At 43.1% G+C, this 104,568-nt stretch overlaps 2 protein-coding genes and 1 pseudogene across 2 annotated transcripts; 2 read left to right on the top strand and 1 right to left on the bottom strand.

Annotated features, from left to right (window-relative positions):
• Positions 1 to 10,831: 10,831 nt before the first annotated feature.
• On the top strand, positions 10,832 to 27,684 carry WIPI2 (WD repeat domain, phosphoinositide interacting 2). Its single transcript, XM_053470689.1, has 12 exons — positions 10,832 to 11,072; positions 16,366 to 16,448; positions 17,715 to 17,884; positions 19,365 to 19,461; positions 20,127 to 20,224; positions 20,475 to 20,567; positions 23,453 to 23,523; positions 23,615 to 23,722; positions 24,148 to 24,312; positions 25,089 to 25,196; positions 25,967 to 26,070; positions 26,961 to 27,684. Exons 1-12 carry the CDS (start codon positions 10,999 to 11,001, stop codon positions 27,071 to 27,073), a joined length of 1,284 nt encoding a protein of 427 aa, XP_053326664.1. The 5' UTR covers positions 10,832 to 10,998; the 3' UTR covers positions 27,074 to 27,684.
• A 17,323-nt stretch (positions 27,685 to 45,007) lies between these two features.
• Positions 45,008 to 67,671, bottom strand: SMURF1 (SMAD specific E3 ubiquitin protein ligase 1). Its single transcript, XM_053470676.1, has 18 exons — positions 67,538 to 67,671; positions 62,512 to 62,550; positions 61,622 to 61,730; positions 59,725 to 59,858; positions 56,284 to 56,349; positions 56,098 to 56,173; positions 55,370 to 55,608; positions 54,212 to 54,296; positions 53,462 to 53,608; positions 53,098 to 53,299; positions 52,808 to 52,911; positions 51,781 to 51,895; positions 50,288 to 50,466; positions 49,023 to 49,160; positions 47,287 to 47,407; positions 46,437 to 46,638; positions 46,125 to 46,209; positions 45,008 to 45,246 (listed from the first exon to the last, which is right to left on the bottom strand). The coding sequence occupies exons 1-18, from the start codon at positions 67,590 to 67,592 to the stop codon at positions 45,147 to 45,149; spliced, it is 2,196 nt and encodes a 731-aa protein (XP_053326651.1). The 5' UTR covers positions 67,593 to 67,671; the 3' UTR covers positions 45,008 to 45,146.
• Positions 67,672 to 101,768: 34,097 nt separating this feature from the next.
• On the top strand, positions 101,769 to 101,880 carry LOC128502502 (uncharacterized; annotated as a pseudogene).
• Positions 101,881 to 104,568: the final 2,688 nt, after the last annotated feature.

Genomic DNA, 104,568 nt, shown 5'->3' with positions numbered 1-104,568 from the left:
CCATCATGCACTATGCAAAACTTACCCGTACTCCGGCTCTTCTGTTGTCTACGGACGCAGAAAAGGCCTTTGATAGGGTGAACTGGTCCTTTATGTTATCCACCTTGACGCATATGGGTTTTGGCCCGGGTCTCCTTACCTGGATCCGTTCTCTATATTCCACCCCTTCAGCCCGCATTCGCATTAACGGTTCACATTCGGCTCCCTTTCATATCCGTAATGGGACCCGTCAGGGTTGTTCCTTGTCCCCCTTGCTGTTTGTTCTCTCCCTGGAGCCTTTCCTTCAGGCTGTGCGGTTGAATCCTGACGTCAGCGTCCTTCGGGTGGGGGGCACCCAACATAAGATCCTGGGATATGCGGACGATCTCCTGTTCATTGTCTCCCGCCCCAACATTTCACTCCCCAATATCCTCCGGGAGTTCTCGCACTATGGTGCCCTCACGAACTTTCAAATTAATGAGTCCAAATCGGAAATCCTTAATGTGAACCTGCCCCGTGGCGAGGTTGATTCCTTAAAGTCGTCCTTTTCTTTTGCCTGGTGTTGCCCTAAACTGAAGTACTTGGGGATATGGCTCTCTCCCGACTTCCCCCAGCTGTTCCATTATAATTTCTCACCCTTACTGTCAACGTTACGGACGGATTTATTATCGTGGCGGCGTCTGACGATTTCCTGGGTAGGGAGGATTAATACTCTGAAAATGACCATCATGCCCCGCATTCTCTATCTCTTTCAGACTCTCCCCATATCTATACCCCCTTCCTTTTTCTCCTCCCTCCGCACTGCCTTTGCGCGATATGTATGGGGCCCTCGGGCACCGCACATCCGTTTCTCCACATTGAGACTCCCCAAGTCTAGGGGGGGGTCTGGCCCTACCTTGTCCCCGCTCTTATAACAGGGCGTGTCACCTACTTCGAGTACTCGAGTGGTCTCATGGACCCCGGTCTAAGCAATGGGTGGGGATCGAATCTGAGTTGTTAGGTCTCCCCGCAGGGGTCTTACCATGGCTGCTCATCCCGACGGCTAGGAGCCTGGCTGCGCCGCACCCGTTTATTCATGCTACTTTGGGCATCTGGTTTTCCATTGTCCGGAAGACCCGGCTGTCTACCATCCCCTCCCCCCTTACCTCTGTCAGGGATAATCCTGATTTCCCTCCTGGACAGGGCATTACTCTCTTTTCCACCTCCTCCCCGACGCAGTCCTCGTGTATTCGCTCGTATGTGTCCCCGACCGGTCTTTCCTCTTTGGACCAGCTTTCGTCTCACCATCCACCTACTTTCTCGGAGGTCTTCCGATATGCTCAGCTGCGCCACTTCTATCGGTCTTTGCCACAAATGTAACAAATGTAACGTTCACCCTTCGCTGTATGGACTTGGTTAAACTTTGTGCCATTCATTTTACGTTTCCAGCCACTAGTGGCCGCCCTTGCCATTCTGAACCACTCAGACTGGTTATCAGGTTCAGCTGCAGTTGATCTCATGATCAAGACAGCCTTTATAAACCTGCCCAGCCCTGCAGTCTGGGCCTTGACATTGAAGTTGGAGGACTACTTGTTCCAGTGCCTGCCTTGTTCCAGTGCCTGCCTTGTTCCAGTGCCTGCCTTGTTCCAGTGCCTGCCTTGTTCCAGTGCCTGCCTTGTTCCAGTGCCTGCCTTGTTCCAGTGCCTGCCTTGTTCCAGTGCCTGCCTTGTTCCAGTGCCTGCCTTGTTCCAGTGCCTGCCGTGTTCCAGTGCCTGCCGTGTTCCAGTGCCTGCCGTGTTCCAGTGCCTGCCGTGTTCCAGTGCCTGCCGTGTTCCAGTGCCTGCCGTGTTCCAGTGCCTGCCGTGTTCCAGAGTTGCGGCCAGCGCCCCACTAAGTGGACTCCCAAGCCGTGTGCCCTGCAAGTGGGCAACCTGCCGTGTGCCCTGCAAGTGGGCAACCTGCCGTGTGCCCTGCAAGTGGGCAACCTGCCGTGTCCCTGAGTTGCGGCCAGCGTCCCACTAAGAGGACTCCCAAGTTGAGTACCCTGCAAGTGGGCAACCTGCCGTGTGCCCTGCAAGTGGGCAACCTGCCGTGTGCCCTGCAAGTGGGCAACCTGCCGTGTTCCTGAGTTGCGGCCAGCGCCCCACTAAGTGGACTCCCAAGTCGAGTACCCTGCAAGTGGGCAACCTGCCGTGTGCCCTGCAAGTAGGCAACCTGCCGTGTGCCCTGCAAGTGGGCAACCTGCCGTGTGCCCTGGAAGAGGGCTTCTAGTCGTGTGCCCCGCAAGAGGGCTTCTAGCCGTGCCGTGTGCCCTGCAAGAGGGCTTCTAGCCGTGCCGTGTGCCCTGCAAGAGGGCTTCTAGTCGTGTGCCCTGCAAGAGGGCTTCTAGTCGTGTGCCCTGCAAGAGGGCTTCTAGTCCTGCCGTGTGTGCCCCAACCCGAGGGCTTCCTGCCGCGTGTGCCCCGTCCCGTGGGCTTCCTGCCGCGTGTGCCCCGTCCCGAGGGCTTCCTGCCGCGTGTGCCCCGTCCCGAGGGCTTCCTGCCGCGTGTGCCCCGTCCCGAGGGCTTCCTGCCGCGTGTGCCCCGTCCCGAGGGCTTCCTGCCGCGTGTGCCCCGTCCCGAGGGCTTCCTGCCGCGTGTGCCCCGTCCCGAGGGCTTCCTGCCGCGTGTGCCCCGTCCCGAGGGCTTCCTGCCGCGTGTGCCCCGTCCCGAGGGCTTCCTGCCGCGTGTGCCCCGTCCCGAGGGCTTCCTGCCGCGTGTGCCCCGTCCCGAGGGCTTCCTGCCGCGTGTGCCCCGTCCCGAGGGCTTCCTGCCGCGTGTGCCCCGTCCCGAGGGCTTCCTGCCGCGTGTGCCCCGTCCCGAGGGCTTCCTGCCGCGTGTGCCCCGTCCCGAGGGCTTCCTGCCGCGTGTGCCCCATACAGCGGGCTTTCAGCCAAGAGACTTTCATTGTTGATATATTGTTGTTCATCTACAATACAACTCTTAATCCGCATCTCCTGTCTGTGGTTTATTTCCGACAGAGCCCCTCGTATCCCCTGCACCTGGGCTCCTTATCAACCTGTGTCCTCGGTTCGTGACAGAATGTCAAGGCCAATACAAGGAGTCCGCGGGGATACCTGCAGTACTGGAATTGGTAGTGGACACAGAGACCAAGACCCAGACACAAAGAGAGATGATGAGACCACAGGTCTGTAAGCATCCGGAGGCTGCTCCTTGCGGTGGGGGTATGTAACGTTCACCCTTCGCTGTATGGACTTGGTTAAACTTTGTGCCGTTTCCAGCCACTAGTGGCCGCCCTTGCCATTCTGAACCACTCAGACTGGTTATCAGGTCCAGCTGCAGTTGATCTCATGATCAAGACAGCCTTTATAAACATGCCCAGCCCTGCAGTCTGGGCCTTGACATTGAAGTTGGAGGACTGCCGTGTTCCAGTACCTGCCGTGTTCCAGTACCTGCCGTGTTCCAGTACCTGCCGTGTTCCAGTACCTGCCGTGTTCCAGTACCTGCCGTGTTCCAGTACCTGCCGTGTTCCAGTACCTGCCGCCAGCGCCCCACTAAGTGGACTCCCAAGCCGTGTGCCCTGCAAGTGGGCAACCTGCCGCGTGCCCTGCAAGTGGGCAACCTGCCGCGTGCCCTGCAAGTGGGCAACCTGCCGCGTGCCCTGCAAGTGGGCAACCTGCCGCGTGCCCTGCAAGTGGGCAACCTGCCGCGTGCCCTGCAAGTGGGCAACCTGCCGCGTGCCCTGCAAGTGGGCAACCTGCCGCGTGCCCTGCAAGTGGGCAACCTGCCGTGTGCCCTGCAAGTGGGCAACCTGCCGTGTGCCCTGCAAGTGGGCAACCTGCCGTGTTCCTGAGTTGCGGCCAGCGTCCCGCTAAGAGGACTCCCAAGTCGAGTACCCTGCAAGTGGGCAACCTGCCGTGTGCCCTGCAAGTGAGCAACTTGCCGTGTTCCTGAGTTGCAGCCAGCGCCCCACTAAGTGGACTCCCAAGTCGAGTACCCTGCAAGTGGGCAACCTGCCGAGTACCCTGCAAGTGGGCAACCTGCCGTGTGCCCTGCAAGTGGGCAACCTGCCGTGTTCCTGAGTTGCGGCCAGCGTCCCACTAAGAGGACTCCCAAGTCGAGTGCCCTCCAAGTGGGCATCCTGCCGTGTGCCCTGGAAGAGGGCTTCTAGCTGTGCCGTGTGCCCTGGAAGAGGGCTTCTAGTCGTGTGCCCCGCAAGAGGGCTTCTAGCCGTGTCGTGTGCCCCGCAAGAGGGCTTCTAGCCGTGCCGTGTGCCCTGGAAGAGGGCTTCTAGTCGTGTGCCCTGCAAGAGGGCTTCTAGTCCTGCCGTGTGTGCCCCGTCCCGAGGGCTTCCTGCCGTGTGTGCCCCATACAGCGGGCTTTCAGCCAAGAGACTTTCATTGTTGATATATTGTTGTTCATCTACAATACAACTCTTAATCTGCATCTCCTGTCTGTGGTTTATTTCCGATGCCTGTCTGTACCAACCCCAAGCCATCATGCATCGTGGGGTACAGACAGAGCCCCTCGTATCCCCTGCACCTGGGCTCCTTATCAACCTGTGTCCTCGGTTCGTGACAACACAACTTGTCACGTGCCCTTACGGCTTTTGAGGAACTCTGTGTGGCCCCTACTCTTCCGGCCCATGGCGTTTCCCGCCTCTATGGTCTCCTCCTTGATGCTTTCAATCCAACGCCCAGGGCCGGCCCTATAATGGGGCAGACTGGGGCAATTGCCCCAGGCGGCACTTTAGAAGGGGCGGCACTTTGCCGCCCCAAGCGTTTTTTTGTTTTTTTTGTAGCGGAGGAGAGAGAGAGAGAGAGGGGCACCGAGTGGTTTTCGCTTACCCGCTCGGCGCCCCTCTCTCTCCTCTGCGGCGAGTCTCCCTGTTCGGTCCCGGTGCCGGCTTGTAATGCAGAGCGCCAGAAGTGACGTCAATTTCCGGCGCTCAGCATTACAAGCCGGCACCGTGGCAGAGCAGGGAGACTGTTTGAAGGTAAGTACCGGGGGGGGGGATCGTATGGCATCGGCGAAGTTTAAAATGCCCCCCCCCGGCGTCGGCGTTTTAAACTTCGCCCCAGGCGGCGTTAAGTCTTCGGCCGGCCCTGCCTACGCCCCCATTGTTCATGGGGCGTTGGGAATCCGATTTGCAGGTCTCTCTCACAAAGGAACAATGGGACAAGATTTGCACTCTTACTCACCGCTGCTCGCGGAGCACTAGAGACCAGGAGATGGCCTATAAACTTCTGGCTCTCTGGTACCGCCCACCTGCGGGCATCTCCGTGTACCGTGCGGATGTGCCCAACCAGTGATGGAGGTGCGACGCCACTCCGGGATCTCTTCTTCACATATGGTGGCATTGTCCACTTATCACCCCTTTTTGGGAAACTATCTATTCCCAGTTCCATCACTTTACAGATGAGATCCTCCCCTTCACCCCGGAATTCTTTCTGCTCCACCTCACGTCTCACTCAATTAGATGGTTCCGGAAATCGGTGATCCACCACCTCCTGGTGGCGGCTAAGGCCTTGATCCCTCTGCATTGGGGTGATCCCGCCCCCCCACCTTCGGAGACTGGGTTATTTGAGTTGAGCAGATACGGATGCTGGAGGAGTTGAGTCTCTCTGCTGACGGGGCATGAGCGCTACTTGGCCACGTGGTTTTATTGGCTGTTGTATGTACAAGATCCTCTTATCCGCCCCTGCTTGCGTAATTCTTTCTTTGTACTGTGCCTTTCTCCCCCCCCTCTTCCCCTGGTCTCCTTTTGCCTCTTCCCAGCACCGGTACCCCTGTTTTCCCCCTTGTGGATATGCTCTTGTTCTTCTTCCCCTGACCTCACTCTGTTCCTCTTGACTCCCTTGTCATTTTTCCTGTGGCTGGGGTCCTCTTCGTCTCCCTCATTGCCTACTCCCACGGCCGTGATTGCCGGTTGGGTCACATTGTTTTTGGTATTGCCTGATGCTCACTTCCTGTTGTATTCGCTTGTCGTCTCTCTTCGGGGCGCAGCCGCCGCATTTACACCTGTGGTATGTTCTTGTGACCGTACTGGTTTGCTGTGTTATATTTTATATTTTACGCCAACTCCAAGGTATACTCCTTGCTATTGAGCACCTGCTCTATTCACTTACTGCCTCTCTCGCGGACGAGGACGCTAGGTTTTCGTCTGTTGAATGCTCTTGTGACCGTCCTGGCTAGATGTGTTATATTTTATGTCAACTACGTTTTGCACTTCTTGCTATCCAGCTCATGTTGTATTCACTTGCTGGGAGCATTGTTGCTCTTTCTTGTATCTCGATTGAATCCTCATGCCCTCCCCCCCTTTTTTTTCTTTCTGTACCCCTCTCCCTTCGTTAAAAAAACAAAACTTCAATAAATATTGATTTACCCTAAACAGACAATGTAGTATCCCCTACAGTTCCACCGTATGAATGCATAATATAGTAATTTGAAGGTGCATTCTTTAATATGCATTCTTTAACCTTTTTTGAAGAAAAGACAAACTACTTACCTTAAGGATAATATCTGTAAAATATAATAAAATACACTATATTTTCTTTTAACACATTTTATGTAACCAGAAAAAAGTTACACATGATATTGTAACATGATACATGGCGTTCCTCTGAGTATCTCTAGGCCTGGGGTTCTTAACCTGTGGGCATACACCACACCAGGGGAGGTTTGGACAGACTCCAGGGGAGGTGCGCGTAGCCTCTCAATTATAAATTGTTTATGCAAACCCATCCTGCCTAAGCCTAAATTTTGGGCCGTTAGAACATGGGAACGTCGGTCATAAGATTTTTCACAAGGGAGGTGTGACACCAAAAAGTTAAGAACCACTGCTTTAGGCTTTAAAATTGTTCAGGGGCTATTCATTTCTGATACTGGTTGAAATAAAAATCAAATTTTGGATAAGAGATCTTATCCAAAATAATTTTTTTCAGTTAAAGGATACTCACATCTGGGGGGGGCAGGTAAGCTACTGTTGCTGGTGTCTGACCTCTCCTGTAGAGCCTTTCACCGCCTCCTGTTCGGCTTCTCTGTCAGGGATAATATATCACATTGTTCTCACTGTCAGACTTTCTCACTATGGAGGTCATCAAACGCCTACAGAGTAACCCTACTGTTGAGTGCTTCGAAGTCTAATGTGTTTCACTGTGCTACATGGCTTCATCCCCTGACATGCATTAAAGTAATGTGACCAGATTTTTTAAATGAAACCCTGGCACATTTTTTCTAATTGGAAAAGGGTAAAAAAAACTATTTTATAAGCATATTTTCTTCAAAGTATGCAGTGTATATTGTGTGTGTTTATGAAGTGATTGTATGATACCTTATTTCTCACATTATGTCCATGAAAAAAATACTTTTTAGAATCTTTTAGGCAGATTGAGAGTATCATGGGCCTGGTGCTGAGGATTAAAATAGACAGAATCTTAACACCTGGGCATCTGTGTATACTGTATAAAGATGACATCAGTGCGAGGCAGATAATATCTCTGGATTTTTATCTCTGGATAAATAAAAATTACATAGTTATATTTATTCCTACAGTAAGTAAAATGCCAAGAAACAGATGTCCAAATACGCAACAAAACAGGCTGTGCCACACAGACACCCAAACACACACCAGGACAAGGCTCTGCCACACCAACAGCCGCACTAGGACAGGCTCTGCTGACACCCAGACACACACCAGGACAGGCTCTGCCACATGGACACCCAAACACACACACCATGACAGGCTTTGCCACACTGACACCCAAACACACACACCAGGACAGACTCTCCCACACTGACACCCAAACACACACGCCAGGATGGGCTCTGCTACACCAACACACACACGGACAGGCTCTGCCACGCTGACTACCACATCTGGACGAGCTAAGCTACAAAAAAAAGTATTTTCCACCCTGCTTTGTCGTTGACCCCCTCTTTTATGTTTTTGCCCCCTGCCAGCACTATGTGTATTTATGCCAACAGCTTGTCCCTCGCTTTAGTATTGATTTATGTAATGGCCCCAGCTGCCCCCCTTTTGTATTAATGCTGCCGGCCCAGATAAAATACTGCCCTTTAGATCTGACTTGTTGGTTCCCTTCCATGGGTCCATACATCCCCCATACTGCAGGGCAGCATTTTATCTTGCCAGCAATATGTAAAAGGTAATGCCCTCATACCCCTTGCATATTGCCCCCCTTTAGTATTATGTCAGCCATGGCACCCAGATTGAAAGCAGGACGCTATTGGGAGCTGATTGATTCCTGTTCCGGGATGCCATGTGTCTGAGGGAAAGTATCAGAGGAAGGTACACAGTATTAGTTACAGGCACTGATACCGCCACTATGCATTTCAGGGGAAGTATTACTTCCATCAAGGGCCCCAACATCTATGTGCACTGTTACACCAGGGGACTGACAAATATGCAACGGTGGGTTCATTATTATTTGGGGAGGCAGGTGATTTGGACTGGGGTTTAATTTAGCTATATTGTGTTTGCTGTATACCTTTTTACCTTATTGAAATGCTCTTGGTTCCTGATCTAAACTAATGCATGAGAGTACATTTTTTTACAACTTTACATTATAGTGGCCGTTTCCTTGTGTTTGAGTTATATATGTGTCCTACTACACTACACTCTAACTCCCTGGAGTAATTACTAGGTGGAGGCACTGCCAAACGGTCATATTAACCCCCAACTTTCCGCTATGCAGAGGCCAGGATCTCCTGTAGGCTCCAGCCAGGATGTACACACCATGAGGGATGACAGGCCCAAAATAAAAAGTGTTACATGAGTTTTGTGACATTGGTACACTGTGGTCTTAAAGGGATGGACATAGTAATCAACAATACTCAGGTAGGCTGTCGTGTTTAAACGATGCTCAATTGGTACTAAGGGGCCCAAAGTGTGCCAAGAAAATGTCCCCACACCATTACACCACCAGCAGCCTGAACCGTTGATACAAGGCAGGATAGATCCATGCTTTCATGTTGTTTACACCAATGTCTGACCCTGCCACCTGTCGCAGCTGGAATCGAGACTCATCAGACCAAGCAACGTTCTTCCAGTCTTCCATTGTCCAATTTTGGTGAGCCAGTGTGAATTGCAGCCTCCTGTTCTTAGCTGACACGAGTGGCACCTGGTGCGGACTTTTGCTGCTGTAGCCCATCTGCTTCAAGGTTCAATGTGTTGTGCATTCAGAGATGGTATTCTGCATACCTTGGCAAGTAGTTATTTGAGTTACTGTTGCCTTTCTGTCATCTCAAACCAGTCTGTACATTCTCCTCTGACCTCTGACATCAACAAGGAATTTTCGTCCACACAACTGCCGCTCACTGGATATTTTCTATTTTTCGGACCATTCTTTGTAAACCCTAGATATGGTTGTGCGTAAAAATCCCAGTAGATCAGCAGTTTTGGAAATACTCAGACCATCCCGTATGGCACCAAAAACCATTACACATTCAAAGTCACTTATATCCCCTTTCTGATGCTAGATTGGAACTTCAGCAAGTTGTCTTGACCACCTCTACATGCCTAAATGCATTGAGTGGCCGGCATGGGATTGGCTGATTAGCTATTTGTGTTAACAAGTACTGCATTCAACCATGCAATTCAAAAGAGGCCAGCTTTCTAATAACAGTGTGATTAGTAAAATATTAAAAAATTATTAAAAAATGGCAAAAAATTTAAATAGCTAAAATGTGGTAACATTTAAAAATAATTACGCAGTGATGTCACCATCAGGGGAACCATCCAGTTCCAGCAAAATGTACAAAAATAAAGTTTATCAATATGAGCAAGTGCTAAAATTAGCGCTATATCTTCCCAAAATTCTTGACATTTAAAGAGTTCAAATAAAAGCATTTTAGGGGTATGGTTTTATGGGGTAAATTGGAGTGGCCGATTTCAAACATAGGGCATAGGCAAAATGGAGAAAAGAAAAAAAAAGTGGCCTTTTAGCTCCCAAACAACCAGACAAACCCATGCATGGGTGGTATCACTGTAATGTTGCTGAACACATATTGGGGTGTTGTTTGACAGGGACATATACGAGGAGCTGTAAATTCACATCTGAATTTTTACAAAGGGTGGTGGTAAAATAAGTGCACGGAAAGGGTTAAAATACTACCATTTGAAATACCCTGGGGAGTCTAGTTTTCAAAAATATATGGTTTGATGGGGTAAATTGAATAAGCTAGCATCAAAGATGGCCCAATTAGGACATTGGCAGTAGGACCAAATAAAAGATCCAAGTTAAAAAAATGCGCACTTCCCAAATGTGGCATTACCCAAACAACAGGGGTATCACATGATGGGGTGTTGTTTGACAGTGACGTATACCAGGAGCTATAAATTCATACCTGAAGAAAAAAATAATAATACATAGCTGGTGTGGGTTCATTAAATGGGTTAGGAGAAAATTACTGCTAAACACAAGCACTGCAAATGTGTTAAAACAGCCTTGGTCACAAAGGGTACAAAAAATAAACTGCCTGGTTCTTAAGGGGTTAAACATATACCGGTACATTTAACAAACGCAAAAAGTATACAGAAAAATAAATAATGCAAAAACCTTGCACTATTACAGGATAAGCTGACCCCTTGTCAAAACTTCCAATATTTCGACACACTGCCTTTGTCAAGAGCAGGATGGGTTTGTTCAATTTGCATTTTGATACTTGCCATATTTAGGTAAATATACATTAAACATATATTTTCTTTGTTTTTCGCCTTTATAAATGACCTCGCTAAATTATATAATATACATTCACTTTTTTGTGGATTTCCCTTCTAACGCCTGAAATTACACCTGAGTTGATTCTCTTGTGTTTAGCACTCAGTGGAAGTGTCAGGGCGGTACTGGAAGCTAATACTAGGAATGCACATGCGCAGAGAGGTAGTGTGTCGGGGTATTCGTGCATTCACGGAAAAGTAACCGATGAATGCTTGTAAACAAGACGGTATGAGACAGCAAGGCAATTATCGGAGCTGTTGAGTTCTTGGAGCGTTGAACGTGGTTCACTCCCGGGATTCGTTATGAACCTGGCTACTCAGAATGTTGAGGCTGGAGCCTCGCAGCTCTTATTTGCGAACTTCAACCAGGACAACACGTACGTGAGGCCTAGGACTTGGCTACAAAATATCATACCGGCAAAACGGGCTCGATACTGGGAGGGCTGAAAAAGGCAATGCTTTAATGTATATAAGAGGCTAAACGCGGAATGGACGGCGGGCAGTTTGTCTAAATAAGTTGCAGTTTCACGTTCTATCTTGTTTTGGTCACAGCTATTAAGATAAGCTTGTTTTCCACTTGTAGCTAAAAGTTGTATTAGAAGCATTCCCTATGCATTCATTTCTATTAGTTCTATATTATTTAGCAATATTCAGGGTTTGTGTTGTTTGTCAGATGTTATGACAGTGACATTTATGACAAGTAGAGTTTTGTCTATAGATTCCTGGTAGCTGCATTGCCAGTGAATATATAGACATGTCATGCAGATAAGAGGGTTTGTTTCATTTTTAAAGCGAACTGCCTGGGTAAGAGTCTAATCAGAACCCAGTGTAACTGAATAAGGCACGTAAAAATGTATCGCTCTACATCATGATTTAGCACCATGTTGGCTGAAAGGGAGAGTTGTTGCTTTAACTTTCTCAGCATTATTTGTTATTATGAAGGGCCAATGCTAGGAAATTTCTCCAGGAAAAGGACTGAACTGGTCCTGTTTAATGCAGAATTGAATGAATATAGAGACTTATTTCCCAGGGCCAGCCAAGCTCATCCTGCAAAAGAAGCTCAACATAAATCATAGCTCAGCTTAACTGTCCTGCCAACTTTACCTTTAAGTGAATAAACCCAAAAGTGTAGACTTGTTCCAGACCTACTGTTGACACGATCAACCTTGTGTAGGGCTGGGCAAGCTGGTGTTGGCTCAAGCTCATTTTCTGGCCTGGTTTGGCTTAGATGATTTTAGGACATCGGTGATCTGACTCAAAATTCATCTTTGTTTGTACCTGGAAGGGCACTTCAGTTAAACTTAAATATTCAATGAGTCAGGCCTGATTTTTTTTAAGCTTGCCTGTACATTTATACATGACCGGTCTGCTTTAGACATCCATTTGTATTTTCAAAACCTTATAATTTATGTATATTATCCAGGTAAAGTGTTTCATGTAATTTGTAACCCTGGGAAATATAGGCACCAGTGTGTGAGGAGGGTGTATTGTTTTTCCATCCAGACTCTTTAGGGTCAAGGATAATATGTAAGATCCTTGAACTTGGATGCATCGACATTTATGCAGTCTTTGTATTTATATTAAAATTGTTTTAGGGAAAAAGTTTGTGTTGCTCTGGTAGTGTGTATTCTTGTCAATTTTAATATGAATTGGCTATTTTTGTTGCGGTAAAATGTTTAAGTGGAAGGTCTAATCAACTTCACTGTTTGAGGAAATTGTCAGACCTTTAGTGTTCTATTCACAAAAGGCCATGGGCCAAGTTTAACATTTTAGGATATTCTTTTGTTTTAAGTTTAACCTAACCAGACATACAAGCTCAACACCTGGGCTCATTTGCAAGTGTTTTATGAACATAATTTTGGACCAATTAAGCTTTTCTTATCAGAAAGGTTGACAGGTGGCAAACTTTATGTTCTGTCACAGGATGCCATAATGATGCCATGAAGCTTGATGGAACAGCAGAAGTCATGAAAGGCACCTGCCTATAAAGCACACATATATAATGTGTGTGTGTGTGTGTATATATATACTGTATACGTGTATGTGTGTAGTCTACCTAAACTAAGACTGGATTTGTTCTCTAAAAAGGAGAGTTTGCAGGAAAGCTGTGATTTCACCTCACCTCAAGTTTTTTTTTTTTGTTTTTTTCTTTCTTCAAGCAAGAATGGCTGAGCTGGCCTTGCATAATTTATTATTAAATCAGAGAGATGACATTGAAGAAAATTCACTGATTTTAAAGGGACAGTTATTTTCTAATGCATGTTTGAGTCCATTCTACATAGACTGCAATTCATTTTACTGCATGCAAATTAGTATTCTTTAGTTATTAAAGTTAGAAAATGATTTATTTTTAATTAAATTTTCTCATTTCCAACTAAAGAATTCTTGCACACATCAGCATGCAGTGAAATGCATTGGGATCCTTCTAAAATACTCCCATATTCATCTACAGTGGATATAAAAAGTCTACACACCCCTGTTTAAATGCCAGGTTCTTGTGATGTTAAAGAATGAGACAAAGATAAATCATGTCAGAACTTTTTCCATGTGACCTATAGCTTGAACAAAACAAACTTAAATCTTGGGGGGCTCACAATAACCTGGTTGCATAAGTATGCACACCCTCTTATAACTGGGGCTGTGTTCTGAATTAACCAATCACATTCAAACTCATGTTAAATAGAAGTCATTACACACCTGCCATCATTTAAAGTGACTGATTAATCACAAATGAAGTTCAGCTGTCCTAGTAGGACTTACCTGACATTTGTTTAGTTGCATCTCAGAGCAGAATCCATGGTCCGCAGCTTCCAGAGCATCAGAGGGATCTCGTTGTTAAAAGATATCAGTCAGGAGAAGGGTACAAAAGAATTTCCAAAGCATTAGCTATACCATGGAACACAGTGAAGACAGTCATCAACAGAGATATTAACTGGACGTCCCTCCAAAATTGATGAAAAGACGAGAAGAAAACTGGTCAGGGAGGCTTACCAGGGGCCTACTGCAACATTAAAGGAACAGCAGGGATTTCTGGCAAGTGCTGGCTGTGTGCTACATGTGACAACAATCTCCCGTATTCTTAATATGAATGGGGTAGGGTGGCAAGACGGAAGCCTTTTCTTACAAAGAAAAACATCAAAGGTGAAGATTGGAACAACAAACATCAAGTCCCCCAAAAGCACGTGGGAAAATGTGTTATGGTCTGATGAAACCAAGGTTGAACTTTTTGGCCATAATTCCAAAAAGTATGTTTGGCGCAAAAACAACACTTCACATCACCCAAAAATAAAGCTTACCCACAGTAAAGCATGGTGGTGGCAGCATCATGCTTTAGGGCTGTTTTTCTTTATCTGGAATCGGGGGGCCTTAGGGTGGAGGGAATTATGAACACTCGCAATTTTGGCACAAAACCTTCAGGCGTCCCTTGAGGAAGCTCACCTTTCAGCATGACAACTACCCAAAGCACAAATCCAAATCCACAAAAGCATGGCTTCACCAGAAAAAGATTAATGTTTTGGAATGTCCCTGCCAGAGCCCAGACCTGAATCCAATTGATCATCTGTGGGGTGATCTGAAGAGGGCTGTGCACAGGCGATGTCCTGTGACAGATTTGGAGCGCTTTTGCAAAAAAAAAAAAAAGTGGCAAATATTGCCACATCAAGATGTGGCATGCTAATAGACTCCTACCCAAAAAGACTGATTGCTGTAATAAAATCAAAAGGTGCTTCAACAAAGTATTAGTTTAAGGGTGTGCACATTTATGCAACCAGGTTATTGTGAGTTCCCCCCTCAAAGAATTCAGTTTGTTTTGCAATTGAATTGTTCACGTTATAAGGTCACGGTAAAGGTGGAAAAAGTGTAGACTTTTTATATCCACTGTAACTGTAATGCTGAAGTTGTACATTAAAAATACAGGGTGAAAGAAGCTCACATAATATAATGTTAAGTCAAGCAGCTGAAACGATAACTCTCTTTCCAACTCCCATTTGTGAGCAGACCCTGTTGAATCTCATGTGGTACTGTGCCAATCCTCCAGTGAATATCTGATTGCAGTGGGGATGTTGGCTGGTTTGTAGGAAATGGTTAATTTCATCTGTCACAAAGAACCATCTTCTCCGCCCAGTAGTTGGTGTTTCCTTCAAATGAGTTGAACCTTGCACAGAGGATGTAGTATAAAATCCATCTTTTTATCCTTTTTAATCCTAATAGAGCATAGACAGAGTTGTACGAACTTAGCCCCAATACCCCAAATAAATCAGCGTGTGGTAGTCGCCTGTGACATTTTGGCCTTCCGTCTTGGACGTCCTTTCATCTAGGTGGGGAAAGCCTTGTTTACTTTTTTGGGCTTTTTCATGCCATGCAATTTCTCGCATGAAATGTAGTTGCAAGGGTGCATGACAAACGAGGAAAGTTGTGATCAGTATAACACCTAGTATTTATGGTTTTGGCCAACTCATTGCTGCGAGGAGTTTGCACTGAATGTTAAGGCAGCAACTTTTTTATTTACTTCAGGGAAACGCACATGTAAAATCAATAAAAGATGGTATGGTTATATCTATATAGAATAAGGAGATTATTAAGGTTTGAGAGAGAAAATAGGCAGATAAGAATCATATGACCCATCTAACCAGCTGTGAAATTCTGTTTATATCTAGTTCACAACCCATGATTGTGGAACATCGCCGAAACTGAAGTGAAGATGGGTTTGGGGTTTTTTTTTTTTCACACATTTAGTGTGCTGAATTTGTTTTCAGTGTTATTGCTGGTAGTAAGTAAGCAAATGTTCTATCAGGAAATTTATAAGAACAAAAAATATCAGCTAAAAATGATGCTTCTTTGTCATTGTTCTGAAAGAATCATCAGGAATGTAATCTTGTAGCTGGGAATCCCTATGGAAAGGCGCTGCTATGAACAGAGAGATGAATGTTGATTGCCACGTAAATAAGTCAGAAAAAAAAACATGATAACATTAAGATGCACAATATTTCGTTGAAGCACATACGCAAAATGCAATGCAATTTTTAATTCGGTAATAAACTTAGTGAATGGTGAACTTTTATTTTGCAAATTTTGGAGTATGTTCTAAACATAGAGTTTAAAGATAAGAACTATTGGGTCCACCTAGCCTGTCCATATAATCATTTCCCTTTTATATGAGCCCAACAATAAAATGAAATACCAAAAGTATGGATTCTTTGTATATTTAATGGCTATACATTTTTCTGGACTGCAATTAAGTTTCTGGCAATCTTTAGTTATTGTTAGAAAATGTGGTTATATCTGTGTTTTCCTCCTCCCCTTGCCTCTACTGAAACTAGGAAGTTTTAGCTAGAAACATAGTGAAGTTCTACTGTTTTCAGCAGGGGCATCCAGGGTCTCATTTTCTAACCAGTAACTAAAATAAACGATGCACTAATTTGCATGCAATAAAATACTTTGAGAAATATGCAAAAATGGTCTCCAAAATGTATTTGTTTCTTAATGTTACCAATATATACACTTGGTAAAGTGTATTATAGTGGATTCACAGTTTCTAGCACCTAAAAAAACACCAGTTCACTGTGGAAAGCTGAAGTTACAGACTTTTACTGATTGTCTCTTAGCTGATAAGCTTGGATGATTTGGAGGATAATCTGTTTTATGCTGTGTATTGCCTATACTGTCTTACAGGTCACTGGCTGTTGGCAGTAAATCTGGGTTCAAGTTTTTCTCCCTCTCATCTGTGGACAAACTTGAGCAGATATATGAATGCAGTAAGTGTCTTTTTTCCAACACTCTATCCTAGAAATGATTGCCATGATATGGGTGCATAATGTCACAGCTATGTTTATATTGCAATTAACAGTCTAAGCTGTCAATAGTATGTGTAATTTTAGCTTTGATCATGCCATTTTTTTGTTAGAATGAGAGGAAAGTGCATATGAATATATGAACAACATAATGTCAGTCTGCAGCTATAATGATTTTCTGGCTAAGGCCATCTTTTAATTAACCACATATTCGCAAACATTAGACCTCCCAGATGGAGATAAAAGCCTGTCTTCCAGCTTTCATAATCAACATTGAGACGTTAAAGAGACGGTCTACTGCCCAGAACAGTATTACCAATAGGGCTGCAACTAACGATTATTTTCATAATCGATTAGTTGCCCGATTAACACTTTTTTCTCTTTATCACAATAGAATTTCTGTATTCGCCTTATTTTACTGACATAATAATTAAAGCTGTCTTTTAAAGGTACAAGAACCCAAAACACATTATTTCTCGAACTAAGTTTTACCAAAATACCCAAACAGTTTTACATATTTAATAAAAGCTATGATTGAGAAAAATGCCTCTTGTTTATAATTTATTTTATTTACCACTCTGCCCCCAGTTATGCACATCTCTACACAGTCTGACTATTGTCCTAAAAAGGACAATAAAGTATCATAGCAGCCCACCCCAAGCATCAGACAGCACTCATGTTGAAGTGAAAACAGGACCAGTATTTAAACAGTACAAGGGGGTAATTTGCATACAATAGACACGGCAAACCACACAGTTCTTCATCAGGTCCTCCTTTGCACATGGCTCGGTATTTGCACTCGGCCCACCTCAGCCTGCTGGTTATCAGATCCAGGTGCCTTGGAGGTCTCTGTCCTGTAAGTCCTGATGGAGAGTAACACCACACATAAACCCCATAAACAAAATGCCGGTGACCCAAATCTGTGTCCACAGTCTTTACAGTCTCTGGTACTTAGGGAAACGTGGCACTCTGTACCAGGGGAAGAAGTAGTCCTAATGGACCCCCTGTACCCACCCCCCAAAAAACAGAACCCCTTTCAAGTCCAGGGCCCATAGTCTGTAAGGGAAGCTGGCCCTCAGGCCCCTCCAGGAGCCCACGAGCCTTCCAGGACACGGCATACATTTAATTGTGAACTGGCTTACTAGGTTGTTACAAGGTGTCAAATAGTTTTTTTGTTAGTAATTCAGATTTTATAATTATGTTCTTGTGTTTTTGTCCTGTTTCCCTAAGCTGACACAGAGGATATCTGTATAGTGGAACGACTCTTCTCCAGCAGCTTAGTTGCAATTGTCAGCCTCAAAGCTCCTCGCAAGCTAAAAGTTTGTCATTTTAAGAAAGGGACTGAAATATGCAACTACAGCTATTCGAACACAATTTTGGCTGTGAAACTGAACCGCCAGGTGAGCTGCTGGTAGCATCTACAGTACTGAACAGACACCAAAATGCATTGATTTGATTCCTACTCTGTTTTTAATGGTTGTAGTATGAAATTGGCTAATTAAAACAGTATTTTAAGAGTATTATAAGAAATAAATATACCTAAGTCAGTTTACTTTAAGTAGGTATGTGTGAGGAGGTTTGGTGCTTTCCATTATAACAAAAGACTTTCTGAATATAAATTCCTTAATTAAAACAAAAAAAAATCCGGGAAGGGCTTGGGCATTGGGAGTTCTATTTGTAATTCTGTATTTAGTTAGAAGATTTTACATTTATAGTCATGTGCAAAACATTTGTAGTAGAATAGGAAGAAAACAATTATTCCTCATCTACATATGTGTGCATGAGCATCCTCTAGCTAATTACATATGATATCTCTGACTCACCAATAATAAGGATTCTATTGCTGTCAACCAAGAATATCCTGAAAGTCTGGTCTGTTTTGAGGTCAGGACGAATGACGTTGAGCATTGCACTACAATTGCTTCTAAACTGATTACATTCTAATTCTTGTATTTTAGTACAGGTGCACCAAATGCTTTTATGCCTGTTTTTTTTTTTTTTTTTTTTTTTTTTACTCTTTTTATGTATTTGATACCTGAGAATCATAATGAAATTCAGTTTTGTACAAGAAGTTTTGTTGCATTTCATTTATATATCAGTACCCCAATTTTATATGAGCTACGCTAAATACAATGGGGTTAATGTAAATGAAGTACTAATACTGCAAATAAATCAATAACTAAACTCTGCTTGTTTGAATGTTTATTCTTGAGCAATACTTGCCTATAGATAACTGCAGAATTATTTCCATTACATAACGGCCTTTGTGGTCAAAGATTTATGAGAGTTGGTAGGATGATGTCGATGGGAACAGTAGGAAGGCTGTGAGGCAGGTGTATAAGACTCCTGATACTAGATGTGTTTAAGATGTTTATTACGTTGTGGGCAAAGTGCAATATGCATTTTATGTAATCTAAAGTAATTAGCTGTTAAGCCTAGATTTAGGACAGGGAAAATACTAGCCAGAAACTTAAGGTGCTTAGAAAGCATCTATTAGTTTTTCATTTTTCTTAATGCTTTGTTCTCATTGGTCTATTGGGTAATGTTTGTGAGCCCAGGCCATTGTTTCTAAATGCTATGAAAAGAGATCCAAAAAATTAATATATATTGCTAGAATTGTTATTATTATTATTGCTATTATATTACATCATTAATAATGCCTCATTAAGTTTCCTATCCTCTGTTGTTAGGTTGCTTTTGGCTGTTATTACATTGAGTCCTCCATTAGCTTCTTGCTTGCAAATGACAACAACAATGGAAAACAATGCTGGTGCATGAAGCAATGAGCTTACCCTTTAATGACACTGAGCTAGTTAAAGCTAATAGTTTTTTGCTTTTTGTTTTGTTTTTGTGGTCACTTTATTTTTGTCGTCTCTGCAGAGGCTTATTGTATGCCTGGAAGAATCACTCTACATACACAACATAAGGGATATGAAAGTTCTGCACACAATCAGAGAAACTCCACCTAACCCATCAGGTTTGTGTTATACAAAAAAAAAATCTCACTGAGATTGTGAAAGTATTTATTCAAGTTGTTTTGCTTCTTCAGTGCCTTTCAAGGCATTTCATTAGCAAAATTTTGTTAATATGTTAATGATGATAATTGTTCTAGAACAAGTTTTCGATGTGTCACTGCAGTGTAGTGACGTTATCAGTGCTAGGACATGCTTATACTATCTTGTGCATAGGGACTTGGGATTTTCTTTGATACTCTACATCTGCACTTTCTATTGATAGGAAATTAATAAACCGGATAACCTACATATTTAGTGTTCATACAAAATGTATGTGAAGCCATTGTTTTTCTGCCTGATAATATGGAAGGTTTTTTTTGCCAGCTCTTTGTGAATTGATAAAGTGTTAGGTTAGTGTTTAAAGAAATAAACAAATGTAAAATCCTTATGATTATAATTATCGTTTTGATCTGTTCTGATATAAATAATGTTCTACCAAAATAATGTAATCTTAATATGCCAGGTAGCAATTATCATTACATTATTTTGGTGGAACATTAGAGAGCCCAATACCATACATAATGAAAAAGGGCATTTTAGTATGCCAAAATTGTGTTTACTAACCATTACAGTAGACGTAGAAACACTTCAACTTTACACAGGAATCTTATTCCTTTCTGTCTTTAAGGTCTGTGTGCCTTGTCTATTAATGGTGATAATTGCTACCTTGCATATCCTGGAAGTACGTCTATTGGAGAAGTTCAGGTCTTTGACACTGTTAATCTGGTGAGTGCTAAATTCTTACTTAGTTTTTTACTTCCGAAAATATTATGATGGACCTTTTTTTCCCCCATATCCAAAATGTTTAAAGCCCATATACTAAATAAACCCATGAAACTGTATTTAGAGAGTAACAATGCATTTATTACAAATCGGCAGGTAGAATGCACAGATGTTGAAATCTGTATGTTGTTTTACAATGTCACCCATCATAAAGCATAGTTTTATGTTAATAATTGCAACTTAATCTTTTCAGAGAGCTGCTAACATGATCCCTGCCCATGACAGCCCTCTTGCAGCTTTGGCTTTTGATGCAAGTGGCACAAAGCTCGCTACAGCATCAGAAAAGGTATTGTCTTTGTTTTTGGTCTGCAGATAAAAGCTTATTAATCTAATCTAAATTGTGAGTGCAATTTTGAATGTACCAAAGCATCAAATATATTTAACACTTATGATATAATATATTCAGTAAACACAATACAATTATATAACGTTTATTAAGAAAATGTATGCTTAAGTCAAAGTACCCCAATTTTGCAGAGTCCGATCTAATTTTTATGGCACCCATTTCTTACCAAGGAGCTGAAAGGTGGGGCTGCTTTGCATTTAAACCCAAAAGAGGCTCTTAAGCAATATAAGGCCTTCTCTGGGCATCATTAATAATTCACCTGTGTGGCAGGAGGGCTACTCAACCTTAAGGTTTGGTCAGAACCTGCAAACATGCATAGCATAAAAAATATAGTTCACAGTATTTATGCCTTAGGTGTGTTTTTGATCGTATTCGCTGGGTGTATGTATTGGTCATTATTATTCTAGCAGTAATCCGAATAGGTTGTGCGCTCCTTTATTTTTGTATTTTTTTGTGCTATGTATATAAGTCACTAATGGAAAAAAACTAAAAAATTGGCCCGGCCGCTCAGCATTTTAAAGAAACAAACAAACAAAAAAACCTCTAGCACTGAAATGGCTAAAATAAGGGGACTAGGTCTGGGTAATACCTGAATGAAAAACTGGTTAAATAATTACAACACTACTTCTTCTGAAAGCTGGGTACCACAGGACTCTGTTTGGTCCTTTTTGTCATTTGTGGTTACTGACAGTGAAATATGTCTGAAAGGAGTAATCATCACACTGGGCAAATGGTCTGAGAAATGGCAGATGAGGTATTGATAAATGTAAAGTAATGCCTATGGATTGTAAAAACACACTTGCTAAACGGGATCATACTGTGGGAATCATCACTTGAAAAAAATGAGTGGGTACAAATTTACTCTAAATTCAGTACTTATATGAAGTTACGCAGTAATCATGTGCAATTCAAAATCAAAGAATGTGATTATGCCTTAGACCCAAAGGAGAAGACTCAGAGCTGTTATCTTGGTGAAGGGAGGTACCACAGAGTATTGATTAAAAGGGTGCCAATGATTGTGCCACACATATATTTAAATTGATTAACCTTTTATTGACAAGTTGAAGATGCATTGTTTCATACATATGGCATGTTACAAGGAGTCATGCAATTAGTACACACAAAATGTTAAACTTTTGTGAGAGAGGTGCATTACAGTGTACAATTAACACAACCTTTGAAAATGCAATCCAGAGATGCTCAAGATGTTAAAACTGGTGCATTGGTCTCCCACTTCAGGAGCCTCTCCCTGGGCTCCTAAAAAGGAACATTTAAAACAATTAAACGGAACTTGAAGAAACGGGAAGTAGAATAACAAAAAATAAAATAAGCTCCAGTTATAGAACAAAGTTGCCAGTGTAACATCTGACAGGGTTACTCAACCCAATAAAGTAGATATTCATGAGGCCCATCAGGATGGGATCTAAGGAGTGTGTGCGCACTTAGAGCTATAATAAAGGATCCACAGAAAGTATACACATTTAAATCAAAGGGAATTACACATTTCATTGAGTAAAGGGGAGGAAAGAAACTAATTCCAAGGCAGCCATATAAGCCCATTCTTGTAGGATAGCACCTTTTGCAGACATTACCATGTCCTCCCGCCAAAATATGGGGAATTGACCGACTTTGCAGCATTAATCAAATGTATCATGAGCAACCTTTTACATCTCGCAAATAGGAGGCTTGATTGCTGTAAGAGACAGCAGATGGAGAGGCCTCAAAGTCAGGGTCGTCAACCTCCAGCACCACACAAGCCACTTTACCCCAATATGGGCGAATATCCAAACAAGTCCACCAAAGATGAGACCAGAGTATTTTTGTCTATTTTTGAAAGAAATATCAAATAGTTAAACAATAAAGACAATTTTTCATAGCCTTCTTTGCTCATATTTACCAAGGGTGCCAATATTGGTGGAGGGCAGTGTTCAACTATGAGTTATATTTAAACTTGATTTATTTACTCAGAAAAGACATGCCTATGGGGTCTCGCCTTACAACAATGGATACACCAAACCATTTTACAAAAATAACTAAGGAAAAGAAAAAGGGAAAACCGAAGAAAGAAGAGAAGTGGTTCTTGCATTTTGTTTTACCCTGTATGATAGCTGAGTTTTTGTTTTTTCCCCACATAGTATGTCACTGGTTGATAGCATGAGTTGTGATTCCAAATCCACTATGCATTATAAAGGGCTACCTCTGACAAATGTATGTTCCATCATATAGGCGACTCAATAAATGTTACTGATTTCAATATGAAAAATTAAAATAAATTGGTATGCTTGGTTTATATGCAGTCTTTACAATGGGGGGGGGGGGCATTTTAATTGCACCACTCAATTGTATTTTTACTTCTGTTCCACAATCTAGTATACTGTTTGAGCATACTATATACTGATTTTAAAATGCTTTACATGACAATCCAAGCTGTTCTTGTAGGAGAAATTCACTTGCGTTACGAAGGGCCAACCCCAGTGAATAGATATCTGCTCGATATAAAGTAAGGTCCTTGAGTTTACTGAAAAGTTGTGGTGTCAAGTGCTTTACTTCGCTTTACGCTGTGAAATGCTGCTGCAGCAAGAGCTTGGCCGCCGCTGTTTAATGCATAGGTTTATCATTTAGAGTTCTCAGTCCTACCCGTTGGACTGTGATCAAGGTCAGTTCAGCCTTTCTTGATGGGAAAACTTACCACTGTTTGTCCTTCATAATAAATAGTGTAGGGACAATTCTCACTTTAGTGAATAAACCCATCTGATTTGACATAGATTTTACCGTTTGTTTATCTGCTGGCAACCTTGTAACATCTGTTTGTTTTTCTGTTGTAGGGTACAGTGATCCGTGTATTTTCCATTCCAGAGGGACAGAAAATATTTGAGTTTCGGAGGGGTGTTAAACGGCAAGTTTAAGAATGACTTGGAAAAGTTTTTTTTTTTTTTTTGTTTTTTTTTTTTTTTATCAACGAGGTAACATATTTGCTTTCTGTTTAGGTGTGTGAACATTTGCTCTCTGGCATTCAGCTTAGATGGTCTATTTCTTTCTGCATCCAGTAACACAGAAACTGTCCACATCTTCAAGCTGGAGACTGTTAAGGAGAAGTAAGTCTCCTCGTATTTAGTTCAAATGTTACTTTGTCATCTTTGTACCCTACCTGGCATTATATTGTGACCCCCAAGTACTACGTTTTAGACTTGTCTTCATATCGCAATAGAAACTTATTTAAATGTCATACTTCAAAATGTTGTTTGCTTAGACACATGTACCCCTTTAAAGGCTATGCTACCTTTCCCTTTCTGTGTGTTTTCCATCTTTACCGGCATTGCTACTGATGTGACTTTGGCAAAAGATTAAGACCTAATTTGTTCTCCAAACCCAAATAAACATAGAGATGTTTCATTGTAATGTATTAAGAGTTGTTTGAGTGTGTGTATGAGAAAAGGTCATAATATATAAAACTTTCAGTGCTTTCTTCCTGACAAAACTGGAAACCTGGAAAAATGAGTTCTAACATTTCCTACTTCAGACCTCCTGAAGAACCAAGTACTTGGACTGGCTATTTTGGAAAGGTAATAATGGCTTCCACCAGCTATTTGCCTTCACAAGTAACTGAAATGTTCAACCAGGGAAGGGCGTTTGCTACTGTTCGACTACCCTTCTGCGGACACAAAAATATCTGTGCATTGGCATTGTAAGTAGATTTCTTGGTGTTCCTTGGTGTACCATATGTCCATTGTTGTTATTAAAATTTGATTCTATCTGTTCAATCTACCAAATCAATTAAAATGAAAAATATTGAAAATATTTAACTTGATGAGTACAGCTTAGTTTCTCAAAAGTGGTGTTGATATCATGATTGAGGACCAGGGCTATTTTATGCTACAGGACCAGAGGAATTTTTTGTGTGTTTCTTCAACCGTCATTTCCCTCTGTTTCCATTTAGTCAACCTACACAAATGTTTTCTTTTGGACTTTTAGTATGGCTTTTTTTTTTTTTAAACCTTATATAAAAAATAAACTACACACACACTATATTTAACCTGTCCTGATTTATAAACCACCGAATATTCATACATAACTTTTCATTTTAAAGCCATAAAACATAACACTATTTAATTCCATGCTAACTCTATACACCATATTAACGTGAAAGTGTGTGTGTAATTTAAAAAAATAAAACTGTCCTGTCTCTCTTGGCTTACGATCACAAGCACTGGCTTTGTCATTTAACTGTATTGTTGCATGTGATCACTTATACAGTCTGTTTTTTAACCCAGGTAAGTTGTTGGTCCTCTAGGGACATCTTTTTATGACATACCTGGTACATCATTAGTCACGATAGGATTTAGGAGCGGAAAAACTTAAATGAGACATGGTAAACAACAAAGCATTCTGTATTGTTTGATGTCTTTACCCAACTGGAAATCATTTATTTGCATTCATAATCTTTCCAATATCTTATTCAAGGATTCAAAAGATACCGCGCTTGTTAGTTGCAGCAGCTGATGGGTATCTTTACATCTATAACCTGGACCCGCAGGAAGGTGGCGAATGCACTTTAATGAAGCAACACAAGTAAGTTGTGGTTTAACTGTTCCAATTAATGGCACCAATTTGATAAACCTTTTGTAGATACAGCTTAATTACTCTCAGGTTTCAAAATAGGTGGTCTTTTTATAAAAGTTCACACAAACCTACACTATACCTCATAAAATGGACCTTGTCATTCTTGTGTTTATGTAGAACAGGGTCAGAAAAAGTAAATACACAGTGTACACTCAACGAAAAAGGAAATAAGAAAAAATGTATTTACATATTGGTATGCCAAAGTAGTGACATGCTCCAGTGTATGTTTCAAACCTAACATGGCATGGACTGTTATATATATATCTCAATTTTTGTTTTTGTATTTTGTTCTTTTGTGTCCTGATAATGACCCTTAGTTAGGGTTGAAACGTACGCAGGAGTAGCTTGCTGCAATTTTGGTGTTTCAAAATGTAAATTTCCTTCATTAAGTGTGTGTGATTTGTTTCCTTTTTTTTTTTTTAACTAATCTTTTGTTTTGAGAGTTCTGTAAAGGGTATTACTTTTCCTTTTTTTATTGTGATTTTTTTGTGTGTGTTTTTTAAAATAGATGTTGCTAAGAGCTTAATTTAAATTTTTTAACTAATTATTTAGTAATTGAGTTTGAAATTTTGTCACTAAACCTGCAGCGAGCTATTTATTTAAAGAAAAAAAAAAATTCCAGGGTTGGTTATGTTGAACTATGCAACCTACTTGATTTTCAATGGTCTGCTTTTTGTGTAGTAGTTTCTTGTCATAACATGTCTGTCTCTTATTTTAAGATTGGATGGAAGCTTGGAGCCTGGCAATGAAATCCTTGAGTCTGCATCGCATGATAGGCCCCTAGTGACGCAAGTGTATAATGCATCATCTCCAACACGACATGGTATGCAAGGCTTCTCTTGATGGTTGTAGCAATGAAGAGTTATGAACGGTGATTGTTCAAAAATTTTATTTTCATTTGATGCTGTAGGAGTGTATAAAGACCAGTTCTGATGGGCAAAAACAGAGCACCTTTATGGTAATTTATAACATTGCAAGTTCTTAAGCTGATGCGGTGTCTAAAACGTTTCCGCTCATCTGTAGTCAGTACACACCTGGGAGTATGAGTTGTTTAGTCAATGTTGGCGTACCAAGAATCTATAGGACTCCACGTCTGCTGGCATCAAATCTGTAGGGAAAAAGTGCAAAACACTTTAAATATATACCCTGCTGGCTTGGAATTTACGTGTAAGTCTCAGGATTTTATGTCATTCCCTCTGATTAATTAATGAGCATTTCCAAAATCTTTATGCTTGTTAGTGTATTCTAAAAGATTTGGCTGGTGGCCTCTACCAGCCAGAACCTCATTTCCATTATTGTAGTTGTTACTATAAATGCTTGCTGACAGCTAGGGGGATTATCAACTTTGATGGAAAAACTGAATTTGTGAAACTGGCACCCCTCCAACAAAAAGTGCGCATGCATATGTAATATAGATTTTTAGAAACGTGTGTAGCAAAATATATTTGCTCAGAACAACTTGGACACTGCTTGTCTGTGAAATGACCACATGCAGTTGCATGCAGTGACGTGGTAACTGTTACAGTCTGATTGAATTACATAAATGAAGGAGCAGCAAAACAATATAAGTGAAGTAAGGGAAAACAATGTCCATATGTGTTTCTGCCAAATAATAGAAGACTGTTGTTGCTAATAGAAACTGCACAATTAAAATGGTATTTAGCTGTAATGTAAGGGATTGTTTGAGGTGTAGTATATCTCTATTTTTCCCAGCTTATCCTGAAGACATGGGAGCTGCGGGAGGCTCCAGCTTGGAAAATGAAACCTGTGCACTACGGCTAGATGAAGACAGCGAGAATCCACCTATGATCCTAAGGACAGAGTGAGCACCTACCGGAAGACTTCTAACTACAGTCTGACTTATAAAGGAATTCCTAGAGCTTGTCTGTATGAACTTGAAAAAAATTTGGAGAGGATTTAGAGACTATGTACAATATATATTGACTAGTGTAGTCACTATGTTTGAGGTAATTGTATGTATGTGTATATACAGATATGCGCACTCACACAAGTATGTCAGGTGTGCATACATTTTCTCTTCCGTGGCTTTTAAATTTTAAACATTTTAACTATAGCCTTTTGTTTTTGTCAAATTGTGCTTTGAACTCCCACCTTGCATGTGCCAAGCAAGCCTAGGAAAAGTAGATGCTGGTAATCTAACCTGATTTTGGATTATTTTTCTTATACTTTTGTGATAAAAATCACATCTGGGTGCAAACTATCTTAAAAAAAAAACCACAAAAATAGTGTATGTATAATTATATATACATACACAAACATACTTCTATTTAATTTATACATGTATTTTTTTGTTAAAAGTTAATAATGCATCAGGGCAAGTAGAAGGTTTTTTGGTTCCTTCACTGTAATGCTTCAACTTCAATTATTTCCTTTTCTGCTGGACCATTTAGCTAAATAAAAATTATTCTAACTGTGAGTTTTGTGTACATTGAATGTGTTAAAAAGTCCAAAAGTACCGGTTTTGTAGTAGGTTTACTAGATATATATTTGCCAGCAAGTAAGCGTGCACACATGCTCAGATATGATCCACTCAGTTAAACCAACTCTTGTAAGTATGATATGGGTGTTCTATAAATATTAAACATATAGCTTTTAGTGAGCTTTGGAATAATTCATTAAATTTATTTAAAGTTTGTAACTTGTAGGACTAAGGGTGTCTGAGCCTTATCATGTTTTTGTGAAGCATATTTTAAGTTTTACATTTTTCATGGAAACATAGGATGTATGAGACAATTCTGAAGCCTGAACATTTACAGATCAGAAGGTATCACACCATAATAAGACAACAGAGTTTTTTGCTAATTCAGTCTTTGGATGGGTGTTTAATTACATGCAAGGTTATCAAATTGCACTGTCAATTTGATGGAAGGTAGTAGAGTAATTAAAGGGGAATGCCACCTTTTTCCCCTGTATAAGGCATATTTATATTGTCAGTGCTAGATTAACATCAGATTGTTAGAGCAAGAAAACCTTATATGGAATTTTCCTAGTGTCCTTTATTTCCTGTTTTCCTAGTGTTACCTGCAGCAAATCCGGAGTTCACTACAGTTGTGTATTGCCTTTTCTATCTGAACTTGAGACATTAATGGATAATAGTCCGAGATGATGTGGTACATGAAGCCAGAGTACTGTTGCAAATAATTTAGTATATAATATATTTGCAATTATGTTCAGCTCTCCAAGAGGGTTCTTTTGTTAGAACTAGCTTCACAAATAGGGGATCATGGTAGGAAGATGAGTACTTGCAATAAATGATAGTTACTATGTATTGGTTCTTACAACCACAGACAATAACTAAAGGTTATAAAAGTATGGTGGGAGTTCACTGAGTATTCGGTGGATAAAAAAGAATTGGTATGTGACAAAAACAAAAGTGGGGTTAGGGTGGAGAGGAAGGGGGGACTACACCATGCCATTTTTCTCATTCCTATCCTGTACAGTTCATTGGTTTAGCAGGGTAGAATCCTTAAGCAGTTTTGGTGAAACATTTAAATTCTGAAGAGGTGGTAAATTCAAGCCAAGTATACCAGGTTGCCATGTATTTTTCAATCTTTTCAGTGGAGTGGGAGGTGTCCTCTAATGTGTGCTCCTGCTCTACTTTCTGAATCTAGAATTGCTGTTTGGAATTGCTGCGTGTTGAAAGGAAAAAATAGCTCCGCATAGGATATTCTACAGACATGAACCAACTCCTTATGTGTAGCAGGTGAAATCTGGCACTGGGTTTGCATACTTCTGGTGTACAGCTGGCTAACTGCTCCAGTTCTCCCTTCCTTTTGCCTCTGAGTAGGACAGGTTGTAGGTCCGAGTAGGTTTGGAATGAGGCTACAATCTAATTTGGCATATATGTAACGCACATATTCTACAAAATATTTGGATAACTATTTTGTAACTTCTGTGCAGCATTTTGACAAGCAATTTACCACATTTATTTCTGTATTTACTCTTAGGTGTCAGGAAGTATCTATGTATCTTCAGAATGTTAACTGTGGCCTCTGAGCCTGTTACCTCCTTTTTTCCACAAAGCATTGTGTGAGGGCGTCCCTGGTAATGCATTTTTAAGGTCTCCTTTTGTAACTATTGAAAAAATGCCTGCTGGTATGTTGTCTTCAATTTGAGTGCCATTTTTTGTTGTGTCTGTTAGAAGTGCCTCTAGCAGGAGGATTTTGTTGAGCTGCCAGGGGAAGAATCAGGGGGACTTTTCTCAGCTACATGGTCATGGTAAAAGAGTAACGCTATGTTCACAAGGGGATTATCGTGGTCTGTGAAAGAAAACTGTTAGGAGGCATCGGCATCATCATCATCATCATCATCATCACAAGATGCACCCTCCCTGGCAAAGTTAATAAATTTGACATAAGGATGCTTGCAAAGACATGCACCGGACATGTACTAGATCTTCTATACCAGTCTACATAGTCTCATTCATGGTTTTGCGAATATATATACTGTACTAAGTCCAGGACATAATGTTTGGGCTTGGCTGGGACAGGGCCTACCCTTCTGCTGTGTTTCATATGATGCACTTGGTGTAGGAGTCTTGTAAATTCCAGTGTCACTTGATGTTCTTTTCAGGACTGTATCTTTATGGACATCAATGTAGCAAGGGATGGGTTCATTTATGGCTCTTCTCCAACAGTCCCAATCAAGCACAAACATTATGTTGCATTGATTCACAATACCATGTGCTGTGGCTCAGCATGTTATATCACATTACGTATGCATTTGTTCAGGGCTAACCAAACAAGGGTGAGTTTACAGCTCAGTGCAATAGAACTCTACAGTCACAAACACTATTACTCCATGAAAAGCGATATTGTTACAATTGTAGTTTCCTTCTTGAAAGTTTGTGAATATTTGTTTAGACCAGACTTAAGGGTTAAGAACCCTTCCTACCACCCAGGTGCCTCATTAATGCCGGCCAAAAAGGGCTTTGAATTAAAATGCAATGTAGTCCCACTGATTACCAGCTCAATGGTAAGCAATACAGGCATGTCAGGATTATATTGGATTTGTCAAAATTGTGATGTAGTGGTGATCTGAGCAATATATGGCCACATAGTTAGAATAGGAAACATCATCCACCTTTCCCTGAAGCGACCAGACTCAAAGAGTCAGAGAAACCTGCGCCTAGATGTGAAATCTCCTTACCAAAGTTTGAGCCGCAAGCCACTACAGGCCCCATGGAAACAATTGTAAATCAGAATAAATCAGTTCTATGGCTGCCATGCTCAATATGGCCAGGTCTAGATTGTTAGAACCCATTAGCGCTTAAGGCTGCCCAGGGGGACTGAAGAGATGTGAAAACTGCCCTGATTCAATCTTCTCCACATAGTTTTTGACCCTTTAACAAACAATGAAGTGTCAGGCATGTCACAGAAAAACGGTTAATAACGATGATGTGCCTGGTCCGTCATGGCATTAAACAAGCTTAAACGGTATTGCTGTAATGAGGTACTCAACACCGAGATTTGCAGGAGGTCCGTGTGGCCCCGGACATTAGTGTTCTCCTCCTAAGCTTCAATGGTGTCGCATTCAGCGTCTCTGAAAACCCACTCCAAAACTTTAGTAGATGAACACTCTCCCAAAATCTTGTGGAAAGCCTTCTCAGAAGAACAGAAGCTGTTATAGCAGCAAAAGGGAGAGCAACTACATAGTAACATCTATGAATTTAGAATGCAATAAAAGTCCCTGTTGGTATAATGGTCAGGTGGCCCAATACTTTTGTCCATGTAGTTTACCTACAATTAACTAAGCTTCCTTAATGTGTCGCAATTAGAGATGCACTTGAGAGAGTACTTTGCTAATACTACTACAACTGATGTTTTGCCGGCAGTAGTGTGGGAAGCACACAAGGCTGTCATCAAGGAATACCTTATTTGCATACCTAGGAACTTTGTAAATTAGCTGACCGTGAGACCCTGGAAACAGTAATCCTTAAATAGCCCATTGCAAACAGTATATGTAGTGACTCACCAAGCATACCCAAATGGCTCCTCATGGAAACCTTGACTTGTCATTATTTAAAGATACACTTAGTAGATTCCCCAGCATTCAAGCAGGACATCAGCCATGACATACTGGGAGCAAAAACACCATTTGGGAGTCATATATGATCCCAGGAGTGTAAAATATGAGATAACACACAGGAGGTGGAGGAGGTAATGAAAACATCCCCAGTGGGTAAGAGCTGGGTGTTACCTATGAGCCCCAGTGGTGGCCTGGCTCCAGAGACCCCAGAGGTTATGTGCAGCTAAAGACTCCACTATACCACCAATACTAAGGGTCTGGAATGAGCTTGCTGTAGGCACCAGGTTGATTTCCTCTATTTACCACAACCTTATAATGCCGGGCTTTATCAGAATGTGGGAGAGGGACCTTGAGCTCAATCCCTCAGAGGCCAAGTGGGCCAAAATGATAGCTATGACACAGAAATGCTCCATTCAAGAGACAGCCTATAACCTACTGACCCTGTGTTACCTGTTCCATCTGATTTAGCTAAGATCTACCAGATAGATTTGACAGGTGTTGGAGATGTATGGAAGCTTCCAGCTCATATGGTTGGTGGAGTTGTCCTAAAATGAAGCACTACTGGAATACAGTAATTAACATAGTAAAACATATGTCCACCATAAGGTTTAAAGCAACCCTAGCTTCTGTTCTGCTACACCACAAACACTAAGCTAAATATACAATACCCAGGTACGTGAAACAATTGGTTCTTAATGAAAGCTTCTGTTTCCTGCTGGTCCCTGGTGACAATTCAGAAGGCTATGAAAACAGTCTTCAAAACTGCATGACCAAAAAGGGAGGTCTTCCTTGGACATAGCGTCAAGTGTATAATGTTGAGCAAAAGTATGTAGATTACCCAAGGTAGAATATCTGTTCTTTCAGTCCATAAATTCCCACCAAAAAAGGCCAGAAACAGCTCCAAAGACGTCCTAAAGGACTAGGTGTGCTTTAGATAAATTGAAAAACATATTTTCAAATCCAGGGAATGCAGAGCAATCTCTTCCGAGATGAAAAGAATGTAGGTAAATTAATTTCCTGATTCTTGTGGAAAGCAAAAAAGGACTTTGGGTGAAAATTCAGGCCGTAACAAAAGCACCACTTTATCCAAGAAGAAAAGCAGAAAGGAATTCTTTATTGGATAGGGCCTGTAGCTCCCAGGTGCTAGCAGAGGTGATTGCCACCACAAATGCTGTCTTCAGGGATAGAAGATGTGGAGATACTGTTTGAAGAGGTTCAAACTGCATGAATATGAGGCTGAAACACCAGATTAAGGTACCAAGGAACCATTTTGGAAATAGGACGAGGTCTAATCCAGACTAGAGCCTTAGAAAAATATTTGAACGCAGATAAGGCAACCCAAAAAGGTGCTGATGATTGTGTACCTTAATGGAAGAAGGTGGCAATCCGGAAATGAAATCTGAGTAAACTGCAAAATTAAATTAGGAGGACATGAAGTAGCAGATAAACCCTTGGTACTACACCAAGAAAGGAATGTCTTCAGAGAGGGGACACGTGTGCGGTTTAACAAAGGGGTCTTGGTGGCACCGCGGCAAATCTGGAGCTATGAGGATAACTGAAGCCTGATTGTGCTTGATCTTTTGCAGAACCCTGGAGATTAGAGGAAAGTGTGGAAACACATAAGCGAACTGGAAATTCCAAGTCTGGGAAAAGACATTCACCTCTAGAGGCTGATCTCCCAGGTTGAGGGAGAAAAAAGTTAAGCATCGCATCTGGAGTCCATTAAGTCAATAAATCTGAAGATTTCCAGATTCAGAGACCATTCTCCTGTCAAGACTGGGGCTCTGCCCAAAAAATCTGTTTAAGTGTTCAAGGTACCTTTGACATGGACTGAGGTCAATGTGATGGAATGTGTTTCTGCCCATAGGAACAGCCTGAGAGAAATCCAGCAGGAGTGGATGCTTTGGTGCGGCCCTGCTTTTTATGTAGGCTACTATGGACCGATTGTCTGAGCGTTCCAAGACGTTCTTGCCATGCCTTGAGACTTGCATCTGTAGTCACAATCTCTGTCAGGAATAGACCACCTTCTTCCTATTGATAAAGTGTCTGAGTCCACCGGGTAAGAGAGGCTTGGACATGGAGAAGGAAGGGCAATGAGATAGTCAAGGGTAAAAGGCTTGCAGGATGTAATTCTGAAGTGGGCCAGAACCCAGAGACCCACGTACCTTACAGAAGCCATTTTGCCAATTAAAGACATACAGTCCTTACAGAGATCTTTCGGGAGGAAAGCACTCAAATCACCAGCTACCGAATGCTTTATATCTTGGCGACAGGAAGAAAAGCCTTTCTTAGGCAAGTATCCAGCTGAAGTCTCAAGAACGTACTTTGATAACCACTGAAGCAGGCTGCTACCACGGCCAGAAGTTTCGTAAAAACCCTGGGTGCTGACGTGAGGCCAAATGGAAGAGCCTGAAACTGGAAATGATAAGTCTCTGCCTCCCAAGGAATTGCTATATGAAGAAGCTTCTGATGAGATGGGTGGATAGGAACATGGAGATAAGCATCCTTTAGGTCTATTAAGACTAGGAATTTGATGCATAAAGTGTCAAGAACAGACTTCATATTTTACATCCTAAACCTGAAAAAAGAGTAGATTCCTAACTTCTACTCTTGCGTAGGTACGGGTATAATAGCCTAAGAATCTAGGAACTGATTGATAGCCAACAGGAGAAAACAACGCCTTAAGGAAGGTGAGAAATCAGAAAACAGTAGTAAGTAGCCGTCTCAAACGACGCACCTGACCCAGGGATTTTGAGTAATTGAAAACCAGTAGTCTGAAAAATCTGAGCCATTCCCCCACTGGGATACTGGTGGCGTCATGCTGAGCTGTAAGGATTCAGGGGTGTTTTGAAGAAGTTGAGTCTGTCCGATCTTACTCTTTCATGAAAGGAATGGTCTCTGTGACCCTGCTCCCTATTAGGCCTTTGATGCCTGGAGCTATGCCCCAGGGCTGACCAGGAAGGTGCTAACGGAAAGGCTGAAATCTTATTTTTGCTACTGCCTTTCTCTGGGGCATATAATGCATATCACCTGCAGTTATTTCTAACAGGGATTCAATATCTTCCCTTCCCTTTAACCATACAGCTCTTCTGGCAACAGAAAAAGCAGAAGCCCTGGCTGATGTTCTAATGGATTCAATAGAAAGGTCACACAAAAAGTCCACTGCTAATTTGACAGAAGCAATGTTCTTGAGAATCTCTTATCTAGATGCTTTAGCGATGATGTTATCATCAAGCTCTGTCAGCCATGGCCTGACAGCTCTAGCCACCAAAGCAGAGGCAATTCCTGGTTTGAAGGCGGAAGCTTCAAATGATTATTAAGAGTAGAAAGGGAAAAGCTTCTTAACTCTCCTAGAGAAAGTAAGTCTCTCTTCCGGTTGCATCCACTGATCAGAGATGATAGCAGCCTGACACTCATGCACTGGAAAGGTTTCACACTTTCTCGGAGAGCCCAGAAAAAGATCTGACTTTTTGAAAACAACCTGTCGACCCATGTCCAAAGTACATGGCTAAAGTGTGTTGATTTCTTCTACAGGGAAGAAAAAGGCATCTTCTTTGACCTCCTCTTCCAAAGAGGGAGTGTAGTACGGGAGCAGGTTTGAGTTAGTGCCGGCTTCACCCTCTTGCTGGAACGGACAAGCCTGAGGCAACACCGGAGATAGGGCAGGGTGATGTACGAGTCTCCATAAATGCTCAAAGGTCGACTGGAGCTCTTCTTTCAGCCAGGAGACAAATTCTACCGCTTAGCAGAAAAGCACAGCTTCCTAAAAAGGGTCCCTTTAAGGGTCTCTTTGAATGAGGAACAAGCCTGGTGCTTGGTTTCAGAGGAGGCCTTCCTAGGGACATCATTCTGTACTGAACTCTCTATCCCATAGTTAGCAGACATCATGGAAGACTCAGAGAAATAACAGCCAGCAAAGCATAGAGGAGAAGGCAACACAAAATAAAACACCAAAATACAAATTTAGTGCCCAAACAGCGATCTATGACCCACTTCCTCCTCCATTGGAGTAGAGTTACGAATGAGGATAGAGTGGCTAGAAGGTACCATAGAGGTACGCACGTCCAAAAGTGACGCTGGGAAGGAGCGGCAGGACCCGTGCGTCCCGCAGCTGGACTCTCTCAGTGGACACCTCGACCCAAGGGCCCAAATCGTGTCCCCAAACAATCATGCTTCTATAAAGCATGTAGTGGGTGAGGGATCCAGGCTCCCCAAGAGCCCTGTGAAAAAAGTTCCTAAGAGAGGATAGCCCCTAGTTTTTTTGTTTATCCCCTACCTGATAGGCGGAGCTCTCTTTATCTGTGCCACCAGAAATGGCAAGGAAACCGACCAGAAATAGCCCAGACAGGGGCTAACAGTGCAGAAGGTATCCCCAGACCACCTGAACCAGGCTCAACCGAGAGCTGAAAAAGTAACAAGAGTCCTCCCTACCTAGATTAGGCAGAAAGGAAAAAACTTTCTTTTTCCAGTCCCTCCCTGCAGTCACTGCCGATTGGCTGCAAGGAGGGACAGGGAGAAAGGGGCGGGGCCAAAGTGTTGAATGGTGCAGTTAGAGGTAAATGGGGCAAACTGAGGGGAATCTAAATCCTGACGGCAGTGAAGATTAACACCGTATTTATTTATAAAAGTATTGTGTTTGTGAACGAGTCTGCAAACCTATGAGTGCACTATGGCATATCAGGGGGGTATACAGCATACCTGGGGAGGACGGCGTGACATATCTGGGGGTATAAGGCATATAGGGTAAAAAAGGCATATGTGGGGTGGGCAGTGTGGCATGTCTGGGAGGCAGTGTGGCATGTCTGGGGGTATGTGGCATGTCTGGGAGGCAGTGTGGCAAGCCTGGGCTCAAATGTGCATAACGGGGGGGGGGCAGGTTGTGAAATGAAAACAAGAAATCAATTTTTATCAAAGTTTTTTTATTCTGCTGTTTGTTTTTTTAAATCCTACATTACTTTATTAAATTATTTAAAATAAATGAAAAATTTACATTTTTTTATCCGATTAATCGAAAAAATAATTGGCCAACTAATCGATTATGAAAATAATCGTTAGTTGCAGCCCTACACGTCATTATAGCAGCAAAACTTCTTATTGCAAGAAATTGGAATAGTAATTCTCCTTTTGACTGGCAGCAATAAAAAAAAAATTATATTCCAAAGACCTTAGTTGGATGAATATAAGAGCATGGCCTCTCGCTTTATTCTTATCAGATTGGATTGAATGGTTAAACCATCATTAACTGTAAGTTTCGTTTATATAATTTTTTTTTTCTGGCCATAGGGTGTCAACTTGATTCTAGGGCTGAAACAACTAATCGATAAAATCGATAATAATCGATTATGAAAATCGTTGTCAACGAATTTCATCATCGATTAATCGGATCGATTTTTATCGATTATAAAAAGAGGTTTTTTTCAGAGCAAATGCTCTGAAAAACTCCTCTCTTTATATAATCCGACCTCAAACAGAGATCGGATTATAACACCGGAATCCAGATCCCCCGCAACGCTGCAGGGGACCTGGATTCTCCTCACTGTCGGCCGGTCTCTCACTTCCGTCTCTCTCCCCCCTCCCATAGACCCCTCTGACTCCTCCCCCCTCCCATACGTCACTCTGCCTCTCTACCCGGCACCGTTACTGAAGGCACTTTCCCTGCAGCTTCATAGAAGCCTCTGTGTAAGTGAAGGTGAGTAACGGAGTCTGTCTGTGCGATGCAGACCCCCACCGGCTAACAGAGAATCATCCTCTCTGATGGCCGGTGAGGGTCTGCATCGCACAGACAGACTCCGTTACTGCCCTTCACTTACACTGTGGCTTCTATGAAGCTGCAATGAAAGTGCCTTCAGTAACGGAGCCGGGTAGAGAGGCAGAGCGGTGTATGGGAGGGGGGAGGAGTCAGAGGGGTGTATGGGAGCCACCCTCCAATACACCACTCTGGCTCCTCCCCCTCTCATACGCCACTCTGCCTCTCTACCCGGCTCCCTGGTGTCTTGTCAGAAACGGAGGTTCACAGGAGGCAGAGTGGAGTATGGGAGGGGGGAGGAGGCAAAGTGATGTATGGGAGGGGGAGGAGCCAACGTGATGTATGGGAGGAGGCAGAGTGGAGTATGGGAGGAGCCAGAGCGATGTATGGGGGGGAGGAGGCAGAGTGGTATATGGGAGGGGGAGGAGGCAAAGTGATGTATGGGAGGGGAGGAGCCAAAGTGATGTATGGGAGGGGGAGGAGCCAGAGTGGTGTATGGGAGGGGAGGAGCCAGAGTGGTGTATGGGAGGGGGAGGAGCCAGAGTGGTGTATGGGTGAGTTATAGTGGTGTATGGGGGGTATTATGAATTTTTAGGGCATATAGGGGTATAAGGCATATGGATATTAGGCATATCAGGGGGCATAAACATATCTGGGGGTAAAAGGTATATCAGGGGGCTCAGTGGCATATCACTGGCATATAAGGAGTATAAGGCATATCAGGGGCACAGTGGCATATCAGGGGGCACAGTGGAATCTGGCATATAAGAGGTATAAGGCATATATGGGGGCAGAGTGGCAAGCTGGGGGTCAGATGTGCATAACTGGGGGCAGTTTGGTAAATAAAAAAATTTAAACAAGGCTTTTTTCTCAGTTTTTATTAAATATGAAAAATAGTTAACATATGAATTAATATTTACTAATAACTTTGTATTAAAACCTAGTTTGAGAAACACCTTGTTTGGGTTCTTGTAGCTTTTATTATTATGTCAGTAAAATAAGAAGTTGAATAGAGAGAGGCCATTGCAATAAAGAGATGAAAGTGTAAATTGTACGTTTTTTATTGCAATTTTTCTTCAATTTAAAATAATGTATTTTTTTATCCGATTAATCGATTAATCGAAAAAATAATCGGCCAACTAATCGATTATTAAAATAATCGTTAGTTGCAGCCCTACTTGATTCCCTATTCTTAATACAAAAATTCACATTATGTCTCTCCATCCTCCCCTCCCTCCTTGGTGGCTCTGCGTTCGCAGGTTGGATGTTCTGAAATCCATGATGTTACATAGTTACATAGTTACATAGGCTGAAAAAAGACATGCGTCCATCAAGTTCAGCCTTTCCTATATCTGTTAATTTGTTGCTGTTGATCCAAAAGAAGGCAAAAAACCCCGGCTTCGCTCTTTCCAATTTTGCACTAACCAGGGAAAAAAATTCCTTCTTGACCCCAAAATGGCAGTCAGATTTCTCCTTGGATCAATAAGCTGTTTCCCCATAATTAAAGATTATATCCCCGAACATTATGTTTTTCCAGGTATCCATCCAGTTGCAGTTTAAACGTCTGTACAGACTCTGATAAAACTACCTCTGCAGGCAGAGAATTCCACATCCTTATTGTCCTTACTGTAAAAAACCCTTTCCTCTGCTTTAGTCTAAATCTCCTTTCTTCCAGTCTAAATGCATGACCACGTGTCCTATGCATAGTCCTGTTTATGAACAGATTTCCACACAATGGGCGACTCTGAGGCGACGTTTTTCTAAACTAAACAGATTTAAATTAGTTAACCTTTCTTCATAACTATAGTGCTCCATTCCTTTTATTAATTTTGTAACCCGCTGCACCCTTTCTAGTGCTATGATATCCTTCTTTAGAAAAGGTGCCCAAAATTGCACAGCATACTCAAGGTGCGGCCTTACCATTGATTTATACAGAGGCAAAATTATATCTTTATTCCGCGACTTGATGCCCCTTTTTATACACGACAATATCTTACTGGCCTTAGCAACCGCAGAGTGACACTGCACATTGTTGCCTAGTTTGTTGTCTATAACAATTCCCAAATCCTTCTCATTTGTCATTACCCCTAATTCACTACCGTTTAGGGTGTAGGTTGCTTGTGCATTCGCTACCCCGAAGTGCATAACTTTACATTTATCTACATTGAATTTCATCTGCCATTTGAGTGCCCAGTCCCCCAGTCTATCTAGATCCCTCTGCAGCACAGTAATATCCTGCTCGCCCTGTATAACTTTACCTAGTTTTGTGTCATCTGCAAACACAGAAACATGACTTTCAATGCCTACTGCCAGGTCATTTATAAATATGTTGAATAAAATTGGTCACAGAACAGAACCCTGAGGGACACCACTTACCACTTTTGACCAGCTTGAAAATTTACCATTTATAACAACTCTCTGTTCTCTACCTCTAAGCCAATGTTCTACCCAAGAACAAGAATTTGCATCTAGGCCAATTTCTTTCAGTTTGAATACTAACCTATTGTGTGGAACCGTGTCAAACGCCTTGGCAAAATCCAAGTAGATTACATCCACTGCAACCCCCTGATCGACACTTCTACTTACTTCTTCGTAGAATGCAATTAAATTAGTTTGACAGGACCTATGTTTCATAAAACCATGCTGATTTATGCTAATAATACTATTCTTCCCAAGGAATTCTTGAATATTATCCCTAAACAGCCCTTCAAATACTTTCCCAGCAACGGAAGTTAGGCTCACAGGTCTATAATTTCCGGGCACAGAGTTGGAACCCTTTTTGAAAATAGGAACCACATCTGCCTTCCTCCAATCCTCTGGTACAATTCCTGAAAGAAAAGAATCCCGAAAGATTAGAAACAGAGGTTCACTTATTTCCTGACACAGCTCCTTAAGTACTCGTGGGTGAATACCGTCAGGCCCCGGAGCCTTGTTAACATTAATTTTCTTTAGTTGCTGCAGCACCTTGTCCTGGGCCATCCACTCACAGTTTGACTGAAAATTTTTCTCAGTGGTCCTATGTATATCCATTGCCATAGGTTCCTCCATAACATATACTGAGGAAAAATAATTATTTAAAGTTTCTGCTTTTTCCTGGTCCTCCTTAACCAACGCTCCACTCTCTGTTTTGCATGTTATATTCCTTATTTATTCTTTGGGGAAAACTCTTAATATGTAATACAAGATAGAAGATTGTTCATCATGGTACTTGTCTGTCTATAAAATCAAAAATGTTTCAATAAAGATGAATGTAAAAAGAAAAAGAATCCCCAATGATTAAAGACAGAGGTTCACTTATTTCCAGACTTAGCTCCTTAAGTACTCATGGGTGAATACCGTCAGGCCCCGGAGCTTTGTTGACAGTTTTCTTTAGTTGCTGCAGCGCCTTGTCCTGAGTCATCCAATCACAATGTGTCCGCAATTTTTTTGCACTAGTCGTTGGCATATCAATTGCCATAGGTTCCTCAATATATACTGAGGAAAAATAGTTATTTAAAGTTTCTGCTTTTTCCTGGTCCTTGTTAACTAACACACCCATCTCTGCTTTTAGTGTACCTTGTTTTTTTTTTTTTTAGAATTTATGTACTTAAATATTTTTTGGGGTTGGTTTTGCGCTCTCATTTTCTAGTTTAGCCCATCTAATCACCTTTTTGCATGCATTATTGGCTTCCTTATATCTTTTAAAGGAAGCCTCAGATTTGTCTGATTTAAATGCTTTACAGGCCCTTTTCTTATTTTTAAATTTCTTCCCTACTAAGCCACATTGGTTTCAATACGTTTCTTTTATATTTATCACCTAATAGTACATATTGAGAAGTGTGCCTTTCTAATATTTGTTTGAGGATTCTCCATTTTTCCCTCAGTGTTTTTATCACTAGAGTTTATGCCAGTCAATATGTTGTAAAGCTGCCCTTATCTTATTGAAATTAGCCGTTTTAAAATTATGTTTTAGTATTCCCCATGCAATATCCTTTGAGTTTATTGCAAAATACACCATATTGTGATCACTATTACCCAAATTCTCCCCTACTTGTTTGACAATAGATCAACATTGTTTGTTATAACAAGATCCAGACAAGGATCCTTTCTAGTTGGTGCTTGTACCAGTTGTGACATGAAGGTGTCATTTAACAGGTCCAAAAACCTGAATCCCCTTGCAGAATTACTAGTCCCTGTCCCAATTTGTGTCTGTGTAATTAAAATATCCAAATTGCTCTAAGAGCTGTTCTTCCTCATGAGTATTGGTTTATAACATATCCCAACTAGTAGTCGATTTTCTTTTCTTTTTTTGCCCCAAGCTGATATCTACCCGTAAATCTTCAATTTTTTACAATTTTCCTTGTCACATTCAAGTTGCTTAATATTAGACTTTAGCTCATTGTTAACATACAAGCATACTCCACCACCCTTCCTGCTTTTTCTATCCTTCCTAAATAATGTGTAACCATTTAAGTTAACCGCCCAGTCATACGTCTCATCCCACCATGTTTCCGTTACGCCTATTATGTCATATTGCTTAGTGTATGCTATTGCCTCTAGTTCCCCCATTTTGTTATTTAGGCTCCTTGCATTAGTAAGCATACATTATCCTGAGTCTCTTGTATTTTATGTGAATTATTACATACATACCTCTGTTCTGATCTTGCCCCTCCCCCATCTCCACCCCTCTTTCTGCGCTGTCTCCCCCCTCACCACTAGTTTAAAGTCCCCTCCAACCTTCTAGCCATCCTGTCCCCTAGCACAGCAGACCCTCTTCCGTTTAGATTGTACCAAAGCAGAAAATTAGCCCAGTGCATGACTTTAGCCACTCATTAACCACCATAATCTCCCGCTGCCTTTCTACTGTTGCGCGCGGCACAGGTAATATTTCTGTCAGCAACATGTCGGACCCGAGCACCCGGGAGACAGCAAACTGTCCGGTTGAGCCGATCAGAGCGGCAGATTACGCTATCTACTATCTTAATTATAGAGTCCCCTACCACCACAACCTGTCTAGCTTTTCTTACACTTCCTGGACTGATGCACCCAACATCTTCACTCAAGCAGGCAAATCTGCGCAAAGTCAGGACTAGCTAAACCTTTCCTCTGCACTCCCCCTCAGCTAACACATGTAACCGTCACCCTATGTGCCTGTTCCCCAGCTGTTTTATCCCCTCCACTCTGTTCCGTAAGCAGTAGACTCCTTTCAAGATTGTAAATCTGTCTCAAAGTTGCAATTTGCTTCTCCAGATCTCCAGAGAAGCCACTTGCCACAGGAGGTATGGACCCTGGACCGATTCATCCAGGCATGCATACATAGAGCAAGATGTGTACTTTGGACTAATGTTGCTAACTCCCATAACCACACACAAATCAAAAATAGGAAGAAAAAAAATAAAAAAGGAAATCCAGAAATTTAAAAAGTTAGAAGTACAAAAACTAAAAGTTAAAAATAACTCTATAAAAGTACCTTGCCTAATCTCCTTTTCTTTTTTAAATCCTACTTAAAATAGCCTACTTCAAAAGAGACTCTCTCTCTATGCAGAAGCAACTCCGACAACTCCACTTGCACCTAAAAACATCTTTCGCATCCACAAGCGATTCCTCACCCACAAGAATCCACAAAAACTCTGGTTCATTCCTAATTTCAATATTTACAGCTTGGGGCACATATACATAGGAAAAAATAAAACAAATGCAATAGTGTAACATGTATAAATCAATAAGTTGTGATTAATAATGAAATACACTCACAAACTTATGTGATGTAAAGCCCATCAAGGTTGATAGTAAAAACTTCTTTAATGTCCTCATTAAAAGTTCTAAAAATGGTGCAATATTGCTGTAATTTTCAGTATGAGGTAAAATATTGCACTTACAGCATAAGATGGCACAATAAAAGTTATGCTAAACACGTTCATATGAAGTGGCTGAAATCTTAATGATCTGAATAGTCTCAGCGTGTTTTGCCTAATAGCTTGGTCTGGCTTAATCAAAAGAATTGGCTGACAAAATAAAAGTCTGCTATCAAAAAATGTTTGTCTCATCCTAGTATGTCTCCATTTTGTACTGTGGGGCATTTCCTCCTTTGTATATGCACCCAAAGCTGTGAATATTGAACGGGTTGCGGCAAACATTGGGAACATAATATTTCTTTAATTTTGTTTTTGCTTTAACACGTGGGATTGATTGTTTTCACTTGGTATATCATTCACTTATTTCCCATCTTGACTACTGTAACACTCTTCTGGTTGGCATTCCACTGTCTCTACTCTCTCCTCTGCAGTCTGTCATAAATAATGCTGCTGCTAGGCTTATCTTCCTTGCACACCGCTCCTCCTCTTCTTCCCCACTCTGAAATCCTCCACTAACTCCCTATTACCTTTAGAATTAAATTTAAAACACTAGTACTAACATAATATACATGTCTGCCCTCATAAGCAAAATACTCTCCTACTCGATCCTTATGTTCTACCCATGGGCTAAAGCTCTCCTCAATTATCTTCTTTTCCCATCTACAAGATTTCACTCTGACTGCCCCATATCTCTGGAACCTACTTCCGCCGAACCTTCAGCATTCACCCTCCCTCCCAACATTTAAGAAACATCTCAAAACCCACTTCTTCAGAGAAGCATACCATTTTAGCTGCTAGAACTTCTGTCACCAATACAACCCCACACTACCTCTCACCCTTTCTCTATGCCTTGTGTGTTCTCACCCCATCCCCTCAAGATTGTGAACTCCACCCAATGTATTGGTTTGTCTTAGTACAGGGGCGTCCAACCTGCGGCCCTCCAGCTGCTGCAGGACTACATCTCCCACAATGCTCTTTCAGCTAATGGGCTGGCTGAGGAGCATGGGAGATGTAGTCCTGCAGCAGCTGGAGGGCCGCAGGTTGGACACCCCTGTCTTAGTCTGTCAATTCTAATAGTCATACCACTTGAATATATGTATTGTATTAAGCTCTGTGTAAATTATTGGCGCTATATAAATAAAAGATTACTACTGTTACTTAAGCTGCAATCTGCTGAAACAGATAATTTCAACCCTTTAGAGAAATCCTGGCTAACATACAGAACATGTTTAGCCTAGAAGAAGAAAAAAAAAAAAAAAAAAAAAAAAAAAAAAAGAAACATGGTACACATTACCCCAGGGCAATGAAACCTGAATTTCATTTGAGATTTATATACCCAGGGAAAATATTCATTTTTCTGTCACAAGAGAAGACTTATGATATAACTAACTTGGTCCTACAGTCATGAGAGAAAGATTAGCACAAGGCAAAAGAGGAATGTTTTCTAACCTACACATGACCACTAGGTTGCATGATGCTTACATTTCTCACAACAATGATTTCACACACATGGCTTCACTTAAATGAATTTATAAATAAAATGTCTAAAATGCAAAATACAACATGAAGTTTACAATGCATCACTTCCATTTTTCATATAATGTAACTGTATACATATCTTTGTAGCTTGGCAATAAAACATTTGATTCAGAACACAAATAATATATTTGATATTTTCCCTCCAGTTCTAAGCATTACCTAAAACCAACTTTATTTGAAATACTTAAAACATACACACTGTAAATAAATGAGCTTAACAGGCTGGTCCCTATTGTGCAAATGTACAGTTAGCAAATCTGTCAAGACCCTCCACTGTGTAAACACCCAGTAACCTTCACACTAGCTGTATGGTACAATGTGTAGAAACTTCTACTGCAAGAAACTCTACAAAACCAATGGTTAGCTTTGCATGTTTGCATCCGGAGCACAAGCTTAAAAACTACTAGATAAGATATTCTCTACCATTCAATTTTAAATGAATACCTGGATGTAGCTTCCAGTTTATGATCCACAAAACTACATAAGAGCTCTGAAATACCCTCACGTTGTATGGACTATCCCTGGTACTTTGACAATTTGCAATACTTTTGAGAATTAGGATCTTTTGAACAAAAAAAAAAAATGAAAAAAATGAAAGAAAAAGGTGATATCACGTTCTTCCAAAAAAGTGTGGAAGGGAAACCAGGAAATGTAGACAAGAGTTCAAGGGTCTGCAGCATGTCTGTAGGTTTTGATCAGGTTTGTGTAACAGTTTCCTTTGGTTGAGAGCATTCACTCTACTGCAAAGCCACATGTCTCCTCTACTGCAGTTAAAAGTTTCTCATACAGTTTTTCATAGGACTCATATGGTGGAATGTCAATTCTGTTAAAACTAAAACACAAAAAAAGAAATAAAGTATTAAAAAGTACGCTTAAGGGCAACAGAACAAATTAGACTTTTACTTTCAAACTTAGTATTAACTACCAGCAGGGAGAGGAATCCTGTAGTGACCTAAGCAGAGTATTGTAAGAGTCTGATTTAGTGAGAACATCTAAGTATTTGTATATATTTAATGCAAAATTCTTTTTAACAGCAAAAAACATCCTGGTAGTTTTTGTAGAATGTTAGTGATTTTATAACACATCTAAGCCTACTGCAAAAAGTCACCTTTGATGATAAATAAATAAGATACCACTGACAATCACCAGCTTTGTTTTTACATGCTACCAGCTTTATATCTGCAAACTTGACAAGAATAATACCATAATAGCCCAAGAGAAAATTTGGGTCTTTAATTGAAGTTGATATATATTCTATGTAAACCCAGTAAAAAGTAAAATTTTGTGACCTCAGAGATCCCACCAATTTAGCATTTTAAATCCAGCAATCAAAAAGTGCTTCATATTCAAATACTGCCAGTCATTTTTATTGCCAGAAGCAAGGTTTGTAGTCAGGTTGTAAAACAGCTGAACTTAAAATTATTCTAAAGAAAATATTGCACATATTCATTCAACCTTTTTTTCCCCTTCCCAAATGGATTGTATCACCATGCAAAGCTAAAAATACTGCTTAATCATACACTGGTTCTATTCTAAAATGCATGACAACAGGATGTATACATTGGTTATATCGCCAATTACATTGTAAATGTTTTGTACTACAAATTCCAGGATGTGCAATTTGGCACTGTAGAGTTAAATAGGCTTGTTTACTCACAAGAAGTGTTTGAAAAGACAAAGAAAAAAAAACAAACAAAAAAAACATCTTACCAGGTATGGGCCTTGGGGAGGCTGTCTGTGTTGCCATCAATTAGATGTATAGTGAAAAGCCTGGGGCCTGCTGCACCTGTTGAACCTTACAGGAAAAGGTCATAGTTAAATAGAGTTCAGCTAGTTTTATAGCACTGTAGGGACACTAAAGAAAGCAGAAGACACATGACTATAAGCACTATAACTGTTCATGTTGCAGTGTCTCCATGTACCCTTTCTTGCAAGCGCAGAAAGCTTTCCCATTGCTCGCACATTGGGCATGAAAGAAAAAAAAATTCAAGACCAATTATTAAAAGCATGCTACAAAGTTACCTTGTAGAGCCTTAAAGCCCTGAAGAGGTACTCGTGTAGAGCCGGTGACAAACTGCAGAAGCCGTGCCCTCCTCTCCTCATCAAAGGCTTCCACTGCCTGCCAAAACCATTTGACAATATTGCTGTCTGCAAGGCAGTGCTTCAGCCTAGTATTTGCCTTCCAGTCAGCTAAATCAATTTTATCCAGGCCACCGATAATAAGCTGTTGATTAAACACAAAGCACACAAATCACATATGCAGAGCAACACACTTGAGTCTATAGTGAAACAGTAGGACCAAGTTATTTTCAAAACTTTACAAAAATCATCATCTTTTATTTATATAGCGACAATACAATACATAAATTCAAGGGATAGGACAAGACAAGAAATGTCTTATCCCAGAATCCACCTGTCCAATATGATGCATATTAATAGGCTTATGTACAGATGACCAGATAAGATTGCAGATAGACTTGAGGGTGCATCTGAGATTACAATGAAACTAAACTTAATTTGCTTATCTGATCCTTGGAGTAGTTATGTACATTTGTCCCCCCCCCTTAGAAGACATGTCGAGCCACCTGAAGTCTTTTTGACCTGAAACCATTTAATCCTATTCATATAAGGTTGCAACCTAGTCATGTAAAACCATTAGGATGTTTTGAATACTTTCATGTTATATCTGTATATAGAGCAAAAGTACCCCTAAGGGAAGAATATTTGTCCTCAAACAACCAAGATCCCAGAGAATGGATATGGACCAAAGTCAGCTAAAATATCAGTTTACTAAAATACCAGTTCCAAATAATATAACCAACAAGAGAAAATGCTGCTTAACATTTATTTGTTGGAATCAGGCTTTCATTACCTCTAGTTCCTTCTGTTCAAATGGCTTCAGGAGGTGCTGGGGTATCAGTTCATTAAACCCCTTTTGCAGAGCAAGGAATTGAGCCTCAATACCTCTCATAAAACGCCAGTTAACGTACAACCTGCAGGAGAACGGATAAATACAACTCAAAATAAAGCAGCGCAATGTTCAGTCGTTTTAACATTCAAATGGACCACTGTCCGCATCTGGCCCACAAAGTCCAAAGGCTCTGGTCATTTTGCAGAAATACTGACTAAACCAATATCTGAATAAAATACCAGACTGTTTTTAATACACAAACACTTATGTTCCACAAAACACGTATGGAACTTTGGTGCACACCTTAGCTTTTGTATACAAGTTTGGGGAATCATTTAAAAGTTTTGTTTTACTATAATCCCCCTCTGACTTCTATGGTTTTACATATCATCTGTTCCTTAGCAGGTCTAAAAATCAGGTGAATTCAAACTCAGATGAACATCATATGATATAACATTGTGTCAGGATTTATTCAACAGAAAAAGCCAAAATTGAGAAGCCATGTGTGAAAAATTAAGTACACCTTATGATTCGATAATGTGGAGAACCACCTTTAGTAGAAATAACTTGAAGTAATCATTTTCTGTATGACTATCCGTCCCTGACATCATCATCGAGGAATTTTGGCCCACTCGTCTTTACAAGTTGCTTGAGTTTATTGAGGTTTGCTGGCATTTGTTTATGCACAGTTCTCTTAAGGTCGTGTCACAGCATTTCAATCAGGTGAGCCATTCTGTTCCAGATTTGCTGGTGTGCTTAGGATCATTGTCCCGTTTCATGACTCAATTTCTTGAGCTTTAACTGTCAGATGGCCAAGCCGGATATCTGAGTCAGATGGCCTCACATTTGGTATACGGAGGGATTAATGGTTGACTAAACCAATGCAAGGTTCCCGGGTCCTGTGGCAGCAAAGCAAGTCCAAACGGTCACCCTCCACTACCGTGCTTGCCCCCCCCCCAAACATCTCCACTTAGGTCTTGTCTGTCCAAGGACATCAGAAGTCTTGTGGTTTGTTTAGACACAACTTTACAAACCTAAGCAGTGCTGCCGTGTTCTTTTTAGAGAAAAGCGGCTTTCTCCTAGCAACCCTTCCAAACAAGCCATATTTTTAATTGTACTGTCATGAACTTTAACATGCTGAGACCGGTAGAGTATGAGATGTAACTTGCCGTAACCCCCTGAGGCCGAGGACCCATGGCGGTATGTTTGAGTTTGGGAGGGGGGCAGTGGTGGATTCCTGGAGACACATTTTACTTGCCTGCCCAGTCCCCTTTTATGTCTACGTAACCCTGTGCTCATTGGGGCCCCCCCCCAATGAGCACAGGGTTACGTAGACATAAAAGAGTGAATGAGAAACCGTCTGATCTGCAGGAACCAGACTTCAATGAACTAGCCTGCTATGGGGCTCTACATGAAGCTTTTCTGGAGGCAGAGTGCCCCATGATATGCCTTTTAACCCCCTTTATGTCACTGCCTCCAGAAATGCCTTGTAACCCACTACATGCCAGAGTGGCATATAGGGGTATAAGGCATTTCTGGAGGTAGAGTGGCAATATTAAAATAAGGAAAAAAATTTTGAATGAGGGCTTGTTACTAGATATTTGGTTTGGAAAATGTTACATTTAGATACATTTGTTGGTTTTACATATTATTGCCAATACCACACAATGCATACGAATACAGGGAGGTTTTATTACCTCACATATTCCTTCTTGTTCTCCTCTGTCACAGGAATTTCCCTTCCGTTGGGCTTGAGTTCATGCTGGAGGATTTGCCCAAAAGCATTGTGCTCGACACAGAAGGTGTGGTCTAATACAGATGTGATGTCATTCTCACTAAGAAAGCAGGAAACAAGCATACAATATTGACATTGCTCCAGGTATATTTTTATGTACCATTAAGGTGATTTGGCTAATATAGGAGTTCTATAGGAAACTGAGAATATACATACAATCATTAGACATGAGCAGTTTCAGATAATTAACCCATCCATTACCAGATATGAGCAGAGTCAGTGAATTAAACCCTCTGCTACCAGACATTACACACAGTCACACAGACAGACAAACAGTCACACATACCTGGTGCTAGCTGCAGCTTACACTGAGCTTGGTGTGAATGAGAGGCTTCTGAACCGTCATCCAATCAAGAGAGTTGAGAAGTCTCTCCTGATTGGCTCCTTCACTCAGAATTACCATTCCCGGACTGTCCTGGGCAATCTGGGATGTGTGATAACCCTAGATGTACCATAATTTTTCTGTACAGAGCACTTGTATAGCAAAGTACAGGAGTAGAACAAGTTTTTAGGAGGGTGTGTTTTCAGGCGCTATAATGATATTAAATAACATAAGGGGCTCAACATTTATAATGTGATCCCTTCAGAACACGTCTAAAGTAACAAAATATAAAAGAAAAAAACGGAGCACTAGCGCTACATTTTTTTCTATAATGTACAGTAGTATCCTGTGTATTCATGCTGCAGTTTCATACCAAGCATGAGATAATTAGTTTCAATTCAACCCTCCTACTCCTATTTTATTTAGAAATCTTATTTTGCATTCTGAAACCACTTAGTCCTAATCACCACTACAAGACAGCTACCGCTCCCTTGTTTCACACCTCATTTTGCTTCAGTTACCCATACTACTCCATTAGATTGAAAGCGCATGAGTGGGACCCTCATAACCCACGATTCCTGCCAGGATCTTTGTATAAGTACCAGAGGGTTGATGGCAAGCTCACGTGCAGGGTTCTAAACTCCTGATGAGTCTGTATATAAATATTTGTGTATGTGTTACATGCTAACAGCCCCCAAATAAACTGCACAGCACTGTGTAATTTGTTGGCGTTAATAAAATAAAAACTATTGTTAACAAATCACACACACACACCACTTCCAAAAGATGGATGCCGGCTGAAGGTATCTCGCTTTTACGATGTAGTCACAACACAAAATACTCACAGAATCCACACCAAGCTCTTGTGGAGCTCTGGATCCACCGACTCCAGGTCGGAAAGTTGAATTGGTTTTCCCAAAAGCTGCTTGTAAAAAGGGACTGTAAATCCCCCATTTATGTAGTGTCCATGGAACACAGCCAAGCCCATGATTCGACCAACAAAGTGAAAGTAAGATAGGTGATCCTAAAGAAGAAATGGAAAACAGAAAGTCATGAATTTCTTGGTAGACTTTTTTTTAGCCTATATTAACAGACTCTTTCAGAGTATTTTGTCAAATTTGGTTCACACTTTCACTATATTAATATATTATATTTAAGTTGCAGCATTGACGGAAAAATGAATTAAGACATTTTTTGCAGAAAGAGGTAGGGCTATCTGTACATCAACGGACGCTCAGCAGAAGGTGGGTGATGCAACAGAAAGACAAGTCAAAGTACAGGAGAAGATCAACAGCTCTGTAAACTTAAGTGGTCTCAGAACTTGTGCAGATCTGATCTACAACTACAGGAAACTTAAAATCGTGGTTATTTTTTCCACAAAGGAGTGTCAACCAGTTATTTAATCCAAAGGTTCATATACTTCTTCACCCTGCACCATGAAGGTTTACATGGCGTGTTCAATATAGGCATGAAAACCTACAATTACGTTATTAATTGAAGCATGCAGAAATCCTGGTTATTCAAGAGTTCACTTTTCTCACAACTGTATTCACTGTTTGTGTAAGGTCCTAGCAATGGACCAGACACTTATGACCTGGATTTGGCTTTGGTAGTTAAGGAAAATTGTGCATAGACATCTTAAAGTGGTTGAGCCATTAATTATTCTTACTACCCATGAAGTTTCAAAGAAAGCATCTTTCATTCATGGGGGGAAACCTCCATATCCTGAAAAGGATTTTTTCCCCCTTAATCTAGAAGAATACAATTACGTATATTACAAAGATTGAACGCTAAATAATTTAGGACGGCTGAGGAATGTTACTTTACTTCCTTGCAAGACCAAACAGGAACACTGGGTCCCTAATCTTCTCCTGGGAAAAGCAGTCTTCAGGGACCTGCCTCTACTGTGGCATTTTCAGCACATGCATTCAGTGAATGAACTCAAAGAAGCAGGTGCAACACATGAACAAAAAAGTGCAGTGCGCATGGGGGAAAATGTATATACGCAAATAGCACAAGGAAGGGTCGTGTATGCTTTACGACCCAATCAGTGTTATGGCTGAGGATCACACTTTCTACCTCTCACAGGTACCCACTTACCGAAAGCTTTGATCTTTCAGCCTCACCACGTAATTACACAGTTAGAGCTTTACATACATTAAAAAAATGTATCAATGCACTCAGGATCCATTAATAAAAAAGGTTATGACTTTAATTTCTGCTTTGAAAGACCGATAGACATGACACCCTGAATCAGTACACAAAACAATAGAAAACTGAAGACTTGAACAAGAGCATAGGTTCTTCAAGTACAATCATTAATTCATCAAAAACTTACTGGGTTAATGGAAGAATCAGGATTGATTTGTAGGGTGTAAATATTGTCACTGGAGTACTGGAAAAGCCCATAATAAGGATTCAGCATTTCATGGCATAGTAAATATAACCATTCCCTGTCAAAAAGAGTGATATCAATTAGATGATGTTGCAGCACCTCCCTCTAATACAAGCTCTCAATAATACAATTCCCCACTAAAGAGGTGTTAAGGATCTGTACAAATGATTCAGCTGTACCTAACCAGTCACAAACTAAAATGTTGCACTGCTGTAGAATACCTAAGGAAAAGAGATTTGTGCACACTCCTCTATATAATTATTAAGAGTTGCTTATGGAGCTGTTCAGAAAGGTAAGTATTTAAAATAAAAACCAAGGTGTAGTCACTAAAACAACTACCCTATTTCCCCATGTATAAGACGCACCTTTTTCGAAAAAATGTGGGGTCTAAAAACTAGGTGCCTCGTATACAGTGGTTTTAGATTGCAGTTACTACTTCCCAGTCCCTCTCTGCAGTCACGCTTACAATCGGCCCCACCCCTTTCTGATTAACAGTCCCTCCCTGCAGTTACACTGAAGATTGGCCCCGCCCTTTTCCTTATAGCATCCACATGGCTAAGCAACGCATTTAACAGTAAAATATTTGAGCTGCTGAAAGTTAGGGAAGGTGGGGGTTAATTTAGGGGCAGTTATGGTTAATGGGGTGTCCAGGGCAGTTAATGGATGGGAGTGATAAGGATGAAGACTATGAATTTTCCGATAAGTAAAACTTGAGTTCAATAACTATGTAATACATTTGTTTTCAACTTTCGGGCCCCAAAATTAAGGAGCGTCTTATACATGGGGAAATACGGTAAGTGGCCAGTAATACACAGACATTTAGGCATCATTGAAAGAGCCTCCTTTAGACATGCAATACAAATAATAAAAAATAGATAAGACATCCCCAATAACAGGATTATTGAGAAAGGCATAAAGATTAGACTTATGCAGCCTTGCTGCATTTAAGTGTTAGAGAGCGGAACATTACCTGGCTACTCCACCATAGTCTAAACCCTCCTCTCCTCGAAACTTCACCATAAGCCTCTTCTTCAGGTCTTTAGTTCTCATCTTCATTATTTGCCGATAAGACTCCTGCCCAGGAAGAGCATTATAGTATAACATTTTTCCCTACCTTATCATACGGTTTCCAATTTGAAGGAAAAATGTTATGTCCATGATAGTTTTATTTGCGCTTATTTAATCAACTTCCAACTAATCTTTGAAATATGCATTGGGAAGAAGAAGAAAAAAAAAAATCTATAGAGAAAAGGGAAATACCTCAAAGATTTCCTCTCTGGAGACTTCTACACGGCAGTGCCCAGCCTGTGGCTGCTGCAGGGCTAACTCATGCCTCAGGACTTTAAGTTTTTGCACCAGTTCCCGTTCATATTTCTGAGCCGGAAACTCATCTCCATCCTCCAAAGATCCATCACTCTGCACCGACAGAGGTTGGCTTGGTTCCTTCAGCTGTGACTGAGGACTATAAAAACACTTTATAATGACGTGTCCAAGAGGAACAAGCTTTCCATGCATATACTAGTGCAGAGCATATTAGCAATAGGGTAATCTAAATGCCTTTATAGACAATTAGCAGATGTAGGGAAAACAGAAAACGGCAATGTAATTAATTAGAAATGCTTACTTCATGATGTGATGTAATCTGGGATCTGTAAATTGTGTTGTTCGGTTATTATGATCTACAAAATATATTCTCCCAGAGACTGTACTCCGAACTTCCCACCCTGAAGGTAGAGGGCCTAGGTCATCACAATTCACACTGTTAAGGTCTCTGAAAATACAAAGAAAGCACACCACAATATGTTTTACCAAGTTTCAAAGAGATCCTATACAGTGGATATAAAAAGTCTACACAGCGCTGTTAAAATCATAAGAACCTGGCATTTTAACAGGGGTGTGTAGACTTTTTAGATCTACTGTATACCATCAATTAATAGTAATATCTGTTGAAAGATGTACAGGACAAAAGGCCTACATGGATAGGGGGAGGGCTCAAGGGATTAAAGAATGAGCATACATGAAGGATTACATTGGGTGCCAAGACAAAAGTTAAGCTTTAAAAATTATATTCGACATATATTAAAAGTTAAAATCAGTACATTTAACCACAGAAGCCCCTTAATAGAGGTTGCACTTTTAGTATATTTCAAATTTAAAGCTGGATTTTGATTAAATCCATTGGTATGCTGTTCATGCCACCCCAATGGCATCAAAAAGATGGAGGACTAATGACATAGGATTCCTTTTTTATGTTATTGGTGAAGGATTTGTGTAGCTTAGAATATCAACTGAAATAACTGAAAAGGTCTATTAACAAAAAAGAAAAATATAATCTACCGGAGTACAAGGGGCTAGAAAATTAGTGTCATATTACCTTGGTATTCTTGGGTCATGCCACGTACTAACACCAGTCTGCGTATGCAAGAAATAAACCTGCCCATGCACTGTGGTCCTTTGTTCTGCAAATACATCAATTTACCAAATTATAGCTAGAATCACGTACGGGAAAGCTTGGAACAAATATTTAGCCAGAGTAGAATAGTTTTGGCACCTAATGTTTAGAATAGGGCGGCAACTAACGATTAGTTGGCAGATTATTTTTTCGATTAATCAGATAAAAAAAATGTAAATTTTTCATTTATTTAAAATAATTTAACAGACAGGATGTTAAACAGCAGAATATTTTTTTTTTTTTTTTTTTATATAAAATGCATTTCTTGTTTTTATTTCCCAACCTGCCCCCCCAGTTATACACATTTGAGCCCAGGCTTGCCACACTGCCTCCCAGATATGCCATTCCACCCTCCCACAGATTCGTTCACAGCACACTGACAATACTTTTATAAATACAGGATTAATCTTCACTGCCCCCAGGATTTAGATTCCCCTTAGTTTACCCCCCCCTTTATCTCTAACTGCACCTTAAGTTAACTTTATTAAATTAACCCTCAGTCCTCAGCATTAAATTAACCCTAAAGACCCCATCAACCACAACTGCCCCTAAATTAACCCTAAAAACCCCATTAACCATAACTGCTGATAAATTAATCCCCTAACTTTCAGCAGCCCAAGTATTAATCTTACGAGTGTCGCAGCCATGTGGACGCTATAGGAAATATAGCCCCTGACTGCAGGGAGGGACTAGAAGGAAATGGGCGGGGCCAATCGGCAGTGACTGCAGGGAGGGACTGGTAAGTAGTAACTGCTGTGACACTGAATGAAACGGATTATAAAGCGAGGGTTCCCCCCCAGAGCATTTGCTCAGAAAAAACCCTCATTTTATAATCGATAAAAATAGATTCAACTAATCGATAATGAAAATCCTTGCCAACGAATTTCATTTTCAATTTTATCGATAAGTTGTTGCAACCCTAGTTTAGAACATAAAATGAATAGAATTTGCCAGGCAGTCTGAGGTTTAACACACCACCAGCAACAACTAAAATACATTTGTACAGAATATATGTTAATAAAATAATTGCAATTGATAGACAAGGTGGACTAGTCACAAAACAAATCCCCACTTGCTCACCATAGCATTCAGGTAAGTCCAGTGGCTGATAACCATGAGGCCGGTTCTGTGGAGTTTGAACATGGTTTCGGACTTCTGTTACGTGAAATCTTTGTACTTGGTGGTGCGGATCCTGGCTTGGAGAGTCCGAAAATCTGCAGTTTCCTCCTCCAGCTGCACCTGTCCCATCTGAATATGGAGCTGGCTCATCCATGAAACAGCTTAATGGCCTCCCTGGACCAGATCCTTCACAAACCATCCTTAAACAACAATGAGAGATGACTGGATAGAAGGAAACTTGCAGCCTGACAACATTAACTAAAGCACTGCTGTACACGTCAAATTGAACGGATTAGCCAAAATACATTTTTATGCCTTATCTTTAGGTATTGTATTGAGGTTTGTTTTTAACCTCATGACACCGAACAAATTTATTAATGTACATGGATTTTATTTGAAAAATATGGTTTTTTTTTAATTGCAATGCATAGCCAGCTGACTGAACTTCTACTTCTAAAATAAGTAAAAATTAGTTTTTTTTCGGACCCTGTAATATTAGACCTCTGTGTATTAAACTATGGCAACCTTAGCATCAGATACAGTGCAGATAGCTTTGTAGATTAATTTTAAAGTCTTATTTGACAAAGAACTAAATTTAAGGAAATTGCATCATGTAAAAAATAAAAATGTGGCATTTTACCCTGGCAATATTGCACACTATACCTTAACATTTCAATAACAGTTCTTACCCTTCATTGTTCAGCAGACCTCTGCAATCCACAACTGATCCACCCACGCCAAGTCTATCCCGGGTCTGTAAACTTACTGATAAAACATGAACTATTAGTCCCAAACAGACAGGCTTCAGTGCCATGTGGAGCAGTAGAAACCCAATATACATGAAAATAAAGCCACCAGAGAAAGACAGTTCTTACCTACTATTTGGCCCCGTACAACATCACTGTCGGTGGGGTTTAATTTGCATAGGTCCAAACGTTGATCTGAAAGTTAACAGAAAGACAGTATTCTACATATCCTGGTGGTAACGCAGGGTTATTTGAGTTACTGTTGCTTTTCTCTCATCTCGAACCAGTCTGCCCATTCTCCTCTAACAACAAGGCATTTTGGTCCACACAACCACCACTCACTGGATACTCTATTTTTTTTCTGGACCATTCTCTGTAACCCCCTCGAGATGTTTGTGCGTGAAAATCTCAGTAGATCAGCAGTTTCTGAAATACTGAGACCAACCCCGTCTGGCACCAACAACCATGCCATGTTCAAAGTCAATTAAATCCCCATTCTGATGCTCGGTTTGAACTTCAGCAAGTTGTCTTGACCACGTCTACATGCCTAAATGCATCGAGTTGCTACCATGTGATTGGCTGATTAGCTATTTGTGTTAAGCAATTAAACAGGTGTACCTAATAAAGTAGGCAGTGAGTATATACATTGGTCATAGGAAGTGAAAAGAAAAAAAAAAAAAAAAAAAAACACATGTATTAGTGATTCGACATACATACTGTACACTGTTTCAAGCAAAGAACTAAACTAACCTGGATTAGTTTATTGCCTGTAATTGATATACAAATTTCAGCCATTTTGTTAATTTTGTAATTGTCAATTACACAGAATGAGCAGAGCAATAATCAATCATAGAAAGGCCTTCTTTAAAGAGGCAATCATGCTTGATTTTGCTCTTTTTTCCAGGGATCAGTGGAGCAAACTGACAATTTCTTCCTAAAAGTGTTAAATTGTTTGTCATTCAAATGCATGAAAATACCGTATTTGCTCGATTATAAGACGACCCTGATTATAAGACGACCCCCCAAAATCTGAATATTAACTAAGAAAAAGCCTGAATATAAGACGACCCTAAAGGAAAAAAGTTTTACCAGTAAATGTTAATTCATGTAAACTATTTTTTTTAATAAAAGCTATGATTGAGAAAAATATTTTTTTTTGTTTTTATTTCTTGTATTTTCCAACCTGTCCCCCAGTTACGCACATCTGCCCCCAGGCTTGCCACACCAATATGGCACTGTGGCCCATGATATGCCTTTTAACCCTCTATATGCCACTGTGCCCCATGGTATGCCTTTTGACCCCCTATGTGCCACTCTGCCTCCAGAAATGCCTTATACCCCTATATCCCATTCTGGCATTTAGGGGGTTAAAATGCATATTATGGGGCAGAGTGGCATATAGGGAGGTATAAGGCATTCCAGGAGGCAGAGTGGCATTAAGGGAGTTAAAAGGCATTATATAGAGCACTCTGCCTCCAGAAATGCCTTATACCCCTATATGCCACTCTGGCATTTAGGGGGTTAAAAGGAATATTATGGGGCAGAGTGGCATATAGGGAGGTATAAGGCATTTCAGGAGGCAGAGTGCACTATTAAATGCCCCCTTAACGCCACTCTGCCTCCTGAAATGCCTTATACCTCCCTATATGCCACTCTGCCCCATAATATGCCTTTTAACCCCCTAAGTGCCAGAGTGGCATATAGGGGTGTAAGGCATTACACACACACACACACTTACCGGTGCTTCCAATTTCCTGCTGTATTGCCGGGGCAGCGGGTTGACGTCTCATTCCGCGGCAGCCGGAAGGAGGTGGAGTTGGCAGCGGGGGTTTGTATGCGTCCGTCGCAAATACCTTCCCCGGCTGTCAGAGATCAGGAACTCTGGAGCTCTGACAGTCGGGGAAGGTATTTGCGACGGACGCATACAAACCCCCGCTGCCAACTTCACCTCCGGAAGCACCGGTAAGTGTGTGTGTGTGTGGGGGGGGCGTTAAATTGGGAGGGGGGGCGACGACAGGAGGATCCAGGTCCCCTGCAGCGGTGCGGGGGATCTGGATCTTAGTCTCCTAATCAGACCTCTATTTGAGGTCTGATTAGAAGACGACCCCGATTATAAGACGAGGGGTATTTTTCAGAGCATTTGCTCTGAAAAAAACCTCGTCTTATAATCGAGCAAATACGGTATATGCCCTGGCAGTTCCACCTATTCTGTTTAAGGCTAGGTTTCCACTTGGGTTTTTGTCCGGCGTTTTTTTCTTGATGAAAAACGCCAGGAAAACTGCCAAGAAAACTGCCACTGCATTTACCTGCGTTTTGGCGTTTTTTCTGCAGTTTTTTCTGGCGTTTTAGCCTTTCTGTGGAAATTGCTTTTTTTGACCTTAGGCAGTTTTTCCAGCCTTTACAAGTTAGAAGTTTCACCCAGCTAAAAGGGATTAGGATAAATGGCAAGTATCTGCCCTCTCCTGATGTCATTTACTTGGTAGACCCTTTTGTCTCTTTTCTGTGGTTTGTAAGGCATGCTTTATTTCGAATGTCTGCTCCTCTGGGAAGATTGGCCCCAAATGATGGTGCAAATTGTTTGCTGTTGCTTTTGGCACGCAGGATCCGGTCGCGTATGTTTGTTTGTAATGGCATGTTTGTTCCAAATGGTGTAAAATTCAATATGAACCAGTCCAGGACTTTGTTTTGTGTGAAACTGTTTGTTTTCAGCCTATTTCTCGTAGGACACACAGATACTGGGTCCATCCTCTGCATTGTAACTGTGGAAAAAACGCCATAAAAAACGCCAAGGCAATAAACCCACATGGCTTTTTCATGGCGTTTTTTCTCTCCCATAGACTTCTATTGGAGAAAAAAAGCCAAGATTTCTTGCAAAAAACGCCAGAGTGTCAACATGCTGCGATTTTGAAAAACTGCCACAGAGCCCAAAAAAGCAGAAAAACGCCAAAGAGGACTGAAAAAACGCCAAACAGAAAAACGCCAAGTGGAAATGGCATTTTGCGATTTCCTATTGAATTACAGCTAACATCTGGCTGCATGCGTTTTTCACAAAAAAACGCCAGGTGGCGCTATTGGCGTTTTTAGCCAAAAAAACCCCAATGGAAACCAAGCCTAATAACTTTTACAACTAGATACTGCATTAGAAACATCATTCCTAGCTCTGTTTGAAAGTCCAAGCCATTCATGGAAATGCTGAATCACGCAAAGAGTCAAGTTTCTAAAAAGCTTGTGATTTTAAGAATCATATATTCATAGATACAAGATTAAAATGCCAGCTCTCCCAAGGATTTTTGTGTAAACGTATGCGTATTGGATGCCAACCACATTCTAGACATCCCCCTTAAAATGAAAGAAAATGTGCAATACCATCATAATTACAAAATACAAAGTTATAGTAAATGTATTTAGAACACAAAATTATACATATACACACACACACTAAGGCTTATTTAAAGTAGGCTATTTAAACATTGTCCGATTTCACATATCCATTTGTAAAGTAAATATGACATTTCCCCCTGGTTGCCATATACCTTCCACCTCACTTAAAGAGAAATAGTTTTTACTTACATCCTGTGTCCTTCAGTCTGCTAATGGCATTTGACAGGAGTCGGACACATCCCAGGAAGCCAGCTCCTTGCCTTTTGTGGATTTTCTTGTGATTCCAGACACCAATGGTGATAGAATCCATTTTCCCAATATAGCTAAAAGTAATGAAAGTATGCATGTAAAGTTCAGACCACATCTCAAGATTTCGCTGACATAAAAATAAGTAAAAAATAGATCTACATATGCTTAATGAAAGTGTTCAGCAACACTGTTCTAATATACCGTAATTGCTTCTAGGGCTGCAACTAACGATTATTTTGTTGATTAATCGGATAAAAAAACTGAATGTAAACTTTTCATTTAAAATAAATTTAACATGATGTTAAATACAAACAGCAGAATAAAAAAAAACTGATAAAATGCACATATGCCACTCTAGGCTGCCTCCCACATATGCCACTCCAGGCTGCCTCCCACATATGCCACTCCAGGCTGCCTCCCACATATGCCACTCCACGCTGCCTCCCACATATGCCACTGTGCCTGATACGCTTTATACCCCCTGATACACCACTCCATCCTCCCCAGACATGCCACGCTGCCCTCCCCACATATGCCACTCCACTCTACCCCCAGATATGCCTTATACACCCTGATACACCACTCCGTCCTCCCCACATATGCCTTATATACCGTATATATGCCTTATACCCCCAGATATGTCACTCCGTCCTCCCCAGATATGCCTTATACCCCCCAGATATCTCATAGTCCCCTCATAGAGTCACAGACCCGTTCACAGCACACTGACACCATACTTTTATAAATAAGTACTGGGTTAATCTTCATGGCCCCCAGGATTTAGATTCCCTTTAGTCTGCCCCCTTTATCTCTAACTGCACCTTAAAAGTTAACTTTATTAAATTAATCAAATTAACCCTCAGTCCTCATCATTAAATTAACCCTAAACACCCCATTAACCATAACTACCCCTAAATTAACTCTAAATACCCCATCAAAACAACTACCCTAAATTAACCCTAAAGACCCCATTAACCATAACTGCCCCTAAATTAACCCTAAACACCCCATTAACCACAGCATCCCCTAAATTAACCCTAGAGACCCTGTCAACCACAACAGCCCCTAAATACACCATTAACCACAACTGCCTCAAATTAACCCCAAACACCCCATTAACCACAGCTGCTCCTAAATTAACCCTCAACACCCCATTAACCATAGCTGCCCCTAAATTAACCCTAAACATCCTATTAACCACAACTGCCCCTAAACACCCCATTAACCACAACTGCCCCTAAACACCCCATTAACCATAACTGCCCCTAAACAGCCCATTAACCATACCTGCCCCTAAACAGCCCATTAACCATACCTGCCCCTAAACACCCCATTAACCATAACTGCCCCTAAATTAACCCCCACCTCCCCTAACTTTCAGTAACCCAAATATTAATTTTATACTTAGTTAGATGAGTGTCACAGCCATGTGGTTCTGGCCTTCTGGGAGAAGGAAGGGGGCGAGGCCAGTTGTCACAGTGATTACAGGGAGGGACTGGTAAGTAGGAGCTGCTGCTGTGAGTCACTCAAACGGATTATATAATGAGGGGGATTTTTCTGAAAAAAAAACCCATTTTATAAATCGATAATGAAATTCGTTGGCAACGAATTTCATTATCGATTATATCGATTAGTTGTTGCAGCCCTAATTGCTTCTCTAATGTACTCAATAGGTTGAAATCCAAAATATACCCCAGATACATTTTAACTAGATATCTAATGGAAAAACAAATGTCAGAATAGGAAATTTTTCTAAACCGATTTTGTTTGTGTTGCGTACAACTATACACTTTCCTGCAAATAATGGTTTAAAATGCTTTAAAAATGGTTAACTTACAGATCATAATGTTGGTTCCATTTTGGGTCCAAGGTGTTTTTCACAGTGTCTGTTGAGTGGCACTGACCAGAACCATCAACCACTATTTTAGCAAATGGATCCGGAAGCCCTACAAAATCAAAATTTAATAGTGAGCAACAGCCGTATCCGAAAATATACAACATTAAACAAACTTAACAGATCACATCTCCAGAGACTATTGCAGTTGAACCAAAGGGGCATCATGCATGCTTCCAGTTTCTTTACCTGATGGAAGAATGAATTTAAGGATTCCAGAGTTGCGGTGGAAAATAGCAACATAGTAAGTGTAATGTACCTAGCACATTGATAACTACAGGTGTGACATTTATCTGTAACATAACCACTCCATTAGAACAAAAAAAATCATTGTTGAGCTACATTTGAAACAGTGTTAAGGTTAAGACAACTTGTGAAGTAAAACAAATAAAGTCACATTAACAACCAGAATAGTAAATAAAATAAAAACTATTAGACACTATATAATCCCTTGAAAAAACAAGTGACAGGTATCATAGGTCAACTGTGTACTGAGATTCTTTGCATGCAATCTCGTAATGTAGTGGTGCACGGTTCAGTCTGTCTATTCTTGCATGCAGTTGGCAAAACATGCAGCAGTGTTCCTGATAGATAATAGATGCAACTATGAATGGAGTTTTTAAACGCAAAACGTTGTGCTTAAAGAAATTATGGTTCATGGCATGATATACAGCCATATTGTCTGTCATAAGGATCATACCCTCTGGACCAAGCATGTTCTTTATTGTTTAATAACCTTCTGTTACAAACTCACTGTATTTAATATAATAGCACTAGAAACACACTTTTCCTAATGTTTTTAGCCAAAAAAAAAAAAAAAAGCATTTACTTACGGAAGAAATCCTTCTTTGCAAGGTTTTTGGCACATAATACTGAAAAGACAACAATGTTTTAGAATGAATGACATGGCACTAGGCACATCCTAAGATCAGAATGGCCACTCAAGGGTTTCAAACAGCGTATTCCAGACAATTAAGTTTAATGTTTCCACTAACAATGAACATGGCTTTGTTTAATATCACTATTTTTGGACTGAATGCAGATCAAAATAAATGTTAAATGCACACAGATTCATGTCGGGGGGGGGGGGCACGAGTGGGAAGGGGGCCATGCTACAGATGTTTTAGCCAAGAATTTTCCTGTACAAACTTTAAAGCTGGAATAATTAACATTCCAGATATACATTGACTACTGCTTAAATCTATTATCACAATCCCCTTTCACAGCAACACACACAGCTTCAGACACTCTAGTTGTCACACTTTTTGAAACTGGCAGTCAATGAATCATAGGACATAAACAATGCATGAGAGATTAAAAGCTATTGCGCTTAAGGATGCATTTCATTATATAAAGGGGACAATTGAGAAACTTTGTATTTACTACCCTATCATGTTGGTGGGCTAGAGAAGACATGCGACTTTATTGCGGTACATCGCTACATCTTCTGGCTGCTTACATAACCCGTGGGAAAGGTAAACACAGGAGATGAGAGATGCAAAACACTGGGGTTTTCCCTTTTAAACTCTGGGAAGCAACATAAAACATCTATTGTCTCAAATTGTACATAATTCTTACTGAGCACGATGTTAAAGTTCTTAATAGCAGACTCCAGTAAGAAACTTCCTCAGGATTGTAAGCTTGAGTTTGTCTTAGTCTGTCAATTCTCATCTTATCATATTCCTTGAATATAAGTATTGTATTAAGCGCTGCATAAATTGTTATCGCTATATTAATAAAAGATAATACACACAAGGGACTCGTTGTGTGCCGAGGTAAGAATGAGAACAAAATCAATTTCTTGTGTACAGATCATCTGTCTTCATTTCAGGAGGAACATCGGCAAGGAGAGGGACAGATACTAATATGATATGAAGGGAATTTTTATTTCTCCCTAGCACTCAAGAAGTGATAAAATTTAAAAGAAAAGTCCCAAAGAAACATTTTTTCTCCTTGATCATCAAGTAGAGAACTGTATACAGTAACACAGGTTTGCAGTGACAAAACTCCTTTAATTCCAAAACCCTTCCCCGATCTGAAGACCTGGAGTCAGGGATCATCACCTAAAACAAAAGTGTCTAAAACTCCCGATCAGGGACATGTTTCGGAATTAAAGAAGTTAAAACCAGGTTTAAGCAGACGGGGTCTGCATCACTAAGCAAATCTACTGAGAAAGTTATTACAATGTATAAACAGATATCTGCCTTGTGTACTGCCATCAAATCACTTGCACACAGAGACAATAGATGTTCTTGCAAGTTGAGGTATCAGTAACATTCTATGGAAGAAAACAAGGAACCTTTAGACATCCGCATATGGAAAACCAGATACTGACAACTAAAGGGTGCTTATCTGGTTCTCTCACAGTAGTCTCCCCATACAGGATCCCACAATAAAGTACTTAAGTATTAAGTAATTTTCCTTGATTCAACAAGTTAGGCTATCTGATGCAGATACTCGCTGGCAGGAAAGTGTTCTAATTGAGATCATGGCAGTTCTAAACATGCAAATACTGATATATGCTGGGGGTCTTGTTAGACACTGTAGGAACCTCAAGTTAGTGAACCTCCAGCAAAGCAGAAGTAAGAATCACTCCATATGCAAAGAGAAGACTGATTTACATCACAACTGGATGAAAAAATAAAAAGATAGCACTAAGCCATTAAATGCATTAATGGCAGAAATGCACCCTTAAAAAGGTACTTATTTAAAGCACAGCACTTTTCACAGCATTCAGCATGCTTTCCAATTATCACCTTCTTGTAACTCACGATGAGAGAGGGAAAAAAAAAAAGTATCAAAAAAAAAAACCCACTGTGAAAGCTGCCAATTTGCATGCAGTAATGGACTAACATGTTTTACTTAAATGTTTGGATGGAGCTATTCTTTGATTCTTTAACAGCGTTATTGTAATTAATATTACGGCCGAGTGTAACTTTATAATTAAGTACTTGCCCTTATGCAAATGGAGACTGATTCATTAGAATGCCCTCTATTTGCTGTTTTCCCACCCCCAATAGAGACCCAGTCTACCAGAAAGACACACTCCAGCTCCTTATCACATTGTATTGTGGTAAACAATCCAATGGCCCAAAGTTAATCACACTGAGCGAGGTCTATGCAGTAAAATTCTTTATTAGCACTACCATAAAGAACCAGCTGATGTATTAGCTGGAAAAGTCTCCCAAAATATCACAAATGACAACAACTGCAGTTTCCACATCCATAGATAAAAAAGGCTTATTATAAGAAAATTAGCTGAAAATAGGACAACTGCATTACAGAGACAATATTTTTTTTTCATGGAGCTTTCTCCTTGGTGTTGCATCAGATGTCCACAAATAACTTAGAGACACTCCAGTGCCCCATACAGGTCCACCAACAAAGAATCCATTTTACATTGAACTTTATCCAATATACATTTAGCTAATGAAAAAAGGACTTAAATCTAGGAGAACCTGCAGGAAATGCATACTGTTTCATAACAAACATAACGTCTAAGTCTATCATCCAAGGCAGCCCTTCAGGCCAATTATGTAGAAAGAACTTCATTAATGCTGCCACAAATAAACAGTGCAGAGTGGTGTTTGTATATAGAATGTAACAAAAATATCATACTCCCTACAATAGTGACTTCCAGGTAAACAATTTAAAACAAAAGCCAGCTCTTCAGTGAAACTACACTACTAAAAAAGACGGAAAGACATTTTTTCATGACATCCCCTTTAACGTAACAGCTAGTTAAAATGTTAAAATTAAACACAAAAAAACAGTAAAATAGTACTAGTAAAACAGAAGCAAGTGTTTTAACTTTTTATGGCTCAAAAAAGTAAGTAAAAAAGATTTCTAGGTTTCATATTTATGTGACCATTAGAAATGCACAACAGCCCAGCAGCCTGGTAGTTCAGTGGTAAAAAAGCAAGAGAGGTAATTTACAACCAAGAGTGTGGCCAACACAGAAATGAAGGTGAAACAAGGTAAACTGGGGTTGTGCATAGGTGAACGTGATACTGGATCCTGATTTGCAAATGTTTTCTCTAAGATACAGGCCACAAGCACACAAAAAAATTTAAATGTTCCATATTGAGCACATAGGGGTAGGCTTCATTCTAGTATACAAGCAATATAGAAAATATTCTGGTATACATTAAAGGGAAATTCCAGGCGCCATATACACTTTAATAGACAGAATAACTATGTGGTCCCTTCTCCATATGCATCTGCATAATAATCTGCCCAACCAGCACAAGCTAAACTCCATGCAGGAGATGTGTCTGCTTTGCATATCTCTCTGCGCAGCCGATCAGATAAGTAATAGTCAGACCATTGAGAAGCAGGGCAACTGCAGCAGCAAAGCTGCATCTTGCATTAGGCAAGTTTTTTGTTTTGGAAGAAGGTATATTAAGTACTTACATGGTACATTAATATGCATTCTTCTATAGTTGGGGAGATTAGGGATAATAAACTGAGGGTACATTTTCCTGGACCCTTTGGATCTTTGCACATTTATTTCTCTGACCTGTTGAAAGACCGTTGGGTCATCATGTGATTTCAGAAAACTAAGCAAAGGTATTCAATGCTTACCATTCTGACAGTAAACATGCAATAAATAACTTCCATGTTTGGAGCAGCCTCCCAATACTTCATCTTTTCATGCACTACTCTGAATGAAATGCACACCATTGTGCACTACGGGTAAAGTGCTGAGAAGCAGCTACTCTTGAATGCTTTCGCAGAAGCTTTCCTGGCTCTAAGACGAGTGCAAGGCCTGATTATGGTCCTGACATCAAGAAAAACAGGCAGGCTAGATGGGGCCTTCAAATTCTAGGTTTCTATTTTTAAATATCTCCAGAATGCTATAACTGCAATAATTTTTTCACAAAATGTGGGACCTGTATGGCTACAGATTATGCAGCTTACTACACTTACAAAGCAGGTAAGAAGACTTGTAGAGAAAATAGTTCCATGTTGTGTAAGAGCTGCTTACGGAGTAGGACAACTTAATATTCCAATATCACGAGCTATATTACGGTTTGTATTTACATACCGCATCCCTTTTCTACTCCACCTTGGTAAAGTATAACATATATGCTGGGAGCCAACATGCTACAGCTTCTGCTCAAATTAGTAAAAAGGACCTTTTTTTTTATGACCGTTATCCATTACTAGCTGCAGGGGAAATCAAAGTGGCTACTGCATTTGTTTGGCTTCCAAATAACTTTGTCCACCCCTAGTGTGTGCAGACAATTTACATACTACACAAAAGGTCCACAACCAAAGGTAATATGACACCGATTACCTTCCAAACTAGGTGTGAAGAAAGAAAAAAGTTATGGGTCTGTTACAGTTCATTTAAGGTACACATGGTGCACATTTTATTTATTTAAATTAGAGACACACCACACATTATATATAACAAAACACGAAAACAAACAAAAATAGAGACATACATTCTAGGCCTGGCTGCAGGGGAAACAATGCCACCAAATACATAAGCAACCCAACAAAGTAAAACATATATATTCGATGTAAAGATGAAGAAAATGCTGGAGACCACATGTGAACAATGGCCGGGTTTAAAAGGTCTAACGTATTTTAATTAAACATTTCCCTAACAGTGGCTTTAAAGGTAGTTCCGCATAACGTATACACCCGGTCGTAAAAAAATACTTTAACCCACTTCCTAACCTAGTAATAAACCGGCCGCAGGACTTACCTACATTTCAGCTGAACACACGAAATATTTACGATATAAGTAATAAGGCAATCTAAATAATAAGACTCGGAGCAGTGCTCCAAGACACAGCGTACAGGTACGGGCATGAGCGATACTCTCGGTACCGAATAACATTTACTTACCTGTTAATCTAACTTTGATGCTGGACCCGCCTCTCCGGGTCTCGTTAATCGACATCCCGCCCTACTACGGGACCCTACATGAGTAGACCGTACACCTAGATCAGCCCGTCTATCCGGCGTCCTTCATAAACATCGCGAGAATGAGCTGCAGTGAGCACGTAAAATGATAATGACGTCATGAAATGCGCCGGAAATAATTACATTCCGTGCTTCTGCAGGGCTGGGTTTAGAAGTTTTATGGCGTTTTTGTTTGTTTGTTTGTTTTAGCGCTAAGATGTCTTGATGGCCTCCATATAATGTAATGTTACCGTTGTGAAAACCATTTTCTAGAGTTGATCATGAACGGTCAAAAAGCGGGTCAGTTGGCAATAACATTGTATTGGTGTCTAGAATCTATGTTTAACATCGTTCAGATTCACATCAAAATGGTTTGGCGCGCTTCTGATGTCACGCAGTACTATGACTACCCATAATGATCTAAAGTTGCAGTGGCTCCGATATAATGTCAGTATGTGTCTATTACAGAGGTCCCAAGCTTGGAAAATGGACTCCTCCCTGCTAGCCGCAGATTCGTGGAACTGTACGGCGGCTGGGAACCGCTAGGGTTCCGAGCTTGGAAAATGGACTTCAGGCAGATTGGTAGGGGGTCTGGTGCTCTGCCCCAAAAGACAGAAAACCCTCATAAAATAAATGAGTCACACAAAAACGGTAAGTAACACAGAGATTGGCACCAGGGGCCACGTCTGGCCCCTCCCCTGGGCGGCAATGTCCCCCATACACTGTATGGCGGCATACACCCCTTTTAAAAGAGTTTTAAAAAGCTTCAGTGGTGTCGCTGAAATGCCTTAATTGCGAGGCATTCAGTGACATCGAACCCAGGGCGCACATCTTTTAAAAAAATAAACAAGTTTCCAAGAGGGTTTCTCCAGACCTTCCTGAGAACTCTGGCTCCACTTGCAAGTTGAATATAGGTACTGTCAACAGAGCCCAGATTTCTAATCGCAATGTGATTAGTAAAATATTTTTACATTTTTTTTTTTTAAAAGTAACATTTAAAAATAATCATGCAGTGATGTCACCATCAGGGGAACCATCCAGTTCCAGCAAAATGTAAAAAAAAGTCCTAAAATAAAGTTTTATTTTTATGAGCAAGTGCTAAAATTAGCGCTGTATTTTCCCAAAAATCCTGACATCGAAATACTGGCATTTCAAATACCCATGGGGTGTCTACTTTAAAAAAAAAATGGTTTGGGGGGCGTGCCCGACCTTCAGGGAAGATGGCTGCTTAACTGACTAGCTCCGCCATCGCTCGCCAGATTTTTGCAGAAAACGCATACACGTGCTGTTATGGGTCGCAATAAGAAGCCTACCTCGGACCCCTCCACCCCGGGTGGTCGGACTCGGCCAGTCTCTGCCTCCCTGCGAGACTATTTCCACACTCCGGCAGACCTGGCCTCACAGGCCTCTCAGGACCACGAGGCAGGTTCCCCTGCCAGTATGTCTTCAGCTGACGATCCTCAGCCTGCTCCTCTGCTACCTCGCCCTCCTCCCACGTCTGAGGCACTGCAAAATTTTTCCTCTGCGCCGTGGAGAACAGACTTCTCGAACCTCATCGTGGAGCTGAGACAGGTCGTCCGTGACGAAGTAGCGGCCTTACGCACCGACCTCTCCATGTTGGAGCGCCGGGTGACAACCCTGGAGGATACTACGATCTCGCAACATCAGGCCACTCTACTTACCCAGCGTACTACTGACCACCATCACCGGCTCTTGATCTCCCTCCGACGTCGCCTCGAGGACCTCCGCATACGCGGAGTGCCTGAGGGCGACTCTGAGGAGGGCCTACCTGACCTGCTCACGGCCCTCTTCACCAACCTCATGGGCCGCCAAGTGGATTCATCGCGGGAGGTGGACAGAGCGCATCGGGCCCTAAGGCCCCGAGGTAAGGCAGCAAGCCCGCCCCGAGGTAACGCAGCAAGCCCGCCCCGAGATATCATTTGCCACTTCGTGGATTTCTCCATGAAAGAAGCCATTATGGCAAGGGCGCGTGAGGTCGGCTCCTGGCCCTACCAGGGCCGCACTATCACCTTCTACCAGGATCTCTCGGATCTCACTCTCCAGGCGCGGTGGATTCTACGCCCTCTCACATCGGAGCTGAGCAGGCTGCGCATCCCGTATCGCTTACTATCAGGCATGGCACTACCTCCCACCATGTGCGCTACTACCGTGACCTTCCTGCGGTCTTATCCGCCCTGGGACTTTCGGACCTCACCATACCAGACTGGTCCCTTCTGGGCCTCGACCCTGATGCGGAACCCTCCAGACCAATGCCGTCCCGCCAGCCCAGGCGCTCTGAACGCCCCCGTCGGTATCCTTATTAATGTGTGCCCCCCCCCCGTACGCTTGTGTGTGTGCCGGGGGTTGGCCGGTTACTGTGTTTCCGGTCTGTTGGCCTTTTTATTCGTTTGCTTGTTCTAACCTCTGTTCGCTCCGACACTGGTGGGACCCGGTGCTCACCCTGGTTGCGCTCTATGCTGCGGGGTTTATTTATTTATTTTTTTTCAATTTTATTTTATTATTACACGTGCGTGCTACGGTATCCTTACCGATACTTGCTCGTGGTTGCCGCCTCCGCGTCGTGGCGGCCCTGTAGTATTATGGTTGGCACATAATGCTCTACAATGGGGGGGCGCCCGGGGTGTGTCCTCTTGCGCCGAAATTCTGTCGGCGGCGATTGGCCCCTCGCGGAGCCTATGGGTGGCAGCCTTGCCCGCCCTCGTTGGACACTGGTCCAAACCGCACTGTGGCCGTCTTCACTGTGTACCAGATACCTACTTCACATATAAGACGGGTGACGGAGCAGGTTACGTCCTTTCTATAATTTACATTCGCACACATTTCCATGCTCTGGTACGTCCGGACGCGCGTGCCTGCATTCGTGTATCCGGCTCCACACGCCATCATGTTTTTTTTTTGTTTTTTTTTGTGCATATGCCCTTCACACGGTCTGCTTGAGGTTGTTGCTCTCCCAACATGACGGGTTGCGGTCCTCACACCACAAGTCCCTCTTGTCCACGCCGTCTTCGTGATGGTGGCTGCTGACCTGCCTATGTGCACCCGCTCCCTGGCCACACTCACATACACTGACACACCCAGACACGCTTACCTGTACTGACTTACCTGACACACACTACACCCCACCGACTCTTGGCTGGGGGGTGCGCTTGCTTTCGGGCTGCACACCTGCCCTTGCTCTAACCCGCTTATGGCCCCTCTGGGGTTCTCCTACGGTCCATTCTATTTTTCCTGGGGTTCTATTATGCTGCGCCGCTCATCCATCATGGGTTTGTCAGCGCTCTGACCTACTGTAGTTACTTATTTACCACCTGTTCATGCCTTATGGTTCTGCTATTTCAATGCATTTAATCTGTATTGTACCGCATCCTTTGGCCTCTCATGTCCGGTTGACCTCGCCTTCCTGCCTCCCTTGGCTGGTTCCTCGTGCACCATTTCTGTTTTTATTTATGTATGTGTTTCCTTGTTATTATGTTTTTTTGTTTTTTTTTTTCCCCCGCCCGAGAGACCGCTCACATTTCTCTCCCTTAATGCCCGAGGACTGAATATCCCGGAGAAGCGTTCCCATTTACTCTGTGACCTACGGCGGGAGCGGGTTGATGTGGCCTTTATCCAGGAGACACACTTTCGAGGGTTCTGCGCCCCGTCTGTCCAACCATTATTACCCCACAGGCTTCTTTAGCAATACCTCGGGCTCCAAAACCAAGGGTGTCGCCATCCTGTTATTAAAATCTGTACCTTTCCGGGAGCTGGCCGTGTTGGCGGACCCCGGTGGCCGCTTCCTGTTTCTTAAGTGTCTCATTGCTACCCAGACTTATACCTTCGCTAACCTCTACCTGCCCAACCGGGGCCAACATGTTGCCCTGCGGACCGCCCTCGGTCGTCTCAACGACTTTAGCGACGGTGTCCTGGTGCTGGGCGGCGATTTCAATATCGCCCTCCACCCATCTTTTGACACCTCAACTGGCACCTCCCGTTCCCCTACACATGTATTGCGCAAGATCCTCTCCCTCCTCTCCCAGTATCGTCTCGTTGATTGCTGGAGGGCCCTCCACCCGGCTGACCGGGACTACATGTTCTTCTCTGCACCTCATGGCTCCTACTCCCGAATCGACTATTTCTTCCTCCCGTACCACCATGCCGCCCTGTTACGCAGAGCCCGCATAGGCTTGACCACGTGGTCTGATCACGCCCATCTGACTGTTTCCATTGGCTCTCCCCTCCTTCGTTCTTCCGAGCGCACTTGGCGATTCAACGAGTCTCTCCTGGCGGATGCCAGTGTCTGCGCGGACACGGCCGACGCGATCTCCCAATATTTCCGTGATAACCTCACGGGTGATACCCCCCCGCCTCACTGTATGGGAGGCCCATAAATGTGTTTTGAGGGGGCGCCTTATCAGTCTCTGCTCACAACGTAAAAAGGCGGAGGGCTTGTCGGTCTCGTCTCTCTGTGCCCAAATAGCAGCCGCGGAACGCGCCCATAAGGAATCTTTGGAGAGCACCTGCAACGTTTATTGTTGCTTCGGAAAGAGCTGGCCTCTCTTTTGAATGCCAGATACCACAGATCCTATTTATGGAATAGGGCCCTTTTTCATGAGCACGGGGATAAGTCGGGTAAATTTCTGGCGCGGGCTCTTCAGAACTCCCGCCGCCTCACCTATATCCCCAAGATTCGTTCCTCAGATGGAGTAGTGCGTCTCCTCCATTAGGACATTTCGGCCGGCTTCCTCAAATATTTTACTGACCTCTACAACCTCCCCACTCATAGGGGGGATTCACCCTCTTGGGTCCCGCTCATCCGCGACTACCTCTCGCGCACCCTGACTCGGCGTCTACCGACTGAGGCTGCAGCAGGCCTGGATGCTCCTATCTCTCTCGCAGACTTTTCCTTTGCTATCAAATCCTCTCGGTCTGGGAGATTCCCCCTGAAATATTATTCCCGTTTCCACGAACAGCTTGGCCAGCATTTTGTGGATGCCTTTAATTCTATTCTGGATGGCGGCCGGATACACCCGCACTCCACTTTGGCATCCATTACTCTTATCCCAAAGGAGGGCAAGGATCCGGAACATTGCGGCAGCTACCGCCTGATCTCCCTGCTTAACGCGGATGTCAAGCTGTTCGCTAAAATCTTGGCGAACAGACTGAAGACTTTTCTTCCCGCCTTGGTACACCCGGACCAATCGGGCTTTGTCCCTGGCCGAGAGGCACTGCACTATCCGCGCCCTCAACCTAATGCATTTGGCAAGGTCCTCTTCCATACCCTCGGCCTTCCTCTCCACGGATGCCGAGAAGGCGTTCGATCGCGTGGATTGGACCTTTCTGTTGACCACTCTCGAACACATGGGCTTTGGGGCAGGCTACCTCTCTTGGGTCCGCTCGCTGTACTCTGCTCCTTCGGCACGGCTTCGGATCAATGGGCTCTTGTCGGACTCTTTTCCCATTCGTAATGGCACCCGGCAGGGCTGCCCCCTGTCTCCGTTACTGTTTGTGCTCACCCTCGAGCCTCTTCTACAAGCTATCCGACTGAATCCTGACATCACTGGCATACCGGTTGGCAACACTCAACATAAGATCCTGGGCTATGCCGACGACCTTCTTTTTTCCATCTCGCGGACCCGGTTGTCTCTGCCATCCATCTTGAAGGAACTGGATCTCTATGGTTCCCTCTCTAATTTCAAAATTAATATGGCAAAATCTGAAATTCTGGGGGTAGATGTTCCCGCGCCGGAGAGCGTTTTGCACGCGGCCGCGTTCCCGTTCCGTTGGTGTGATGCAAAATTGCCTTATCTTGGTGTTTGGCCGTCTGCAGACTTCTCCCAACTTTTCCCTATAAACTTCCTGCCTATTCTTTCTCCGTTGTGCACTGACCTTGCTCGATGGTCTCGGCTCACTATCTCCTGGGTGGGAAGGATTAACTCAATCAAAATGAATGCTATGCCCCGGCTTCTCTATTTGTTTCAGACCCTTCCCATTCGCGTACCACTTTCCTTTTTCTCCACACTTCGCACTCTCTTCCTTCGATTCGTTTGGGGTCGTGGCTCCCCACGGATTAAACATAGTGTGCTTGTCCTGCCGAAGGACAGGGGTGGCCTGGCTCTGCCCTGCCCCCGCCCTGCCCCCGCACATACTATCGGGCCTGTCACCTTCTGCGTGTCCTTGAATGGTCATGTGGGGTGCGGCATAAGCTATGGGTGGGGGCTGAGAGTGCTTCGCTTTCTGTTCCGACAAGTTCTTTGCCCTGGCTCACCGCTGCCTGTGCCCGTCGTGTTGCTGCTTCTCACCCTTTTGTCTCCGCGACGCTCAGGGTGTGGCACTCCTTGCTCCGCGCTACCACCATCTCCACCATTCCTTCCCCACTTACACCGATCCGTGACAACCCTGCCCCGGGGTTGGGAGTAGACCTCTTCCCTGAGGTGGCGGCTAGGGGGGTGTCCGGGATTCGGGCATTCTTGTCCTCCCGTGGCTTGAAGCCGTTGGGAGACCTGGTGGCTGCTGATCCGCCGGCCCCTCTTGACTGGTTCCACTATGCCCAGCTGGGCAACTTGTTTCGGACTCTGGTCCGTAAACATGAGATCTTCCGGGACCTTACTGTCTTCGAGAATCATTGTGTGCGGGACGAGACTCCGGCTCACGGTGTGTCTTTGCTTTATGGACTTCACCTGCCCGCTGTTTACCCCGCTACTCTGCCCCATGTAGGGAGATGGGAGAGTTCACTGAATCTGTCCCTTACAGAGGGGCAATGGCATAAGATCCTCACTCACCACTGCTCCATCAATAACAGGGACCAGGAGATGTCCTATAAGCTCTTGGCCGGTTGGTACCGTCCTCCGTCCACGTTAGCCCGATACAATCCCGACATACGGGATGAATGCTGGAGATGTGGGGCTTCCCCGTGTTCGATCCTTCACTTATGGTGGTCTTGCCCTCGGATGCTCTCTTTTTGGACCACAGTCCATTCCACTGCCCAAGCTCTTACTGACAGATAGCTGCCGTTCACCCCCGAGTTCCTCCTATTGCTGCATATGCCCTATCCTGTCTCTTGGTACAAGTCTACGATACTCCGTCATCTCCTGGTGGCGGCCAAATCTATAATCCCCCTGCATTGGGGTGACCCTGCCCCGCCCTCGATTCGGGAGTGGATCCTGCAGGTGGAGCGGAGACGTATCCTTGAGGAACTGATGTGCTCGGTGGACGACAGGTCTGAAAAACATCTTCGTCCCTGGTATCATTGGGTGCAATACCTATCGGGCCCCGAGGTCCGCCCTCACCTGGCGGCCACACCTGCTCCGTAGTCCCACCTTTCCCCTTCCTGGATCCTTTGTCTTATTGTCCTCTTCCCGGTCCGTCACGATACCGCGTTGGTACCTTCTTTCCGGTTGCTCGAGGTGCCTCATCCACTGTGCTGTACCCAAGCCCCGACTTCCCTCCGATGTCGGTCGCTTTTCGCCTCCCATGTGGGGCTGGCCCCTGGCTGTCCCCGCCTCTATAGTTTACCGGACTCGTCGGCCCCGCTCCACTCGGAGCCCTTCACACATACTACATCCTGTTGTGTCACGGGCCACGACGGTGTCACTTCTCTGGTTACCAATTTTGATTGGTCCATCGTGTTTCCGTTGTCATGCTGCTGACCCAGATGTGTTGTTCCCGAATATATACCCTTCATGCTGCATATTTTTTCTTACTGCATATGTTGTGATGGATTTGGACTGTACCCTCATCCGTGTCCCCCCCCCTTTTTATTTCTGTACCCCCCTCCCTTTGTTGGATTTCTCCGAAAAAATGCTTAATAAACATTGATTTACCCTAAAAAAAATGTTTTGATGGGGTAAATGGGAGTGGCCGGGTTCAAAGATAGGGCATAGGCACAGACTGACCAAAATAGAAAAAAGCGCACTTCCCAAATGTGGCCTTTTAGCACCCAAAGAACGAGACAGTATTACTGTACTCCAGAGCTGTTGCTGAACATATATTGGGGTGTTTTTTGACAGTGGCTTATAACAGAAGTGGTAAATTTGTACCTGAAGTACAATGTCTGTGAAAAAAACCCACAAAGAATACCACCAAATTTTGACAAAGACTTTTGGTAAAATTAGTGCATTGAAGGGGTTAAATACCAGCATTTGAAATACCCTAGGGGGTAAATAAATATATCAAACCTATAGGTTTGATGGGGTAAATTTAACTTACCGGCTTCAAAGATGTCTGAAATAGGATATGGTGGCAGAAAATGTGCCCTTCCCAAACATGGCATTTTACAATGCATGGGGGGGGGTCACTGTACTTAGGAGATGTTGTTTGGCTGTGACATATACCAGGAGCTGTATATCCATACCTGAAGTACAATTTGTGTGATAAGAAACACAAAATAAATTACTATCACAAAGTTTGACAAAGGCTGGTAGTAGAATTAGTGCATAGAAGGGGTTAAAATACCAGCTTTTGAAATACCTTGGGGGTTTTAGTTTTCAGAATTAAATGGTTTTGAAATAGCAAAACAAACTTATTACCCAATAACTTGCATAAAAAAGCAAAAAAACATAACAACATTAGGTATTTCTATACTCAGGACACATAGAATCTATTTAGCAGTTAGAAAAAAGCAACACTAGGTGGCGGTTGCATAGAGGGAGCTCGTTCATGATCCCTAGTTTTATTACCAATCTTTTGGATCGAGGTTTACCCAGCTGCTGTAACCCACTTACCTGCTGCTGCTGCTCTTGCTGCTACGGATGTAGCCATTCCTCCGAGATGCCGAGCCACAACTATGGTGGCCGACTGGTATCTTTTACTTTCCAATGCGCACGATACATCTACAATGGCCACTCGGAATCCAAACAGTGGATTGAGCTAATTAAAATGATACTCCTTTAATTCTGTCCTTCCCAATAATCACCTGAAGGCGTTTTTTCATTCTGGGGCAATTTCAGGACACATTAGCTGACCACCCACTGCCTGTCAAAGAGTTTCTTTCTTAGTACTCTGGGCTCTGGTTATCTGTTGTATTTGATTCTGTGGTTTTGATCTTCGGCTTGTTCATGTTTATCTTGCCTGCTTCTGTTCTTGACCTCTGACTATGCTACCTGTTTTGGAGTTTGCCCCTACCTCTGTTGCCTGTGTCTGGTTCCTGTCTTGGCCCTGCACTATGCTGCCAGTCCTGCCTGTCTATTACCAGTTACAGGCGCGGCTATGAAACTCTGGTCCGGCTACCACGCAGACTATTCCCGGGGAAGTTTCCAGGGATGTTGGTCAGGGTCCCGACGTCAGATCACGTCGCTTTTTGAATCATAACCTCTTCGGACCCTGAGCTCTCCATTGATACCCTGGGATTGACGCTGTTCCCTCAGGATCACCCCGAAATAGTGACTCTTTGTCGGGTGGGCACCCATACACACACACCTGGACGGGCTCTGCTATACTGATAACCAAAAACACACAAACAGCAGGACACAATCTACGACACAGACATCTACACCAGGATGGATTTTCCACACTGCATTTTTGTTGATACCCCCTTAGTGTTTTTGTCCCTTGTGTATTGATGCCTCAGCCAGCACCTTTTTAGTATAGATTAATGTGGTGCCCTTGTATGATCTCCTCCAGCCACTGCTATTTGTATTGATGCCCCCAGCAAGCCCCTCCCTTTATTATTGATTTATGTGATGGCCCCATCACATATACACATTAGACATGCATTTTTAACTACATAATAAGTATTTATCTCTTGAAATTGAAATATGATTTCAAAATAACAGCTGAACTGGCAGTTTCTTTAATATTAGACCCCGCTGCCGATATGTATTAATATTAGACCCTGCTGCCCATATATATTAATATTAGCCCCTGCCGATATATATATAAATATTAGACCCTGATGCCGATAGCAGCTATAGATCAACACATTAACACCCTACCTGTGCCATGTTGGTCCCCATGGCTCCAACACCCTGCTTGTGCCATTTTAAATAATATTAAAGAAACTGCCACAATTATACACCTGATACACACAAACACTTTTAGAGTCACTCACTAATTCACACTTTCATTCACATAATTCATTCACACAATCATTTATTCTCTCACACATTCACACAAATCATTTACACATATTCATTAGTACATTCTGCCCAATTCATTAATTCTCTCCCTCATTCAGACAATTCATCCACACATTAATTCATACTCACTCATTCACACTTATTTCAATATTCTTACCCTCTTTCTCACTATCTACCCCCTCTCCCTCCCTTATACACTTTCTACCCTCTGTCCCCCTTTCTATCTACCCCCTCTGCCTCCCTTATCACTTTCTACCACCTCTCCCTCCCCTACCCACTATCTACCCTCTCCCCTCCCCCGCCCACTATCTACCCTCTCCCCCACCCACTATCTACCCTACCCACCTCTCCTACCCACTATCTACCCCCCCCCTTTGTAGTTCACTTACCTTGAAGTCCTGTGGTGTGAGTGCAGGCCTTCGTCACCCTGCTCTGCCACAGTGCGCACTGCTTCACTGCTGAGTGCCAGAATATGAATTCATATCCCAGCACTCAGCATGAAATGCTGGCACCACGACGGAGGTAGAGACTCTGTCTCCTCCGCGTCAAAATAAAAAAATAAGAGCGTTTCTATTCACGTTGCCTGGGACCCGGGTCATGTGGTCACAAAGTTACAGCTAGACTGGCCTGGCCCGCCGGGCAAATGCCCGCTGTGCCCGATGGCCAGTCCGGGCCTGACTATAACATATCAACCAAGTAATCATGACTGAATACAATCTTAGCCAGATTGTATAATAAAAGCCCCTGTTCACCCCATCTCTGAGGCAACCTTTACCCACTGCCGAAAACTCATTCATAAAAGACATTTTCGGGGGCCCTCTCGAATTGTGCTATGGATTTGCTTTTTTTGCTTTTTTTCTGCAAGTTATTGGGTAATAAGTAAAAGTAGCGTTTTGCTATTTCAAAACCATTTTTTTCCAAATCTGGTAATTCTGCCCCATGTGCTATTTCGGGTATCTTTGAAGCCGGCCAATGCAATTTACCCCATCAAACCATATATTTTTGAAAACTAGACACCTCAAGTTATTTCAAATGCTGGTATTTTAACCCTTTCCATGCACTAATTCTACTACCACACTTTGTCAAACTTTGTGGTAGTAACTTATTTTGTGTTTTTTTATCGCCAAAATTGCGCTTCAGGTATGGATTTACAGCTCCTGGTATATGGCACTTTCAAATAAGACCAAGAGTACAGTGGGTTTGTCAGGTTGTTTGGGAGGTAAAACGCCACATTTAGGAAGTGCGGACTTTTTAACTTGGAACTTTTACATCTGGTCCTACTGCCCCCATATCCTAATAGGGCCATCTTTGAAGCCAGCTAATTCAATTTATCAGGCATGTCATTGGTCGTCACCTGACCATTTTTGCGTGACGTGTCTGGCCTGTCAATGGACGTTAAGGGGTTAACTAAACTCTGTAGACCCTTTTTCTTTCCACCAAAGCCAGCACAATATAATTTCTGAAAACACCAACAGCGCATTAGGAAATTTGTTTCTGATTTGAAAAAAAACATTCTCAAGGCAAAACATGAAGTGATTAAAAAAAAATATATAATTTCCCCCAACGTGTAACAATAACAGGATAAGGCAAAACATTGTAACATGCTTCAATAACTTTAAAAACATTTTGAATTCCTAAACCACTGACTCCTTTCCCATAAACAAACAGTATCCTTGCTTGCTCCAAAGAGTTGTACTAAAGGGCCGAATACAAGCTCTTTTAAACGCCCAAGAAACATAAGAGCGTCCTAGAATCCACACAGATGCAGCCTTTTTGACTTAAAAGAAAAAAAAAACAGATATACATAACATTAAATCAAATCTGACCTAATGTAACGTTTAAAGCAGCTAGATTTCCATCTGGCCTTTCTTTTAATTATTTTAGGTGCAAGACCCAAATCAGCTCTGACTGTAGCTGCACCTATTCAGAAAGAATGGGAGGATATTTTTTTCCTTTTCCAGACCCAAACTCTTGAAACAATTTTAGCATAAAATTTAATTGATATTTGGTCAGCAGAGTTTCTTTTTCATGTATTAATAAAGGGCCTGGTTCCATTGGTCTGACACATAAAAATTCCTGCAAATTGACCACTGGACAGAACTCTAGCTCATTTATACTTTTAATCCGAACCCACATTCCTTTACCTTTACTATCCCTTTTGGAACTGCTATTAAAAATTGCAGAATTGCTTTTATTTAAAATAACTCCCTCAGTTTAAAACTCTGAAACTAACACCATAATTTTTTTTTATCAATTGCTTAAGAAGCTGAAAAGAAGTTAAATTCCTCAAATCTTTAACTCTCTGTCTCCTAGCATTAACTTTAAGCAACTGTTTTATAATAAAATCACTAAGCTTTAAACAGAAGTTGATTCCGCTTATCATCTTCTGTAATGAATATTTTGACAAATTATGCTGTGTTTGCTGTAAAACAAAGCAAATTGCTGCTTCTAAACTCATACTTAAAGGGTTAACCTGCCTAACTGCAGCGAAATATAACCAAATCTGCCAAGTCTTGATATAATTAACCCATCTAGCCTTAGCCACTTGCATTGGGTCTTTTTCAGCATTTCATGCCAGCTCCTTGAACCTTGACCACTGTGAACAAGAAATGGTGTCATCTATGTTGTTAATTTTGACTTCAATATGCACTGCCCTGAGCCAAATATTATTGCATAAGCATAGCAGAACCAACTTTCGTAATAAAGTAACCACTGATTACTGATTAGACATTAAGCGAATTTCGTGCTTCAGCCACACTTTTGTTATCACAAACAGCTTTAATTTTCTTCTTAGCAAAATCTGAATCCAAATGTCTAATGCAACTATAGACCGGAATAATTCTAATAAAGTTAAATAACTTGTCCAACCTGCACAAAACCAACTTAGAGGCCATTTACCAAAACTCCATTTATTATCCCAGAATACACCAAAACCAACTGTATCAGATGTGTCAGTAAAGAAATTTAAATCTACATTAAAACAAAACCTTGTTGCCCAATAACACGCCCATTAAAGTACCTTAACCCCTTCGCGACCTTTGCCGGTTCAGGACCGTCATGACATGAAGGTCGCTAAATGACCTTTGACGGTCCTGAACCGTCAAAAAGTTAAATAAGCTTAGAAAGTGATCAACTATCACTTTCTTTGCTTAAATGGCGTTACTGTAAGGCCGAGATCGGCATCGGGGGCCATGTCTGGCCCCTCCCCGGGGCGTCAACAGCCGCCATACATTGTATGGCGGGGGACGCCCGTTTTAAAAGCGTTTAGGAGGCGATCAACGATCGCCTCCTAAACTTAAATGGTGTCGCTGGAATGCCTCGATCAGGAGGCATCCAGCGACACCAAACACTTACGAAAGGACGGACAGTGGGTGACGTCACTAACCGGGGGCTGGGCGAGGGAAAGCTGGAGTTTAAAACTGACTTCTATTCAGTGCTCGGTTATCTTGAATGCTGTGCTCGCTGCTGTGAGTAGATTTCGTCCAATACCTCTATTGCTGTCCTGCTACTGTTGTATCCTGCACTGCTACCTGGCATACCTGTACCTTTGTGGGCTGGGTCTACTACACGGCACTCCTTTTTCAGCCTGGCGTACCTGTACCTTGTGGGCCTGGTCTACTACATGGCACTTCTTATTCTACCTGGCCTACCTGTGCCTTTGTGGGCCTGGTCTACTACATGGCGTTTCTGTTCTTCTGAAGGCCTGGGAAACTAAACGGTGTACATCTGGACTTCAGATCTGATGTAGCCTTATCTTCTAGTTGCTTTCTGTCCTGTTGCTTAATAAACCTGCTTTTCACCATCCTCCTCTGCATACTGGGTTCCTTCTCCGTTACCAACGTTACATGATAACCGAGCCCTAATGGAACCCGCAGGATTGGCTGAATCCTGGCCGTAGCCACTCTCACGCAACACTCTCAGCAATGTCTTTAATCAGTCAATCCAAGAAGTTCAAGCTGGACATCAGATCCGTCAGCAGATGCTCCAGATACAAGGAGTTCCTGCAGTCCATGATGAACTCTATCAAGCACCTCCTGATATGGCCGCAGGGGGAAACCAACAGGGCACCACCCCCCTGAACCACAAATACCCCTGCCCGACAAATTCACAGGAGAGCGTAACAAATACAAGACTATGTCCTATGTCTTGTCGTGGCTTTTTGAACCAGTGCCATACAGTTTGAGCTCTCTCCTCACAAGTAGGATATATTATCTCCCTCCTGTCTGGTAAAGCTTTGGTGTGGGCCTCTCCATTATGGGAAAAGAATTCCCCGCTCATCTACAATTGCGCGGCCTTCATCTCCACCTTTCGGAAGACGTTTGATGTTCCAGCGAAGGCGGCCACTGCCTCTCTTTCTTTGCTACATGTTTCTCAGGGCTTTAAGACTGTGGCGGAGTATGCCATTGAATTCAAGACTCTTGCTGCCGAAGTGAACTGGTCTCCTGAGGCGCTTATCGCAGCCTTCTACAATGGTTTATCGGAACGATTGAAAGATGAATTATCCACCAAAGATCTCCCTGTGGATTTTGAGGAATTTGTGGCTTTGGCCCTAAAGATTGACACAAGCTTCTGGGAGAGACAGTCCCAAAAAACTAAAAGATGGAACAAATCCTCGTATGACTCACCTCGCATCTTCTCCAGCCCTAGTCCAAGTCCCCCTGTGGATGAACCTATGGAAGTGGGTGCTACGAAACTCACATTTGAAGAGAGATCTCGTAGGAGATCGCTGGGTCTTTGTTTCTACTGTGGACAGAAGGGTCACTTCGTCAGACTGTGTCCCACAAACCCGGGAAACTTCTGCACTTAGGCGCAGTTAAGGAGCCTGTCCTGGGTGAGCATTTTTCTGCTCCTCCAATTTCTGATGACCGATTGCTTATTTCGGTCTCCGTGGGATGGAGCTGTCACCAGATTTGTAGCACAGCTATGATTGACTCAGGGGCCGCTGGATCATTCATCGATGCCGGTTTATTTAAGCAATATCATGTTCCCTGTGCCTCTCTCATTTCGCCCATTGCCATCTCTGCCATTGATGTATTCCCGCCACACCCCGCTGCTGTCACTCATAGTACTTTGCCTCTCCTGCTGCACATTGGACTACTTTACCAAGAAACTATTTCCCTTATGGTCATCTCGTCGCCCAAGTGCCCCATCATCCTGGGGCTCCCGTGGTTGCAGTTACACAACCCTTCCATTCATTGGAGACTTAAAGATATCACAGCCTGGGGGGTTGCACTGCCAGAAGAATTGCCTCTTAAAACCTTCCCGTACCAAGGCTAATCTGTTGCTGTTGCGCCGTTGCCTGACATCATCTCTAGGGACTTTTGGTGGCCTGAGCTTCGATTTTGTGGTCGCTTGTCTTCATTGTACTACTGCCAAAGCTTCTCACTCCCGTCCTGCAGGATTATTACAACCTCTGCCTGTTCCTGTTCGTCCCTGGTCTCACATCGCTATGGATTTCATGGTAGACTTACCTGTTTCTGAAGGTTGTACCGTTATTCTTCTCGTCGTTGATAGGTTTTCGAAGATGGCACATTTTATCCCTTTGCCCAAACTCCCTTCTGCGCCCAAATTGGTACCTATCTTTGTACGAGAAATCGTTAGACTCCATGGTCTCCCGATGCAGATTGTGTCTGACAGAGGAGTTCAGTTCACTGCTGTCTTCTGGAGAACGTTTTGTAAAGCACTAGGGATCTCTCTAGCCCTCTCATCTGCTTACCATCCTCAAACTAATGGTTGCACCGAGAGAACCAATCAATCCCTGGAACAGATCCTTCGCTGTTTTATTGGAGACCATCACTCAGACTGGGCCAGATTGCTCCCGTGGGCTGAATTTGCGAGGAATAATGTCACGCATGAAGCCTCTAATGTTTCTCCTTTTTTTTTGTAACTACGGCTTTCACCCTGCCACCTTACCCTAAGCGTTTCCGGAGACCCCTGTTCCAGCTGTTGACCATTATTTGCTTCAACTCCCTTCCATTTGGACCAAGGCACGTCAATGCTCATCTACAGCGTCTGAAACCTATAAACGCCAAGTCAATAGGCATCGTTGGATGGGGCCATCTTATATGGCAGGAGATCGTGTCTGGCTTTCCACTAAGAACATCAAGCTCGAGGTTGCCTCCTCTAAACTGGCTCCTCGTTTTATTGGTCCGTTTCGTGTACTTCGGAGAATTAACCCAGTTGCTTATGAACTTCAACTTCCCGCTGGTCTTCGTATTCCTAGAGTTTTTCATGTATCCCTACTGAAGCATCTTGTTTGTAATCGCTAAACCAAAAGTATCCCGCGTCCTCATCCGGTTATGATTGATACTCACCTTGAATATGAGATCCAATCGATTCTGGAGTCTCGTAGATTCCGGAATACTGTTCAATATCTGGTACACTGGAAAGGTTACGGTCCAGAAGAAAGATCTTGGGTATCCGTCAAGGACCTTCATGCTCCTCGTCTTTTACAGAATTTCCACAAGAAATTTCCTCATAAACCAGGCAACTTTCGGCCTTCAGCCGGCTCTCGAGAGGGGGGTAGATCCCGCAGATCCGCTGTCCCCCGTCGTCCTGCGTACGTCCGTCCTGCTCCCGGTTCGCCGCTACACTTACCTCGTGTCGAGGTCAGGCGGAAGCGTCGGCTGGGTGGTCGGCATGACGGTCGTGCTCCCCCTGCTGGACATGCGCTACTGCCACTCGTTTTAGCAGCAGCTGCCGCGTTCTGGCAGGTAGGGGGCGCGCGTGACGTCAGCGTTGGGGGCATGGTGGCTAGCGGCGCCAAATTTAAAAATCCGGAAGCCCTGTTACCTGTACCCTGGTGTGGTCTTTTGATGTTTACCTGTTTAGTTACGTTCTATGGTGAATCTGACCTTTGCTTTGGCTACCCTCTGATCTGTGATTTGGCTGTGTTCGTTCCTGCAAGTGTATGACCTGGATCGTCTGACTACCCGCTTTGGATTTGACCCATCTTCTGGCTGACTACCCGTCCTGTGTATGACCTCTGGCTCGTCTGACTCTGTGCTTGGTTTTGCTCTCCGCCATTCCCTGCACTTTTATGTCGACTCATTTAGCGAATTGCGCCCTGACCAATTATCTCCGCTTTCCCTATTTCGTGTGGATCTCTCCAGCTATACCCAGAGACTATCTACCTCTCCATATCTACCTACTCCCGGGCCTCCTCACTGTTGGGATCATCAAACACCTGGGGGTTGCTTCTCAGCACACTCCTCCAGGAGAAGAACTTCCGCGGTGAGTGGTCTGGTTTATGGTAGACGTGACAGACGTGTTTAGAGACATATTGGACCACTTTGTTGTCGTTTACCTTGATGACATACTGGTCCACCCCCCTTCACTCTCACTGCACAGGGAACACGTCACCAAAGTGCTGATGCGTCTCAGGGAGAATGGGTTGTATGCTAAGCCCGAAAAATGCATGTTTGAGACAGAATCGGTGGAATTCCTAGGTTTTATCCTGTCCCCTACAAAGGTCGAGATTGGACCCCAAGAAGGTGAAAACCATCCTGCGGTGGCCACCCTCTACGGACAGGAAAGGTGTCCAACGGTTTGTTGGGTTTGGCAATTTCTATATAAAATTCATCAGGAGCTTCTCCAACCGATCACTGCTCTCACGTCCCTGAAAAAAAGATTCAGTTGGACTGAAGCTGCACAAAAAGCTTTCGAGTTCCTGACAGAGAGATTCACCACAGCCCCTATTTTGATGCTCCCAGTACCACACAGACCGTACGTTGTCGAAGTGGATGCATCCGACTCCGCAGTAGGAGCAGTATTATCCCAGAGGGATGACCATGACAATCAACTTCATCCAGTTGCTTTCTTCTCCCGTATGTTAAACCCTGCTGAAAGAAACTATAACGTGGGCGAGAAATAGCTGTTGGCCATGAAATTGGCATTGGAATAGTGGTGACATTTATAGGAAGGTACTCCTCATCCCGTCACCGTCTATATGGACCACAACAATTTAGAGTTCTTCAGGACAGGCAGATGTCTACAACCCAGGCTCACCAGATGGTCTTTCGCGATTTCGTCTCCACATCTCGTACAGACCGGGCTCTCGCAACACCAAGGCCGCTTCCCTTTCTCGCATGTTCGAAACACCGGCGTCACATCCCCAGGAACAAGACACAGTGTTACCATCGGGACACTTCCTAACACTCACACAGCCCTTATGGGACGCTGTCAGGGTCCACTTTTTCACTGCCTGAACCATGGCTTTTTCATTCATGTGGTATATCAATCTGCTACTACTAGTGGCCACCCTCCGCCCTCTGAACTCAATTACCAGGATCAGGTGTACCTTATTACCTGAGTTTAGCCCTAATCATTCCATCCAGCTGCGCCTTGTTTCCGAGATTGAATCCTGGCTACTTCATCCAGCTCTGCCCTTCAGTCATGTCCTTTGTATTGAAGTCTGTGGACCATTCTGCTGTGGCTTTGTACCTGTACCGTTCCTGGTTACCTTATCAAGTGGACTGCCTGCTTTTGTGCCCTTCCAAGTGGGCTCCCTGCCTTTTATGCCTGTACTGTTTAAAAATAAAACTTTCAACTTTTATTTGTTTTAACGTAAAAAAAGACAATATTTTCAGTTATGCAGAAACTAATTTGATTCAATTGCACAAAGATTGAGTCCATGAGGAAAACAAGCAACTAAATCAAACACAATTGAACCAAATCAAACATGGTGGTCTTGTGTAGACAATGTGAAATAGAGATATATTTGCTAAATTGAAGAATATAGTATAATATAGTAATATAATTCTTCTTCCTTACCCATTACAAGTAAATGGACCCCTACCAAGACAAAAGGTGTATACCCCCTCAAACAGGTTAGGATGTTAGTTATCATCACTTGATATGCAATAACTCAATCCCCACTGGGAGCAGAGAGACACATATTATGAAGCAAATGTATCGCTTTCAACCCAAGGATTAGTCATTTGTGCTACCCTATGTGACATCTTTTTCATAACCCTGTGTTGCTAAAGCTGGAACAGAACATTAGGTAGTTTGGGAGCCTCAGGTGTTTTTCCATTTATATGCAATAAGCAATTTGGTAGCTAGAAATAAATGGACTATAAGTTTCCTGGTTGGGAGGTCTGGAAACATGTGGAATAGTGTCACCACTGGTGTTGTTGTGACATTGATGTGTAATATAGATTTCAAAATCATAAAAAGGCCCACCCAGAGCTTATACAGTATCTCACAAAAGTTAGTACACCCCTCACGTTTTTGAAAATATTTTGTTATATCTTTTCATGTGACAACACTGAAGAAATGTCAGGGTCCGTACTCCAGACTCCGACGCAGTAACTCACCGGAGTACCCGCTACTCAAGGGGCGTGGTGTTCTTCAGGCGGCAAGTTTTAAAACCGAGCACTGAGCATTGCTCAGTGCTCAGTTATTGTGCTACCTACCCCGTTATCCTTGTGCATTCTCACTTACCGTTATTCCTGTGTACCAGACCCGGCTATTTCTTGACTCTGCTTATGCTCACCGTGATCCCTGTGTACCAGACCCGGCTATTCCTTAATGCTGCATATATACTTACCTTGATACTTGTGTACCAGACTCGGCTTGTTCCTGACTCCACTTTTTTGGGCCTTGTCTTCTTAATACATTGCTCTGGTTCCTGTGTCCTGCATACCAGACTCCGCTGTATATACGTACTCCTGCCTTTCCCTGACATAATAACTGAGCCCTATGGAGCCCGCAGGACTATCTGACGCCATTACAGCTCTGACTTGTCAGATGGAGGCTACGAACCAGACTCTCCAAGAATTACAGGCAGGCCAGAATCACATGAGGCAACAAGTGCAAGTACTCCAGCTACAGCAAGGCACTGCATCTGAAGCAGTTGCATCCACTCCTGCACCTTCACCTGAGGGGGACTCAGCACCTGAAACAGAAGTACCGTGCCTTTATTACCTCCTGCCAGATCCTGTTTAATATAAAGCCCAGGACCTATACCTCTGAGGATTTCCCTTCTGGATTTCTGGTCCTCCTTCCGCCAAGCGCTCAACAATCTCGACGATCCATTCAGCGCATCCTCCGCTACTACCACTCTAAGATCCTTAAAACAAGGGAGACGGCCGGTAGAGGAATATATCACCAAGTTCATCATGGAATGAGGTGGCCTTGCAAGATCAATTCCATTGGGGCCTCTCAGACACTGTTAAAGATGAACTTGCTCACACCACTATTCCTAATGGACTGGAAGAGTTAATCTTGCTTGTTACCCAGATCGACCGTCGCCTCAGAGAAAGGAGAAGGGAATGGCTGACCACCAACCCCATTTGGACCCCGATACGGTCCTCCCCTACTAACCAGTCGACCACGTCTCAGGAGGAGCCAATGCAGATCGGAATTGTGCGAGGGCCCCTGTCCGCCACAGAGAAGGAGTGACGCAGAAACCTGGGGCTTTGCCTGTATTGTGGCAGAGCAGGCCACGTTTTTTAAAGACTGCAGATCCCATGCCCACTACTCCAAGGGTAAGAGGCCTATAGCACACCTACACGTTCGCTCAGACCAGTTGCCTAGTATGTCAACTCACCTCTCCCTCTCTGTCTCCTTGCAGTGGAGTAAGAGATCCACCACGCTGCCGGCAATGATAGACTCTGGAGCAAGCGATAACTTTTTGGACCTTAAGTATATCCAATCCCTCTCCATCCCTACGCATTGCAAGAAACATCCAGTTTCAATCCTACCTGTCGATGCCAGCCCTTTGAAGACCGGTCCCATCATTCAAGAAACCATCACCTTGATCCTCAAAATAGGAAATAGACACATCGAGTCTCTTTGTTTCGATGTTGTACCATCCCCTACTTCTCCGATTATCCTCGGTCTCCCCTGGTTAAGACTACACAACCCTTCTATCAACTGGGAGACAGGGGTTTTTCGCTTTGCCTCATCGTACTGCAACCAAACCTGTCTGAAAGAAACGGCGGTCTGCCTTACGCACCCAACAAACGTCTCTCAATAGATACCAATACCGTACAGAGGATTTTAAAAGAATATATTGATGACAGTCTCGCCAGGGGTTTTATTTGTCCCTCTACGTCCCCAGCAGGAGCTGGTATATTTTTCCTTCTCAAAAAAGACGGTGGATTGCGACCCTGTGTAGATTACAGGGAATTAAATAGCAATACAGTAAAAATAGATATCCCCTTCCACTGATCCCCGAATTACTCGAACACGCACGATCATCGAAGATCTTGACTAAAATTGACCTACGGGGAGCTTACAACTTGGTGAGGATACGGAATGGGGATGAGTGGAAGACTGCGTTCAGGTGTCGCTACGGCCACTTTGAATATTTAGTGATGCCTTTTGGCCTCTGCAATGCCCCTAACACCTTCCAACATTTCGTTAACGAGGTCTTCTGTGACATTCTGGACCGCTTTGTCATCGTGTACTTGGATGACATTTTAATCTTCTCACTATCACTGGATCTTCATCAGGAACATGTGCGTCAAATACTCACCAGGTTACGTGCTAATGGACTTTATGCCAAACTGGAAAAATGCGCATTCAAGGTCCAAAGCATTGAGTTTTTGGGGTATTTCCTCCCACCAACATTCAAATGGACCCCAAGAAAGAAGAAGCTATCCTTAATTGGCCCCCACCTACTGATCGTAAGGGGTTACAAGGATTCGTAGGCTTTGCCAATTATTATCGAAAATTCATAAGAGACTTTTCTAAGCATGTTCAACCCATTACAGCACTAACTTCCAAGAACACCAAGTTCATCTGGAACGATGTCGCCCAACGAGCATTTGATTACTTGAAAAGCAAATTCATTTCCGCACCCATACTGCAGATGCCTGACCCTAAATATCCATATACTCTCGAGGTGGATGCCTCTGACACTGCCGTGGGCGCTGTTCTGTCACAAAGACATCCTGTGGCCTATTTCTCTCGTACCCTCTCTCCCGCTGAAAGAAACTACTGTGTAGGAGAACGAGAACTATTGGCCATCAAATTGGCTCTAGATGAATGGAGGCATCTCCTGGAGGGTACGCTATATCCAGTAACGGTTTACACCAACCATAAGAACCTGGAATACCTACGGTCAGCTAAACGTTTACAACCAAGGTTGGCCAGATGGGCATTGTTCTTTTCCCGTTTCCAGATCCACATTACCTATCGTCCGGGTTCTCTCAACACGAAAGCAGATTCACTTTCCCGTAACACAGCTGGAACAGGACACTGTTCACCAATGCACTTACCTGCTCCCTTTGGGATTCAGTACGGGAACACTCAACACATATTTCTACTCCAGAGTCTTCCAGTTTACAAAAACGTCACAGGTTCTATTACCATCAGGAACATATATACGTGAAAAAATAAATCTCTTCTTGTACCATATGTGCCCGTGCCAAGGAATTACCTAAACGACCAGCGGACTTGTTACAACCTCTTTCAGCCCCTTCTAGACCATGGACGGCCATATCAATGGACTTTGTCACAGACCTTCCATCTTCTAATCATTTCACTACCTTACTGGTAGTCGTCGACAGGTTCACCAAAATGGCGCATTTTGTTCCTTACGGTCACCTTCCATCCGCCACCGAGACAGCCTCCTTATTCGTAAAGGAGATTTTCCGTCTGCATGGATTATCCGAGAACATAGTGTCCGACCGGGGAACCCAATTCACCTCACGTTTTTGGAAGGCGTTCTGTAACCAACTTCATATAAAACGCTTCCTATCTTCTGCATACCACCCCCAAAGCAGTTCCTTCAGTTACCGAACATGTCAATCAACTCTCTAAGACATTTTTACTGTTACATAACACTTTGGTCAATGCCCTAACCCGCTATAAGACATTTGCTGATCGTCATTGGAGTGTAGCATCACCCTATAACCCAGGAGAAAAGGCATGGCTCTCCACAAAACATCTTACCTGGGCCTTGTCTTCTTAATACCTTGCTCTGGTTCCTGTGTCCTGCATACCGGACTCCGCTGTATATACCTACTCCTGCCGTACCCTGACAAGAAATGACAATGTAAAGTAGTGAGTGTACTACCTGTATAACAGTGTAAATTTGCTGTCTCCTCAAAATAACTCAAACACACAGCCATTAATGTCTAAACCTTGGCAACAAAAGTGAGAACACCCCTGAGTGGAAATGTCCAAATCGGGCCCAAAGTGTCAATATTTTGTGTGGCCACAATTATTTTCCAGTACTGCCTTAATCGTGTTGGGCATGGAGTTCACCAGAGCTTCACAGGTTGCTACTGGAGTACTCTTCCACTCCTCCATGATGACATCACAGAGCTGGTGGATGTTAGAGACCTTGCGCTCCCCCCACCTTCTGTTTGAGGATGCCCCACATATGCTCAATAGGGTTTAGGTCTGGAGACATGGTGGGCCAGTCCATCATCTGTACCCCCAGCAAGGCAGTGGTCGTCTTGGAGGTGTTTGGGGTCGTTATCATGTTGGAATACTGCCCTGCGGCCCATTCTCCAAAGGGAGGGGATCATGCTCTGCTTCAGTATGTCACAGTACATGTTGGCATTCATGTGTCCCTGAATAAAATGTAGCTCCCCAGTGCTGGCAGCACTCGTGTATGCCCAGACCATGACACTCCCACCACCATGCTTGACTGTAGGTAAGACACACTTGTCTTTGTACTCTTCACCTGGTTGCTGCCACACACGCTTGACACCATCTGAACCAAATAACCCAGTAACCCATGTCCTTAGTCTGCTTGTCTTCAGCAAACTGTTTGCTGTTTCTTGTACATCCTCTTTAGAAAAAACTTCCTTCTGGGACGACAGCCATGTAGACCAATTTGATGCAGTGTGCGGTGTATGGTCTGAGTGCTGACAGGCTGACCCCCCACCCCTTCAACCTCTGCAGCAATGCTGGCAGCACTCATATGTCTATTTCCCAAAGACAATCTCTGAATATGATGCTGTGCACATGCACTCAACTTCTTTGGTCGACCATGGTGAGGCCTGTTCAGAGTGGAAACTGTCCTGTGAAACCGCTGTATGGTCTTGCCCACCGTGCTGCAGCTCAGTTTCAGGGTCTTGGCAATCTTCTTATAGCCTAGGCCATCTTTATGTAGAGCAACAATTATTCAGATCCTCAGAGAGTTCTTTGCCATGAGGTGCCATGTTGAACTTCCAGTGACCAGCATGAGAGAGTGTGAGAGTGATAACACCAAATTTAACACACCTGCTCCCCTGCACACTTGAGACCTTATAACACTAACGTGACAAGTCAAGTGCTGCTAGCCCTAATTCTTTTGTGGCAAAGCTGTCATGATGTGCCAAAATGTCTCAAATTCTGGGGCACTCAGAATGTTAATGGGCTGTATAAAATCCACCCCCTGATTATCCATCTCACTGCCAGGTTTGCAGAGGCTTGTACACCTGGGAGAAATATCAGGGCATCACATAGGGCAGCTGGGGGGTTTGCTGGGGTGGGGAGCTCAGAGGAAGGGTGTGGGTCCTCTGAGGATGATTTGGGGCCCCCCCAGCAGCCTGCAGCCTTGTCCTACGATGGCTCCTCTGGTGAGGAGGCTTTTTCTACCCCCGTTTGACACGACACCTGGCGGTGGTTTCACTGGGCTGGTGCCCTTGCCGGCGGTCGCTGGTCCTTCTTCTGGGCCAGGGCACTTCCTCTCACCCCTGTGCAGGCTGGCGCAGATGGACTCAGCATGGTCATCTGGGACAGTTCCTCGAGGATCTGCTAGCAACGTGGCTGCGGGTACGGCAGGAGGTCTGCCGGGCTCTTGGTGGTGAGTTCTCTTCACAATCTTTGGGGTTGTCAGGGTCCGTGTTCTTCTGTGGGGGGGGGTTTACAGGGCCTTAGGGTTTTTTAGATGCCTGGGAAAGTGGGGGGGTTTTGGGATGGGTTGCGCTGGATGGGCAGGTTAGGTCGGTTTTGGAGCCGTCCATGAGTGGGTTAGGGTCGGCGGTTCTGGGTTCCCTATGCCTCGGTGGTGGCGGGGGGTGTGGTGGCGACGGGGGTTGTGGCCTTGCCACCTGGCAGGGTTACCGTACAGTCTGCGGTGGTGGTTGACCCGGCAGCGGGGGGGCGACGTGGCCTGTGGGGCGGCGTACATGTGTTGGTCAGGCCCGCTGAGTCTGTATTTAAAGCAAGAAACAAAAGAGAAGATTTGGAAGGGAGAATTCCTTGAGATTTTCTCCCTTTTCCTGCAGGACGAGGCTCCTTCACTGGCGAAGGACGGGGATAAGGAAAAATATATAGGTACAGGTGGATTCCTACGTGTGCCATAAGAAATGTTTGGCACTTTTCGCTTATCAAGATCTCATTTGGAATGCTTGTAGGACTTATTGGGGGGCTGTGTTGGTGGCGGTATGACAAGCAGTTCCGCCAGCATCTGGCGTTTCGGCCGTCTATACGCTGGGACCGGGTGGATATTGGTCTGTGGTTGGCCATTATGACTCGGCCAGCTACACAGGTAGGACGAATATTCGCGGAATACAAAGATCCCCCCCCAAAAAGATGAACACCAAGAGTTGGCCAGCGCCCAAGTCTAATTTGCAGGTATACAATAATCATGTATGGAAACATAGCATTGCAGGTATAGATCAACAGAACACACAAGCCCAGCATTGCAGCTATTGATTAACTGGAAATCACATGTAAACTCAGCACTGAGGGTATAGATCAAATAAACAATGCATGCAAACAGCACTCCAGGTATTGATGAACTGAATTAGACATACAAACCCTGTATTTGCAGGTATACAGTACATAAATAATGTATGGATCAACAGAATAACACACAAACCCAGCTTTGCAGGTAAAGATCAACTGGAATTCACATAATAACTCAGCACTAAAGGTATAGATAAAACCCCCTAAATTACAGGCATAGATCACAGGTTGCACAACTCAAAGACAGCCAGATCAGCTGTTATTTTGAAATCATATTACAATCACTGTCTTTATTTCAAAAAGATAAGAACATATTATGTAGTTAAAAATGCATGTCTAACGCATATATATATATATATATATATATATATAGTAAGTAAATATATATATATATATATATATATATATATAGTGTATCCCTGTCCCGCCACGTGACCCCACTAAATATGGAAGCTGGAGACGCCACTGAATGGTTCCCAGTACCAAGGATAGGTGGTTCGCTTTCACTCAAGACCCCTGAGTGAGATGCATCATAACAGACAGGAACCATTTACAGTTTCCTTTCAGACCTCCAGATCCTGGTTTCCCACATCCCTCAGGACCAGACAAGGCATGCCTTCCTGTTCTCTGCTATCCACCAGTTCAGATCAGTTCGGGCCCTGGTTGCTATCCCTCTTCCCAAGCTAGGACTGGGAGTAAATTCTCTGGTCTTTCTGGTGCCCGAACCCTCAGGAAGATTCTGTTTGATTATAGACATGCGCTTCTTAAACACTCACACCCGATATGTTGGGTTCAAGATGGACACTTTATGCCTCCAGGACTTCATGGTCTCCATAGACTTCATGTTCTTATCCATTCATGCCATCAAAAGTTTCTACGCATAGCCATCCCTCGGGATTCAAACATACAACATTTGAGTGTCTTCAGTCAGTTTCCCTATCTGTTGTCACTCAAGACGGCTTTTGAGTGGCCATTACCTTCCCTGGGCATATTGGCGAACGTCGGGCTCTAGTTATGAAGGAACCATTTCTTTGTTTTTTTCCTGGATAAAGTAGTGCTTTCTCTGCCTCCTGAATTTACTCCCAAAGTTCAGTCAGCCTTCCACAAGAACCAGGAGATAGTATTGCAGACCTTTTTCATCTCCCCATTTGACTGAGGAAGAGGTCCTGCACTCCCTGAACTTTAAGAGGTGCCTCTCTATCTACCTAGAAATGACTCTGCCCTTCTAGAAGTCTTCACGCATGTTTGTGGCTTCATCTGGTCCTAACAGGGGACTGAGTATTTCTAAGCACTCCATTATCAAGTGGATTGTGTCAGCCATCAGTCTGGCTGTTACGTTCTGCCCTGGCTGCGGAGCTGCATATCTGTCCTGCTGTAGTTTCTCTGCTTTGCTTTGATCCATTCCTGGATTTCCTTTTGCTTTGTTCTATTTTCCATTCCTAGCTTCTGCTCCGGCTCTTTGCTTCAGCTCTGCTTCCTTTATTAGGTGTGCCCCACCTGTGTTCTGTTTGTCTCAGTCTGCAGTCTTCAGTCTAAGGTATGTCTCTGTGCTGTGTTTGGTTTTCATGTGTGGTTTGTTTTGTATCTTGTCTGCAGGGATTAGCGTTAGGACCCACCGTCATTGGAGTACTTTGGCGTAGTGGTGGGCTAAGCATACTATGGCCATATCATGTGACGAAATCTCCAATAGTTATCTTGTAGTCCTAGGCTAGTTTCTGTATTCATGTTTGTGTGTCTTTTATGTACCTTTGCCCTTCTTCCTTGAATCATCTGAGGATTCCGGTTCCTCTCTCCTCTCCCCATGTCCCTGTTAATATGTCCTATCCTTGCTTAAAGGAAGAAGCGTCCGAGGGTTCCGGCTCCTCACTCCTTCCCCTGTGTTCCTTGCCTTCTTCCCTGTCCTTTGTTGTGCCCTGTACCATGTATGTCTTGTCAGGTTATGTTTATTCCTTGTCTTGTGCCTGTTTATACTTTACGCTATTCATGTCATGTTTCTAGCCACTTCTCATGTATATCCTATATCATGTTTCTTGCCTGGTCTCCCTTTCCTCTGCTGTGTTAAGTGTCTGCTACATTAACCCTTTGCTTAGCTTTCATTCTCCCAGCCTGCAGCATCCTGCTCGTGATCCGTGTGCTATGCTTCATGCCTGCTCCAGGGTGCCTGCAGGATTCGTTTTGTTCTGGACTTCATCTGCTGCCATATCAGGGCGCTGGTGTTTGGCTGCACTACCTAGGTGCTCAACGCCTGGGCGTGTGTGGTCACCCTGCAACCAGGCCCTGCCCCAGACTCCATTGCTGCATCGTGACTCCTGCAAACAACCATCGGGCGCGCTGGGTCCTTCCAGTCACCAGCTTGGACCCAGTCCGTGACACATGGCCGCAGGTAAACGGCCAGGAGTTTGCGGAGTGGAGTTTACAGCGTCAGCCCTTCCAGTGGGCCTCCGTACCCGTCAGCCCTTCCAGTGGGCCTCCGTACCCGTCAGCCCTTCCAGTGGGCCTCCGTACCCGTCAGCCCTTCCAGTGGGCCTCCGTACCCGTCAGCCCTTCCAGTGGGCCTCCGTACCCGCTTGCCTGTGCCTGTTCCTGCCTGAGCCTGTGTCCGTTCCCGTACCCGTGCCTGAGCCTGTACGCATGCATGATCCACTACCTGAGCTTATGCCGGTACCCTTGCATGAACCAGTACATGTGCCTGGCCCGGTGGTACTCCGTTCTCGTCCGCCCTTCCAGTGGGCCTCCGTTCCTGTACCCGTGCCTGAGCCGGTACGCATGCATGACATAGTATCTGAGCTTATGCCTGTACCCATGCTTGATCCAGTACACGTGCCTGGCCCGGTGGTACTCCGTTCTCGTCCGCCCTGAAAGAGGGCTTCTAGCCATGTCGTGTGCCCCGCAAGAGGGCTTCTAGTCGTGTGCCCCGCAAGAGGGCTTCTAGTCGTGTGCCCCGCAAGAGGGCTTCTCCTTGTTCCAGTACCTGCCTTGTTCCAGTACCTGCCTTGTTCCAGAACCTGCCTTGTTCCAGAACCTGCCTTGTTCCAGAACCTGCCTTGTTCCAGAACCTGCCTTGTTCCAGAACCTGCCTTGTTCCAGAACCTGCCTTGTTCCAGAACCTGCCTTGTTCCTGAGTTGCGGCCAGCGCCCCAGTAAGTGGACTCCTAAGTCGAGTACCCTGTAAGTGGGCAACCTGCCGTGTACCCTGAAAGAGGGTTTCCTGAGTTGCGGTCAGCGCCCCACTATGGACTCCCAGGATGAGTGCCTGCATCCGGGCTACCCTGGTCGAGTACCCTGTAAGTGGGCAACCCGCCGTGTACCCTGAAAGAGGGTTTCCTGAGTTGCGGCCAGCGCCCCAGTAAGTGGACTCCTAAGTAGAGTACCCTGTAAGTGGGCAACCTGCCGTGTACCCTGAAAGAGGGTTTCCTGAGTTGCGGCCAACGCCCCACTAGTGGACTCCCAGGATGAGTGCCTGCATCCGGGCTACCCTGGTCGAGTACCCTGCAAGTGGGCAATCTGCCGTGTGCCCTGCAAGTGGGCAACCTGTTGTCTGAGCCTGAACCCGTGCCTGTGCCTGAACCCGTGCCTGTGCCTGAACCCGTGCCTGTGCCTGAACCCGTACCTGTGCCTGAACCCATGCCTGTCGTGTCTGCCCAGCAAGTGGGTTACCTGCCGTGTCTGCCTTGTCAAGTGGCTTATCTACTTTACCTTCGTCTGGATCTAAATGTCAGCTAGAGACATCTTCCTCAATCCTGTACAGACATTCTGATTCCTGTTTTTGGAGGAGATTGGTCTACTAGCGGCAGTGCTGGTCATCGAAGGACTCCTACGTTTTACATACTCCGTATGCTGGTTCCTGGGTTGATTTGTTTCTTCAGTTCTTCCGTTAGGAGCGGGCCTTCCTTCTGTTGATGTTTCTGTTCGCGTCCAGAGGCCGCTCTTTCGGAGGGGGATTGTGTTACGTTCTGCCCTGGCTGCGGAGCTGCATATCTGTCCTGCTGTAGTTTCTCTGCTTTGCTTTGATCCATTCCTGGATTTCCTTTTGCTTTGTTCTATTTTCCATTCCTAGCTTCTGCTCCGGCTCTTTGCTTCAGCTCTGCTTCCTTTATTAGGTGTGCCCCACCTGTGTTCTGTTTGTCTCAGTCTGCAGTCTTCAGTCTAAGGTATGTCTCTGTGCTGTGTTTGGTTTTCATGTGTGGTTTGTTTTGTATCTTGTCTGCAGGGATTAGCGTTAGGACCCACCGTCATTGGAGTACTTTGGCGTAGTGGTGGGCTAAGCATACTATGGCCATATCATGTGACGAAATCTCCAATAGTTATCTTGTAGTCCTAGGCTATTTTCTGTATTCATGTTTGTGTGTCTTTTATGTACCTTTGCCCTTCTTCCTTGAATCATCTGAGGATTCCGGTTCCTCTCTCCTCTCCCCATGTCCCTGTTAATATGTCCTATCCTTGCTTAAAGGAAGAAGCGTCCGAGGGTTCCGGCTCCTCACTCCTTCCCCTGTGTTCCTTGCCTTCTTCCCTGTCCTTTGTTGTGCCCTGTACCATGTATGTCTTGTCAGGTTATGTTTATTCCTTGTCTTGTGCCTGTTTATACTTTACGCTATTCATGTCATGTTTCTAGCCACTTCTCATGTATATCCTATATCATGTTTCTTGCCTGGTCTCCCTTTCCTCTGCTGTGTTAAGTGTCTGCTACATTAACCCTTTGCTTAGCTTTCATTCTCCCAGCCTGCAGCATCCTGCTCGTGATCCGTGTGCTATGCTTCATGCCTGCTCCAGGGTGCCTGCAGGATTCGTTTTGTTCTGGACTTCATCTGCTGCCATATCAGGGCGCTGGTGTTTGGCTGCACTACCTAGGTGCTCAACGCCTGGGCGTGTGTGGTCACCCTGCAACCAGGCCCTGCCCCAGACTCCATTGCTGCATCGTGACTCCTGCAAACAACCATCGGGCACGCTGGGTCCTTCCAGCCATCAGCTTGGACCCAGTCCGTGACACTGGCTTATTCTGCAGCTGGTCAGTCTCCTCCATCTGTGATCCAGGCCCACTCTACTTGTGCCATATTTACCTCCTGGGCGGAAAGGTGTCTTATCTCTCCTAAACAGATCTGTAGGCCACCTGGGGAAGTAATGCACAGCATTACAGACTAGATTGTATGGGTAAGGAAGACTTGATTTTCGTCCAGAAGGCTTTCACAGTTTTTCTTCGAGTGGAATGAGCCTTGAGACCAGAGGGAGGCTTCAGACATAGCGGAGATCAACCATCTAGCTACAGAGGACCTCGTAATGCTAAGACCTTTCCTTGCTCCGGAAAAGGAAACAAACAGATTCGAAGATCTTCTCCATGACTACAAATTCAGGAGGGCATTTTATCTCTGCATAAGTAAAAATTAAATAATTCAATTATTTAGTCAGAAAACAGATGACTAAATACACACCAGGACAGGCTCTGCCACACCGACACCCAAACACACACACCAGGACAGGCTCTGCCACCCAGACACACACATCAGGACAGGCTCTGCCACACCGAAATTTCCTTGGGCCCTGCTCCACGCTCCCTAGCATGTAATCACTCCCTCTGCTACCACACCAAAAAATTTGCCACACTGACTGCAGATTAGGGGAAGACTGTGAGAGTCAGTGCAGTCTTCCCCCTTCTCACCCTGACCATGACTTTGAGAGGTCCTCTCCCCTGAAATCATTCCCTGTCCCTTTGTCCCTCATTCACTAAGCCATACACAAAGCCTCTCCTTTCCTTCCTCCCTGTGAACTATAGATCAAACACATATAAACAGCACTTGCATGTATAGATCACATACAAACCTTATATTTGCAGGTATGCATAAATGATATATGGAAACATAGCATAACAGGTATAGATCAACAAAATCAACACAAAAAAACAAGCTTTTCAGGTATAGATCAATTGAAAATCACATGTTAACTCAGCGTTGAAGGTCAAATAAACAGAAGCAGACATACAAACCCTCTCTTTGTAGGTATACAATAATAATGTATGGAAACGGAGCATACCAGATACAGATCAACAGAATAACACACACCCGGCTAAAGGTATAGATAACCCCCTAAATTACAGGCATAGATCACAGGTTGCACACCCCAAAGCCAGCCCTGGTGTCCACGCTGCCCACATAGAACCTGATCAGCATCCAGATTACACAAATATTACAGCCCAGCCTGAGCCAACTTTGTCCCCTAACAGCCCAGTGTAACACATCTTTGTCGGGAAACAGCCCACCCTTCATGTACCATCTTTGCGTTTCCCCAAATCACTTAAACATTCATGATAGACACAATCACTTACACAGTTACTCACTCATTCACAGAAATCATTTACACATATTCATTAATGCAGTCTCACAAATCATTCAAGCAATTCATCCACACATTAATTCATTCAATCTTGTACGCATTCACACAATTCATCCACACATTTATTCATTCTCTTACGCATTCACACAATTCATCCACATAGTAATTCATTCATTCTCGTACGCATTCACACAATTCATCCACACATTAATCCATTAATTCTTGTACGCATTCACAGAATTCATCCACACATTTATTCATTCATTCATTCTCGTATGCATTCACACAATTCATCCACAATTCTACCCCCTCTCCTCCTCCCCTTCTTATCTGCCCTTCTCACTATGTTCCCCCTTATCAGTATGTACCCCCTCTCCCCTTCTCACTGCCTTCCCCCCTTTCTCACTATGTATCACCATCCCCACTTCTCAATATGTGCCCCTTCTCACTATCTAACCCCTCTCCCCCTTTCTCACTATCTAACCCCTCTACCCCTTCTCACTGACGCCCCCCTCTGCCCCTTCTTACTATCTACCAACTCTGCCCCTTCTCACTGCCCCCCCTCTGCCCCTTCTCACTGCACCCCCCCTCACCATCTACCCCCTCTCCCTACATACCTTGTTGCCGGAGTCCTGCGGTGAGGATGCGAGGCGTCTGTCTTCCCGCTCTGCAGCGGTGCGCGCTTCACAGCTGAGCGCTGGAACATGACATCGTATTCTGGCGCTCAGAATGAAACGCCGGCACCGCAACGGAGTCACGGAGAGTGAGGGGCGCCAAGCGGTTGCTGAAAACTTCACAAGCAATCGCTCGGCGCCCCTGCCCGGGACTTCAATTAAAACATCTGTTTTTTTTTGTGTTTTTCTTTTAACTTTATTTAACATGGAGGATGTTAAATAAAGTTTAAAAAACAAACAAACAAAAAAAAAAAACGGGCCTGCTCATGATCTGCAGAAATGTTGCATTGTTCAGGCTCCATTCTCTTTGAAGAACAGATGTTCTGCTGAGGAAATCTGCAGTAAAGTTCGCCTTCCCATGAATGAACATGAACCGAAAGGTGGAAGAGATGGAACTCGGCCCACTTCCCGATCTTCTGAAGAAGACCGCCCCATTGAAGACTCCTTGCTTGTTCAGGAAAGCCACCACAGTGCAATCGTCTGACAGAATTCTCACTGCCCTTCCCCGCAACCTGGATTGCCAAGAAAGGAGCACTTTCCAGACTGCTAGAAATTCCAGCACATTGATATGAAGACGACACTCCTGGCTTGACCAAAAACCTTGTCTGAATTCTTCTTCCATCGTGGCCCCCCAACTACTGTCCAAGTAGGCTCGGTCTAGACCAGACCCGAACTCAGTCTTTTCACTTGAAGCCACCATCTGAGGGAAAGGCGAACACTGGCTGGAATGGCAACCTTTTTTGAGAGAGCTGGAATGGATCGATCCCATGTCCCCAGGACAAAACACTGTAGAGGTCCAATAGAGCCATTCTCCTGAAGAGATCCGCAGGGGGCATAGATATCCGGGGGAGAGCTGACAAGCTCCAGACCGTACCATCTGGAAATGATTCCCAGGGTCCAGGCATCCGAACATAATAGAGCCCATTGATGATGAAATCTCTTCAGCCTGCTTCTGGTGTCATGCTTTCTTTGAAGCCCTGTCCTCCTATTTAGAGGAGGAAGGTCTGCCTCTACCACGGAAGGGCTGAAATCTGGAACCATAAGGTGTATCTCATGCAAATTGCAACCTATAATGCTTTTGTGTTGCAAAAGGGCTGAAACTGTCTTTTTTGCAGTTTCAGCTCCTAGTAATTTCAGGTATCTTGTACCGGGATGCACCTGGTCCCCAAGTGGTGATGGCAGCAAGCAGAATTGGGGCTACCCATTTTATTTTTAAAATCCGCCCTACAGCAAAGAAGCAGAATCCCCAAAAGAGATGCAGAGTGTGCTACCGCAAGGGGCAAAGAAAGGACACCACATTTTACTGTGAAAACCTGCACTCTGTGTCGGTAACTTCTTCAAATTGTATCACACAGTTTCCCATTTTTTATTTGTTTCTGCTCCACTTTTGTATTTTTTTCAAATTTTTTTTACATTTACTGTTTTTTAGATTTTATTTGCTTCACCACTTTGAAGAGTTTTTATTTGCACTGACAAGTGTCCCCTGTGTCTATTCCGAGGGTTCGCTTAACGGTGCTAGATCAAATCCCTTCTTGGAGATAGGCCAGGCTTTCCCTACTGATAGTTGGGTACAAGCATTTATCTTTACCCAGATGTAAAACTTCCAAGTTCCAACAACTGAATTGCTCATGTTCCAATCTGACAAACCCATGTATGTGGGGTATCACTGTACTCAGGAGATGTTGCTGAACACATATTGTGACAGTGACCTATACCAGGAGCTGTAAATTCACACCTGAAGTACAAAGCGTGTAAAAAAACCCACCAAAAACAATTACCATCACAAACTTTGACAAGGGCTGGTGATGGGATTAGTGCATGGAAAGGTTTAAACTTTCAGCATCGGAAATACCCTGGGGTGTCTAGTATTCAAAAATATATGGTTTGCCCCGTAACGTGAAGAAGAAAGCAAAAAAAACCCATAAAAACATTGGGTATTTCTAAACTCAGGACAAATAGTAGAATCTATTCAGCAGGTTTTTTCATTAGTTTTTGATGATGAATAAAATATTTTTCAAATAAAAGTGAGAAAATTGTTTTTTTTTTAATTTTTCCTCGTATTTTATTATTTTTATTATAGGAAATTACATGATATGAAAAAATAATGGTGTGTGAAGAAAGCCCCTCTTATCCTGAAGAAAACAATATATAACTTGTGTGGGTTCAGTAAATGGGTTAAGAGAAAATTACAGCTAAACACAAACACCGCAGAAACGATAAAACAGCCATTGTCATAAAGGGTACAAAAAATAGAATCAGTCTTTGTCACGGAGGGGTTAAACTTTTCAATGCTGGAGTGCAAAATATTGTGTGAGGACAAAATGTAATATGCCAAATAGGTGCTGAAGTGTAACTTTTATATGTTTTTTTTATTAGTTTTTTTATACAAAGTACAAAAAAAGGAAACCACAAAACAATAAATAAGCATACAACAAATAAAACATACAATTAAAAACACCCACAGTTACAAACAAGACATTTCATGGATTCCATTATCTCGTATGTTGCTAAAAATAAATGTATTAGTTGAGTATGTTATTTGACTTTTTTGGGGTTTAGTGTTTGCTCAATTTATTTCGCCCAAAGTGCTTCATTAGGATAATTTTTAAGAAATAATTATAGAATAGGCGGCCAAACATATTACCAATCCAATTTACCCTCTAAAAGGGTTTTAATCCAATATTCCCATATTTCATGGGTTTTATTAGTCCCTCTATCATGAGTTAGAACCAATTTCTCCATATAGCATTGATGTAGAATTTGAGATCTTACTTTTATCCACAAAATCGGGTCTGGAGTTCTCCAATTTCTAGCTATTACTATCTTAATAGCCATCAAAAGGTGTAATAAAAATTGTAGGTCTTGGTTTGAAGCTTTAGGTAAATTTATATGTAAGAAAAACTATAGTGAACCTAATTCTCGTGCTCACAGGTGTTGGTGAAAATAAGTGAAAGTGATTTTTTTTTTTTTTTTTTTTTTTTTTTAAACTTCCCAAATGACCGCAGCAACCCAAAAAACACTCTTCCTCAAAGTGTGGATATACAGATGAACAAACGGTTGGGGCGCAGGTACATGTAAGGGAAGAAAAAATATAATATAGTGTAAAAAGTATAAATTAATTGAAATAAGTGATGTTGTGGTTGCACTCACAAATGGATTAGATGCTTCAGGCCCATCAAAGTGTGTTGATAAAGTATCTTTTATTGATCTTCATATAGAATCTATAAAAACAAGCTGAAAATAGTGCAGTATCTTCAAAACAAGCGAATATAGCTGATAAAAATGCACTCACGGTTTGTCCATGCACAAAGTGCATATAAAATCGTTAGATTAAAAGTCCACCAGAACTCGATCGAAGAAATGTCCCGTGTAGTCCTTCGACGCGTTTCGCCGAGTCGGCTTCCTCAGGAGAAGTTACTCCACATTGGCCTGCAGGAAATATAAAGGAATAGCTGGCCAAACGCGAGACAGAATGGAGTTATAGATAGTTTTTATAGATTCTATATGAAGATCAATAAAAGATACTTTATCAACACACTTTGATGGGCCTGAAGCATCTAATCCGTTTGCGAGTGCAACCACAACATCACTTATTTCAATTAATTTATACTTTTTACACTATATTATATTTTTTCTTCCCTTACATGTACCTGCACCCCAACCATTTGTTCAAATTTATATGTAATAAGGCTCTATCTGGTGTTAATTCCCAGTGAGGGCCAAATAGATCTGTAAGTTTCTTTGATACTTTCAACCAAACTCTATTTAGCATGGTACATCCCCACCATATATGGAGGAAATCTCCTTTATAATTTCCACATCTCCAACAATTCGGTATATTATTAGGGAACGTTTTCGCCAATGTTGTGGGTACTAATTTATATTGCAACTCATTCAGATTTAGGCAATGTATGTTTTTGTATGTTAACTTTTATATGTTGTAGATTGTAAGATCGTTTGAGCAGGTCCCTCCTCACTCGTGGTTTCTGTATGTCAAATTGTTCTGCTATCTCTTGCACAGTATTACAGAATATGATGGCGCTATATGAAACAATAATAATGTGTGTGGTTAAACTTTACAGTGCTGGAGTGCAGTGAAGGGTGCTGTAACCAATATGCTGCATTGAAGTTAGTTTCTCTCCTTTTCGTTTTGGCAAGCATATTTTCACATCAAGGCACTTTCATACACAAATTAGCATTCAAATGTGCTCCAATCTAGTGAGTAAATCTAAAGTTAACATCTATACTACCTGCATCAAAAGCC

This window comes from Spea bombifrons, chromosome 7 (genome assembly GCF_027358695.1).
Source record: "Spea bombifrons isolate aSpeBom1 chromosome 7, aSpeBom1.2.pri, whole genome shotgun sequence".
NCBI lineage: Eukaryota > Metazoa > Chordata > Amphibia > Anura > Pelobatidae > Spea > Spea bombifrons.
The sequence above is the reverse complement of the archived record's forward strand: the minus strand, read 5'-3'. Positions and strand labels throughout refer to the sequence as shown.

What these genes read in the sequence shown, in the direction of transcription:
- WIPI2 (XM_053470689.1), top strand. Translation starts at nt 10,999, where the DNA reads ATGAACCTGGCTACTCAGAATGTTGAGGCTGGAGCCTCGCAGCTCTTA. An exon ending in TCGCTACAGCATCAGAAAAG is followed by an intron (nt 20,568 to 23,452) that starts GTATTGTCTTTG and finishes TTTCTGTTGTAG; the next exon opens with GGTACAGTGATCCGTGTATT. An exon ending in ACTTTAATGAAGCAACACAA is followed by an intron (nt 25,197 to 25,966) that starts GTAAGTTGTGGT and finishes TCTTATTTTAAG; the next exon opens with ATTGGATGGAAGCTTGGAGC.
- SMURF1 (XM_053470676.1), bottom strand. Translation starts at nt 67,592, where the DNA reads ATGTCGATTAACGAGACCCGGAGAGGCGGGTCCAGCATCAAAGTTAGA. An exon ending in AACAAGAAGGAATATGTGAG is followed by an intron (nt 47,408 to 49,022) that starts GTAATAAAACCT and finishes GTTCTCCTGCAG; the next exon opens with GTTGTACGTTAACTGGCGTT. An exon ending in GGGCTTTAAGGCTCTACAAG is followed by an intron (nt 46,210 to 46,436) that starts GTAACTTTGTAG and finishes TTTTCCTGTAAG; the next exon opens with GTTCAACAGGTGCAGCAGGC.